This window comes from Saccopteryx leptura, chromosome 1 (genome assembly GCF_036850995.1).
Source record: "Saccopteryx leptura isolate mSacLep1 chromosome 1, mSacLep1_pri_phased_curated, whole genome shotgun sequence".
NCBI classification, from domain to species: Eukaryota; Metazoa; Chordata; class Mammalia; order Chiroptera; family Emballonuridae; genus Saccopteryx; species Saccopteryx leptura.
The window spans coordinates 66,353,278-66,497,456 of record NC_089503.1 but is presented as its reverse complement, the minus strand read 5'-3'; positions in this window follow the sequence as shown (position 1 = coordinate 66,497,456).

Below are 144,179 nucleotides of genomic sequence, written 5' to 3'. Positions count from 1 at the left end.
TTTTTTTTTTTTTTTGCAGAGACAGAAAGAGAGTCAGAGAGAGGGACAGATAGGGACAGACAGACAAGAAGGGACAGAAATGAGAAGAATCAATTTTTTATTACAGCACCTTAGTTGTTCATTGATTGCTTTCTTATATGGACCTTATGAGTGGGAGAGGGGCTAGAGCAGAGCGAGTTACCCCTTGCTCAAGCCATCGACCTTTTGGTTCAAGCCAGCAACCATAAGGTCATGTCTATGATCCCACTCTTAAGCCAGAGGCCCTGTGCTCAAGCTGGTGAACCCACACTCAAGCTGGATGAGCCTGAGCTCAAGCTGGCAACCTTGGGTTTCAAGCCTGTGTCCTCCATGTCCCAGTTTCATACTCTATCCACTGCACCACCACCGGGTCAGGCAAGAGATATGTTTGATATATGAAAAATAATATATTAAACTTTTTGTGAAGGGAATGTGTATTGGGAGGGATATTTCTCCTGGGGTTTGTGTAAAAATAATCAGCCAATTAATTGATTTTCTGACATAAATGGCCCCATAGAATCTGTGTGTTGTTGATCATGCATTAAAGCCCAGGCCAAAGTGCTCTATGGAGAGAGACTCTGAGATTGGCTCCTCGGGCGAATACTCAAGGCATTTATTCAACAGGAGTAAAGGAAGTAGTAGACTACCTTTATGCATGACCAGACTGAATAGAGCCATCAGTCAAGTTGGTCTTCAGATCAGTTAATTTTTTTTTCAAATCTACCAATTTTTAAACTAAGTGGACAATTCATTTTAGTCAAATTACTTATATATGTGGACATAGCCAAATAAAGTTTATGAGCTTTTCTTTATGTAAACATAAACTTCAGTTGGAATACTGGCTGTGTGTTTTTAAGCCTCTTGACACTTGAGGTTTCATTTTCTTTAACTGTCAAATGAATATGAAAATACCTATAGCATAATGTTTATAAAAATGAAAAGAAAAAAACAATATGTGGATTTAGAGTGCTATACTATTACTTGGAGTAGAGTTTGGGGGTAGTGTTGAGTTGCTATACATAATTATGGGACAAAAATGTGAAGCTAGGTAGAAGAGAGAGGCTCTTGAATTTGCAAATGGACAAAATACATACCTGGTAATGCTAAGAAAGGACTCAAGAAATAATGAATCTATTAAAGAGATTTGAAGATGTGTGTTTGATGAAGGGAAGTGAAGTGTTATACTGTTATACAGTTTTCATGACATACTGTATTAGTTTGTTAAGGCTTTCATAACAAAGTACCACAAACTGTGTGAACCACACAAGTTTATTGTCTCATAATTCTGGAGCCTATATGTCCTAGATCAAGGTGTGTGCAGGGCTATGCTTTCTCCAAAGGGCTAGGGGAGCATTTGTTCCAGGGTGCTCTCTGTGCTTCGATAGTTTCTGGGCTGTGAGCCACAACTCTAGTCTTGAAAATGGTGTTGTGTGAGTGTGTGTGTGTGTGTGTGTGTGTGTGTGTCTCAAAATACCCCATTTGTCTAAGGATACTATACATTTTATCTAGCTGGGGCCCATCCTACTTCAGAATGACTTCATCTTAACTAATTATATCTACATTGACTATTTTTAAATAACATGTAAATTTGTTGGACACAATTCGATCCATAATACTCACTAATGATTTATTGATAGTGATTGTTTTTCTAGAAGAAATAAAAAGTTGCTGTGTTCTTCATATAGAAAGAGAAAAATAGGGACTTTATTGATATGAGAGAAGAGAACTGGAGGGAGAGCTTGTATGTAGGCTATGAGATCACTTCAATGTGTTGAGTATAGCAGTAAACAGTCATTGAGGAGCTATCTTAATCCAGGCACTGACTGCCATAAGATAGTACCTGGTCCTTTGAGGATCTCAGGTTGTAGTGATGGAGATAACCAAAAAATGATCATAATGCACTATAAGCCATAAACCAAAATACAGTGGGATCCCAGCAGAGTCATTTATATATTTGTTTCCTTGGGTTCTTAATGCTCTGTAACATATCTTTATTCCTTAGAAGTTTATGAAAGAATAGTTTATCACCATAGGTACTTTATGTTTCTGATATCTTCCTAAAATAATCTTTTTATTAAAAATCTAGAAGTTGGTATAAATGCCCATGCCAGCATCACTCAGTAGTGCAAGTAAGTATGTTTTAGGTCTAATTCTTCTTCTATTCTACCTCATTATCAGGCCTCCCATCACTAAAGAATGTGAACAGTGTAATTTTGTAAAATGTGAGTAGAGTTCAGGTCAGTCTTCAAGATAACCTCTAATTCTGGTGTTAGAATACTTATTTGAATGTGATGCCTCATGGTGAATATTACCTATAATGATTTTGATATATTGTGAAAATAATTTATATATAGATTTAATTTTTAGAGTAGTTTTAGATTCACAGAAAAATTGGGATAAAGATCCAGATAGACCCCACATACTCATGTGTACATCCATATATACGTGCATAATCCACCATTATAAATATCGCCCACCAAAGTGGTGCATTTTGAATAAACTGACATTGAAGCATCATTACCACCCGAAGTTTATGGTTTCCATTAAGATTTACTCTTGATGATATTCATGCTATAAATTTGTACAAATGTGTAGTGTCATGTAGCCATCATTATAGTAATATACAGATATTTTCACTGCTTTAAAAATATTCTGCCAATTCAGCCCTCTTCCCCACCCCCAGCAACCGTTGGCAACCACTGCTCCTTTGAATCGTAATTTTACCTTTTCTCTGGAATGTCATATGTTTGGAATCATCAAGTAGGTAGCCCTTAGACATTGACTTTTTTCACTGAATAATATGTATTTAAGGTCCTTTTATGTTTTTTATGACTCAGTAGCTCTTTTTTTCTTTTTAGTGCTAAATAATATGTCATTGTCATGCTGTACCACAATTTATTTATTCATCTCCTGAAGGACATCTTGGTTGATTCCATAACTTGAAATTTATAAATAACACTGTTTAAATATTGTGTACAGGTTTACATAGACATAAGCTTTCACCTCCTTTGGGTAAATACCAAGAAGTGTGATTGCTGTATTATATAATAACAGTATGTTTAGTTTTATAAAAAAACTACCAAACTGTCTTCCAAAGCAGCTGTATAATTTTGCTTTTCCACTAGCAATCAATGAGAGCCCCTGTTTCTCCACATCCTCATTAGAATTTGGTGTCGTGAGTGTTATAAACTTTGGCCATTCTGATAGGTGTGTAAGGATATATCAGTTTTAATTTGCATGTACCAAATATTATATGATGTGAAGCATATTTTCATGTTTTTTGCCATTTGCTTCTTTGGTGATTTGTCTGTAAAGTCTTTGGCCCATTTAAAAATTAAATTGCTTTCTTACTGTTAAATTTTAAGGGTTCTTTGTATATATTTGATACCAGTGCTTTACCAATATTTTTTTTTGAAAATATTTTCTCACAGTCTGTGACTTGTCTACTTATTCTCTTGACATTGTCTTTTACAAGGGAGACTTTTTAAATTTTAATGAAGTTCAGCTCATCAGTTTTTTCTTTCCTGTATTATATCTTTGATGCTGTATCTGAAAAGGCATTGCCATACCCAAAGTCATTTAGGTTTTCTCCTCTTATCATCTATGAGTCTTATAGTTTTAATTTTAAAGTTAGGTCTATGATTCTTTTGAGTTAATTTTTGTCAAAGGTGTAAGTCTGTGCCCAATTTTTTTTTCTTTTTTTGCATGTGATTGTCCCTTTGTTCCAGCACCATTTGTTGAAAAATCTATCTGTGCTCCATTGTATTATTTTTGTTCTTTGTCAAAGATCAGTTGACTATATTTATGTGGGGCTATTTCTGGGTTTTCTATTCTGTTCCATCAATCTATTTGTCCACTCTTTCACTAATACCACACTATTCTGATTACTAAACTTTACAGTGAGTCTTTTTTTTTCTAATTTTTTATTAACATTTAAAATTTATTGTGTTAACATGGATTCAAGTATCCCACTCAATATAACTCCCTCACCACCCCCACAAGGTACCCCCCATTTTACCCCTTTTATTCCCCACCTCCTAACTCCCTCCCCCCTTCCTTTTGGGATTTGCTGTCTTGTTATCTGTATTTATGTGTTATGTATATATAATTTCACTAATCCCTTCACCTTCTCTGATTCTGCCCCTCATCTCCCTTCCCTCTGACAGCTTTCCCTCTGCTCCCTGTGATCCCACCTCTGTCTCTATTCTGTTCCTCAAGTCACCTTGTTTATTAGATTTCATGTATAAGTGAGTTCATATGATATACATCCTTCTCTACCTGGCTTATTTTACTTAGCATAATAATCTCCAGGTCCATCCATGCCATTGCAGAAGGTAAGATTTCCTTCTTTTTCATGACCCGTAATATTGATATTTTATTGTGTATATGTATCCCAATTTTTTTACCACTCCCTCACTAATGGACAGTTGGGCTGTTTCCAGACTTGGCTATTGTAAACAATGCTAAAATAAACATGGGAGTGCATATCTTCTTTTGAATAAATGATTTGGGATTCTTACAGTGAGTCTTAAATTTGAGTACCATTATTGGTCCAACATTATTCTTCTCTTTCAAAATAAAAATCGCATTAAAAATAGGGAAAGGTCATGACTAGACATTTTTTCAAAGAAGACATCGAAATAAGTAAAAGGTACCTAATATCATGTCAATTATACCTTAAAAACAGGGAAAATATAATTTGGAATGACCATATAAGGGTAAATTATTTTGAAAGAAATAGTCTCAAAAAAACTTTTAAAGAAGGTGATAATTTAACAAGTATATATTTGAATAAAATGAGAAATGTATCTATGAAAATATCTGTAAGAAGAATATTTCAGACAAAAGAAATTGGCAAAAATTGCTGTTAGGGTTGCCATGTTCAGGGCATAACAAGGAGAGCAATGTTGCTGAATTGGAGTAAATTGAGAGAGAGAAATAAAATATGAATTTGGAGAGTTAAGGCCCTGGCTAGTTGGCTCAGTGGATAGAGCATCAGCCTGGTGAATGAATGTCCTGGGTTCAATTCCTAATCAGGGCACAGAAGAAAACCAATCATCTGTTTCTCTCCCTCTTCCTTTCCCCCTTCTCCTTCTCTTTTCCTCCTGCAGCCAGTGACTTAATTGGTTTGAGTGTGGCTCTGGGCATTGAGGATAGATGGTTGGAGCACATCAGTCTCAGGCACTAAAAATAGCTGGTTGATTACAGCATTGACCCCAGACAGGGGTTGCTTGGTGAATCCCAATCAGGGTGCATGTGGGAGTCTATCTCACTATCTTTCCTCCTCAAAAAGAAAAGAGAGAGAGAGAGAGAAAGAAAGAGAGAGAGTGTTAAGGCAACAACATCATATAGGGTTCTGGTGGTGGCCACTGAAAGATTTCTGAACAAGATGGGGAATCAATGAAGAGTTTTGTGCAGATAAATAATATGATCTATCTTATGTTTTAGAAGAATCATCCTTCTGGCTGCTACATGAGAATGCATTGAAGATGTTTTGGAATTACAAGCAAGGGTCTAGTTAAGACGCTATTATGATAATTTAGGAAAACTTGGTGATGGTTTGGACTGAGTAATAGCATTAGATATGGTAGAAAAAAACTGGTTTATTTATGAATCTGTTTTAAAGATACAGTCAAGAGGATTTTCTATCATATTGGATGTTTGGTAAATATTGATTGTTATATTTAAGGATGGGAAATAATTAGTCTAAAGAGCTATAACTATATGACTATAGAGTTTTCAGAAGGGAATGACTTCTGTGACTTCCACAGTATAAGTACCAAAGAGGTAAAGTGAGAACAGAAATCATGTATAATGATTGTATTTTCCACAGTATCTGTATTATAGCTTTAACTTTTTATATCCCTAATAAATATATTAAAAATAACATTATATCACTTCACAGGTAGTATGAGTACCTTACAATAACAAAATAATTCTAATTTCTTTCTGCTGTCCTTTGTATTATTGCTGTCATTCATTTCACTTATGTGTAAACATATATATGTATATATACACAAAAAATTGAACACATTATTACTATTACTTTGAACAAAATGTTTTCTTTTAGACCAATTGATAATAAGAAAAAAATTTACTTTCACTTATTTCATCCTCAGTTCTCTTCTTCTTTTTATGTAGATCCAAGTTTCTGACCAATATTATTGTCCTTCCCTATAAAGACCTTCTTTTATTATTTCTTGCAAGACAAGTCTACTGGCAAGAAATGTTTGCATTTCTGAGGAAGTATTTATTTTCCCTTCATTTAGATAGATAAGTTTATAGAGTTCAGAGACCTAGTTTGGTTATTTTTTCTCTCTCAACATTTTAAATATTTTACTTAACTCTTCTTGCCTGTGTAGTTTTCTGATCAGTTGAATAAAATTCTTATTTTTTGCTATAGTTACTGTATTTTTTTCTCCAGAGTCTGTGGATTTTTTTATCTTTGATTTTCTATAGTTTGAAAATGACATGCCCATGTAGATTGTTGGCATTTATCCTGTTTGTTCTTTGTGCTTTATGGATCTGTGGTTTTGTGTTGGATATTAATTTGGGATAAATTCTCAGGCATTATTGTTTTAAATATTTTATCTGGTTTTTTCTCTTCTCCTTCTGCACTCTGCACAGTTACACCTTTTGTTGCTATTCTGAAGTCCTTGCATGTTTTTCTTATTGTGTTCTTTGCTATTCAGTTTTGAAGGTTTCTATTCATATAATTCTCAAATTTAGAGATTCTTTCTACATTATGTCTACTAATAAGCCTAGCAAATACATTCTTTATTTCTGTTAGTGTTTTGAGATATAGCATTTCATTTCAGTGATTTCTTAGAATTTCTAGCTCTCTGTGTACATTTTTCATTAATTTGTGCATACTGTCTACTTTATCCATTAGAACCATTAGTATATTAGTCATTATAGTTTGAAATTTCCAATTTAACAATTCCAACATCTGTGCCATGTCTGATGATGTTTGCTCTATCTCTTCAAATTAAGTTTTCCCTTTTAGTATGCCTTGTGATTTTTTCTTGATAGACAAGCATGATGTGTCAGGTAAGAGGAACAGCATGAATAGGCCTTTAGTAATGTGGCAGCAGGGGTGGAGAAGAAGTGTTCTGTAGCCCTATGATTAAGTTTTAGGCTTTTAGCTGAACTTCATAAGTGCTTTTCAAGTTTTTTTCTCTTGATTGGTTTTTTTCCCTCCCCACTTAGGTGGTAAAGGCAACAGCTGACTAGAGTAAGATACTTCCCTTCACTCAGGTCAATTAGATCTGAAACAGGTTAGGCTATGATTAACTAGTTTTTCCTAAGGTCAGGTCTTGTTAAGAGTGTGGTGCACTGGTATATTTCAAAACATTTAATTTCTCTTTCTCCTTGATGGCCATGTGAGAGAATTTCTTCTTGAAAGAGTATTTACTGGGAGAACTTGGTCAAATTCCTGAAGGTGAAACTCGCAAAAGTATGTGGCTTCCCTTGACCTTTTTAACTCTCAGCCTTGTCCACACTGAGCCTTCAGCAATTCTTAAATTGCAGATTAGGTTTTAATCCTCAAGCTCTGGTTCCCTAGGTAGCTTCTTTCCATACAAGAGACCCTTCCTGGTAAACTGTGATTTTCTGTATTCACCAGCCTGTCTCTCTGAACTGTGGGTTAGCAATTTCCTGACACCCCTCTCCTCTCTTACAGATCCCAGGAGAGTTGGGCTTTTTCTTTTCTTTTTTAGTCTAAACAGCTTTTTACATGTTATGGTAGAGTGGTGATTTCCAAGCTCCTTCTTTATATGCAGAACCAGAAACCAAAATGTGTGTGTGTGTGTGTGTGTGTGTGTGTGTATAATTTATATAATTTTTAAATTAGATTTTCTTTCTTAGGTGAACTAAGGGCAAAATGTTCCAGTAAAATTTCTATGGTGATTTAGATATAAATAAAAGCAACCTGGTGGAGAAAAAAGAAAAAAAAGAGGCTTTAAAGTTCTATGTTTATATGTGGTTTTGGATATCCTGCTTCTCTGTGTTCAAATCATCTGTCATTTATGTGAATTTTATTAATATTTTCTAAGCCTTATTTTCTTCCTTGGAATAATGAAGAAAATAATGCACACCTCACAGTTTTATTGTAAGGATTAACTGGGCCATTTAATTACACAATAAAAGAAAGTCAGTGAAGTATCTTTTAGTGCTTTATATCTAGCCACAGCCTTTATTAATAGTCCTCTGCCACTCTTCTCCCCCTTCTGAACTACAGCCCTTCCACACAAACACCCCATAGGGATACACCTACAACTTTCTTTGCCTAGTAGTTAAGAAGCTTTAGCTGTTAATCTGTGCTAAATTGAAACATTTTAGTTCACCATAAACATATTTTGGAAGCAAGCTATAACTACCCATGGCTTCCCTTTGGGCTAGTGAAGCTGAAAGTTTAACACTGAACCACCATATGGACTGTGCATGAAGGGGCCTGTTGGAACCAAGCGTTTAAATCCATTTTTTTTAGAACAATTAGATGAAACCATCCAGTTCTTTCAGAACCTTTGGAAATGATCACCTGTTGGACCCAGACTCCAAGTAAATTGCTTTCATTTAAATATGATTTGGAATTTGTTCAACTAATCACAGTATGTTAATTGCATTTTGGAAGAAGAAAGAAATTGAAGGGAGCCCTGGGTTCTTGATAGATTTGTGCCAGCCGTGGGGTTCAGTTTGTGGCTAAAGGATTCTACCTTGTTAATCTCAATAAAAGACGGACTTTGCAAACTGTGATAATTAAATCGCCCTTTACAAAACAAAGTAAATTTTGCCTAGGAACATGTAATATTACATTGTATAAGATTTTATTCATATAATATATTCTATATATATTAACTATATTTTTACCCCCAAATGGCAAATACTAACAATCTTATGTACCTTGATTATTCAGGGCAGTTATCCATGGTGATTTTTCATCTTGGCAAGAGGAAATTTTGAATATAATGATAACACCATGCTTTATAGTACTCTTAATAATTGTTTTCTCTAGTCTGAGGCAGTCAAAAGAGCAAAATCTTCTAGTTATGTTTAGCAGAGTTTGAATATCAGTTGCACCAACTTTCTAGTTGCATATACTTAGTAAAAATATTCCACTTATAAATGTGAGAATGTTTTAGCCAAATTTCTATGGTGCTTCAAACATAAAAGCAAGCTCTATCTAAAACAACTAGTTCTTAATGCCAGAATTTTCATGGGACAAAATGAGAAAGCTTCATATATCACATACAGCATAGAATATATGCCACAATGAGTGGTACTGGTGCAGAGATAGCACGTAAAGCAATAGCAGTAGTAAAGGAATAGTTATATCACAATATTATTTTGATGAATAAAATACCATCTGATGTCTGATTTTCTTCTTCTCTTCTACTGATCAGAATTGATCTATTATCAATCTCTTTTATTATTCTCTATTATTAATCTATTATCTATCTCTTTTGACCTTTTTCTAAACAGTGATTTTATTCAGTACCCATAATTTGTATAAAAAATGCAACTGAATGTTGACCTCAAGTAGATTATAATAAATTTAGGTTATGTGAATAATACACACAGGTATCATAAAATAGAATTATTTAATAGTTTATATTTTGTTATAAATAAGACTATATGTCTAGAAAACAGGACATCTTATAATATTGTAAGATAAAATATCTGAAGTTTTTAACAAATGCCCCAAAGCTAAGTGCTATAAAAAAGGGTCCAGGCCCTGGCCAGTTGGCTCAGTGGTAGAACGTCGGCCTGGCGTGCAGGAGTCCTGGGTTTGATTCCCAGCCAGGGCACACAGGAGAAGTGCCCATCTCTTCTCCACCCCTCCCCCTCTCCTTCCTCTCTGTCTCTCTCTTCCCCTCCTGCAGCCAAGGCTCCATTGGAGCAAATTTGGCCCGGGCGCTGAGGATGGCTCTGTGGCCTCTGCCTCAGGCGCTAGAATGGCTCTGGTTGCAACAGAGCTATGCCCCAGATGGGCAGAGCATCGCCCCCTGGTGGGCATGCCGGGTGGATCCCAGTCGGGCGCATGTGGGAGTCTGTCTGACTGCCTCCCTGTTTCCAGCTTCAGAAAAATACAAAAAAAAAAAAAAAGTGTCCACATAAGAGGGAAGCTGGGTTTTCACACAACTCAGGATAGTAGGTGATAAACACCCATGTATTCTGAGAAGATATATCACCTCTGAGCTTGTTGAGACATCACCAGAATCATTCCAGGATTTCTAACTAGTCCATCCATCATGTTCTCCACCCACCCTCCAACTACATACAAAATAGCTACAGTTTTACTATAATGAAAAGAAAAAATATTTATTGAAATGATTTCATAGGAACAGAAAACACTGTAAACGTTTTCCCAACTCTGGTTGCACACTAAAAATTTATAATTTCTTTTGCTATTAAAAATTAAGCTATGCATTATCATTTAAATACAAAACAATTACATAGCATCTCTGGATATTTCCTTTGCATACACTATTAGGTCCGAGGCTGTGACCATTTTTAAAGATCTGGATACAAACTGCCAGCCTGCTCTATCTAAAGTTTACAATAATTAGAGGTCTCATTAGGTAATACTACCAAAAGGTTCCAGCAGTAGTGTAAGAAAAAACCATTGCACCATGGAAAGATCTCTGAAATAAGTGAGGAAAACAACTCATTTCTTTTCTCATCATACAATAAGGTTGACTCTTTAATATAATTATATGACATTTGACTTTTCTAACAATTATGATTGGTTCTTTGCCTATTTTATTTTATTGGAATCTTAGTGAGTTTTAAAAATAAATCCTAAAAACATTTTTTATATGAAAAATTTATGAACCTTGTCAAATATATTTATAGCAAGAATTTTTTTCCTTTTTACCACTTGCTTTTAAGGTTTATTTATTATATATTACCCATAAATTTGCCTTTTTTAAAAACATGAATTCAATGTTACAATGGGCCAATGAATATGCTAATTTATAAGTTTATGAAGAACCATGTGTAGAATTTGAAAAGCTGAAATTAAAACTCTAGATAGTGTACAGTGATTTTTCCACAATACATTAAATTAGTAGTAAATAAGTATTAAAATGTCCTCTTTATTTTACGTGAACAAATTCATATAAATTTTAACAACTACTCTCAGAGACAAGAGGTATTATGATGCTCTTTTAACAAATCAACAAACTGCAGCTCTAAGAGCTTAGATTCTTTCCTAAAGTAAGTTAGAAGCAGGATTTGAAATCAGGTAGGCTGACTGAAGAGAATGCTTACTAACACCTGTACTTTATATAAACAAGCTAAAAACAGATAATGATGTTTCAAAAGTGAAAATAATTTTTTAAATCCAGAATAACCCAACTTTTACTAAATTTGTAAATTGTAGTCATTTGATCAAAATTATGTAACACATCATAATGTCTCTAACTGTTCAAAGCCATTGTTAAAAAGAAAAAAAATGTAACTTTAGATATGATTTATTTTCATCCAACTGTTTTATTTAGAGAAAAATTGTTTGAAAATAACAGTGTGAACGCCATTCTTATTTTACTATTTAAAAACAAAACAGGTAAATGATGAATAGTGTGTTTGATTTTTGAAATCAAAAACCTCAAAATTTTCAAACTTCAGATGAAACACAAATGGATAGTATATATCTTCTCAAAAACTTTTGGAAAAGATTTTGAATAGCCAAGGCAATTCTAAGAGGAAAAAAAAAAAAAGCTAGAGGTATCATACTTCTTGACTTCAAATTATACTACAAAGTGACAATAATCAAAAAAGCATGTTTTGGTATAAAAGTAGACACACAGACCAATGGAACCGAATAGAAAGTACAGAAATAAACTCACATATATATGGGCAAATAGTTTTTGACAAAGGAGCCAAAACCATACAATGGAGAAAAGGAAGCTTCTTCAAATAAATAGTACTGGGAGATAAAAATGTCTCATTCTAAAGAATGAAACTAGACTATTTTTTGTCACCATTTCCAAAAAAATAACTCAAAATAAATCAAAAGCCTACATATAAGAACTGACACAATAAAATATATAGAAAAAATCATGGGTAACATATAAGAACTGACACAATAAAATATATAGAAAAAATCATGGGTACTAACTAAACATATGGACTTTGGTCTGAGAGAGAATTTTATGAACTTGACCTCAAAGGCAAGGGAAATTGTCACAAAAAAAATGAATGGGGATTATTTAACTACAAAGCTTATGCCCAGCAGAAGAAACCATCATCAAAATAAAAAGGCAACCAAATAAATAGAGGAAGGTATTTGCAAATGAACCTCCAATAGAAATTAATATTCAAAATATATAAGAACTCATACAATCCCATAACATAAAATCAAACAGTCCAATAAAAAAAAAAAACAAGCAGAAGACCTGAACAGACACTTCTCCCACATGACATACATGCTTAACTTCACTAACTATTAAGGAAATGCAAGTTAAAACCACGAGATACCAACTCAAATCTGTTAGAATGGCTATTATTATCAGGATAAGTAAGAACAAGTGTTGAAGAGGATGTAGAGCAAAAGGAACCCTCATACACTGTTGGTGGAAGTGTAAATTGATACAATCTATACAGAAAACAGCATAGAGGATCCTGGGAAAAACAAAAAGAATAAAGCTACCATATGACCCAATAATCTTCCTTCTGATGTTATCCTCAAAATTTGAAAACATTTATTTATAAAGAAATATATATATATACAGCTATGACTATTGCAGCATTATTCACAGTGTCCAACACTTGGAAACAATTTAAGTGTTTTTTGATGGGTGATTGGGTAAAGAAGATATGGTACATATATACAATAGAATACTAATCAGCCACAAGGAAAAGTAAAATACTGCCACGTGCAACAACATGAATTGATCTTGAAAATATCATGCTAAGTGAAATAAGTTATACAAAAAAAAGTCAAGAACCATATGATTTTGTGCAAATGTGGTATAGAAAACTGAAAATGACAAACAAAAACTTATAGACCCAGACAACAGTATGGTGGTAACCAGAGATGGGGCCAGGCAGTAAAGGAATAGACAGTGATAGAAGGAGATCTGTATATACACAATGCTATATACAGACGATATATTATAGAATTATACCTATGTAATTTTATTAAGCAATATCAACCCAATAAATTTAATTTACAAAAAAAACTTCTTTGTAAACCATTCTTTTTAATATATTTATATTATTTAAATTTGATTAAATGTATTTATCATTAATTGGACAAAAGTCAAATATTAAAAATATTCCTAGCTAATACACATCCCTAAGAATGATGAGCTTTGTTCAAGGTATCATTATGGTCTTCCTGGCCTCTTTTACATTGTCTTACACATGGTAGATATATATTTGTCAATAAAAAGAATGAATGAAACTGTCCGTGATATTTATTCATTATGTTTTTACACAAATTGTTCTCAATTGCTCTTCTTTGTAAGAAGAGTCAGTGTTCTTTTTCAGAAGGTTAGTAACTTGTATATAAAATGTTACTCAGACAGTGTCCTCTGATAGACAGTGAGGCTAAGATAAGGCTTAAGCTCATTCTCTGTGGTATCCAAATTACTTTATACACTGTGTCACAAAATGCTGAAGCCCACCTTGTATTTGCTTGATGTGTTTAGGAAGATCTTGACATTCAGAGAATATAGAAATTGTGTAATTTATGATGTGATCTGAAGTTGCATCAGACAACATGGAGGTATGGCTCTGGCCAGTTGGCTCAGTGGTAGAGTGTAAATAAATAACCCCAGCCAATCTGAAGCTATATTGAGCCTAAAAAATAAAAAGTTGGACACTTAGTTAATTATGTATTTAATAGCATTATTTTTCTCATTTTTCTCTTATACTGTCTTTGTTCTATTTCTTCCTAAACTGTTAAAATTCTTTTGAAAATTTAAATATCTTTTTTCTCCTGCTTAACACCTGTCAATTACAAAAGCTTTAATTTTAATGTTTACTTCCTTTTCAAAATAAAATGGAGACTATCTCACTTGGTTGAATGTCTGTGTTTAAGAAGGAAAGCTTATATTTTTTAAAAGCTAAGTGACTTTATAAGATAAAATTTTTTCATTGTGGGTTATACCCAACAACCATAAGAAAAAAAATGGCAAAAAGAAAAAATTAAGAGGCTAAATTGTCTTGACTGCTCCGTTGAAGGATGCACCACAGTGCAGAGGAAGCCATGAGAAATAAAGGACTCTCCTAGATTGACTAGAAAGGTGAAAGTCAGTGGCTTGGAACATTATTCCAACTGTTTTTATCAGCCCCAAACATCTGTTTATTTTCCACTGCTCCTTTTTCCATAATCAAAGTAATGTTAATAATGACATAATGACTTTAAAGAAATGGGATGGCTTAGAATTTGGGGGATTGGGATTTTTCTTAATCCCTATCCTTTTTGTCATGATTGTGTAGTCCAGGACTCACAACTTTAGGAGACAAAAGACATCTTATTTCGGTGAATCAATATTATTCCGTTTATTTCATTCTGCTGACATTTCCAGTGGCCCTGGTAGAGCCAGTAAGGAGGCAGTGAACTTACCTTCATAGACAAAAGAGTTCAAAGAGAGAAAGGAAAGGGAAAATGTAGTTTTGGTTTTTTGACTTGACCATTTGCCTTACATACATATATCCATAGATACACATACATATATACATACATACATACATATATATATATATATATAATTTTTTTCTTTTTATTTTCTTTTTCTTTTTTTATTTAGACAATTAATTTTAACAGAATGACATTGATTAATTAGGGTACATAGATTCAAAGAAAACATCTCCAGGTCATTTTGACATTTGATTATGTTGTATACAACATACTATATATATATATATATATATATATATATATATATATATATATATAGATATAGATATAGATAGATATAGATAGATATAGATAGATATAGATAGATATATATAGATGATATAGATATATAGATAGTTTAATGCTCACTTCTGTTCTTTAAGAGATACTGTATATACATTCTCACAAATGGGGAAACTAAGCTTAGGAAGGTTAATTTGACAAACAATATTGAATAATCAAGAACTATGCATTTAATATTAATTATCTCATTAGCTTATCAGTTACATAAATATTTATTGAATGACCACTAGGTGCATGTACTCTGTTCTCAATCAGAGACTGGAAATTTTTTTTTTTTGTAAAGGATCAGATAGTAAATATTTTTGGTTCACAGGCTATCTTATCTCTGTCACATTGACTCTATTCTGCCAAAGCAGCCACAGATAATATGAACAGTCAATATGCTCTGATAAAACTTTATTTATACTCCAAGAGGTGGATTGTATTTGGTCAACTTGCATTTTAGACATTTTGGATGCAGTAGTAATCAAATAAAGTACCTCCTTTTATGAGCTTATATTCTACCATGAGGAGGCAGACAAGAAATCCATATATTAAGTGATAATGTATTCATTAAAGAAAAATACATCAGAATAAGGGGATATAGAGTGACTCTTCTTTCATATCATTTATAGTTTACTTATATTCAGCATTGATTAGAAACAGTCTTCTTTATTAATGTGCTTAAATCAAATTTTCTCTCAACTCAAATGTTCCTTCGCTATGCTGATATAACTCTAAAACTTCCATGCAAATACTTGGTAGAGCAGAACTTCTACTTGATATGTTCAGTAGACATATATTAACTCACTTAAATAGGTTCCACATTTTTTTAAGGAAGAGAGAGACAGACAGGGACAGAGATGAGAACCATCAACTCATATTTGCAGCACATTAGTTGTTCACTGAGTGCTTCTCATATGTGCCCTGAATTGGGGGCTCCAGCCAGGGCAGTGATCCCCTTGTTAAAGCCAACAACTTTGGGCTTAAGCCAGTGACCTGGGCTTCCAGCTAGTGACAGTGGGGTCATGTCTATGATCCTACACTCAAGCTGGAGAGCCTGTGCTCAAGCCAGATGCACTCAAACCAGCAAATTCGGGTTTTAGAACCTGGGTCCTCACCATCCCTGGCTGATGCTCTATCCACTGGACCACTGCCTGGTCAGGGCACTTTCTTTTATCTGAACCTTTTTCTTCTCTTATCTTCTAGTACATTTATGTCTTTGTTCTCTTTTTTAGTTGGCATTTTTCAAAATCTTATTTTGAGATTTTTCTTTTCCAGCTCATTCCATAAAGCTAATGATCAGCACTCTGTTCAGTCTATAGTTGCCCCTTCCAGGACCTCATCAACCAACAAGTCTTTCATTGCTGCATTTATAGCCTATTTCCCAAACCTTTATCTCTTATACAATTTCATCTCCTGAATTTTAAACATATTTTCAGTTACTTTGAAAAATCTTCTTTATCATCCTCCCCAGTTTTGCATGCCTCAAATTCAACAGTCCCAAAACAAATATGTATACCCTAACACTGTTTCTCTTCTTCTATTTTCTTTTTCAATGGATAGCTCACCAATCACCCAGTACTGAGAGTGAGCTGCAAATTCATAAACAGAGTTGGAAGTAAGTTAGGCATGATTATGCATGAGCAATAGTGGGAAAAAGCTAGATGCTCAACATTGTGTTATACAAAAGCACGGACTAAGCTGTTGGCAACAGCAAATTTCAATCCAAGTTCTACTAGGTACTGATTCAGTGACTTTCTACAATTATGAGTATATAATTTCTCTGAACATTTGTTCCCTTATATCTCTAACTAAGATAATCCTATTTTCTTCAAAATGACTATGTGAATGTGAAATGATACACATCTGTAATTTTGTTGGCATTGTGGAAGTTCTCAAAGAAAAATATTGCATTTTTTTATCCCCCCTTCTTTCTCATTTATAATTATTTTAACATGATCTATTTAAACTTGTAATAAGAACTGTATAAGCATATGGAGATAAATATAACTAGGTCCTTGGTTTAATAACTCAATATTAAATGTATGTATATGTATGTTTATAGAGGTCATTTAAATAGATAATTCAGTATAGTGTGACACAAAATTATGTGTCAGTTTAAGTTTCAACTCCTCTCCATTCAGGGTCTCCTGAGAATTGTAATTAAGTCTGAATAATAAAAAGCAGACATGCATGAAGTATTAACAACTCTGAGGTAGAAATTCAGATTTTTCTTTTGTAAACTATTATCAAAATCTGCCACATCAAGGGTAATTAAATGAGTGATTGACATCAGATGTGTTGTTTCAAACTAATTTATGAATATGGTCACTGAGTCTTTTGTGATCTTAGAAAAATTAACTAAATTCTCTAATCCTCCTGAAAATAATAGCACCTATCACAGAGAACTATTTAATAGAGTAAGATGATAACGGTTATTCCTTAGCACAGTGAATGACACACAGTAAGCACTTCTTGGAGTATAGCTATTACTGTTATCAATGTTATAATTTGAATAACAAGACTGATTTATGTTATTCTCAGCCTGAGATGGTATACTCTTGCAGTTTTTATTTATTTATTTCCATAGACAATTCATTCAGCCTTCCTTGGTTTCTTCCATAGGATGAAGCTAATGTACTCAACTCCCGCATTGAAGTAATTGCCTCCAAAGCTTTCTACAGGAGTAGTGAGGGGAACTTGAGATGAAACTAATCAAAAACGCTGAAAGGGGACTGTGTCTTGTGAAAATGGGAACACTTTAGTTGGGTGTTACTACCATGTTGTGACTTCATCTTCCTTTTACCCATTGTTATGTAGATAAAATAACAATAAAAAGGACATCCTGGGAGAGGAAAATGTTTAACTCTCTAGTTCTCCATACCTTGTCCTAGCCAGTCTAAATCTATTTGACTGAGAAGGACAATTATCCTTTCCTCCAATCGCTATAGCTTGTGTTGCTTATTTATTATTTTAATTGGCCGTGAATCCTGGGGCTGAAGCCGATCTTGGGCAATCAGGCATTATTTTTTTTTATACAACACTTGGAAGGATAGGACATAGTGCCAAATGGTGAGCTGGTTTCATTCAATAAAATAACAATGAAACCTACTCCTGCAACCCCTATATCCAAATATTTCCCTCAGATGTTTTGCAATTATTGTGTTAAGAGACCTCTACTAGAGCAGTGTGGACAAACAAGCTATGCATAAGGATGGTAGAGAAGTCCTTTAGGGAAGTCTTCATTTTCAGTTTTATCAACTAATGGGATCATCCATAGGAAAATGTAAACCTCTCCAGCTGTTGCTGTTGTGTTAGAATTCATCACTGTGTCCTGAATGGCAGGAACTACTAGAAGGCATGGACAAATCTGGAAGATTTTTTAAAAGAGAAATAAAAATGAACAGACCAGAGAAAAGAGATTAGTTAAAACAAAAACAAACTGTGAATCTATTTTCCTTGGTGTTGGTCAAATAAGTTTGTAAATATGATATATATATATATATATATATATATATATATATATATATACACATCATATATGTATGTTTGCTCACTAATAGTTTCATTGGGTGTGGGGGACAGGCTATAAGCAGGCAGGGTCATTATAGTCTAAGGCTTAGTTTTAAGACTAAGCTTTTCCCCACACCCTTGACTGTTGCATTATCTGGGGTGATGCACTCTCATAAGGAATCCCATTATGCCTCAGGTAAGTGACTTTGTATCATAGATTTCCTTGTTTGTACAATATATTGGATTAAAGGTTTTGATTTCTACACTATAAAATGGGGCAGAGGAGCCCATGCTGGAAGAGAGCAGAGAAAGGCCATGTGGAGGAGGACAAGAGAAGCAGCCAAGATGGCGGAGTGCTGAAGGAGAAGCCAGTTTGTGCAGAGTTTGTGCAGAGAGAAGGAAATGGGGAACAGAGGTGAATAAGGCTGGTGAGTTAGAGACCTTTGATTCTAGGAAACTCAGATAAGTCAGTGGCTTTGGGAGCCCTGAATGGAAAGGGAAGTGTTTTTCCACTGTGTGTATTTCTTGCCTGCTGGGTGCAAGCTAGGATTAAAGGTAATGACCCACATGTTCTTGGCTCTGTTGTTTCATTACCGTCTGTCAGAATCAAATTCGAAGCTGCACGGGCCAGGTGGCTGTGATGATAGCCGTGGCTACTGGCTTTGCACTTGGGTAAGGGGATTTGGTAAAATGCCTTTCTGCTTCATTCTTTGAAGCAAATGTTGAATAAATTAGTGTGTCCACCCATGAGGAGCAAGGGCCTGAGAGAATTTGTCTGCAATAAATGGGCCTTATCACCAAGGTTTGTGCTTCCTAAACAATAGCAGGCCTGCTCCTGGAGCAGAGGTAGAGCTAAACATATATGATGTGCAAAAAAAAAAAAATGTAAGGGGCAATATATCAATAGCTAAAACAATGAATAACATTTATTGAGCATACATTGGAACATTATACACAATTACTTAATCTAGTAATTTCCAAACTTTTCATTTTATGGCATACATACTAATTACTAAAATTCTGCAGCACACCACAAAATATATATTTTGCCAATCTGACAAAAAAAAAGTTATAATTTTGGTTCATTCACACCAGACAGCTATTGTGGTGCTGGCTGTTGTCTTTTCTTTCTTCTTCTTTTTTTTTTTTTTTGACAATCTAAGGGAAAAGAGGTCAGTGCCCTAACTAAATAGTCAGGTATTGCATGTTTTAAAAATTCTTGAGGCACACTGGTTGAAAAATCACTGACTTAATCTTTACATTAAACCAGTGGTTCTCAAGGTGTGTGCTAGGGTGCACTGGTGTGCCATAGAAGATTTCCAGGTGTGCCCATATTTCCAGAGAAATATGTGCCTGTTGGGGACCAAAAAACCAACAAGATTTTTGGAGTTTAGGTTTTTGGGGGACAGAGGTGGGAATTGGCTATAAGCTGACAGTCTGCCCAACCCCCCATCTCATTTGCCTGATCAAGTTGCCAAAGGATGTTAAGCTGTGACATTGAATTGTTTACACTACCCCCCATGTTCCTCGGAAAAACTGGAGGCAAGTTTCTTCTATCCTTTGTTTGGTGTAAAGTTAAGATGATATGTATGGTGGAGGTTTTCTGCACTCAATACAATTAAGAGTAAAAAGAGAGGAATTTTTCAATGTATTGACGAGCAAATGAGAGTTTGCCTTTCAAATATGTGCCCAAACATTGAAGAAATTGCTAGAACACATCAGGCTTGTGTTTCTCATAAATGCAAGAATGAAAAAACTTAACACATTTGTGCCAGGACATGCCAAATTTACTAAATCTTACTAAGAATGTGTATATATATATATATATATATATATATATATAGAGAGAGAGAGAGAGAGAGAGAGAACTTTTTTGTCATTTTTAAAATTTTTAATCCCTCCTTTTTACAAATTCTAAAAAGCATATCAAAAATGTAACATAAAAATGTTTTTTAATGTCAGAATAAATTTAATTTTGTTGTATTTATTTTGCTTAATTACCATAAAAGCATGCTTGGACTTTATATATATTTTTTTCTTTAATATTTGACTTAATTATTATAACATATTTCTCAGAAATTTGTATATAGTGTGCCTACAATTATTTTTCGGATTTTAAATGTGCCTGATTATAAAAAGTTTGAGAACCACTGCATTAAACCAATAAAGTGGGTATTTCTTTTTTTTCATACTTTTCTACTAAAGAAAAAAGTGAGGTTCAAAGTGGTTTAAATAACTTGTCCAAAGACACACAGTCAATAAATGAAAAATTGGAGTTCAAATCTGGGCTGCCAAAATACAAAACCTGAGTCCTTACTCCCTGTAATAATCACGTTTGTTTGTTTGTTGGTTGGTTTTTTGTATGTGTGGCTGCTGTTATTGCTTATTTTATAGAACATTAGGAAACCCTCTGCTTTCTAATTGGTTGCATTGCTCTCTACTTTCTGCCCCAGAATTATTTGTTCATATTTCTACTAGCAGAGAAATTTCTGGGAACTTTTGAGAAGCAGTAGGCTGAAGACCAGGTAAAGCACAAAGTTTAAGCCTATAAAAAATAAATGTATGAAGAACACAAACAATATGTCATATATTTGGGTTATTGATAGCATTTGACTAAGACGGAATAATATTGCCAGGCCAGACAGCCTCCCTAAAAAACATTTCTAAAAGGAAAAAGGCTTAAATTAAAGAGCAGCCTAATGGAAAACAGAGTCTCCTAATGATACCTTGCTAGGCCAGTTCCCAATGTCTCCATGTAAAACCCTAGTAAAGCTGGATGGGAACATGTGGGAACATGGTACCTAGGATCTAAAATCATACAGGGGCCTTTAATCTCATTCTAAAGAAAAGGTGAATGGGTCTTATTATCTTTGACCCAGGTGGTTTAGAAACCCAATTCAATGACTGCACCCTTAGGCCTGGAAAGAGAGGCCTTGGATCAGCTTATCAACTCAGGTGAATAATGAATGCAGGAAAGAGAGGAAAACTACAGACAGCCACAGACAGATGTATGACCTTTTAAGCCACATTGATCCTCTGACTCCTAGTCAGTGTGCTGGACTCTTATGTGTCAGGTTAGCAACTTCTCTTTTCTTGTCTTGGAAAGACTAGGGAGTGAAAGAACGGAGAGGCAGCATACAGTCTCTGTTTAACTCATGTGATTTTGTGTGTTAACCTAGCATAATTTAGCCGCCACTTCTATGATGGGTCATTCAGAGAGGGCATTATTTTCCTCAGATGTGGAGACTCCTGCAGTGTCAGGGAAACTCTGTCTCTATCTCCATATACCTGCGTGTTAGGTCCATAATTATTCTGCATCTCTTTGTTTAGTAAGATAGTTTAACCAAAAAAAAAAAAAAAGTCAAAAGTCCCTTAAATGAGTCAGGGCAATGATTACCTTGAAAATCACTCTATAAAATAAACTAAAACTTCATATCCCTGCAATCTAAATCTACTTCTTAAATTGTGTCTTGCAATGTTCTCTAGACTAGTTCACCTGAGTAGCCTAAATATTACAATTCTCTGTAATGACTATTCCCAGCCTCCTTTAATGAATTATCAAAAGAAAAAAATATATATATAGGTGTAAAAGTTACCTTACACACCACCACTGAGGGAATTAGAGCTTTTCATTTTCTCCTTAGTTTCTTTATCTCCTTTAGAAATATGTATTTCTGGCAAGCATGGGCCATATCTTTAGCAGCGGCATAATGGGTTATTTTTCCCTAGAATAGACCTACTTCTTCACACTCTCTAATGTTCAATAACTAAAACCCCAAATTTCTCTTGTGTTCATTTCCTGAAGTTCAGTAATTTAACAATCATGTAAGTGTAGGACAGCACCCATCTTGTACCTAAAAATTTACTATAATATGAAGCTATGACAGCAATAGACATTCCCAAGGAAAGGTGATATTTCTTTCTTATTTTTTTATCTAAATCTGTTGTTAGCTAATGAAATCAAAATAGAGGAAGCAGGAAGAAAAATATAGTTATTTTCAGTTTTACTTTACCAAGGTGTCGTGAACATGTACAAGCTATCTAAGGCCTCAGTGTTGTACAAACTTCAGAACACTCATTGCAACATCATGGGCTTCTCTCGGAAAGTTCAGAAGCTCCCCTAAACCCTCTGGTATTTTTCAATTCTCAAGTCTGTGCCTTCAGAATGAAGTCCAATAATAAATATGTTATTTGCTCTATGTTTCACCCAAACTCTTTTCGCTTATTACATAGTTTATGTTTCTCATTTAATTCCCCCAAGCAGTAATCAACCTTCATATTTCAATGGCAGCACAAAAATTCTATCATTTCTGTTAAACCTGGACCCTACTTTCTCAAGAGAGTCTTTTAGATCTAGTTGAGAAATAAGATAGAAGGTGGATGGGGTGAGAGAAATCCTGAAAGCAAAGCAAACAAAAATATTCACAAAAAGCAATCTATGGGACTTCCCTGTCCAGCATAAACAATCCATGACAATAATTCTCACAAATTAGTGCTTTACTGCGTTATGTAGCCTTAAGGCCTAGCCTGCATCAGTGGATTAGAAACAGAATAGAGAGTGGACTGATCAGCTAAGATTAAGAAAGTTTAAGAACCAATGTTTGGAAAGTCTATAAGCAACACCTCTGTAGGAGGTGTGCATTCTCTCCCTAGACATCTCATTTACCTCCACAAGAAGGACAGAGCCTTTAGTGCAAGTCTGTAAGGGAAGCTGCTCTTTTCTCTTTTATTCCTCTGACCACCAATTCTGTCCAGGTTTGCTAAATATAGCAACCTAGCTTCTCAGTGTCCTAGTTTGTTCTGAATGCCTCTGGAAGCTGTACCTATATTGTATGTATTGTATTTGCAAGCTCCTGTCTACTTTACCTTTTTCCACACATTAAAACCACAGTAATGTAAGGAAAGTCCTTTGCAAATTACCCCTGTCAGTGCTCCAAGTAATGAAAGTGGCGGATAGTCAGGAGAGGTCATTTTCCTATTACCTATTATGCTTAAAGCCAAACTAGCTTAGGATATAATTTCAAATCAGGCCAGTAGCTTAAAGTAAGGCCATTTAGTAGTAAAAAGAGAGAGAGAGGGAGAGAGAAAAGGAAAGAAAAGCTGGAAAAAAATGACAGCCCTGAGGGTCAGGTTCTCACTCACTGTACACATCCATCCATCGGCTCAGGGAGGAAGAGAGGACCAGAAAAGAGATATGATAATGTGTACTATGGTCAGGGTTTCCTGGGCTCTATTGACCCTAGGAAAATAGGAATAATAAGAAGAGAGGCTTTGAATTGGTGCTTGATCACACCCATTTGTGAAGATCACCCAGTTAATGCTCTGGACTCTGAACATCTAGTTTGGAATTTCGTTTTCCTTTAAGGAAGAAAGGAGTGTGGGCATAGAGGTAGCCAGAAGAGCTAAAAATTTTTGTTTTTTGTGGTTTGGCTTTCTTTTATTTTGTCTCAACAAATAAACCAGTGGGAGAGAAAAGGTATAAGACTTATAATAAGATTTATTGGATGAGATCTGGTGACTAATTCACAGAGAGAGAGAAAGCATCCCTTAGCAATGGAAAGAATGAACCAATGGTTATGGATCCCCTGTTACAATATCAAAGTTATTAAAGATGACCATTTGAGCTGAGCACCTTATCAGATAGCAAGAGTAACACATGTATCACACCCAACTAAAGAAGCCCATAGCTGATTTCAATAATAATAAATAATAATAAATTGATAATTTATTGACTTGATGCTTACCATGTGCCATACAATGTGAGATACCTTTTCATATATTATATAATTAACTATTTTGAGGGTCACATTATTTTCTGACAAATTCTTGTCATTATAGCTACATTTTTAAAAGTATATTTGACATTTAATATTGTATTAATTTTAGGTATACAGCATAATGTTAGACATACATTATTTCAATATTTTACAAAGAGATACATCAGAGAATAGAGACATCGAGTAACTTGCTTAAGGACATCAAGTTTTGAATGAAAATTTAAGAGTCCATACATACCCACAGCTGACCACAAAACTAGTCTGGGGGTCTGTGTCTCTTGGTTTTTTTACTTTTAAGATCAATTGAAAATTAATATTTTTAACTTCTTTATCTTTAAGTATTAGCTTTATTTCTTCCCAAGCACTGCATATACAAAACCAAACATTTTTTTTTTACAGAGACAGAGAGAGAGTCAGAGAGAGGGATTGATAGGGACAGGCAGACAGAAATGGAGAGAGATGAGAAGCATCAATAATCAGTTTTTCGTTGCGACATCTTAGTTGTTCATTGATTGCTTTCTCATATGTGCCTTGACCATGGGCCTTTAGCAGACCGAGTAACCCATTGCTCGAGCCAGCGACCTTGGGTCCAAGCTGGTGAGCTTTGCTCAAACCAAATGAGCCTGCACTCAAGCTGGCAACCTCGGGGTCTCGAACCTGGCTCCTCCGCATCCCAGTCCGACACTCTATTCACTGCACCACTGCCTGGTCAGGCAAACCAAACATTTTTGTGGGCAGCATTCAGCTCACAAGCTGGCTGTTTGCAACTTCAGCTGAGTCTAATAGTGTACAGTTTATACAAAGAGCATAAGCATGTAAGTTCAGCAAGCAGGTTAAGAATATAGAGCTAGAGCCTAGTTTTATGTTTTATGTAACCCCATATGTCATTCTCTTGTAGTTCATTATAAATATTCATTGTATGAATTTTATGTGACTTGTACTATGCTCGATCCTAAGAATACAATGATAAACAAAAGATAAGATCTCTTTCCTTATGAGAAAGAAAAAAAAAGGCAAATAAAACTTAGTACAATATAAATTTTAAAATAAAGAAAGGACAGAGTTTAAGAGAGAGCAAATGAGTAACCAGGTCTTAAAGTCATTCTTATTGGACTAATTGATATCTAATTTGAGATATTAAAAAATTTAATTAATATGGACTTGCCAAAACATAAGAGACCACTGTCTCTTCTGGAAACTGAAGTGTGTGAACAATTTGGTATAATAGAATAAAAGGTTAAAAGACAAAAACCATGATTGGAGAGGTAGCAAGTCACCAAGTCATGATGGACTTTGAAAACTGTCCTGGTGCCATATTGAGTATGAACTGTATCCTAAAGACAATGATAAATAAAGACATTTCTATAGTTAAATTTAACTATAGTTAAATTTTTAGATTAGAATTTAGCCACAATGTGGAGAAATGAATTGAAAAGGTCACGACTGAAGCCAGTGAGAAAGCTAATGTGCCTTCATTAATGGTGAACCTGAATGAACAGGGAAGAAATGTTTTTAGGACATTGAATCAACAGATGCCCTTGATGGAAGAAAATAAGGATAATTTCTACTTTAAGATGCCAAGTGATTGGTAAAAACTGGTGGAATGAAAGGAAACACTGAGGGAGGGTCAGATACCCTAAATATTGATAAGTTTTTAATTTTCTTCAAAAATAATTCTCAGTAGTCTAGAGACTGAGAAGCTGAACAAATGGGTTGTTTCAAAATTGTGGTTTCATTATACAGGTGACTAATTTAAAATGGCATTGCATGAAGTCTAGGAGAAGCTGCATAAGAAACAAATGTAGGGACCTCTAGAGACTGGACATCAGACTTTCACTTCCGGTTCTATAAATAAGGAGCTCGGAGCTTGGATGCTGCCTTCCTGTTAAGCACACATCAAGATAAAAAGCTGAACAAACTGAACTCAGCAACTCTTTGCAGGTCTATCAGATTAGTGAGGTCACAGGACAAATCTCTGTGCCCCACGCCTAGTCCCAAGGAGAGAGAGACAACTAGAGCGAATCACAATTTACCAGAGCAGAAACTCTCGGAAAAAAACCTCCACAGGAACCAGTACCAGGTAGTACTTTTTTTTTTGTATTTTTCTGAAGCTGGAAACAGGGAGAGACAGTCAGACAGACTCTCGCATGCGCCCCACCGGGATCCACCCGGCACGCCCTCTGGGGCATTGCTCTGCCGCAACCAGAGCCATTCTAGCGCCTGGGGCAGAGGCCAAGGAGCCATCCCCAGCGCCCGGGCCATCTTTGCTCCAATGGAGCTTTGTCTGCGGGAGGGGAAGAGAGAGACAGAGAGGAAGGAGGGGGGGGGGATGGAGAAGCAAATGGGCGCTTCTCCTATGTGCCCTGGCCGGGAATCGAACCCGGGTCCCCCGCACGCCAGGCCGACGCTCTACCGCTGAGCCAACCAGCCAGGGCCCAGAGTAGTCTATTCTTAACAAAGCTTGTGCTCAAGGGAAACTGTTTTATCAGAGCCTAAACCTCTAGGGGTTTTACTAGAGTCTAATGGTGCTGGGGAAGCAGAACACCCAGCTCCAGCTGTCTGGCTTTTCTGTCTCATGTAAGGGGAAAATACAAAACTAAGAATTACACTGACACCTAATATAAGACTGTAGAAACTATATGTCTAACTAACTAAGGTTGAGGGCCCAGAGATAGGAAAGAGCTTAGTGAGAAAGTTGAACTCTTTTAAGATAGTGCTTAAAAAGGATACTTGAATTTAAGATTTCAGAGCCAGCATCAACCGTGGATGATGCCATGTTTAGAGCATAGAATCTGTCTACAATTGTCTACACAATTGTCTAAAAGACAAAGAGAATTTAAAAAAGAAATGAAATAGTTGACCTGCAAAGAGTTCAAGGCAGTCACAATTGTTTGTTGAACAAATAAAATATGCAAGTATCTCAAGCTAACGAGGCAAAATAATGAAGCTCACCAAAGGTCTATTAGTCTGTTCGTGCTAGACATTCAGAAAATTTCTCACGTGATTATTGTATTCATGAAGGTCATGCTGTATATTCATACATCAGCATAGCAAAAATAAGAAGTAAAATGGTTTTATAGGAAGTCCAGGTTTATGAGAAATCTGCCAGGTTTTATTATCTCAGGGACCAGAATTAATCAGGTGATGCTGTTATTTTTGGTTTTTCTCAAGGGCAGTGTTGTTTTCTCTGTCTGTTGTTGCTACTTTTTATCCCAGAACTGTGGTATGTGAAATAGTTATGTTGGAAGCAGGACGAAGTTTCAAGTTTACTTTAATTCTACAAGTTTTACTTCTAATACAAAGCTGACCAAAAGTCATGACAATTTTAAATCCTTCCCTCATTCTAGCTGATCCTAATGAGCTCATAATTATCTGCACACTACTTTATGTCCCACAAAGAAACAGTGAGAAGTGATTACACATGTCAATGACTCTCTCCATATATATCATAAAGGTTTGAAACTAGGCGTTTCTATTTTGGTCTAGGAAATCACCTCCTCAAATAAATAAGTCCATTCTAATACTCTGAATATAACTTATGCTATTTTGTAGTAATACTGTGAAGTGTTTTTTAGGTTTTGTTGTAGAAAATAATAAGCAAAACCAGAATACCAAACAAACAAAAAATAAAAATGTCACAGATCTATATTTTTTTAGTATATTTTATATTCACTTAATTTGAAAGAAGACCATTATCTACTATAGAAGAATGTTCATAGGTTTTGTAACAGTCATGGGCTACTTCTAAACTGGCTTTTTCCTGTTGTCAAAATAATGGTTTATAATCAAGGTTGAGCTTAGAGATATATTACACCCATCTATATATAATTCATAGGACGTATAACTTAGGGAGAGCTTGAAACAAAATGTGTACTCAGCAAGTATCAGCTACTACAATGTCTGCAGGCTAGTATGATGACTACAAAACAGAGCATGCTTAGTATATACTTACTTCATGATGATGGATAAAACATCTTATGTAGTGTTACCTAAATTCAAATCAAGTTCATTATTTGATTAAATAAAATAGAATTAAAACCTAAATGGATTATAAATAAGAGCTAAAAATTAAATATGACACATTATGAGAGCTGGCAATAGAGAAAATATAATCACTGTTAGTATAGAGAAAAGAAAGAGAAATAAAAGTTAAGAATAAAAACATAAGAAGTGGCTGTTTTCCATATCTTCAGTTACAGATGGCAGTGACACAGAGGATCAAGATAGTAGAGACAGCTGGAGATAGAAGAACATGGAAGAGAAGGAAGGGTGCAGGTGGAGAGTTCTACTTGTGGCTCATTAATGTAGATGAAAGTGAAGGCAGAAACGAGATTTTCTAGGTAGGGCTGAGATAGAGAGAGAGGAGAGGAGAGAGAGAGAAAGTAAAGACAAGAAATTTAAAAAGATTTTCTGAAAAGACCCAATGAGGTAAGGAACAGTGAATACTCATTAATGAAAAGGTGAAGGATCAGTTGAAAGACTGAAAGATCAGATGTATAAATGAGTCAGAATTATTCAATGCTTGAAAGATGATAAATGGAATACTTACGTTAGTAAAGCAGCCCCCTTCTCTTGTGCTTTGTCCTGTCAGTAAATGTTTATTGTGAGTTTAACATGGTTATCTTTTCACCAATAAGAGCTTATGTAACTCTTTCTGCCTGGAAAGTGTTTTTTCTTTCCTACCAAGATTACCAAATAAACTCAATTTTCCCTCATGTTATATTCTGTAGAATTCCCCTCTCCATATTCTCACTGTGCTAGTTTTTTCTTTATTCAAAATACCATATACCTTCCATTATAAATGTTTCATTCATGTATAAATTAAGAATTATTTTGCACCCACTATGATCTGGCATTTTGTTGAGTTTTAGGGATACAGAATTGCCCTCAAAGATCTTATAATCCAATGGTAACATATTGTGATATTGGCAAAATATATATAATAAATAACTAAATGTGTCATGGCCATCCATTGAATAAAATAGAGAGAATGACAAATTCTACCTGGATAATGTCAAGAAAAGGCATTAGAAAGGTGATGTTTTCTCCGTGTTGTTGAGAAATAGAGTTTGAGTGAGTGGAGTACAAAACCACAGCAGAGAAACCATTTATAAGCGGAATTTAGTAGGTCTGCTGAGTGTAGTTGTGTCTGTCTTTTTTTTCTTTTTAACATTTGAAGATGATTTGAAGGCAAAATATAAAGAAAACACACAGAAAGAGCTCCTAGCAATTCTTTCAACTAACTCCCCTGCCTTAAGCTCAACTCTTACTTCAATAGGCACCTAATCACTCATTATTTGTTGAAAGAATACCCTAACAATAATGCAACCTTGCTAGCTGCATCATATTGTAAAAATAAGAAATGAACTTTCTTCTAAGTGAACAATAATTGCCAAGTTCTCTCCTATCTGTATGTTTGTTAAACTGTAATAATAACTAAGAACTCTTGTCAGCACCAGGATATCACATAAACTGGAGCTCAAAAACAATATTCTTGTATACCATATTGCTTTTGACTTCCATTTCAGGGTTCCCGAAGTCTGCTTATTTATATAGATCATTTTTATTTCTACATCTATTTTTTATAGTTTTCATAATGAAAGCTAGATTCTCACCATTGCTATATATGTACTCAGTTTTCATAAGCAAGACTGTGCAGATGAGTTGCTTCAAGTTCTGATGTAAATCGCTCAGTGAACCAAAAAGCCATTGCTTTTCCCCATGTACATGTTTTCTTTGCATTTTAAGACTCTAGTGAAACTCTATTAACCACCATGCTCCTATTTTAGTAATTTGTTCATCTTGGAGTTTAGGAGTGACAAAATAGAAACATTTATATTTTTAGTATTATTAATATTTATAATATTTATAAAATACATACCATTTAATAAACAATATTGTTGCAAGAGTAACCGAAAGAAAAAAAAAGTAGGGTAGGATGCAGAGAAAATCCAGAATCCCACTCCTCTATAAACCAACTGTTTTCATTTACAGTGGTTATTTTTATTTTTATTTATTTATTTATTTATTTTTATAGAGACAGAGAGTGAGTCAGAGAGAGGGATAGACTGGGACAGACAGACAGGAATGGAGAGAGATGAGAAGCATCAATCATTAGTTTTTCATTGCGCATTGCAACACCTTAGTTGTTCATTGATTGCTTTCTCATATGTGCCTTGACCGCAGGCCTTCAGCAGACTGAGTAACCCCTTGCTGGAGCCAGCGACCTTGGGCTCAAGCTGGTGGAATGTTTGCTCAAACCAGATAAGCCCGTGCTCAAGTTGGCGACCTCGGGGTCTCGAACCTGGGTCCTCTGCATCCCAGTCCGATGCTCTATCCACTGTGCCACCGCCCGGTCAGACAGTGGTTATTTTTAGACTTCAAGTGCATTCACTGGTAAAGAACAACTGTGGGATTAATTTTATAAGATCATAACAGTCAATTTTATATTTTCTATAATAAAACTATCTTCTTGGGAATGAAAAAATTGAGCTTTTTTATTTTATACTAATTCATTTACTCATTCAGTATGAATTTACAAAATCAGTTTCATAAAACAAACAGTGTACTGGATTCTGGGAATACAAACATAAGGTTAGGATTCCTAGCCTTTATAATATGGGGATGCTAACATAGACTTAAACCAATAACTACAATATGGTATGATGCCAGCTATGTATTATGTTTAGAAAAAGGGTCATGGACACACAGAGCAGACCTTTTAAATGTAATGATAGAGCAGAAAAAGAGTGAGTTTTGATGTCAGGTAGAATTTCCATTCAGTCATTTACAAAGCATGTGACTGGGTAGTTGGTTTAACTTCTCTGAGACTCCGTTTTGTCATTGGGAATATGGTGATGATAACACCTGCTTTGCAGTGTTGTTGTGACTAAATATTTAATCTACACACCTACTCTTAGACCAATACTTAGCAGAAGATCACTAAGTATTCTTCCTCTTCTTTTGCTGCCTCCTCAGAGAAAGGAGCATTTAATCTAGGTCTTAGAAGGAGGAGTAAGAGTGAGCTTGGTAGGTACAATAAAAAATGTTAGTGCTGAATGGGTATAGTGGATGTCAAATAATACATATGAAAGGATATATTTCACCCAAGATAGAGTTAACTTTTACTTGAGGGAAGTGTACATGGAAGGAGTATGTTAGAGGAGTTTATGAAGAGAATTTGCTCTCAGGCAAGACTTCTGCCTATAGGAGGTCTTATGTGCAGGCTTTGAAAGTTAATTAATATTATTCTTAAATGCGTGCTACTAATTAATCTTGCTATTAACACAGTGTCTGAGTTAGTAGCTGAAATGAGGAAGATTTTGGAAGTTGCATCATACTCTTTCAGAAGTATGAGGCGAAAATAGTTATAGAAATAATATAAACAAGGTAAAGAAAGATAAACATTAACGAGCTAATATCCTTCAGACGGATTCATTTTGTGGTATGAGCACAGGGTTAGCAAGTTCAGTAGTCTATTTCAGGAATTACCAGATGTTTATGGATATACTTTCACTGTAGCAAAAAATTGACAGATCTATGACTTTATTTACATTTAAAATAGCAATTTGGGATAGATAGGAAATTAAACAATATGCCTACAAGTAGAAGATTTGGTTTAGTGAATAAAATGCAAAGAGGGTCATATTAGCATATTCATTGAACTATTGCTTAACCTTTTACAAATTCACTTTTACATTTCAAAACAAAGCATTAAAAAATGAGAAAATTTCATTATTATAAAAGTTTCTCTTCTTATTTGAAGATTTTTTAAAAATGTTTCTGAAAATGAGTTTTGAGGAACAGTTGTTCCCTGTGTTGAAAATATTTCAAATAAAATAGCAAAAAGGGTTTCGTGATCAAAGAAAATCAGTGGTCACTAGATCTATTATATACAATCTTATATAAATTTAGTACAGTATTCTTTATTCTGAATCATCAAATAGATAGTATTTATCAAGTTTGTTTAACAACACGATTTACCTTCACCTCACCTATCGCCAGCATTGTCAGTCTGGTATGTAAATTACAGACTTTATTGAGGTTTTTTATTTTCTGTTATGTTTATAATAATAAAAAAAATTAATAGGTAAAGAAAAGTTTATAATAAAAAGCATTTTATTCCCAGCCCTAGACTTAGAGGCAACCTCTTTTAATTGTTTCTATTTTTAAATCTTCTGGTGACTTTTTCTGCAACACTATATAATATATCTTATTTACTTCATTTATCAACTTTAAATAGTATGTATTGACTCACCAATATAAAGATAACTATTTAACTCACATGACTGACTGCTGTTCTCTCCATCCACTAATAACAATGTATGATATTTATATTACTTTTTACCCTTTCTATCGATTATCATTTCAATCTAACATAATAATTTTATATCTTATTCTATCCCATCAATTTATGATATTATCTTTTAATACTGTTTTTCCTTCTGCTTTCTGAGACTCATCATCTGATAGCTCTAATTTTACAAAATCAAAATGCTTACAATTTGTCTCCTATAACCACACTTGAATTTTTGTGGCTTTGTGCATAGTTTGAATCTAAAATCTGAAAACCATCAAGAAGAATATTTATATTAGCCCTACTAAATAAATATTATTCAGTGTTGCACCAACAGTGGATTTCCTTTGCTCCAAATCCAATGTCAAGAAACCATGGGCCACTTAAAGGAGAGTGTTCTTAGTAGCATATTAAAATTAATTCTATTTTCTCACGCTCTATTATTTGCTTAAAATCCATCAATATTTTAAGTTGCTTTATAGTTGGTCCATTACATTCTTGCATAGAAATTTTGTGTGTTTTTTCAGAGTTTTCAGTTTTCTTTTTCTTGCATAATTTGATTTTTAAAAATCCTAATTTCCTCAGAGGTCTCAATTGCACTTTCTACTCTGTCCAATGATTCACCTTACACTTACCTTCATGCCTACCATTCTTTGGCCCTAGGTTCTCTCAGTTGGAATCTTTTATGCTCTTCTATCAGTCTATACTAATGCTTTTTACAATTATACTCAGCTTTAATCCCAGGACTTCTCCTTACAACTCTATTAGGCCAAATTCACTTTTTCACAGATTCCATGTTTTTACTTAGTCTCTCTTGTTTTGATAGATTATATACTAAAGTACCTTCAAAGTAACTTTTAGATTATATGGAATGTAATCTTTCTTAATACTCTTTTGTTTAAAAATACCTTGATTTCAGATCATACGTCCTTTATATTTTAGCCATGTTTTAAACACTAGGTGAATCATTTTCTCTGAAATTATTTAAAGTCATTGCCCCATTGTCTTCTAGTTTTTAATGCCACTAATTAGAAACTAATAAAACTAATACCATTTCATTTTTATTCTTTTATAAGTCGTTTTCCTTTTTCTGGAAGTATTTGGTATCTGTTTTTCAAATTCACAAGAATGCTATTAGATTTTTTCCCATTATATTTATTACCCATGTGAAAGATACTTGGTCATCTCGTTAATCTGATGATATGTTTTTCTTCAACCACAAAATAAACATGCTTCCATTGCTTTTGATTATTTTTTTCTCGTTTTCTCCATTACTTATTTTTAATACGTCATCTGGTAGCACATTGCATTTCTGGAATTTAACCTTACCTTTACTCTTGTTTCTATTTTTATTGTAATTATATATTCTAAGAGGTTTCTTTATCTTTATAGTTTGACCCTTTATTTTAAATGTCTATAATTAAATCTTTAATATCTAAAGGGATTTCTTATACTTTGCTTTTCCCCCATCACATCAGTCCTCACTTTATGGGTAAAATATCTTCTCAAATCCCTTCTCAATATTAATTAGAGAAGTCTTTAAGTTTGTTTGTTTTTTAATGTTTCCTGAATTATCTCTTTTTTCATCAGAGTAAATATTTCTGTTTCAGATTTTTCTGATCATTTCTCATGTACTAAATCTTCTCATAAACAGTGGTCTGTAGTACTCTGCTCCTATTTAATTGTGTGGCTTTCCATCGTTGTTAGATGATTACAGCTGTTTTTCAGCTACATTGATCCTCTAAGACTCAGTATCCTTATGATTTCCAAAGGTGCATTTTTTAAAAAAGAATGGTTAATTGTTAAGGAAATAGAGCAAGATTAGTCAACTAAAAATCTTGAAGGAAAAGTTCACAGAATTTGTCCTGGTTTGCTATTTTTAGCACTCAGTCTTTTGAAAAAGGACTGCCATGGCCAACATACTTGGAAGTGTTCTATAGTCTTGTAGCTTTGCCGACTGATCTAGAGAAGCTACAATAAATAGAAGATTAAAAAAATTAGTTCAAACATTGCAAAAAACAATGAAATTACTAATTTTATAAACCATATGTCACTATAGTGGTGCAGAAAGCAACCAGAGTCTACAGTATGGTATAAATTATCACATTGGAACAAGTTGGGATAACAGAGTGGCTCTATTTGTATCATACTATCTTGCAAATATTGCCATTTGCCCTTAGACTTCTGCATTATAAAGATTAATTATTTTTATCTCTTTTTCATGAATTATGATTATCCTGATTGACTACATCATATTCATTCTCAAATCTCTAGTGTTCGTCATGCTTCACATCACGTGGCAAAAACCCCGTGTTTGTTGACTGAATGAATGAATACTCTTGAGTTTCCCACTTAATTTCTTCTTGTCCTTAGTCAAAGCATTTCACTTGTCTGTTTCCTCCTCATAGTATATAGGTAACATGTTTCCACATTTATATCTTTTCAGAGGCTTCATAGAACTAAATAGTATTAAATATATTAATATACTGTAAAAATCTATTGTGCCATATATACATGACTATAATCATTATTGCCATCATCATCATCTTGTCATCACCACCATTGTCACCATTATTTTTGTCATTCTAATCCAAGCAAGAACCTATTTCTATTTATTCAAATCAATCTATTTGAAAATAATTTCTGAGTTTACCTGATTGCTGCAGGTGTTTTTATTTTCTAACATTTAATCACTTATTATGCAGAAACTGCTTGTTAGGATCTGAAGAATTATAAATTTACTGGAATAAAATAATAGTCTTATGTCTTCAGAGAAACTACATGGCTTTAATGCAAATGTTATTTTCAGAAATATTTTACAAATTCTAAGAATAAAAAAATGTAAAGATAATTAAGACAAAAAATATCTAGTTTCTATATACATTTTTAAGTACTTTTACAAAAATTTACACATTTAATCATCATGCTATAATGTAGTTAAGCTATATGCTATTATTTCAATGTAAGTAATGAGGAAGTTCAAAAACTGAAAGGTTAAGTAATTTTCCCAAGGTCAAATCAATCAATAACAAAAGTCATAATAGAACTCAAATCTAAAATCCCCTAATTTCATCTTGTTTTATAATATATTATCAACATATGCATCCAAATTCTAACTTGACTACCACTTTTGCTGTTATAATTTACAACGATAGAATTTTATTTATTTTTATTAATGGGAGAGGCAGAGTGTAGAGAGAATCAAATGCACTTGGCATCTTTCATCTTATCCACCAGCTGTTCTTAGTTCTAATTTATAAAAGAGTGTTAACTGGACCCCCAAATAATGAGGCTTTAATGACAGAACAGAATGGCTAATTCTTTTCCCTTAGCCAATTTTTCCTTGGCCAATGAACTAATTATTCAGGAGAACTTGGTTATATTTTTCCTAGCTCACTTTAGACAATAATCAAAGAAACAAGAAGAAACATGATAGTGTCTAAGGACAGTTACTGCAACTATTTTTCTTGGAGTTTGAAAGACATTGGAAAAAAGGCAAAGTGGTGGGAAATGGGTATTACTTTCCACATACAGAGCATTGCCTGACTCGTATGGCCAAAGAACAAAGTCATTTATAGGGAATCATTGTATGCAGCAAAATCATTAAAGAAAATAAATGTTTACAGACCAGATGGAAATGTTAGTTGGATGTAAATTAAGGAAACCATTGGCCACATGTAAATTCCAAACTACCATGCACAAGCCTGATCTGATTAACTGTTTTGAAAATTGCATTTGCAGTGAAATTTAGAGCACATGAGAATAAAAGATAGCTTTCATAGGGTACTGAGAGTTTGGCTCCAGAGGTGGAAACTAGAGAGTTGTATTAGAGCACCCAACTCAACCAGATCTTTCTTCATTTAAAGAATAATAATTACCTTTGTTGAAGAATTTTTATATTCTAAGACAGGGGTCCCCAAACTTTTTACACAGGGGGCCAGTTCACTGTCCCTCAGACCATTGGAGGGCTGGACTATAAAAAAAACTATGAAAAAATCCCTATGTACACTGCACATATCTTATTTTAAAGTAAAAAAAACAAACAAACAAAAAAAAAACCGGGAACAAATACAATATTTAAAATAAAGAACAAATAAATTTAAATCAACAAACTGACCAGTATTTAAATGGGAACTATGCTCCTCTCACTGACCACCAATGAAAGAGGTGCCCCTTCCAGAAGTGTGGCAGGGGCCGGATAAATGGCCTCAGGGGGCCGCATGTGGCCCGTGGGCCGTAGTTTGGGGACCCCTGTTCTAAGAAGTGCTGGATGCTTTGTGTATATTATATCAAATCCTGCCACCAATCTTAGAAGATGAAATGAAGAAGCTCTGAGTCCTAATAATAATAATAATAATAATAGTTATTTATTAAAAACTTATTTAGGAGTGACTATATTTATTAACCCACAAAAGAACCTTTTACTATAAGTGTTATTCTTTTTATCCTCACTTCAGATAAATGAACTGAATCCAAAGAAATTAACCCAAGGTGATATTTGCCAAGGATCCTGAATTTGAACCCAGGCAATCTAGTTCTGGAGCCTGTTTGGCTAATCATGATGCTAGACTGACAGGAACTAAGGGTGTGAACCATCTAACTCATCATATAATAAAAACTCAATAATGTGTGTTGGTAAATTATATTTAAAAAACTGAGGTTCACTAAGAAGAGATAGAGAGATACTTGCCACAGTTCTTTCCATCTCTCTGATTAAAAGCTAATGTTAGGTATTTTCCCAACAAATACATCACAAAGCCAAATTTAAGTCTGGCCTAATTGATTAACATGTGAAAATTCTGAATGATGCTACTAAGATGATTTGTATAGCATGGTGGGCATTAGGGGGCTATGAAAGAAAACATACTAAGTCCTTCTTTGGATGCTATGCTTACAGGTGTGGCAAGGTGAGCCCTGGAAGGCAAGTTATAACTGGAGAATGTACATGTATTCTCTTCTCTGCAATTTATTTTGTTATTCCAAATCCTTTGTAAATCAAATACTTTACATTTTATTTGGAAGGAAATTAAAACTTACAGAAAAATTTAAATAAGAATAATACAAACAACACCCCATGTTCTTTACCTAGAGCAGCGGTAGTCAACCTGGTCCCTACCACCCACTAGTGGGCGTTCCAGCTTTCATGGTGGGTGGTAGTGGAGCAACCAAAGTATAAATAAAAAGATAGATTTAACTATAGTAAGTTATTTTATAAAGATTTATTCTGCCAAACTTAGCAAAAATCCGACATAAATTACTTGGTAAGTAATTATTATTATATGCTTTAACTTGCTGTAACTCTGCTTTATAAATTTTATAAAGTTACTTCTCTACTTTATAAATCACCATTACTGTGGAACTGGTGGGCAGTTAGAAAATTTTACTACTAACAGAGATACAAAAATAAGTGGTAGGTATAAAAAGGTTGACTACCCGTGACCTAGAGTAACCTGTTATTACCATTTTACTACATTCACTTTATCATTTGTATGCTCTCTCTCTCACACACACACATGTACTCATTCCTATCTATCTATCATCTATCTATCTATCTATCTATCTATCTATCTATCTATCATCTATCTATCATCTATCATTTATCTATCTATCTATCTATCTATCTATCTATCTATCCTCTTTACCTATCCATCTATTTAATTCAATGGTTTTTGTTTAGTTTTGATTTCTGAACCACTTGAGAGTAAATTGCATATATCCTGAAACTTTACTTCAGAACACTTCATTATGCATTCCCAAAGAACTGGGATAATCTCTTGTGTAAGTCAATAATGTTACCCATTACATTAAATTGATACCACACTTTAATCAATCATTTGTATTTCAATGTTGTTAATTAACACAATGTCTTATAACATTTTTTTTTCCTCTAGCACAGGACCAAGTCAAGAATTAGTATTGTATTTAGGTAATATGACTCTTCAGTCTTCTTAAATCTGGAACATTGCTATTGTGGGTTTTGTTTCTGCTTTTGTCTTTGTCTTTTATTTCATTATTTTTCTTTTTTAAAAATAATAGCATCTCTTTCTTTTCAAAGTGAAGCATTCATCATGTTTTTTCTGGTGTTTCTTTGTGATTAGATTCAGGTATTACATTCACAGATGGTATCGTGAACCTCTCAGGGTATTACATCTGGAGATATATACATCTGCCAGATTGATTAATCTAATACATTCTTTGATCTCTCCATGGCATAATTTTTATTGTTTTCCCTTTGCCACCAATAAGCAATCTGTGAACAAAAAGGTTAAGATTATGGTGTAAATAGCCTGTTCCTAATCCAAATTCCCCTCTAAATTTGGTCCATTAGTTCCCATGGTTGCTATAAAGTAATGGTTTTCCCACTTCAGCCTGAAGCCTGAGGTCAAGTTTGTGCTACATACCATACACAATGCAGGGCCAGCTGTGTTACATCCTCTGAGAAGCAGATGTTACCACACGATTAAACATGCAAAGGTTGTATTAGGGGAAAGATTGGAGACATGAAGAAAGCTGGAAGAAGCAGGAAGTTTGAGATGCATGTCTGAGCCTGAGTGAAGGAGAAGCAGGGAAGCTGGGGTAAACATGGCTCAGACCATAGTGCAGGTTAACTAGGTTCAGCAAAGCCATTGGGAGTCTTTGAGCCAATGGTGGCCATCAGACAAGACTTGAATTTCCCAGAATAGATCTGCCACTGTACTCAGCCACTGACTAGGAACAATATGGGGGCTACCCCAATTGCACTCCCTGCTCCCTGTGGAAGGAAGCCTTCTGGGCACATTTACTGCCTTGCAGCACACAACTGTCTGAGCACCAAGCTCCCACTGGCAAACAAAGGTAGCCATGCCACCCTTCCTTCCTCATAGATCTGTTTGCAAAACACAGTCATGCAAAAGCACTTTGTAAAAGTCAAAACTCTACCTAAGTAACCGAATTCGTGTTCCTATTACTGTTAGAAGGGTTGCCAACACACAGTAGATGTGAAGAACTGAGAATAAAGCAGTCTCCAGAGTGTATTGTCTAAACTTGGCCATTATAGATGGTTAATAGGAAGATTTTTTTATTAACATTATCTCTGGCTCTTATTTTTTTCAAGGTGGTTTGTTCTAGAATATAACTATTGAGGAATAAAATACTCCTTCTCAGGGCAAGAATGGAAGGGTAGAAATAAATATGCTTAGACAGGGCCAGCAGACAAATAATAATATGTCTCCATAACTATTTTATGAAATAACAGTGATACCATGGTTTTAGTCGATAATCCGTCCAAAAACAATCAGCGAAATCAGAAACCGACGAAAACCAAAGCAATTATTTCCATATGAATCAATGTAAATCCAATTAGTTCCTTCTAGACACCCCAAAATACATACCAAAAACACATTACACTGAATACTGTATACACAGTAATCACTTACATGTAATTGTAGTATTAGCACTTGCAATCCATAAAAAAAAAAGCACAAAAACACTGGAAAGCAATGGAGTTGTTTGGCTGGGTGTACGGGGTGATGCTCACACAACAAGAAACAATGCCACACTGAGCAAGAGAACACGTGGGTCGCCCTTTGTTTTTGCTAAATTAGCAGTGAGATCACATGGGCACAACAAAAAATCTGAGGCAACTGACAAAAACCGAGACAAATTTTTCGCAAAAGAAATCAACGAAAACTGAAACTGATGAAAACCAAAGTCAACAAAAACCCAGGTATTACTGTATTTCAAAGCAATCTAGTTAAGAATCTTTATGCAGTTTTAGTAAAAGTAGTTGTATTTCTTTGTTTTACTTACAATTAAAACGTGCTAAAATACAATCTTGTAGGAGCTGTGGTAAAATGAGAGAAAACACAGACTTTGTTGTTGAGGACTTGCAGAGCCTGAATAAGTCATGGAATTGAGCTAAAATTTTCTTTTCTCATATCTAAAATGAAAGCAATTACATAGACACTCCATGATTGATGGCAGCAGTAGATATACAAAATATGTCTAACTCAGTCCAGGGCTAATAATAGATACAATAAATGGTACTCATTATTACTCAATCAAAAATGTCTTTTAAATACCTGCTATGTATTACTAACTATGCCAGATGCTGAGTCCTACAATAGTAAACAGAGGGAGAGTCCACCCTTGTTCTCCAGGACTTCCAATATAATGGAGAATATAGACAAATAAAGAAGCAATTCTGACATTGTGAAAAAACCATAGGGTAAAAACAAGATGGTTGGGAATATTAAAAAGGGTCATTAAATCTAGACTTGGTTAATCTTGTTGGGAATAAAAAGATATCCAAGAAGAATTCAATCAGCCAAAAGGGGAAAGTAAGAAAGAGGGAAATTCTCAGCGGAGAAATCAGCATGCGCAAAGGCCTGGAGGCAAGGACAAGCGTACCATGCTCAGGAAACTGGAAGGACATCATGGTGGGGGTTAGAGGTGGTAAAGGGGCAAGGAATCAAAGTGTGAGGGACAAGGGCCTTGAAATCAATGTTAAGGGATTTCTATTATGAGCTCATATCCACATCTCAAGAAGATACTGTGTGACTGTTGAATATTTTTAAAGTTAGAATTATGAGATTAGTATTTACTTCCAACAAACTCAATCGCTTTTGTCAATTAGAGAATTCCAGTGTCCTCATGGAGATTTTCATTTGTCTGTTAATGAAGAAAGTCTGTGAAAAGAGTCCAAGATAATGTTTAGCTGAACCAAGTGGAGCCTACACAATCAGAGATTAGAGCACACAGAAATACACACATGAATTGTTTCCAAAGCAATTGTTTGAAGTGGTCCAAAAAATCGATAAGCAGCAAATTTGGTCAAAGAAAAATGAGGGATAATCCCCAAATCAAACCAAATTGTCTGTTGGTATTTGTGGCAATTTGACTGAAAATTGTATACAGTACTGTCAAATTCTCATGGAGTATGTGTGAGGATTGAAAAGATATGAATATTTGTGGACAATTCCTGCTGGGGGTGAGGACGGCGAGACACAAAGACCCGACTCCGGGGACCAGGTTCACTTGAGGCAGATACACTTTATTCAGGAAGTAAGCTAGCTTATATACACAGGTTCAGCCTATAAGGTGTTACAGCGTGTCCTTCATAGCCAATGGCTGAAAAGATCAGGGAGTTGTGTGGTTGGCACTGAGTCACTTCATTATAGCGGGCGAGCTCCCTTCCTGGGTATGCCCAGGATGGTTCTAGGAGCTGGAGTATTCTCACAGCATTTCATCAGCCACAGCTGCTAGGAATGTGCTCTGCGCTCCACCCAAAACTCCCCTTTCTCTTTTAATTAAGGCCAATTGGACTTGATGAATGACAGCTTGCTGTTATTGTAGCTTCTGAATGCTACCCATTATGCAACCTAGTAGAACTAAAACAACTATAATACTTATTATACGATATGCTAATAGATTAGCAGGATTAAACAATGAGGCAAGCTTATGTAATGTTTGACTAGTTAGGAAATAGAATGGGGGTCTTAAACAGGGGATTCCTCCTAGGGATCAGAATGTCATTTCTCTCCCATTGTGTTACAGAGAACTTCTAGGTACCGTTAAACACAGTTCCATTTTGATTGTAAAAAATGTACGTAGGTCCATGCACACCCCCTTCCCACAAAGGTGCCAGTGTCCAAACACAGAACGGATGGTTTGCCATGGGCTGCGTACTACATATGGTTGCAAGGCACATTATACAAATTATAACAACATGACAAATCATACAATTTCAAGAATTACAAAGGTACATTTTACCAGTCTCTGAGCACTTTGCCAAAAGCACAAAATATCCTCAGCCTTCTTTCTAGCCATAGGAAATCTTCCCAGGGCAGGGGAAGGGCCTCCAGCAAGGCCACTCCCCACCCCCATCAGGGTATTTCACATTGTCCAAAATCCATAAGTCCATCCAACAAAGGAGCCAGTGCTCACTTGGGTCATAGTCCAGGAAATCAGTCCATGCACATGAGGCCTCAGCCATCCCCTTCATCCCTGCCATCTTGGCAGGTCTTACACTGTCCCAAAGGGAAGCACGTGGCAATGGCAGTCAGCATTTCCATCTCTTCTCTGGAGAGCATGATGGCATTCACCCCTATGTCCCAAAATGTCAGTGAACCCACCAGTGGCTTAGCAGGCACTCCCTGCCATTTCAGCGGCCACTCAGCAATGCAAGCCTGGCTTCCAGGAAGTCTGTTCAACCTCCCACCACAGCTGCTGCTGTTTACCTTCTGGAGTCTGTGAATTGCAACTCCGGCGCATTTCTCCTCATCCTCCAAAGATGAACTGAAAACACCAGCTTGCGCTGCCAGAATCAAGCCTCAGGTTGCCACCGCCTTCTGCTCCACAGAACTTGCAGCCCCAGCTTCAGCCTCAGCCCTGGCCTCCGCTGCTGCTGGCTCTCCACAACTTCCAGGGCAATCTGCAACTCATGAAACTGTGAATCCTCCTCCAGCAGCTGCTCCATTTCCAGGTGAATCTCACAAACCTGGTTGGCCTCCACCTCCAGCGCTTCCTCCAGCTCCAGGGTCGGAATCTCTTTCTCCCATGTTTGCTGCAGCTCCTTTCACTGCTTGGTTTGCAGATCCCGGGCAGCCTCCACCACAGAGCTCTTTGTTTCCTCGCACATGAATGTAAAAGTCAACCAGCCTATGGTCCCCAAAAGGATAGCCATGGGGAACCATAACAGCAGCCAGTTCTCTACTCCACCACTCAAAGGTGGATTCATACTCATCTGTATCGGATCCTGCCATCTGTATCAGATCCTGTAAAGCCAGTAGCCACAGCCACCATCACAGCCGCCTGGCCCATGCAGGTTCTCATTGGATTCGGACAGATGGTAATAAAACAACAGAGCCATGATCTGGTGGGCCATTATCTTTAATCTTAGCTTGCACCCGGCAGGCAAGTAAAAACACACACTGGGCTCCAAAGCCCACTCATTCAGTGCTCACAAAGCTACTGACTTATCTGAGTTTCCTACAATCAAAGGTTTCTAACTCACTAGCCTTATTCACCTCTATTCCCCATCTTGTTCTCTCTCAAATTCTGCACAAACTGGCTTCCCTCTCAGCACTCCACCATCTTGGCTGCCTCTCCTGGCCTCCTCCATGTGGCCTTTCTCTGCTATCTGCTCTCTGCTCTCTTCTCTAATGATAATCTCAGGAACCGAGAGAGCAAGCTCCTGGTCTGCCCCACTTTATAGTGCAGAAATCAAAACCTTTAATCCAATATACAAAATAGGGAAGTCTCTGATACAAAGTCCACCCCACATCAAAAAGGGTGGGAAACGCTTAGTCCTAAAACCAAGCCCCAGGCTACAAGGATCCTGCCTGCCCATAGCCCGCCCCCAACACACATTAATATAATTATGCCCATTTCAAGCATATGGGCAACTAATATCATCACCTGGGATACAGGATTCCATGTGGGCAGCACTATCTTTAACAAAGTGAGCATAATATATTTTATCTGCCCAATAATCCACCCCTATGCTCACTTTACTACCCACAGGGTGCCAGTTGTGGACAAGTCCTGTGGGGCATGAGGACGGTGGAGATGCAAAGACCCGACTCTGGGGACAAGGTTCACTGATGCAGATCCGATTTATTCAGGAAGTAAGCTAGCTTATAACACAGCCTAGTGTGTGTTTTTACTTGCCTGCCAGGTGCAAGCTAAGATTAAAGATAATGGCCCACCAGTGGATGTAATATCCTATAGGATATTACAGCATGTTTCTCATAGCTAATGTCTGAAAAAATCAGGGAGCTGCGTGGTTGGTGCTGAGTCACTTCCTTATAGTGGGTGAGCTCCCTTCCTGGGTATGCCCAGGAGGGTTCCGGGAGCTGGAGTATGCTCACAGCATTGTATCAGCCACAGCTGCTAGGAATGCACTCTGTGCTCCACCCACAAATAACTTAGGAATATAGGAGTTTGTAAAATCCAAAGATGTTTCTTGACAGGGATTATTTCATTTTCCCAGACCAGAGAGAGAAAAAAATGTTTTTTTTTTGTTTTTGAGTTTTTTTCTGTTGTCTTTTAAAATACTTGATCCACTCCAAAGAAGAGGGCTAGATAACCCTCACAGACTAGAATTAGTGATTCACAAGAAACACATAGATGTGGGGACAGCAGTGGAGTTTCCATTGATGCTATGTGAATGGTTAGTGTATCTAGCCATTGCTGTCCATTTTCAAAATATGCTAGTTTGTCTTTTGTATTAATTGACTCCCCATGTTCAATCTTTCCTGATCCATGTGTATTCCAATAAAGGGGCTCTATAAAGGACTAAGACTTGTGATGTATAATAAAAAACATCAAATGAGAGTTTGAAAGGTCAGACAATTGTTTACTGTTGAGCCATTCTTTTTAAGTATATGTTTGCACTAAGCTAAACAGAGACACGTCTGACCATGGGTTACAATGGCAGTGTCAGCTGCATCCGTAGAAGTATTGCACAACAGTGAAATAAAAGTTCCAAGCAGGAAAAGATGAGAGGATCATCAAATATTGGGGCCACTGAGCAGAATGAAAAAGGTTGCTGCTCATCAGAAACAAGCCCTGACTGGGTCTCATTCACAGGGTTGTGACTGGGAAGCAGCCAAACAGATTTGAGTTTGGACTTCAGTTTTGCCACATTCTAATTGTATAGTCTTGTCAAGCTGGTTATATCCTATTTCTAAGCTGAGGCAGCCTTACTTTTGAACTGGGGACAATGGTACCTAATATTAGAATTATTGGAGGATTTAATAAGATGACATATAAAACCCCTTCTTTGCAAGATCTTCATCACATAGTAATTATTATAATCTGTTATTCCTATTGTTTTTTTTAAATAATAACATTAGTAATAGCAAAATATCATCATCACTTGATATGTCTTTCTTGTACTAGATGATAGTTGATCTTACATAGGTCAGACATTTAAGTAATTTTGTCTAAAATTACTTAAATGTTTAATCCAAACCATGTGAACTGTTCCAGCTTATTTGGAGGAAATACATGTTCAAAGCAGTTATGATAAAGTAAGATGAATAAATAAATTATAGTACAATAAAATATAGATATGCAAACCACACTTAGGACATCATAGATAATGGCTTAAAAAGAGACCCAAACTATTATTATCACATTCATATTCAAGGTGTGCATCAGTTGCCTTTTAATTGTACATTAGATATAGTTGGAAAATAATCCTTTTTTTTTTCTGGAGTCATTTCAAACACAGTCACATGAAAAGACTTATAGTTTGAGTTATTAATTTAAATAAGGCCTTTCCCAGACTTGGATGAATGCTCAGTGGTTAGAGTATCATCCTGATACATAAAGGTTGACCCCCAATCAAGAACAGAGTGAGGTTTCTGTTTTTCTCTCTCCCTTCCTCTCTCTCTAAAATCAATTTTAATTATTAGTGCTTAAAAAGGATGAACTATAGAAGACTGATTATTTTTCTCAGTTGCTGGTACTACGTCTATATTTACCTATTAATTTACTTTATTTGTTATACCAAATACATGTAATAATTATCTAGAGGTTTTATAAAAGAGTATAATAATGTGGACAAAAGACTATCTAATATCTAACAGTAAGTGACATTGTATAGCAAACTAATCAAATTAAATTTTGGGGGAACTGAAAAATTGTAATGGCAGGGCTGCTATATTAAAAATGTATGATTTATTTCATATTGAATGAGGCATTTACCTAAATTATAGTGTTAATTTAACCCTGTAATATAGTTATTCCACTCTATAAATATATTTTTAGTTTGACTGATTTAGTTTATTTTTTTCTTAAATCTGCATGTTTAAGGTTGTATTTAAGTTTCGTGGTAAACTCTTCCCATAGACTAATTAGAATAATAAAGCAGAAATGCCCAAGGTACATGAGAGCTATTGGGAATTAATTTCCTGTAAGGACTTCCAATACAACTTAAACACTTGTGAAATTTTGGAAATGTCTACAATAAGAAGAGTAACTAAAATAAACTGAGTAAAGCTTCCTGTTCTCAATATTTTACCTAAATAATATTTGCAAGTATTTCTTAAATGCCTAAAGTATAATAATAAATTTTCTGCTAATTATGAAGAATATAAATGCACAAGGGAACATATATCTTTTTAAAAGTGTTTTAATATTAAATAAAAAGAAACATCTCTCTAGCCATTAGTAGAAAAAAGAGAATATGTAATCTGGTATTAGAAATTTAGAAATTTACATTAAAGGTGATAGTGATTTTTTATTTATTTATTTATTTTTAATAATTTTATTTTTAATGGGGTGACATCAATAAATCAGGATACATATATTCAAAGATAACAAGTCCAGGTTATCTTGTCGTTTACTTATGTTGCATACCCATCACCCAAAGTCAGATTGTCCTCTGTCACCTTCTATCTCGTTTTCTTTGTGCCCCTCCCCCTCCCCCTTTCCCTCTTTCTCTCCCCCCTCCCCCCATAACCACCACACTCTTATCAATGTCTCTTAGTTTCACTTTTATGTCCTACCTACGTATGGAATAATGCAGTTCCTGGTTTTTTCTGATTTACTTATTTCACTTTGTATAATGTTATCAAGATCCCACCATTTTGCTGTAAATGATCCGATGTCAATAGCCTTTCTATATATGCCAATAATGAAACATTTGAGAACGAACTCAAAAGAATAATCCCCTTCATGACTGCAACAAAAAAAACAAAATACTTAGGAATAAACATAACAAAGAATGTAAAGTGATAGTGATTTTGAAGTACTGGTAAAGTGCAGTAGGTGGGGCTGAGCTCAGAAAGTAGGACTTCAGAGATGATATAGGATGTAGATAGGCATGTATAACAAAGAAGAACCCTCCAAAAAGTGTCATAGTGTAAATGGAAGCAAGAGTCAAAAAATAACATGGCAGATACCAACATTATAAGAAGTCTTCATTTTATAGCACAAATTTTATTCTAGAGTATATTGAATGAGGCTTGATTCATTATTACTTTCTTTGAACTCCACCAATGACACTTTATCCAGAAGATGTTATTCACAGCACCAGTTGATCCATAAGATTTATAGCTCCTAGCAATTAGGGTCTATGAAGATATCTTTATTTCTGCTATCTCATAACTGCAACATACTATGACCCCATAATGGGAATTCAACAAAATTTAAATGACTATATTTGCTTACAAGTTGTCTATAAAGTTAAATGTGTAAACTGTTATTAAGCTAGGGGGTGAAGGGAGGTAGAAGAGGATAAAGGGGGGATAAATGGCGATAGAAGAATATTTGATTTGGGATAATAAATATACAATACAATATATAGATGATGAATTATAGAATTGTATACCTGAAACCTATACAATTTTATTAACCAATGTCACCCCAACAAATTCAATAAAAAAGTTCTTAGTTTCTCCTATAGTAACATTTCTGAGACGTAATCACTGTTAATTATGACTGTCTTCCTAGACATTTTTTTTGCCTATATAAATTTATATTTTCTTTTTTTTTCTTTTTTTTTTTTTTTTCTGAAGCTGGAAACGGGGAGAGACAGTCAGACAGACTCCCGCATGCGCCCGACCGGGATCCACCCAGCACACCCACCAGGGGGACGCTCTGCCCACCAGGGGGCGATGCGGGGCGTCGCTCTGCCCCCACCAGAGCCACTCTAGCGCCTGGGGCAGAGGCCAAGGAGCCATCCCCAGCGCCCGGGCCATCTTTGCTCCAACGGACAAGGCTCCGGGAGGGGAAGAGAGAGAGACAGAGAGGAAGGAGGGGGGGGGTGGAGAAGCAAATGGGCGCTTCTCCTATGTGCCCTGGCCAGGAATCAAACCCGGGTCCCCCGCACGCCAGGCCGACGCTCTACCGCTGAGCCAACTGGCCAGGGCCTAAATTTATATTTTCAATCTTTTTTAATCCATAGAATTTGGGGGGGGGGGTTGATTTATAAAATGTTGCATTTCATTTTCTTCAGCAACTTTGTTGTGGCATATTTTACATATCATGTAATTCACTCATTTCAGGAGTACAATTCAATAATTATTAGTACATTTTTTCTGTTTTTACTATTTTACATGTGCAATTATCACCATATATGAGTTTTAGAACATTTTCATCACTCAGCAAGATCTATCATGCGCATTTACTGTCAACCCCTGTTCACTGAGCCCTTACCCAGGACAAATACTGTCTACTTGCTATCATCAGAGCTTTGTCTTTTCTAGACATTTTATATAAATGAAATTATATACTATGTGGTCTCTCATGTCTGTTTTCTTTAGCATAATACATTTATTTTTTAGAAAGAGCAGAAAAATGTTTATGGATGCTTAATGTGTTTTATTTTAAACTCCTCACAAGTTTTTAAACCCCTCACAATACAAAGAAGTTTTAAATATTGCTAATGTTAGGGAAAAAAACTAACAGCATGTATTAACTACTAAGAACCTGAGGAAGAATGTCTAAATTTTTGACATTCCACATTTTCCCCTAGGGGCCAGGAGGAAAAAATGATGTATGTTCGTTAGTCGAAATGCATCCCAGGTTCTTCAAATGCTTTGAAATGAGAAGCATATCACATTTAGAAGTATGATATGAGAGATGTTTCCTTTTTGTTTACTGGAGGCCCTTTGTTATGCAAATTTCCTGAAGGGCATAATTCTGTCATTCTTCTGAAATTCTTCCCACCATCAAATCTACCAGCCTCTTTGTGCAAAGGAGTCTAGTATGGTGTTAAGAGCTCAAGACACGCGCCCAGCTGCCCAAGTTTAAATCTCAATTCTGCGAAATTCCTGAGTTCACATCTCGGTTCTGCCACTTGCTAGTTATGGGACCTAGGACAAGTTACCCACTCAGTGTCTGAGTTTCTTCTGTAAGGTGACAATGATATTAAAGCTTGTCTCATGGGGTTGTTGGGAGGACTGAATAAAATAAGGTTCATGGAGCACAGTCCTAGCACATAGTAGGAGTTGAATAATTCTTATGCATCCTCTATTCCACATTGTCTGTCTTCATTCCAATTAGAATAAATGCCCAAGCCATTCTTTCCCTGGGCTCTGCAGTCATCCCCACCCTTCTTCCTAAGGATTTTGCTTTGGTAATTTTGTCATCTTTCTCTCTTTGTAATTTCCTATTTTACTCTACTAGATCATCCCACTTACTTCCACCTCCAGTATTGCCTGTCTAGTTCAAGACCCCATTGTGCACTGGTCACAATGAAGACTATTGTTACGGTCTTCTGATCCATCACCCTGCTCAACCCTTACCACATACTGGCACTCAGCAACCCGAGTATTTAAAAATATTTGTGTTCTAAAAACACGAATCAGAATTTGTTTCTGCTGAAAAGCAGTGTTTTCTAGGAGTGGGAAATTCGAATGATGCGCGTGATGGATTAAGGTCTTCTAGACAAAAAGAGCTCTCCCATGGCCGACAGCTGAAGCCTGACAATGCCTGCTTTTCTGGGTCCAGCACAGAAATCATGACCTTCAGTTTTGGAGACAGTCCTGACCAAGACAGTCAATATATCTAGAACTCCTTTTTACCCACAGACAGTGTCTGGAATGGACTCTACTGTTTTTAGTCCTCTACTCCTGCTACCTTGACACTGCCTCAGTGAGCCCCGGGCCCTCGGTCCTCTCCTCTGAACTGCACCCTGCACAGCCTCCTGCTTTATTTTGCCTACAGTGTAATTTTTCTGTATCTGCTTCAGACATGGGGCTCTCTGCCAGAAGGGGAATCTTTCCTGAATGCTAACTTACTGGAATTGGATACTCATAACAGGCTTAGGTTTTGTCATTTTTCTTTCTAAGGGGTTAGACTGGGGCCTGCATTCCCCATAGCTAATTTGGAGTTCTGCAGGAGGCCACATGGACCACTTAACACTGCCATTCAACTCATTCTGAATAACACTTTCCTCAGGGGAGGCTCCTGCTCACATGCCCTGCCTGCCAGATCAGAGAGCTCCTTCGATATTGTGAGCAGTGGGGATTCTTGTGACCCCTCCGTGTTGATATGTGTGAACGGCCAAGGTCCACGTAGTAGATTTTGTTTATTTCACTACAAAAGCAGGGAATAGATTTATTCCCTCTCTTGGTCCTATCCAAAACCACTCCCACATGATAAACTGATCAGTAGAGCTTCCATCCGCCATCCCCTGCCCAGCAGCCCTGTAATATAGCATGAGAATTCAAATAGAGGCTTACATACCGTATGTCTATGTATGTAGAGATTATAAATCAAGTGGACAAATTGTTTAATAAAATATATCCTTCAACTTTGAGAAATATACCCTTGGAATAATAAAATTAAAATGTGTAAAGCTATGTTTTTTAATATTTGACTAAAAATTGACAAATTATTAAAGATAAATGAATTTAATTATTATTGCACATCTGATGGCCAGTTAATGAGTATAAATAAAGGGAATCATATTTTTTTAAAAAATTATTAAGCTAAAGAGTTTTTTTGTCTCAAAAGATCTGGGACAACGAGTCTTAGATAGTTTTGTACTGTTGGTGATTTATGTTTTATTGAAAGCATTTAACTATATTTCAGCAAAGTAAACATAAAAGAAGGTTAAAAGGAATAGTCTTCCAGATATTTAGGTAGCAAGTGTTTGACAGTATAAATTGAATCTGTTCCTTATCTTATAAAGGCAGAAGACACTGAGAATGAGTGAAGAAAATTGAACTTCTAAAATGATAAAATATTCAATAACTCTACAGGAAGAAAATCTCTTTTTTCATAACTCGATTTCTAACCAAATTTATATTATGTGAAAAAAGAACAAAAAACACTGTACTTGTTTGAAAACACTTAGGTCTCCTATATCCTTTTATTTTTTCATTTTTAAAAATTTTAACTTCATTTATTTTTTCTTATCTTAAAATTGTTTAGTGAATTTATTGGGGTGATATTGTTTAATAAAATTATACAGGTCAAGTGTACAATTCTCTAATAAATCATCTGAATACTGTATTGTGTGTTCCCCACCTGAAGTCTCCAGGCATCACCATTGACCCCCTTTGACCCTCTTCTACTTCCCCTCTCTTTTCCCTCCAGTAATCACCATACTGTTTCCTGTGTATTTGAGTTTTTTTGGGTTTTTTTGCTCAATTCTCTTATCTTTTTCAACCAGCATTTCAACCTCCCTGTCCTCTGACAACTGTCAATTTGTTCTCTGTATCTGTGAGTCTGTTTCTATTTTATTTGTTAGGTTATTTTGTTCATTAGACTCCACATATAAGAGAAATAATATGGTGCTTATCTTTCTCTGACCAGCTTATTTTACTTAACATAATGTTCTCCAGGTCTATTCATGCTGTCATAAGGGGTAAGATTTCCTTCATTTTTACGGCCACATAGTATTCCACTGTGTAAATGTACCAGAGTTTTTTTTATCCACTGATTAACTTGGCACTTGGGTTGTTTTCAAATCTTGGCTATTGTAAACAATGCTGCAATGAACATAGGGGTGTATATATTCTTCTGAGTTAGTATTGCAGGTTGTTTGGTTTTTTTTGGTCTGTTTGTTTTCTGAAGTGAGAAGTGAGGAGGCAGAGAGACAAGACTCCCACATGTGCCTGACTGGGATCTGCCCGGCATTTCTACTAGGGGATGATGCTCTGCTCATCTGAGGCATTGCTCCTTTGCAACAGGAGCCATCCTCAGTGCCCAGGCCAACTTTGCTCCAGTGGAGCCTTGGCTGCAGGAGGGGAAGAGAGAGACAGAGAGAAAGAAGAGGGCAAAGGCTGGAGAAGCAGATGGGCGCTTCTCCTGTGTACCCTGGCCGGGAATCGAACCCGGGACTTCTACACGCCAGGCTGACGCCCTACTGCTGAGCCAACTGGCCAGGGTTGTTTCAGTTTTCTTATGATATATTCCTCAAAGTGGAATCACTGGGTCATAAGCAGTTTCATTTTTAATTTTTTAAATAATTCCATGCTGCTTTCTACTGTAACTGCAACAATCTGTATTCTCAATAAGGGGCATGAGATTTCCCCTTTCTCCACATCCTCCTCCACACTGTTGTTTGTTGATTTATTAATGATAGCCTTTCTGACAGGTGTGAGGTAATATCTCATTGTGATTTTAATTTGCATTTCTCTGAATTAAAAAAATAAAAGAAGAAAAGGGAGGCCCGTATATTTTCAATTAGAACAGGGGTAGTCAACCTTTTTATATCTACCGCCCACTTTTGTATCTCTGTTAGTAGTAAAATTTTCTAACCACCCACCGGTTCTACAGTAGTGGTGATTTATATAGTAGGGAAGTAACTTTACTTTATAAAATTTATAAAACAGAGTTACAGCAATTTAAAGCATGTAATAATAATTCCTTACCAAGTACTTTATGTCTAATTTTTGCTAGGTTTGGCAGAATAAATCTTTATAAAACAACTTACTATAGTTAAATCTATATTTTTATTTATACTTTGCTTGCTCCACTACCATCCACCATGAAAGCTGGAATGCCCACTAGTGGGTGGTAGGGACCAGGTTGACTACTACTGATGTATATGCTTTAGCCTAAAATTGACTCATTAGATTCCCACTCTCAGCACATTGGTAAGAAATGTCACATGGCTCTAACAAATTACAAAGAGTGATAGGGATTGGCAGTGGGGAATAAAGACCTATGTATCCTGAAGAAGAGGAGAAAACCAGACGAAATTTGTACTATATGTTTGTACATAAAAGGTACAAACCATGTCACTTTCTTTACAGAGTATAACCAAAAGTACTTACATAACTATTAAAAATAATTATTACCACCTAAAATGATTTTAGCTATCACCAGAGGTGTGCAGGCTGCCCTTAGTAGAATTATGCTTGAGAAAATAAGTTCACCCAATAAGGCTAGCCTTTTCTTCTGATTACCTCAAACTAAACAGATAATGTTTTCACCAAAGGAGAAAAGAATAAATAAAATTTGGAATAAGAGGAAATACTGTGAAGAAGAAAATGATTCACTTGCCTTATCAATTTACAGAAAGTTTATTGGTTTTTAAGTACTCTAGGCACTGAGGATGTAATGGTGAATAGAAATGGGCCATACCTTCATGAAACTTAACTGCTTAGAAAGAAATACAAGCATTTAAATGAGAAATATCAGATGCAGTAATTTTGATCATGGAATTTGGCGAATATATTACCAGGTAGACCTAAAGTAATATGAGTTGACTTAAAGAAAGATTTTTTTTTTTTTGTATTTTTCTGAAGCTGGAAATGGGGAGGCAGTCAGACAGACTCCTGCATGCGCCCAACCGGGATCCACCCGGCATGCCCACCAGGGGGCAATGCTGTGTCTTTCTGGGTTGTCGATCTGTTGCAATCAGAGCCATTCTAGCACCTGAGGCAGATGCCACAGAGCCATCCTCAGTGCCTGGGCCATCTTTGCTCCAATGGAGCCTTGGCTGCAGGAGGGGAAGAGAGAGACAGAGAGGAAGGAGAGGGGGAGGGGTGGAGAAGCAGATGGGCGCTTCTCCTGTGTGCCCTGGCCGGGAATCGAACCTGGGTCTTCCGCATGCCAGGCCGACGCTCTACCACTGAGCAAACCGGCCAGGGCCAAGAAAGATTTTTTTTATATGGACATAAAATTAAAATAATAAAGGTATAGAAATCAGGAAGCTGGGGAGAAGATTATTTTAGACAGAGAAAACATTATTTCTGAGCATGGGAAAAAGCAAGGCAAATTCAAAAAATATTAAGCAGGTCTGATATTTCTGAGTATAGAGAACAAGAAAGTACAAATAATGAAATAGAGATAATACTGTGTGATATGTGTTCTCAGAGCAGTTATAAGAAATTAATCCTATTGAGTAAACTAAGGATTCTTTTTTAATATTTTTTTTAATTTTTCAATTATAGTTGATGTACAATATTATATTAGTGTCAGGTGAACAACCCAGTGATTAGAGATTTATATAACTTATGAAGTAATCACCTTGATAAATCTAATAATATACATCTGGCATTATACAGTTATTACAATATTATGGACTATATTCCCTATGCTGTATTTTTTAATTATTTTAGGGTTTTTCATTAAATTTATTGGAGTAACACTAGTTAAGAAAATTATATATATTTCAGGTGCACAATTTCACTACACATCATCTGTACACTGTATCCATGTCTCCATTTTGTAAGCGTCTGCATGGAGTCTGAGATAAAATATCAGAATCTGCATTTGAATCCACTTTGGTTGCCTTTATTGGCAATGCTTGGTCCAACCCAATTGTCAACTAAATTGAATATCATAGCAGAGTCTCTTTCCTTTTGAGAGAGAGTATAGAAAGGGAAACCCTAGGTTATATAAGTCAGTGATTATGAAAGGTTAGAAGGAAACACTTTCAAAAGATCTCACATCTCACACAATAGGTTTAAAGCAAAGTTTAAATTGAAAATACCAATCAATTATAAGAATTTAAAATTGTTCAACTCTGATCATTATGAAAAACATAAATTAAAACAATAAGATAGATTTTCCCTTTCAGTTGGCAGGTTTTGTTGGTGGTGGTGATGCTTGCTTTTTTTTTTTTTGACAACTTAAACACTGACATTTTAAATGCTGAGGAGAATGTAACTTGGCACAGTCTTTTAGGATTGTTTTATATATTGAGTCATAATGTTTATCTTACCCATTTGCTAAGTAATCTGCTTCTAGAAATTTAATCTGAAAATTAGAAATTTAATCTGAAAATTAGATATCTACACAAAAAATGTAGATTATATATGCATACAGATATAGATATATATCCTAGCATTGTTTAAAGTGACAAATTGGAGTAATCAAATATTTTTTGTTCAGAAATTTATAAAATTCCATACAGCCATTATAAAACATACCATAAAAATATCTAGTATAAAGAGAAAATAATAAAAAACATGTTAATTTACAATAATCACTTTTAAAATAATACATAGAGTATGAGGTCAAGTATATGAATGGGTTTGTGTGTAGATTTGAATTTGAAGGCCCTACACCAAAATGTTAAAATTGGTTGTTGCTGGGTGGGATAATTGTTTGCTTCTGATGTAGTTCTTTTTTTTTTTTTTTTTTCTGAAGCTGGAAACGGGGAGAGACAGTCAGACAGACTCCCGCATGCGCCCGACCAGGATCCACCCGGCACGCCCACCAGGGGCGACGCTCTGCCCACCAGGGGGCGATGCTCCGCCCCTCTGGGGCGTTGCTCTGCCGGGACCAGAGCCACCCCAGCGCCTGAGGCAGAGGCCAAGGAGCCATCCCCAGCACCCAGGCCATCTCCGCCCCAATGGAGCCTTGGCTGCGGGAGAGGAAGAGAGAGACAGAGAGGAAGGAGGGGGTGGGGGGTGGAGAAGCAAATGGGCGCTTCTCCCATGTGCCCTGGCCGGGAATCGAACCAGGGTCCCCCACAAACCAGGCCGACGCTCCACCGCTGAGCCAACCGGCCAGGGCCTGATGTAGTTCTTTAGAGTACCCCATCAGTTATTCTACAATTCACATTAATTATTTTTATTAAAAAGTACAAAATGAAAACTAAAATAGTCCTTGGTTAGAAACCATGCTTATTGCTGAGCAGCTTGGTAGCAAATAATAAAGCGATCAGATTGACTACAATCTAAAATGTATTTTAAAGACATATTCTGGAGTACATTCAGAGCACTATAATGGCTTTTAAAACAATTTTCATGTTATTTACATATAACTATGCATACATATGTTATGCACCATTCCTTTTCTGCATAATCTGTTCCTTTTTTACTGTACCCTCTCTAATAGTATCTGTTCTAGGCCCCATCTTGGACAGTCTGTTCTGTAGTCTTCTAGATTGCAATTCAATGACATCACCACCCAATACAAAACTGGGCTGGAGAAGGAACCTAATATGAGTTGAGACTGCCAGGTTTCTTTTCTGCCAATAGAGACTTCAATGTGTGTGTGATGCGCGGAACAGAGAAGCCAGGTGGAGACAGAGCTGTGGTGAAAGTGTATGTGCCAGAGTGGGGGAAGGGTGTTCAGAGATAAAGAGAATGGATAAAATGCTTAGAGAGAAGCAGAGGTGATGAACAGCAGTAGCATCTGGAGCCCCTGTCTTCTAGATCTTTATTCTAGACTTTATGAATCCTGCCCCGTGAAACATCTACATCATTCCAATCAATTCCCCTTTTGGATTGAACTATTTAGAGCAAGGTCTCCGTTAAGAGTACTCAAAAGATCCTAGTTTAATATAATATATAATAATCACTAAATAATCATGCTTGATTTGTATATGACTTAAATTTGGCTTTGAATTATCGAGAAAGTTGGAACTTGAGAGTTAAGAAAACATTTTAACCAATGTGTCATGTTTACTAGTAGCTGTAACTAACCTCATTTTTACAGGTATGAAACCTAAGGTTAGAAAGGTTAAATAATTAACCCAAAAGCAAGTAGATAGTAACAAAGTCAATATTTAAAATGGATTTATCCAGCAACCAAGCTATTGTGCTTTCCCTGACAATGCATTGCCTCTAGAAGGAATACAAATTAACAAGTTAAGAAAGGAATCATTTCATGTTGATTGAACCTAATTTACTATGAATTTTTTTTTGTGCCAGGTATAGAAGCAAAAAATTCAGACTTCTGTCTTACCAGTGACTTTTCAGTGGTTAGGTTTTAGATGAAAATCAGAGTAGAAATATACCCTTCAAACCATCTTTGTGCTCTCAGTATGCTAATGACTTTTTTTTTTTTTTGTATTTTTCTGAAGCTGGAAACGGGGAGAGACAGACAGACTCCCGCATGCGCCCGACCGAGATCCACCCAGCGCGCCCACCAGGGGCCATGCTCTGCCCACCAGGGGGCGATGCTCTGCCCCTCCAGGGTGTCGCTCTGCCGCGACCAGAGCCACTCTAGCGCCTGGGGCAGAGGCCAAGGAGCCATCCCCAGTGCCCGGGCCATCTCTGCTCCAATGGAGCCTTGGCTGCGGGAGGGGAAAAGAGGGACAGAGAGGAAGGAAGGGGGGTGGAGAAGCAAATGGGCGCTTCTCCTATGTGCCCTAGCCGGGAATCGAACCTGGGTCCCCCGCATGCCAGGCCGACGCTCTACCGCTGAACCAACCGGCCAGGGCCGATAATGACCTTCTTAAACCACTTTTGCCCTCTTAAACCGCTCACTCTATTTTGTTGTGCCCTGCTTTCTGCTAAGGGAAGCTGACCTGAAAGTCTGGCTTGTTGTTGGATTCAGTCTCTAGGAAGCCCTGGCAGAAGATAATGAAGGGACAGTGGAGGTGAAGGTGAATGTACTCTTTCCTTTTCATATTCTTTTAATCCTGGAAATTATAATAAGATTTCTTTCTTTTTAGCCCCAGGAAGAGGTGGTGAGGAATCAACACTATCCCTTCAGTTTTCCCCTATCCTATCCATACCTTTGTAAATAGTCTCTTTATTAAACTCTCTTTGAATTATGAAAATTCTATTTCATTCTAAGATTATATTATTTGTTTTATTTAGGAATTCTTCCTCATACACCTAATATCTACCAAAGTACATGGCACACCAAATGTGTTAAAAATGGACAAATAAATAAAAGAGTGCAGAGGTATACTTTCTTAATACTTACCGAAGACAAAGCCAACTAAGGGAACCATTGTAGATGTCTGATAATCCCCAAATAGTTTCCTGTTCAATGGAAGCAAGTACACTAAATAAAATGTGTAAATTTCTATTCAGTCTTTCCTCCTCTTTCATAAACAAAAGAGGCTTGAAACCCCATGAAAGCAGAGAAGATTTGATCATACAGCCAGTATTCTGCTGTCTGTGGTCTGGCGAAGAATGAAAGCCCAGAGTTAGGCTAAGAGCTTAGATTTACACTCCCAAACCAGTAATTTTTTGCTTGAATTGTATAGTGTTAGCCAGCTTTGGACAAGTGTCTTTTGAAAATGAATACAAATTTCTAAGGCGAAATAGTCAATATCTCAAATTTAAGTTAAAGGTTAGGATTCATCCTGGATAAAGTGATGCCTATTTTCTCTCAGGTAATGCTTTTAGTTAGTTGACTGAGGGCGTCTAAACTACCCAACATTCAGTTTAGCTGTCTCCCAAGAATGATTCAGTGGTTAGCGGTTAATTTTATTTTGCTGTAGACACAATATCTCCTGTTGAGGCAAGAAAGAGGTGAGAATTCTTCCTTTCAAGAATCCTCAACTGTCTATTTGAGAAGTTGTATTCACAAAAACAACTCTTGTGTTTTAAAGAAAGCATCAAGTTTTCATAAACCTTTTACTAAAGCCATGGTCACTTTAGATTATTCAAGGCTACTTACCATGTGCCAGCACTGTACCAGACACCTTGAACGTAAAAGGCATTTGACAAATTGCTGTTAGGTTGCAAATATTAAATCAATGTGTTATATGGGACAGGTTTCATGCCCCCTCTCTAGATCTTCCCTAGGGAATATGCTCACATTTTCTCTTATAAATGGAGAGACTGAAACCCAGAGAGTTGATATCACTTGCTTAAAGTTTCATATGCAGGAAGGAAGTCAAATGAGAACCCTGACCTTCTTACTTCTCTCAACACATGAATTTCACCAGACACAGGCGGCCTCTAATCCTCCCCATGCTCTAGCAGAGTTCACAGAAGCACACCTATAAATGACTACTAAGCACAGTGAACGGTTCCACTGGCTAAGGATTCACGACCAGGGGTAGAAAAGTATCTGGCTTTGTTGTGTTTTTTTTTTCTCTTTTTAAAGTCTCACTGCTTTATGCATACCATCGTATTAATGTATTGTAAAGAATATAGGATAAACTGTTTTTATAGGGTCTTGGTTTGAAATGATACTTGTCTATTTAACAAATGCAATCATGATGTCCTGGCCCTAACCCCAGATATTCTGAATTAATTTCAACAGTAATGGGATCCAGAGATAAGTATTTTGTGAAGCTTCCCAGGTAATTTTAATTTATAGCATAAGTTAAAAATTCTTGGCTTATGAGTCTGGAGAGAAGAAAGGGAGGGTAAGATAGAAATAAAGAAAAGAAGAGGAAAAAAAGAAGTGAGGAAAGGAGAGAAAGGAAGTAAAGGGTTCAAAGGAGAGAAGGGAAAATTCCTATGTGAGAAGCTGAGACAAACAGCATGAATAAATTATCACAAGTTTGCAGGGAATACGTACTTAAGAAGAAAGATGTACCATCTAAACAAAAATAAATTCTAACTATGAACATCCTAAATTAAATAAAACAACTCTCTTCACTGAACATATTTTTTATATAAACCTCTCTCCTCCCCACCATTGCTGAAAATGGGTTCCACTCCCTAAGCAAATATTTACATTTCCAGCACAGATACCTGGGCAGTTTAATATCATTAAAACATATTACACAAGCACAACTGTCATTGCCACAAATGAATTAAAATCAAAAGAACCACCTGGCTTTCAATACTGCCCAGTAGTCTTAGTCTCTTATTCTATTTTATTTTCTATTTTATTCCTTACAATGACTACTTCCCACTGTCTCTATGGCCCACAGATTTCTGAGTTTAACTCTACCCCCACCCAGCTAGCCAACTAATTTATTCTCTTAGATAATAATTATCTACTATCTATAATAGATAATGCTGACTCCTGCATTCTCCTTCTTCAAAATAAACAGAAGAGCCATCAAGTTTTTTCACCTTCATCTTCTCAATTTATGACCAGGATATGCCTCATTCTCCACGTTTTTGCCAATAACATCAGCTGTGCTCTGCCTCCAATAGCCCATCTGGCTTTCCATTGTGCTGTATCCTGCTCTTCCCTGCTGGCTCTTGAATCTCACAACACTGATTGCCAGTATTGACCACCCTGTCCTGTGTCTTAAATCTCTTTCTCTCTCCATTGTCTCCTTCGTACTAACACCTGACAATGTTCAAACCTTCCTATTCTTTAAACAAAACAACTCTTGTCTTCTATTCATTACCAACTACTGCCTTATGCAGCCCCTCCCTCCCAATCTTCATCTGTCTATCCCAGAGTGCTTCCTTCCCTTGAACAAGATTGGTCTCCAATGATCACCAGTGTTGCTAAAAATGCAGTAGGCAATTTTTTTTCTCATCTTGTTTTGCTGCCCATTAATTATCAGCCTGGTGCCTAATTCTTTAATTTCCTTCCCTTTTTCTTTTTTTAAGTGAGAGGAGGAGAGATAGAGAGATAGATTCCCACATGCACCCCATCAGGGATCCACCCAGCAAACCCTGTCTAGGACCGCTGCTCGAATCCACCGAGCTATCCTCAGCACCTGAGACTGACACTCGGAACAATTGAGATATCCTCAGCACCTGGCAATGCTTACATCAACTGAGCCACCAGCTGCGGGAGTAGAAGAAAAAGAAAAGGGGAGGTATAGAGGGGAAGAAAAATAGATGATTGCTTCTCATGTACCCTGACCAGGGATCGAATCTGGGATGTCTGCACTCCAGGCCAATGCTCTATTCACTGAACCAACTGGCCAGAGCCCCTTCCCTGAACTTTTGTGATAGTCCTTTTTCCTGGATTTCCTCTTCCTTTTTTGTTTTCCCCTGTGCTTCTTTGTTGGCCAGTCCTATAACCTCATGGTCAGGAGTTTAAGCTCTGGAGCCAGCCTGTTCAAGTTCAAATCCTGGCTGCAACTTATTCCACTCATAAATTAGCATAGATTACCTTTCTATAAAAAAAGCTGATAATAGTATTAATTTTATCACAATGTTATTTTAAAAGAAATAACTCACAAAATTGCTTAAGACAGTACCTAAGACATAGAAAGGGCTCAATAAATGTTCTTATTATTTTCTAATTTATATTCTTTAAAGTATGTCAATGTTCCCTTCATATGTTATATTTCCTGTCTCAAACTGGTACTATTATTCATGCCCAAGAACTTAGGTGCTCTTTCAATTCTTGAAATATGTAATTTTATATCTCTAATATAGACCTCTCTTCTGAGCTTGTCTTATTTGAACATTTCTGATTGAATATTCCAAAGAAACCATACTTCTCAGCAAATCCAAATGGAGCATATATTTTTCCCCCCTGGCAAAGTGGGTTATTTTCCTAGGTTTTTTTGAATGGTAACATTATTAGTACAATGGCAATTACAACATTCAATATCGGTATTGATTATCCTCTCCTGTGTCTCTTCCCTTCCATTCCCTTCCCTCCCTTCGCAACTGTCCTCTCCTCACCCCTCCCCTTATTTCTTTTTCTTCTTTCTCCCTCTCTTTCTTCTTTTCTTTCTCCTCCTCTTTTCTCATTTTTCTCCCCTAACCCCATCTCTCTCTCTTTTTCTCTCCCCCATGTCCTTCCCAATAGCATCAGAATATGCCCAATGCTCTCTATTTCTTCAGAAGGTCCAAAACCAAAACATCACTATTTTCTTTCTATGCCACATGTACTGCTGTACCATATACAGACAGTATAAATTTTAGTTTCTAACTATGTTAGGAATCTCTTTTCTCCATCCACACTACTGTCACCCCTGGCGAAGCTTTGTCACTACATTTCCTCCTCTAATTTTACACGCTCTTTAGCCATAGTGAAGTTTATTTGAAAAAATATAAATAATTAAAATAATAACACTCATTTCCTTCTCCCTCTTATTGCTTCCCATTATTTATATATAAAAAATAAAAATACAAAAGAATACAAAAATCCTTTTTATGGACTGCCCAGCTAGCCAATCTCAGTAACAACCGTTTTAATTCTTCATTCTGGCCTCTAGTACTGTGTCTTCATTCCTTTTATTTATGAGTACTTCCACCCCAGGGTCTTGTTCTTGCTTCTTTTTTGCCTGTTAACAACCATACTCTACCTGTTTTGTGAAGTTTACCTGTTCAGATTTTGAATCTCACAAGTATATTTGTCAATGAACCCTTATTAATCTCAGTACTACATCATATTTTAGCTATCTGGATAGTACATAGTACATATAGTACATAACTTCATAATTCTATATTTGAATATAGGATTACTATCTATATCACTCTGTAAGCTTGTCACTGATTTTCCATAGCAGCTAGAGTACCTGGAACATAAGATGTTAAAATAATGTTGTGAGATAAATAAATGATGCCTGCAAGAAAAGGCTGGAGCCTGAAAGGGACTGTAATCTCATGGAATAGGCTTAGGGGTGAACTGTCAGAATATTATTGGTTTTTGACTATGTCACTGGTTATGGTGAGAGTTCAGTGACCTCCAAAACCACCTACAGTGTTCTGCTCCCCGCAAGGGCAACTCTGTATTTCCTATCTATTCCCCACTCATTGACTCAGAAAGCCATTCACGAACTATTAATAGAATATTGCCTTCCCAGCAGTCTACAAAACACTACAAATATAGCAGTGAACAGAACAGAAATGACTCTACTTCTCTTAGAGTTTTAAAGAAGGCATAGTATTCCACTATCACACAGTGATTAGGAAAGAGTTTTAATAAAGGTTTTCATGGGACACTAATTTCATAACACGTTCCACAAAGCAAAGACCCTAAGGAAGTCTGGGCTATTCTGCATATTGCATTTTTTTTCATGGAAATTAATATAGAACATCAGCTCATTAAAGGATCTGAAAAGCATATGCAGCTAAGAAATGCTTTTCATTTGTGTAACACAGTACATATTAAATATGATTTTTTTTTTCTTTTTGGTCTGCTTTTGTTTTTGCAAAACACTTGTGCTGGGAAAGACTACTTTCTAAGGCAATCACTTCATATTTACATTGCATTTCCCCCCATTCTGTTGAATAAAATTGTTTATAGCCTATAATCACTGTATTCTGAAGTTTTAAATAATTAAGTAGATAATTTTAGCTAATAGTTTATAAATTTTTTGACCTGCAGAATACTTTGATTATTTATTTACTTATTTATTTTTTGTGACAGACAGAGAGAGGGACAAATAGGAAGGGAGAGAGATGAGAAGCATCATTTCTTTCGTTGCGGCTCCTTAGTTGTTCATTGATTGCTTTCTCATATGTGCCTCCACCGAGGGGTTACAGCCGAGTGAGTAACCCCTTGCTCTAGCTGGTGAGCCTTGCTCAAACCAGATGAGCCCATGCTCAAACCGGCAACCTCGGAGTTGGAATTCTTTGATTAAATAAAGTTATTTTGAAAATACAAATAGCAGGCACAGAGCTACTGTGGGTGAAGCTAGTGGGGAGATCTAAACCGCTTCTAAGCCCATGAAGCCTTCAGTGGGCTTCATGGAGCACAATTTGAATATCATTGATCTAATGGACCCCCTCACTTATCAGAAATATCAGAAGAAGACAATCAAGGTGGGCAAAGAAAAATCTTAGTGCGCAGACCTGTCAAGTGAAGTGCGCAGTGAAAACTCAGATCACAGAGTCCCTAACCAGGGCTCTGCTCTCCTCATTCTCATGCAGCCATGCTACCCAGGTCTGGGGCATCACAGAATTGTAACTTTCAGGTAGCCCACCCTTCCTTACGTGGCAGCAGCGCTGACCTCTGTCTGTCCCTCAAACACACCAAACTCATCCCTGCTCGCAAGCATGCGCACTTTGCCCACCTCCACCTGGAGCTCTGTGGCCCAGACCTCTGGCGGGTCCGCTCCTACCTGTCTTGCGGGTCTCAGCTCTCAGCTCATATGCTGCCTCCTTGGCGATGCCTTTCCTAAGCACAGAGTTTTGATGTCCAGTACCTTATAACCATGTTTTATCTTCTTCCTACTACATACTGTCAGTGTTTGATTATTATTTTGTTAGAGGATGTGATTCCTTGGATATTATATTTCTCCTACTAGAATAGAAGCTCAACGAATCTTTCTTATAGACTCCTGGATCTCTAGGAACAGAAAAACACCCAATACATAAAGAGCAGGCAATTGATACATATTTCTCGTACGCGTGCATAACAGGCAGAACTGCGTGTGTGGGCTGCCTGCTGCCCGCGGTGGCTGTGAGCTGCTTGCTGGATAGGTGAAGTCAGATGACTGCTCATCCAGAATGCTGGGAGAAGACCTGTAAAGGCTAAGTCAGACCCTCTGAGTTTCCTTCCATATGCCCCCCCCCCCAATAAGTAAATAAAGTAATTACTTCTGTATGCAGGAAATGTTACTGCTTTCCGATCTGGAAGAAAGTCTAATTTTGATGCAACCCAATACATGATATTATAGCAATTATTTTCCTATTTACAAGGATTAAAATAAATGTAATTTATATTTTTTTAAACCACCATAAGACTATACAACTATATATTTACATCCATTTAAATGTTGTTAAATTTCCTTTACCACACAAATCAGTGATTGCAGCTAGGGATACTTTATAAGTGATTTTCATTCACTGCTCACTATTCCTAATACTGCCAGTTATTCAGGCTCTATTGATGACTCACCTGTACTAACACCATTAACTCCCGTTGGCTTCGTGCCCTCCTCCTGCAGTTGCCTTGTGGTAACGTACCGAAGAATTGCAAAATTTAACTAGTATTTTAGAAGGAAGAGTCAGGCTTCTTGCCCCTGCCTTTCTGTGAAGAATGGAGGGAGAAGAATGTGGGAGCTTCCTGGATTACAAGGACATACTATGTACTGAGATAAGAAACCTCCTTTTACTAAGAGGCTTAAAAACATTTTATGATTTAGGCCAAGCATTCAGAGAGATTTTGTAAATATGATTTTTATACTTGTGTGTGATTTACACCAGCTCAAGACGGCTGATCGCATTCATGTTTAGAAAGGGCTATTGTATTGTAAATAAAGAGGTTTTTGTACTAGGTTTTGAATGGAAGGAGGAAGGAGACTTACTTAGATCCCCTCTATTCCCCAAACCTGTGAGGAAGAAGGTAAACAGCCAGCCAGGAATGATGGAGAGGAAAGAGTGATTTGAGTAGCTGTTTCCTCTCCCCTTTCTTTCTCCTTAATGGGCGATTTACAAACACTTATCCTCTGACATCATGTAAGCCCCTCCCATCCTGAAATCCTGTGATTGATGTATGTACCTCTAGACCAGGCATCCCCAAACTACGGCCCCCCGCAGGCCGCATGCGGCCCCCTGAGGCCATTTATCTGCTCCCCCCCCCCACCCGCCGCCACACTTCCAGAAGGAGCACCTCTTTCATTGGTGGTCAGTGAGAGGAGCACTGTATGTGGCGAACCTCCAACGGTCTGAGGGACAGTGAACTGGCCCCCCGTGTAAAAAGTTTGGGGACCCCTGCTCTAGACAAAGGAATAGGGGGTAGACACTAGAAAATTTGGGAATATCTTTTGATATGTAACAACATTTATCACTACTGTGTTACCTTGTAAGTTTTAATACGTAGGAAAGTTTTTTATAGATCCTATAGATGAATGTTGTAAGCTCGTTGATGATTATTGTGTCATGCTCCCCCTCCTTTTCCCCCAACCTATATGTGATCAAGTCTATATAACTAGCTTCGGGGGCTATTTTGGACACAGACAATTTGGATTAGCTATACCCCCTGTAAGTCATATGTAGCCAGCTTATTAATAAATCTCCTCCTAAAAATTCTTCTATATCCTGCCTTAGTGTCTCTACGTAACCTGCGGAATTAAGGTACGCTACTTTATAACAGCCTCCCCAGGCTTTCTTCCTTAATAATGCCAGAATTCTCCTGTTAAAACAATTTTCTAACTTTCCCTTTTAAATTGTATGAATTTCCTGTGGATGCTATAACAAATTACCACAAACTCTGTGACTGAAAACAGAAATTTATTCTCTCACAGTTCTGGGGGCCAGAAGTCTTAAATGGGCATCACTGGGATGGACTGAAGGTGTGAGCAGGTTTGTCCTTCTTGAGGTTCTGTTGATGAATCTGTTCTCTGCTTCTTCCAGCTTCGGCTGGCTGCTAGCATTCCTTGGCTTGTAGTCCCTCTAGTTTCCAAAGGTCTCTTACTTCAGATCTCTCTGCTCTGTCTGCACATAAGCCTCTCTTCTCTGTGTGTCAAAGCTCCCTCTGCTTCATTCTTATAAGGATACATGTGATTGAATATAAGACTCACCTGGTTAATTCAATATGATAACCTGGCTCACGATACTTAATTAAGTTTGCAACCCCCTGCCAATAAGGTAACATTTACAGGTTTATAGGACTGATATCTTCAGGGGCCATTAGCAGCCTGCTGCAGAGCTTACATTTGTTTGCCATTGTCTGTAAAATAGATTCCATAGTTATTACCAGAAAATATAGGCTCCTAAGATTCTGACCTCCATTTTTTTCTCTCTCAAGATTTTCCGTGACAATTTTCTATATCTCCAAGACTATATATGATATATTTTTTATTTTCGAGCATACCTATTTTTCATCTTTTAAGCCCAAAACTCATACTTTGTCCTCTTTTTGACTTTTAAGACTCATACTTTGTCCTCTTTTTGTAACATGCTGTCCTCCCCTGCAGTACCTTTTCTTCTTTAATCTTGGCAGATATCTTTATTTATTTATATGGACTGACTACAAAGTGTTAGCAGTTGTGCTGATAAATAAGGCTTTGTCCTAAGCCGGGGGACCTGAACATTTTGGGGTGTGGGCCATGGGACAGAGAGAACAGAGTGTGATAAATGCTATAGTGGAGAGAAGAATATGTAAGATACAGGAAGAAAGCCAGGGGAGACTTGAGGAGGGCAGGTGAACAGGTAGGGGAGGCGTGGGAAGAGAAGGCATCCTCTTAAAGGCAATGTGTGCTTCAAGTCTGAAGCAGTAAGTTAGCCAGGAGTTGGCAGGTGGTTAACAGTGGAGGTCGATGTGAAGGCCTTCAAGGTTCTGGGGTTCTGTCTTCTGTCCTGTTTTTGTTTGTTTTCCAGTTCCTTTGAGATACCATTGACATGTAACATTGTGTAAGTTTAAGATGTACAACATGATGATTTATACACATTCCTATACACAAACAACAAAATAACTAAAAGAAAACAATCTACTTTACAATAATTTCTGATACAACCTCATGAGTAACTCCAATATAAAAATAAAAAAAAAATTAAAGGGCGTTTTACTTAGTCATACTCATTTTTTCAAATCTTAATTTAAGCAGTTTTTTCTCAGGGTGACGTTTTATATATCTCATAGGCCTTATATTCTCTCATATAACCCTATGATATCTAGTACTTCTTCTGTTATAACTCTTAACCACTTTTGATTAAAAATAATTGTTTAATATGTCTTGCCTGGACTGACCTGTGGTGGTGCAGTGGATAAAGCATCGACCTGGAATGCTGAGGTTGCCGGTTCGAAACCCTGGGCTTGCCTGGTCAAGGCACATATGGGAGTTGATGTTTCCTGCTCCTCCCCCCTTCTCTCTCTCTCTCTCTCTCTCTCTCTGTCTTTCTCTCTCTCCTCTCTAAAATGAATAAATAAAAAAATTTTAAAAAACAAAAAAAAACACAAAATATGTCTTGCCTGAAGTTTCTAAAATTGAAGGAATCATGAAAACTTTGTTTATTGCTTTTTACCTAAATAAGACTCAGCCCAGAACCTGACACATAGTAGAATTTTAACAAATGCTTTTGAAATGAATTAATATAGGAGTCAGATAAGGAGGATATAAAACTCACATTAATTTCCACAAATACCAGGACTCTAAGATCTCACATTATAATGTATTTAGTGTTGACTGGCTCCTCCACACATCTTGCGGTCGCGGTGTATGAAGCACATCTGTGCACCAGTCAGATGTACCTGAGCTTTTCATAGTCATAATTAAGCATGGCACATCTGATGCACTCATTTATAAAGACTTTCTTGTTTTGTTTTTAGCTGATGTGTATAGGTCAGAATTTAAGAACCAAGCAGGGAAGGACTATAAGTATGTGATTCAATAACATATTTTCAAAGGTTCAATATATATCCAGATATGGAGGGAGAAACTATATTGTGATAGCTTTACCAAAATGGTTTTACTTAGCAGCAAATTTCAGTGTATTAATGATCTTCAATGTGTTAAAAATTTTATTTGACATAGTTAAGTCGATGTGTGGTTTTAATTATAGATTTTAATGGACAAATGTATTTTAGATTAGTCATTTTCAGTCTTTCTATATCACTTCTGTGGAGCCATAAGGTTCTGAAGAATGTTTGGAAACCACAGTTACAGATAATGCAGAGCAACTAGCAAGTTCTATCTGTAAAAACATGCAAGCACCAGAAGAAAAAGAAGACATAGCTGCATTCTTCCATAAACATAGGGACAGAAAGAATCCTTTAAAATATGAGTAAAAACTCATAAGCAATTTAAAAAATTGATACATTTGACCAAATAAAAATTAAAAAAACATTTTGAATAGAAAAAAATCAAAAGAAAAATGACCACTTGGGAGTGAAATTTATAATGTATATCAGAAAGAAAAGACTCATAACCCTAATTTCTAAAGAACAGTTAAAATTATAAAAGGAATAAATTTGTTGAATAGATAATTGCACAAATCCATTAACAAACTATACTGAAGGAAAAGGAAATAAAATTTAGTCCAAGGAGACATTTTCATAGAATTAGACTCTACAATCTCAGTCCCAGCCATGTGAGTAAGAGGAGGAAATAAATGCCAACAAACACGAAACTCATATTTAATAGGTTTGGTTTTTTGTTTTGCTTTTATTTATAATGGTATAGGCAAATAATTCAGAAACTGTATTAAATATATTACAGGATTGAAGCAATGAATAAATGTGTTGATATTAAAAGACAGGGTTGTCACTGTGATTGAAGTATACAAATATTGAATGATATAAGGCAAGAAACAATCAAAAGACTGCTTTGGGGTTGAGAATTTGAGACATTGGTGTGAATTCATGATTTTTAGTGTATATAAGCCTATATCTATGCAGTGCACATTTTGTATCTTTGTAGTTATATGTACATTTTACATATATGTGCATGTATATTTTATGTATACATTCACATTTTTATGCAAGTGTGCACACATAAATTTCCTTGCTTTATCTGTTGAACGGATTAAGAATCAAAGATACCCTGACAACAATAAGCTAACTGAAAGGCAGAATGCTGTGGGCCAAACTGAAAACACAAGGCTACTGTGTTCCAAGGTAAAGTTTATTTTAAATTTTTATTTATTTATTTATTATTTATTCATTTTAGAGAGGAGAGGGAGAGAGAGAGAGAGAGAGAGAAGAGACAGAGAGAAAGAAGGGGGGGAGGAGCTGGAAGCATCAACTCCCATATGTGCCTTGACCAGGCAAGCCCAGGGTTTCGAACCGGCAACCTCAGCATTTCCAGGTCGACGTTTTATCCACTGCACCACCACAGGTCAGGCGGTAAAGTTTATTTTAAAAATGCCTGGGTGGAGGCAGGCTGAGTCTAGCAAAGGGTGTCAGCCCCAAGTTGCAGGAGAGAGCATTAGTTGTAGCATTGGTTGCAAGTATTTGCTGGCATGGGGTTGGGTGTACCTGGACATACTCAGATTAGTATATCAGGGTTTGTGGCCTTGGTCAATGACTTGACTATGAGCAGGAGGAGGGATCTTCAGCTGCAGAAACACGAGTTCTTTCTGATGTAGTACAAGCCTATCTGGTGTCTTTGGTAAATTTTCAAAACAGCTGAGAGGTCAAGAATCTCCCAGGAACAGCCAGGTCCTGGAGCCTCTGGGCCTGTGGGTAGGCTTTTACAAACAACTATTGTGATTTAAACTCCCCTAATTGTCAGACCCCTCCCCTATGTAAACTTTTCCTGGCATTCCTGCAAAGGTAAACTTTTTGCTACATTTCAAAATAAAGGCTAAGAAGCCATTAAGAGAGAGAATAGCAAGCAAATTAACTACAACTTCACATTGGGGGATGAGAATGTTCTGTTTTGAGCCCTAGAAGGAAGTTGGGTGAGTTTCAAAGGGACTCTGGATTTAAAGAAGCCCTGAACCTAAACCTGACACAAACCTAGATCCCAGATCTTGGTATCTAATACTAACACCATTCCTCACTATCATGAATACCCTCAGAGAAGTGACTTATTTCAGGACTTGGCAGGATAGGTATAAGATGATCCTGAAACATCACATTATGCTAAAACATCAAGAAATGCTTCAAAAAAATAATGGATCATATCACAAGAGCACAGAAAATAACTTGACAGGGTTTACACTAGACAAATCTGAAACAATTTGAACACAAAAAATAATTGCATACAATAAGGAATTATAAATTAGAAAACGATTTGACCATATCCAATAATAAACAGATCAAATCAATTAATAACTGGGGGAGAAGAGAGGGTTCTTGTTCATGGCAAAATGCCAACGGCCCATTGTTTTATGTGGAGGAAGTATAGAAGTTAAAGAATTAGCGTTTTGCATCATCATAGCAAAGACTGGTTCAGAAAGTATTTGTCAGTGAATGCTAATCCAGGGAGAAATTTTGATGGGATACAGGACATCTGCACAGTATGTTTATCACATATATGCACACACATATATATGGGCTGTGTGTATACATGCATAAAATACACACACACATACATGTACCTAGAAAGGACTAGCACATATAGATGCTGTTTGAGTGGTTGCTATATTGCATAACTATTATTATAATTAATGTGTAATATTATGATGTCCTTTTGGGTATGTCATTCTAAACTGGGGTTTTTTTTAGCCTAGATCAGTCTCTAGAATCTTCTCTAATCTGTCTAGTGGCAGCGTATTCCCACTTTTCATCAGCAGCTCCCAACAAGCATCTGAGTGAGGGCCAGAGTGGTTACAACAGCTACTACTAAGGTTGTAATTGCTGGGATTTAAGAAAGCTGGATCTAGCCATGCTTTCTGTCAGTGAATCTCTCAGAGTAGCTGCGTCAATAAAGGGGGGGAAATGCTTGATTTGTGTACCAAGAGGTAGAACATAGCATGAGAGTGTCTTGGCCTTGTTTGTAATGATGCAGAAGCAGTCCTTCCCTTCACACTCCCTGCTAAATAAATCAATTCTTCAACTCTGACTTGCTCTTGACACTGCCTTTAATCTGTGAACTATGAAATGCAAAGAAATCTTGTGCGCAGTCCTCCCTCCCACCCCATCTGCGAGGGGCTGTCAGGCGAGCAGTCAGCAGCACTTGGTAACAGAAGTTAATTGGAAGGAACTGGATCTCTCCAGCTCCTTTGGTCATTATTGAAGTCACTCGCCTGGCATGGAAGACAGACTTGCCTCCACACTTTCTCCCTCTTTATTTAGTCACAGAAGCAAAACAAAGCAAACAAAACTAAGCACTTTCTGTTTTTTTTATAAAGCCCCGAATGACTTAAAGGTTGGCTACACTAAGCTTTAGGTTCAATTCAATTCGATTCAAATATAGTTTAAAACCTTTGAGGAAGGTGTGTCTACTTCACCTCTCTATCCTCAGTGTTCAGCTGTGTACCTGACACATAAGTTCTCAGCAAGTGTTAGGAATTTTTATTGTTAATACTGTTATTAACACCCATCTAGTTCCTATTATATATGATAATTCAAAATGGCCATTTGCAGAGGGAAATGTTTAACTCCCAAGTTGCAGAAATTTGGGTTGAAATCTTAGTTTTAACATTGAGAACTAGGCTGTCGCTGTTTTATTTCACTGAACATCAGTTTCCTTTCTAATACTATAGGAATTATATGTAACTCACAAGGTTGTAGAGATTAAATGAGTTAAAAGTATTAAAGGACCTAGGAAACTGACAGTCATATTCTAGTGCTTAAAAAATGATAGTTTTCTTCTCTTGCTTCTTATTGTGTCCAGAGATTATATAAACCACTTGTTCCACTCATGACTAGTACCTTGCTTCATATCATTGACCTTCCTTAAAATGATTAATTTAGGATACAATAAGGACTATTTTCTCTCTCTTTGCCCTCTACCATTCCCAACTCCAATATCTCCTCCATTTGTTTTATTTTAGTTAAAGGACATATTTTAAATAAGGGTTCAAGAATCAAATAAATTTTTATTGTATCCTACTCATGTGGCAAGCATTACGGCAAGCACTGGAGATATGGCATGGGACTTCTGTCAGGAAATTTGCAGGAAAACAAAGGAAAACATCCAACTCAAATATAATTTGAGACACTTTGGATGAGAGAAATTTCTAAACTCAAAGTACTATATGAGATCTGAGGATGGAGCAGCCACTGCCTCATGTTACAAAACAGGTGAGTTCGGTTAATGGAAGATTCACATAGGAGGTGTTCTATCAAGTGTGGTTCAAAAGATAATCGGATTTTCTAGGCAGGGGATAGTCGAAAGACCATATGCAAAGAGCACAGCATGTACAAAACCGCAGAGTGATTCATAGAATAGGAGATGGAAACACATAGTTGCTGTTACATGGTTACATGTTACCTCACCCAGTGAAAAAAAACATCATTAAGGAGCTGTACAACAGCATCACATGTTATCAGAAAGATATTTGGTAATGGTGTGGAAGATAGATTTTAGATATTCCATTCCACTTCTGAGTTGGAGGAGGGGTGAAAGTGCTTTAGTTGGGGGTGAAGCTTCAGAAGCTAGAGCTTCATCAAGTTCATTGATTACCTGAAGAGCTGCAAGACCTTAAGGCTCAGTGGAATCCTATACCCAGGGGTCGTGCAAGGGCCAACCTGAATAAGATCAACTAGTCAGGAGGCAAATACACAGGGTGGATATTTATGAACACTGATCATGTGATTCAGGAACGATCAGGAGAAAGAGAGTATGAAGGCAGACAGGAGACTAAGTGGAGCCTAGGATAACTTTTCAGATGATGAATTCCTTCACTATGGCTGTGGTGGTAGAGACAATGTAATGGAGTAGTATGAATATTTTAGCAGCATTTGAATGCGGCCTCAGGAAACTGGTGGACATTGAAAAGAGGAAGTGAGTGAAGCAGATAATTTGTATTTTTTAGTGACAGATGGCATGCTAATGTCAATTCAAAAGAAACTGTTATTTGAGTTTCTTAACTTATCCCCAACTTGTTCAATAAAAACAGGATTTTGTATTTAAACAAATGATTTGACTTGTCAGTAGAGATGTAAACAACAACATAATTTATAAAGCTATTTTTTTTACTCTGTATGGTTCAGTTCTACTTCTAAAAATGCACTTGGAACTTTAAGCAAATAATTTGATAAATTCAGAAAGGTAGCAATAGTCAATAATAATTTTTATATGTAACATTATAAGAGATGACAGCTGCCTTCTAAATTATATTTTCAGTGATGTGGAAAAACACTGAATAAGTCACAAAAATGTGATTTATAATGTTGATCAGACTCCTTTAATTTTCTACAAAATTCATTTGGTGTTACTTTCTTATAAATTTTAATAAACTCAAATTGCAGTACTTAATGAATCTTCGCTGTAAATTCAAGCTGTTGCCAAACGATACAAATTGACTATAAAGGCCATCCTCATAACCTTACAGAAGACATTTGGCTGAGTAGATTTAAATGAATAAGTATTAGACCTGGGGTTGCAGTGGGTGAAAGATAAACTCATTGCAAATTGGTCCACATACGTAATAGAATTTTAACTTTAAATATCCAAATTTATATATACAGTTTTTATTTTGTCAATTGTTTTCAAAATGCTTTAATAAATGAATCCACAAATATTCCTTTTGTACTTGCTGTTTACAGGGACTTTGGACAACCTGAGCCTACTTCTGTGGTTGTCGTTTCATCTAGCGTACAAAGCTATCTCTTCACAGCACTTAAGGCATTTATAATGTACCAAGATGATTTTTTTATCACAAAAATGTAACTGTAGCAAGAATCCCCATTTGACTTCTATTTCCATTTTACAGATGGGATAAAACATGAGCCTCTGAGAGATTTAGTGAATTAATTGACCGAGGTCACCAGGACTTGAACTTAGATTGATGGATACTAAGTTGCTTTCCCTTTCCATTATATTATTTTGTCTCATACACTTTGCTTTTCACTGTCTTAACAATATTTTTAAGAAAAGATGGTTGATGCAACTTGAAAAATTCTAATGCCCAATTCCTTTCTGTATAGATGGTTTTATCCCAAAATGTTGCTTTAAACAATAAAGAACATAGAGCTCATAATAGAGTAATAATGTTGAAAGTTTTTTGTTATGAGATTGCATAACAATTGAACAACATTGGGTATACCTTTTAAGGGAAAGAGGTTTTTGTTTTTATTGTGTCTGTGCTAGTACCTTTTCTTCTTTGTTCTTATGTGAACTCTACATCTCTTGTAGACAGCCTGCTATCAAAGCTTTTATAGCATCAGCGTAGAGGTCATTGTATATATGTTGTATTCTATCTTTATTGAAGGTATCTATAGTTATTTTATGATTATGATACTACAGACAGACAAAAATAGAAAAATATGTGCTTAATAAAGTTAAATTTTACTAAATGTGTCATATTTTGCAAATTACCTAACTATTGTGAGTTTATGTTGCTACTTTCATTAAATTGAGATAATTATCAAATGTCTTAGGGTTGTGGTAAGGATTGAATGAGCCAGTGATTGAGATAGATTGATGGTTGGATGGATACATAGATATAGATAGATAGATAGATAGATAGATAGATAGATAGATAGATAGAACTGAGAATAATACTTAGTAAGTGAAGTTTAATTCCAAGGAAAATAAAAGATGTATAGTTAATAAGTTAACATTTGTTAAGCATGCTAAGCATGTATTTTTATATACAAGGTCTATTCCAAGATTTTTATCTGTTAATTATATGTTAATATCCATAACCCCATGAGACATATTATAATCTCTATTTTTTTTGACGTTTCCACTTTAATTTTATTTAGACAATTAATTTTGACAGGGTGACATTGATCAACTAGAGTACATAGATTCAGAGAAAACATCTCAAGATCATTTTGAAATTTCATTATGTTGTATGCACATCACCCAAAGTCAAATTGTCCTCTGTCACCTTTTATTTGTTTTTTATGCCCCTCCTCTCCCCTCACCTCATACCCTCCCCCTGGTAACCACAGCACTCTTATTTATGTCCATGAATCTCAATTTTGTGTCCCACATATGTATGGAATCATACAGTTCTTAGTGTTTTCTGATTTTGGTATTTCACTCAGTATAATGTTATCAAGGTTCATCCATGTTGTCATAAATGATCGTATGTCATCATTTCTTATGACTGAATAGTATTCCATAGTATATATGTATCACATCTTATTTATGCAATCTTCTATTGAAGGGCTTTTTGGTTCTTTCCACGTCTTGGCCAATGTGAACTATGCTGTGATGAACATGGGGCTGCATGTGTCCTTATGTAGCAATGTTTTTGAGCTTTGGGGGTATATACCCAGCAGAGGGATTGCTGGGTCATATGGTAGTTCTATTTTTTTTTTTTTTTTTTTACAGAGACAGAGAGAGTCAGAGAGAGGGATAGATAGGGACAGACAGACAGGAACGGAGAGAGATGAGAAGCATCAGTCATTAGTTTTTTGTTGCGACACCTTAGTTGTTCATTAATTGCTTTGTCATGTGTGCCTTGATGATGGGGCTACAGCAGACCGAGTAACCCCTTGCTCGAGCCAGCAACTTTGGGTCCAAGCTGGTGAGTTTTGCTCAAACCAGATGAGCCCATGCTCAAGCTGGCGACCTCGGGGTCTCAAACCTGGGTCCTCCACATCCCAGTCCAATGCTCTATCCACTGCACCACCACCTGGTCAGGCTCTATGCTTAATTTTTTGAGAAACAACCATACTTTCTTCCATAATGGTCGTACTACTTTACATTCCCACCAACAGTAAATCAGGGTTCCTTTTTCTCCACAGCCTCTCCAATACTTGTTATTATCTGTCTTGTTGATACAAGCTAATCTAACAGGTATGGCATGGTATTTTATTGCAGTTTGATTGCATTTCTATAATAGCTACTAAAGATGAACATTTTTTCTTATATTTATTAGCCATTTGTATTTCTTCCTGGAAGAGTGTCTGTTCATGTTCTCTTCCCATTTTTTTTATTGGGTTGCTTGCTTATTAGTTGCTGAGTTTTGTGAGATCTTTGTATATTTTGGATATTAGCCCCTTATCTGAGCTGTTGTTTGAAAATATCTTCTCCCATTTAGTTGGTTGTTTCTTTTGTTGTCATTTTCTTTTGCTGTGAAGAAGCTTCTTAGTTTGATGTAGTCCCACTCATTTATTTTTGCCTTTACTTCCCTTGCCCTTGGGGTCAAATTCATAAAATGTCTTTACTGCCAAAGTCCATGAGTTTAGTACCTATGTTTTCTTCTATGTAATTTATTGTTTCCGATCTTATATTTAGGTCTTTGATCCATTTTGAATAAATTTTTGTGCAAGGAGACAAACTGTAGTTAAGTTTCATTCTTTACACGTGGCTCTGCAGTTTTATTTTCTCCATTTTGTGCCTTTGGCTCCTTTATCAAAGATGATTTGACCATATATATGTGGTTTTATTTCTGGGCGCTCTATTCTGTTCTATTGGTCTGAGTGTCTATTTTTCTGCCAGTACCATGTTCTTTTGATTATCTTGGCTCTATAATATAATTGGAAGTCAGGTATTATAATGTCTCCAGCTTCATTCTTTTTCCTTAGGATTACGTTGGCTATTCGGGATTTTTATAGTTTCATATAAACCTGATCATCTTTTGTTCCATTTCTTTAAAAAATGACATTAGAATTTTGATGGGAATTGCATTAAATTTGTATATTGTTTAGGATACTATGGTCATTTTAACTATATATTTATTCTTTCTATTCAAGAATAAGGAATCTTTTTCCATTTCATTGTGTCTTTTTCAATTTCCTTTAACAATATTTTGTAATTTTCATTATATAGGTTTTTTACATTCTTTGTTGTGTTTATTCCTAGATATTTTTGTTGTTATTGTTGTTGCAACTGTAAAAGGATTATTTCTCTGAGTTCATTTTCTGAAGTTTCATTGTTGGCATATTAAAAAGCAATAGACTTCTGTATATTAATTTTGTATCCTGTGACCTTACTGTATTGGTTTATTTTTTCTAATAGTATTTTTGTGAAGTCTTTGGATTTTCTATAAACAGGATCATATCATCTGCAAAAAGTGAAACCTTTACTTCTTTCCCAATATGAATGCTTTTATTTCTGTCTCTTGCCTGATTTCTCTGGCTAGAACTTCCAGCACTATGGTGATTAAGAGTGGAAAGATTATGCAGCCTTGTCTTGTTCCTGATTTTAGAGGAAACGTTTTCAGTTTTTAGCCATTTAATATGATGTTAGCTGATAATGTGTCATAAATGACCTTTGTATGTTGAGATATTTTTCTTCTATACCCATTTTGTTGAGTGTTATAAACATAAAATGAGGCTGTATTTGATTGAATTCCTTTTCTGCATTTATTGATAGGATCATATGGTTTTTGTTCTTTGTTTTGTTGATATGGTATATTATGTTAACTGTTTTACATATGTTGAACCATCCTTATGATTCTGGGATGAATCCCACTTGATCATGATGAATTATTATTTTTTATTATTATTTTTGTTTATTTATTCATTTTAGAGGGGAGAGAGAGAGAGAGAGAGAAGGGGGGAGAAGCAGGAAGCTTCAACTCCCATATGTGCCTTGACTAGTCAAGCCCAGGGTTTTGAACCGACATCCTCAGCATTTCCAGGTCGATGCTTTATCCACTGCGCCACCACAGGTCATGCAATGAATTATTTTTTTAATGTGTTGTTATATTAGATTTATTAGTATTTTGTTTAGGATTTTAGCCTCTGTATTCATTAGAGATATTGGTCTGTAGTTGCTTTTTGTGTGTGTGTTGTCCTTGCCAGGTTTTGGTATGAGAGTTATATTGGCCTCATAAAATGTGTTTGGAAGTATTGCTTCTTCTTCAATGTTTTGGAAGACTTTGAATAGAATAGGAACCAAATCTTTGAATATTAGATAGAATTCACTAATATAGCTATCAGGCCCTGGACTTTTATTTTTTGGGAGGTTTTTGATAGTTGTTTCTATTTCCTCCCTGCTTAAGTGTCTGTTTAGGCTTTCTACTTCTTCGTGACTCAGTATAGGAAGATTATATTGTTCTAGAAATTTATCCATTTTTTCTAAATTGTTAAATTTGGTGGCATATAGTTTTTCATAGTATTCTATGATAATTCTTTGTATATCTATGATATCTGTGGTAATTTCTCCTCTTTCATTTTGGATTTTGTTGACGAGTCCTTTCATTTTTTTTTTTTTTAGTGAGTCTTGTGAAGGGTTTGTCAATTTTGTTTATCGTTTCAAAGAACCAGCTCCTTGTTTTATTGACTTTTCCTATAGTTTTTCTGTTCCCTATTTCATTTATTTCTGCTCTGATTATTATTACTTCCTTTTTTCTGCTGATTCTGAGTTGCCTTTGTTCTTTTTCTAGTTACTTAAGATGTGATGTTCAGTTGTTTACTTGGTCTCTCTCTTGCTTGTTTATATAAGCCTGTAGTGAAATGAACTTTCCTCTTACTACTGCTTTTGCTGCATCCCAGAGATTCTGATATGTCGTGTTGTCATTTTCATTTGTCTGTATATATCTTTTGATCTCTGCTTTAATTTCTTCTGTAACCCACTCATTTTTTAGATGTATGTTGTTTAATTTCCACATTTCTATGTGTGTTTTTACTTCTTTTATGCAGTTGAATTCTAAATTCAAAGTTTTATGATCAGAGAATATGCTTGGTATAATTTCAATCTTTCTGAATTTATTTATGTTACTTTTGTGTCCCAACATATAGTCAGTTCTTGCAAATGTTCCATGTACACTGGAGAAAAATGTATACCCTGACATTTTGGGATGAAATGTCCTATACATGTCTATCATATCCAATTGTTCTAGTGTTTTATTTAAGGCCAATATTTCTTTTGTAGGTAGAGCACAGAGCACATTCCTAGCAGCTGTGGCTGATGCAATGCTGTGAGAACACTCCAGCAAGGTTAAACTCTCCTAGGCACACCCAAGAGGGATCTCGCCCACTGTAGCGAAGTAACTCAGTGCTAACCAGGCAACTCCCTGGTCTTTTTAGCCATTGGCTTTGAAGAACATGCTGTAGCACCCTGTAGGTTGAACCTGTATATATGAGCTAGCTTACTTCCTGAGTAAATAGGATCTGAATCACTGAACCTGGTCCCTGGAGTTGGGTCTCTGTGTCTGTTGTCCTCACCCCCGGTGTGCCTTGCCCACATTCTGGTGGCTCGAACAGGGACCCAGCTAGCACTCAAAGGAGAGTGAGTGACCCTCTGCAATGGGAATTCAGTGCTAAACAGGCAGCTCCCTGATCTTTTTAGCCATTGGCTTTGAAGAACACGCTGTAACACCCTATAGGCTGAACCTGTGTATATAAGCTAGCTTACTTCCTGAATAAAGTGGATCTGCGTCACTGAACCTGGTCCCCTGAGTCGGGTCTCTGTGTCTCTGTCATCCTCACCCCTGGTGGGCTTTGTCTACATTCTGGCACCCAAACAGGGACCCAGCTGGCACTCAAAGGATGGATGATGACCCTCTGCAGTGGGAAACCTTTTTCCTTACTCCCAAGCCCTACAAGCTCGAGCCCTCTATGTCCTATTGCAGAGTAGGCCAGTTAAAGTTAGTGAAAAGAATCTTTGTACCTACTGGGAAATCCTCTCAGGTTTCAACCCTTGGCTCCGAGATGCACCTCTTTGGGATCTTGATACATGGGCCTGAGCCTTCCAATGCACTATTTGGCCAAAGTACATGAAGGACAAACCTTCCCTCTCGGTCTCATTCCTGCCCTGCTAGCGATACATGCCTGCCTGACCGGTGCTTCAGCTAAGGACCCTATGCCTGTCCCTAAGGTCCTACAGGCTACTCCTCTTTCATAGGAACCCATACCTCCATATTTGCCTCTCCCTGTAGAGGAAGACAAGGGTTGGGCCACCAAGTTTGATGGACTTGCAGCTGAACGTGCAGAAACAAAACTAGATACATTACAAACCACGCCATCAGCTCTGCCACCTTAAGAAGCAGAAGTCACTACTTCTGCATTCCCTGCCAGGGCTCAATGCCCCACCCCAGCCTCTCAGATGCCATTTTCTACCCCAGCTTTAACTCCAACATGTGTTCCTGCTGTAGACCAGCCTATACACCCCCATGTGTCTTTTTTCTTTTCCTCCTTGTTTGTCTGTCTGTCTTGTCTATTTTTCTGTATCTCTTGCTCTCTCTCTCCCCCACCACTCTCTCTGAAATGATGCTGGAAGGACCCAGCCATGGCACAATGGTGGGGATCACACCTCTTCGAACATAAGGGAGAGGTTATGCTTGTGTTTTTCAGCCAATTTGGATCCCAGGAACCCCCCAACCTGCTTGTCAGGGTTTCTTGGGCACCAACTAAGTGGTTCAGTATTCACCTGTCCAAAGCCACCCTGGCCTCCTCCACACAGACTACACCTGAGGGGAGGAGGTTCTCAGCACTCCAGGAGAAGACCTCACAACCAATGTGCACACAACATCACCTGGGGAGGGTCACCTCTCTGTCCATTCCTGTAGGAAGAACACCTGAGGGCACTCCTGAGGGAGGGAATTCCCTGGAGAGACTGCCAGCTTACACCTGACCCAGATGCACAGACCCCTAACCTCAGGGTTTGGCATTGAAGGCTAAGAGATGGGATGCAACCTTATGCAGTACACAGCCCATGGCAAGCTATCCATTCTGTGTTCAGACACTGAGGTCTTTGTGGGAAGAGGGCATACATGGACCTACGTCCATTTTTCATGTTAAAAAATGGGACTGTGTTTAATGGTACTTGGAGGGTCTCTATGAGACAGTGGGAGGAAAATGTCTCTGTACACATCATTGTATCCCATCCCATGGGAAGACAAATATTGAAAAGCTTGCTTGCCTATTTAACCCAGCCAATCTGCTAGCATATGGTGTTATAGGTGGCATCGGTACAACAACAGCAAGCTATCATTCATCAAGTCCAACTGGCGCTAATTAAAAGAGAAGGGGGAATTGTAGGTAGAGCGCAAAGCACATTCCTAGCAGCTGTGGCTGATACAATGCTGTGAGAACACTCAGCAAGGTTAAACCCTCCCAGGCACACCCAGGAGGGAGCTCGCCCACTGTAGGGAAGTAACTCAGCACTAATCAGGCAGGTCCCTGATCTTTTTAGCCATTGGCTTTGAAGAACCTGTGTATATAAGCTAGCTCACTTCCTGAATAAAGTGAATCTGCGTCACTGAACCTGGTCCCTGGAGTCGGGTCTTTGTGTCTCCGTTGTCCTTATCTCTGGTGGGCCTTGTCCACATTTATTGATTTCTGTTTGGATAAATGATCTAGAGCCATCAGCAGTGTATTTGGGTCTCCAAGTATGATTGTATTTATGTTGGTTCTTATTTTTAGATCAGTTAGTAAATATCTTATATACTTTGGTGTTCCTTGGTTTGGTGCATATGTATTAAGAAGTGTTATGTCTTCTTGATTCAATGTCCCCTTTATCATTATGAAATGACCATTTTTGTCTCTGATTACCTTTGTTGTCCTGTAGTCAGCATTTTTAGATATGAGTATGGCTACACCTGCTTTTCTTTGGATATTATTTGCTTGAAAAATTGTTTTCCAACCTTACACTTTGAATTTGTTTTTATCCTTGTAGATTAGATGTGTGTCTTGAAGATAGCATACAGTTGGATTTTTTTTTTATCCACTCTGCTACTCTATGTCTTTTTATTGGTGAGTTCAATCCATTTATATTTAATTTAATTATTGACACTTGATATTGCCATTTTATATATTGCTTTCTGATAGTTCTGTTTCTTTTTTTAGTTCTTCTTTTTTGTTTTTCTGTCATTTGTTTTTTTGGGGTTTTTTTGTTTTATTCCATACTTCTATCTTCTGTTTCTTCTTCTTTTAATCCATGTGATTCTGTACTGTTTTTTTTTTTTTTCAGGGGTCGTTACCATTAGGTAATAAAAAGCATGTTTATCATATTCATTGAAGTACATTACCTCATGATTGCTTTTGCACTCCATCCTTCTTTGCAACTGTTAATATTTTTCCTCTCCCCTTTTTTGTTTTTGTTGTCACTGATTATTCTTGTTTTTATTGTTATATTGTTGGAGCTTTTACTTGTGATTTTGTTTTGTTTTGTTCTTTGTATCTGTTAGGATAACACCTTTTAGTATTTCCTGAATTGGGGGTTTTCTGGTGATAAATTTCCTCATTTTCTTTATACCTGTGAATAGTTTTATCCCCCCTTTGTATTTAAAGGATAGCTTTGATTTATATAGTATTCTTGGCTGGAAGTTTTTTAGTACTTTAGTACTAAAATATTAGGGTACATTCTTTTCTGACTTGAAATCTGATGATAGTCTAGTGGGCCTTCTTTTATCTGTTGTATTCTTCTTTTTTCTGGCTGCCTTGAGGATTTTTTTGGTTATTGGTTTGTGATAATTTCATTATGATGTGCCTTGCAGTAGGTCTGTTTGCGTTTAGGTCACTTGGTGTTCTGTTTGTTTCTTGGATTCGAGGCTCTAAATCTTTCCACAGGCTTGGGAAGTTCCCATCGAGTATTTGTTTGAATATGTTCTATATTTCTTTTTCTCTCTCTTCTCCTTCTGACATAACCATTATTCTTATGTTGCTCTTTCTGATGGAGTCAGACAACTCCCTCCTCTATCTGTCCTGTTCTATTAGCTAAGCTTGTTACTTTGTTTTTCAGTTCATGTATTAAGTTTTTCATCTCTGTTTGGTTCCTTTTATAGTTCAATTTCTTTGTTAAAGTATTCTTTTTGTTCATTAAATTGTTTTTTGAGCTCTCTAAATTGCCTTTCTGTACTTTCTTGCTTTTCCTTGAGTATTTTTAGAACTTCAATTTTAATTCTTTGTCATTTAACTCCAAGGTATTTAGTGATTGAAATTATTTCCTAGAGATTTTTTATTATCTATCAGAGCTACATCTCTGTCTTTTGAATTCATGATATTTTATTTCTTTTTTCTTAATGGCATTTGAGAGTAGTATTGTTGATAACACTAATAAGAGATAATTTTAAAAATAAAATAAAAATTGTAAAAATACAGTAAAAAATGAAAATTATATAATGATAAGTGGGAAAAAACTACAGAGAACAAGGAGCAGGAACTGAGGAAAAATGGCAATAGAAATAAAAAATGAAGTAAAAAATGCAAAATGCCACAAAGAAAAATATGAATCCAAAAGAGAATAATTTGATGATAAATGATGATCAAATGAGAGAAAAAGAAAAAAAAGTAAAGGTTTCTGAAATGAAACTCTCATAAAAAACAATAATAAAAAATGTAACAACTATGGATAAAAAGTTTAAAAGGAAAAGAAAAGAAGATAAAATGACCAAAATGAAAAGAAAATGTTATAAAAATGTAATTTTTTTCTAGTTTTGAGAAGTAGTTTCTTCCTTGTTTTCAGCTGGTGGCTCTGTCCTATAGGTTTTACTTCTGTAGGACTCTTGGGCAGAGGTTTGCTGGTGTGTCACTGTAGTAATGACATAGGCTGGGTCTCAGTCTTGTTGGTAAGCAGTGCTTGTTAGGGTTTGGAGGCTCTGACAATGGAAGTCTCAGTGTTCCAGGTACCTCTCCCCACATCTCTCCCACCTGAGCTAGCAGCCTGGGGACTTATTTGTGAGGTTCACCCCAGCCACTGCTTGCAGAGCAAGAAGCTCTAAGAGCAGCCAGGTCCTTCCTCCAGTACCATTCAAAGCACAGTTCTGGATAACGCTATGCCAACCAGAGCTGCCTGTGAGAGCAGGCAGGACTGGGAGCCGATTGTAGATAAAATGCCTTATAAGGGCCCCTGGGTATGACTAGCATACCTCAGTGCTCCATGGGTCTAATCTCCACAGGCTTCTCTCTCTTGCACTTTTTGGTAGCCTGCAGCAAGTCACGTGCACGCCCAGCCTCCATGACTCCATTAATGCACACAGAAGCCTGCATCTGCCCACTCAGGTACACAGCATCTGTGGTCTCAGTCAGAGCCGCGAATGCACTCAGAAGCCTGCATTGGCCCCATAGAGGTGCCCCGACAGGGCAGTACTAGGCCCAAGGATCCCAGCCCATGCACATGTCTGGTGCTGGTGATCATGGAGCCAGGAATGCACAAAGATGCTGGCAACAGCCCATGCAGAACCCTATTGCTGGTAATCTTGGGCTAAGCCTTCTATCCTGTGCGCATGCACACATGCCCACTCCAGTGATCCTAGTAGAGCCACTTGCACACCACCAGTGATCATGGAGCCGGAAATGCACAAAGCTGCTAGCACCAGGTCACGTGGGTACCCTGCACTGGTAACCTTAGGTGGACCCCACCGCCTGTGCATGCCCTGTGTCCATGATCTTAGTCAGAGCTCATGTGTTCTTTTTTCTGCTTGAGCATCCAACCTAACCCTGCTCCTTCCCTCTGCCTCAGAGCCTCCACCTTGCTAGGTTCCAAACAAAGGTGCCCCTTTCTTAGATCAGTGAGGAAACAAAATACTTCACTCTCTGTCTTCTTTCCTTCAGAGTGGATTATATATTCAGCCACCTTTTCACCCAATTTTACCTTTGTCTTGTGTGTGTATATCTCAGGTGCTCCTGAGATTTTTTTTCTCCGTGTTTAGTTGTCGAATTTGTTGAAATTTCAAGGGGAGAGATTGAGAGCACCCCTCACAGTGCCATTTCTCTGACATCACTCATAATCTCTATTTTACTGAGGATGAAACTGAGATTTAAATTAGATAGCTGTTTTGCTGAAGGTACCACATCTATCAAAATTCAAAGTTTACGTCCATATTTTTCTAAGTTTATTTTTTAATTTACTTATATTTGTTAAGTGGGACATATATAACCTAGTATTTGATATAGAGATACTGGTTTATGGGGGAAACACATATTGACTTAAAGTGGTAATAATTAGATATCAAAATGTCAGGAGCCTATAAGTAGCTTAAAATTGTATGATCTAATAGGTAGTGTTATAATTAATCAAATCTCATAAAATAAAATGCCAAGAGTGACATTTTGACTCTTTTGATAATTCTTCTAAATGGTTTTTATGGGATAAAGTTTCTGTAGCTTTAGAATAGGGCCAAGTTGAAATGCAAATGAAAAAGATGTGGGAAGTTCTCTACCCTAAATAAAATGTAGGTCAAGTTTAAACATCTTGTTCATCTTGGTCATCTTGTTCCCAAATGTTGGGAATATCATAAGATCAATGAAGCTCCCCACTTTTGTGAGCCATGGTAGTCTCTTTTTTTCTTTTGCTATTCTGTGATTTACAAAAATTACTTCCAGTTAGTGCCAGCAAATTATAAACCACGCTGGCTGCAAAGGGACATTTGTCAGTGTTATGGTGTTAAATGACAGAATGTAGAATTAAAATGATATAGTGGACAGAACAGTATGCTGAATCTCCCTGCTAACCACATAGTAACTGTGATTCCAGACAAGTTATTATCTCTCCCTGTGCCTTAGTTTCCATAACATTGAAGGTCAGAAAACCCCAAATTCAAACATTGGCTCTGTTCCTTAATAACTTTACTATTTCAGACAAAACCTTTGATTTGCTCTAAATCTCAGGTGCATCTCTGGTAAAAGAAAAATCATGTGAAAACTTGCTTTATAGGATTATGAGGATTTAGCTAGGCTAATATATATAAAGTGTTTGTATGTTTGCATTGAATATTACAAGTGTTTTAAAATGTTAGCATTACCAAATGCACATATTGCACTTTTTTCATCACTTATATTTTTCCCACTCTGTGTCAGGCATTCTACTAGAGACTGAATGTAAAATTGATATAATTGAAACTGGTGAAGATTAAATTAAATAAATTGTACAGACAGACAAAGATCTTGTATATAGTATTCAATAAATATGGAACGTGTGATACAATGATATGTTAGTAAGTCAAATACACATGGAGGTATAATTTGAGCTATCAGTCAAGAATACAGATGGAACATATTTTTTATTCTTTTATTCTTTTGTTGTTGTTCTGAAGTGAAAAATGGTAAGACAGAGAGACAGACTCCTGCATGTGCCTGAACGGAATCCATCCAGCATGCCCACCAAGGGGCAATGCTCTGCCCATCTGAGGCATTGCTCCTTTGCAACTGGAACCATTCTAGCACCTGAGGCAGAGGCCATAGTCATCCTCAGTGCCCAGGCCGCTTTGCTCAAATGGTGCCTTGGCTGTGAGAAAAGAAGAGAGAAGTAGAAAGGAAAGGGGGAAGGGGGAAGAAGCAGATGGGTGCCTCTCCAGTGTGCCCTGGCCAGAAATCAAACCTGGGACTTCTAAACACAGGGCTGATGCTCTACCAGTGAGCCAATTGTCCAGGGCATATTTTATTTTTTAATTTATTTATTGTATTCAACAATTTGTGTGTGCCTGACAGGGATACTATGCACCAAGGAGACAGTGCAGGTTCATAACACTAGGTTCCTCTCTATACCTTATAAATCTTCATTTTGAGATATAGGTGTACGTGGATGAGTTTTACAGAGTACATGAATTCTCTAAAAGAATATGCAAAGAGGCAGCAAGATGGTGGTGGAGTGGGCAGACGTACCAACTTCCAACTCCCAGAACCAAAGTGGATTACAACTTAGTTCTAAGAACCATCATCTGCAAAAACCAACTTCTGACTAAACTAAAAGGACTCTTTAACCAACACTGAAGAAGCCACACAGAGACTGGTAGGAAAAGTGGAAATGGGCATAGGGCTGCCCAGCTCCCAGGAGCAAACAGCAGTGCAGAGAGACTTGCGTGGCAGGAAATGAGTTTAGCAGAGAGGGGAGGGACCTGGGCCCCAGGAACAAAGACCCAGCCTGCAGCCCAGAGCCTAGAAAAGTCATATGGACAGTATTTATCTGTGAAACAAGTCAGGATAATGTTTGCAAGAAAGAGACAGATTTCTCAGATCCAGGATTCTTCTTAAAGAGAATGCGCAGAAAACTTCTTTCACAACCACTCACCTGAAGCTCCAGGTGATGGGGAGAGAGGAGAGGACTGGAGTAGCAGGAAAAGAGTGTAACCTAGGAGGCACAGGGAGAAACACTTTGAGGGACATCCACCGTAACCCCTGGGCTGAATCACTCCCCAAATCTGAAGTTAATATTTCCCCTGGAACCAGCAGTACCATCAAAGGGAAGCAGGACACTGGCCAAAGAAGCTCTTCCATGGCTCTCAGAGCAGAGTCACTTAGGAGGGAGCCTAATGAATACAGTATTGAGTGCTATGGTCTGAGGTGCAGTGCCCCCAACCACACTGCTGAGGGCTAGATGGAGGGCGGATGGTGGCGGGACGTGGAAGAGCAGTCCCGTCAGAGGGGGTGGAAGCTGGGCCAGCTACAACTGAGGCCAAGTGTGAGCTCAGTCTCACCTGGCAGGGGAAGAAGGGCACATGAAAGTGGTCCGGACAGCTGCCGGCCCACCTACAGTCCTGCCTGCAGGGGAAAAGCAAAAGCTCTGCAGAGACCAGCAGCTGAGTGTGGGCATGCAGCTCCACACAGCCTTCAGAGCTGGGACTTGTGGCCCCAAGAATGAGTGCAACAATGCCCATGGCGCCATGGTGAAAGCCCAGGAATAGGGGGAGTCACGCAGCTGAGCACAGACCGGCAGCCCCTCCTGGCCTGAAGAGCCAGGGCTTGTGGCCCTATGCGCAAGTGCAACTCCTCCCAAGGGGACAGGGCAAAAGCCCAGGAACAGATGGAGAACTGTGGCTGAATGCAGGTGCATAGCCCCACCCCCCCCGACAGAGCACAGGGATTGCAGCCCCACTCACAAGCACAGCTCTTCCCATGGGGAGCAGGGTGAAAGCCAGGGAATAGGTGGAGACCTGCAGCTGAGCAAAGTTGCTCACCCCTGCCTGTGGTGCTGAGGCTTGCAGCCCCTGGAGCAGCATACAGCCCAACCATGGTGGCAAGACGAAAGCCAGGGCTTGTAGACCTTAGCACATGAACACAGCCCCTCCCGTATAGGACAGGTGAAAACCGCAGTGACAGTCGCAGCTGGCTGGCACCGGCAACGCCCATACCCCAATGCCAGAGGCAGTGGCAGAGGGGGACATGGGCCTGCAGATGTACCAGACATAGGGAACACAGAACCACACCCATTGGACTACAGTGGCCACACCCTTCTTATATACAAACAAAATGGGAAGGCAGAGAAATGCAACCCAATTGAATCAAGAGAAAACCCCGAGAAAGGTCTTGAATGAGTCAGATATAACCAAATTACCAGATGCAGAGTTTAAAATAATAATTGTTAGGATGCTCAAAGATCTTAGAACAACAATAGATGATTATAACAAACACGTAAATAAAGAGATAGCAAGTATAAAAAAGGACATTGAAATAATAAAAAAGAATTAGTAAGAAATGAAAAATAAAATATCAGAAACGAAGACCACAATGGAAGGAACTAAAAGCAGGATGAATGAAGCTGAGGATCAAATCAGTGAGTTAGAGGACAAGATAAACAAAGGCATGGAAGTAGAGCAGCAAAAAGAAAAGAGACTCAAAAAGTCTAAGGAATCTCTAAGAAAGGTCTGTGACAACATGAAGAGAAATAACATCCACATCATAGGCATGAGAAGAGAAAGAGCAAGGTATAGAGACTTTGTTCAATCAAATCTTAGCAGAAAACTTCCCTAAATTGATGCAGGAAAAAGTCACACAAGTTCAAGAAGCACAGAGAACTCCATTACAGAGAAACTCAAAGATATCTACACCAAGACACATTATACTTAAAATACCAAAGCTAAGTGATAAAAAGAAAATATTAAAAGCTGCTAGTGAAAAAAAGGCTATCACCTACAAAGGAGCCCCCATAAGGATGACATCCAACTTCTCAACAGAAACACTTGAGGCCAGAAGAGAATGGCCAGAAATATTCAAAGTAATACAGAACAAGAGCCTATAAGCAAGACTACTTTATCCAGCAAGGCTATCATTTAAACCTGAAGGAGAAATAAAAAAAAAAAAAACTCAAGGAATTCATTACAACCAAACCAATGCTATAAGAAATGTTAAGGGGCCTGTTGTAAACAGATCAAAGGGGGAAAAGAATATAGCAAAAGAGGAATACAGCTTTAAAGAATAAAATGGCAATAAACAACTACATATCAATAATAACCTTAAATGTAAATGGATTAAATGATCCAATCAAAAGACATAGCTGCATGGATAAGAAAACAGTACCCATAAATATGCTGCCTACAAGAGACATGCCTTAAAACAAAAGTGCACATAGACTGAAAGTAAAAGGATGAAAAAATATTTCATGCAAATGAAAATGAAAAAAAAAAAAAAGCTGGAGTATCAATACTTTTTTCAGACAAAATGGATTTTAAAACAAAGGCTATAGTAAGAGATAAAGAAGTTCACTACATAGTCTATGGCCATACCACCCTGAACATGCCTGATCTCATCTGATCTCAGAAGAAGTTCACTACATAATGATAAAGGGAGCAATCCATCAGGAAGATATAACCATTATAAATATCTACTCACCTAACATAGGAGCACCTAAACACATAAAGCAGACTTTCATGGATATAAAGGGCAAGATCAACAGCAATACTATTATATAATAGTAGCGGATTTCAATACCCCACTAAAATCACTAGATAGATCCTCATGAAGATCACTAGATAGATCCTCAAGAAGAAAATAAAAAAAGAAACAACAGACTTAAAGGACATACTAGATCAACTCAATTTAGTAGATATCTTCAGAACCTTTCACCCTAAAGCAACAGAATATACATTCTTTTCAAGTGCTCATGATACATTCTCTAGGATAGACCACATGTTAGGGCACAAAAGAGGTCTCAAAAATTTAAGAAGACTGAAATCATATCAAGCATCTTCTCTGACCACAATGGCATGAAACTAGAAATCAACCACAACAGAAAAACTGAAAAATATTCAAACACTTGGAAACTAAATAGCATGCTATTAAATAACAAATGACTTAACAATGAGATCAAAGAAGAAATTTAAAAATTCTTAGAAACAAATGATAATGAGCATACAACAACTCAAAATTTATGAGACACAACAAAAGCAGTCCTGACAGGGTAGTTCATAACATTACAGGCATACCTTAAGAAGCTAGAAAAAGCCCAAATAAAAAACTTAACCCTGCATCTAAAAGAACTAGAAAAAGAACATCAAGTAAAGCCCAGAAGTAGTAAAAGGAAGGAAATAATAAAGATCAGAGCGGAAATAAATGACATAGAGGCTAAAGAAACAATACAGGGGATAAACGAAACAAGGAGCTGGTTCTTTGAAAAGGTAAACAAGATTGATGAACCTTTAGCTAGACTCACCAAGAAAAAAAGAGAGTGGACTCAAATAAATAAAATTATAAATGAGAGTGGAGAAATACCAACTGACACAACAGAAATACAAAGGATTGTAAGAAAATACTATGAAGAACTGTATTCCAAAAAATTAGACAACCTAGATGAAATGGATAAATTCCTTGAAACATATAATATTCTAAAAATCAATCTGGAAGAATCAGAAAACCAAAACAGACTGATTACAACAAATGTGATCAAAACAGTTATCAAAAATCTCCCAACAAACAAAAGCTCGAAGGGGCCCGATGGCTTCACAAGTGAATTCTACCAAATATTCAAAGAAGAACTAACTCCTATCTTTCTCAAGCTATTTCAAAAAATTCAAGAGGAAGGAAGACTTCCAAGCATCTTTTATGAGGTGAGCATAATTCTGATTTCAAAACCAGGCAAAGACAACACAAAAAAAGAAAATTATAGACCAATATCCCTGATGAATCTAGATGCTAAAATCCTCAACAAAATATTAGCAAACCGATTCCAGCAACATATGAAAAAAATCATACAACATGATCAAGTGGGATTTATTCTGGGAAGACCAGGCTGGTACAATATTTGCAAGTCAATCAATGTGATTCATTACATAAACAAAAGAAAGGAGAAAAATCACATGATAATTTCAATAGATGCAGAAAAAGCTTTTCATAAAATCCAGCACCCATTCATGATCAAAACTCTCAGCAAAGTGGGAATACAGGGAACATACCTCAACATGATAAAGGCCATCTATGACAAACCCACAGCCAACATCATACTCAATGGGCAAAAATTAAAAGCAATCCCCTTAAGATCAGGAACAAGGCAGGAGTGCCCCCTTTCTCCACTCTTATTGAACATAGTTCTAGAAGTCCTAGCCACAGCAGTCAGACAAGAAGTAATAAAAGGCATACAAATTGGAAAAGAAGTAAAACTATCATTATTTGCAGATGGTAAGATATTGTATATAGAAAACCCTAAAATCTCAGTCTAAAAACTACTGGACCTGGTAAATAAATTTAGCAAGGTGGCAGGATATAAAATTAATATTCAGAAATCAGAGGCATTTTTATACACCAACAATAAACTGTCAGAAAGAGAAATTAAGGAAACAATCCCCTTCACTATTGCAACCAAAAAAATAAAGTACCTAGGAGTAATTTTAACCAAGGAGATTAAAGACCTGTACTTGGAAAATAATAATACATTGATAAAAGAAATCAAGGAAGATACAAACAAGTGGAAGCATATACCATGCTCATGGTTAGGAAGAATAAACATCATTATAATGTCTATATTATTCAAAGCAATTTATAAATTTAATGCAATCCAATTAAAATACCAATGAAATACTTTAAAGATATAGAACACATATTCCAAAAGTTTATGTGGAGCCCAAAAAGAACACAAATAGCCTCAGCAATCTTGAAAATGAAGAATAAAATGGGAGGCATCACACTTCCTGATATCAAGTTATACTACAAGGCTATTGTACTCAAAACAGCTTGGTACTGGCATAAGAACAGGCAAACCGATCAATGGAAAAAAACAGAGAACCCAGAAATAAATCCACACCTTTATGGTCAACTGATATTTGACAAAGGAGGTAAGAGCATATAATGGAGTAAAGACAGCCTCTTTAACAAATGGTGTTGGGAAAATTGGACATCTACCTGCAAAAAAAATGAAACTAGGCCACCAACTTACACCATTCACAAAAATAAACTCAAAATGGATAAAAGACTTAAATGTAAGCCATGAAACCAAAAGCATCTGAAAAGAAAACATAGGCAGTAAGCTTTCTGACATCTTTCGCAGCAATGTATTTGCTGATTTATGTCCGTGGGCAAGTAAAATAAAAGACAGGATAAACAAATGGGACTATATCAAACTAAAAAGCTTTTGCACAGCTAAAGACAATAAGAACAGAATAAAAAGACAAACTACACAATGGGTGAACATATTTGACAATATGTCTGATAAGGGGTTAATTACCAAAATTTATAAAGAACTTGTAAAAACACCAGGAAGATAAACAATCCAATAAAAAAAATGGGCAAATAAAATGAATAGATGTTTCTCCAAAGAGGACATACAGATGGCCAACAGGCAGATAAAAAAATGTTCAATATCATTAATCTTTAGAGAAATGCAAATTGAAACCACAATGAGATATCACCTCACACCAGTCAGAATGGCATTCATCAACAAAACAACACAGAATAAGTGCGGGCGAGATTGTGAAGGGGAACCCTCCTGCACTGCTGGTGGGAATGCAGACTGGTGCAGCCACTGTGGAAAACAGTATGGAGCTTCCTCAAAATATTAAAAATCAAACTGCCTTTTTTTTAATTTATTTATTAAATTTAATGCAGTGACATTGATAAATCAGAGTACATATATTGAAAGAAAACATCTCTAGATTATTTTGACATTTGATTGTGCTGTGTACCCCTCCCCCAAAGTTAAATTGTCTTCTGTCACCTTCTATCTGGTTTTCTTGTGCCCCTCCCCTCCCCCAACCCCTCTCTCCTTCTTCGCCCCCTCCCCCCTCCCCCCACCCCCCATCCCTGTTGCCATCACATTCTTGTTCATGTCTCTGAGTCTCATTTTTATGTCCCTTCTATGTATGGATTCATATAGTTCTTAGTTTTTTTCTGATTTACTTATTTCACTCCGTATAATGTTATCAAGGTCCATTCATGTTATTGTAAATGATCCGATGTCATCATTTCTTATGGCTGAGTAGTATTTGACCCAGCTATCCCACTTTTAGGAATATACCCCAAGAACACCACAGCACTGTTTCAAAAGGAGAAATGTACCCCCATGTTTATGGCAGCATTGTTCACAATAATGAAGATCTGGAAACAGCCCAAGTGTCCATTAGTGGACGAGTGGATTAAAAAGCCATGGTATATATATACAATGGAATACTATGGGGCCATGAAAAGGAAGGAAATCTTACCTTTTGCGACAACATGGATGAACCTAGAAACTATTATGTTGAGTGAAATAAGCCAGGCAGAACAAGAAAAATACCATATGACTTCACGCATTTGAGTAAGCCAATGAACAATGAGAACTGAAGAATGGAATTGAGACAGAGAAGGGATCAAAGGGAACAGAGGAATAGAGAACAGAGGGAAAGGGGATGACAGGATGGGATAAAGCTGAAGGAAAGGGGGGAGGGTCATATGGCGAGGGGGGCAAAGTAGATGTTGAGGGGAATACAGGGAAGGGGGTGCATTCAGGGCACACTAGAATCTATGTAAACACAATAAATTAAAATTAATTAAAAAAGAATATGCAAAAAAATGATTATCCTTATTTTCCGAAAAAAAGCATTTGTAACATTCATTAGCCCCTTTGTGCGTGCCCCCAGGAGTTGACCATACAGAGAAAATGGTGAACCCTGATCCTTAATTATACTTTTGACAGCATTGTTGATAGTCAGCTGCTTGGACATAACTGGGTTCAAATTTGAGTTGCCCTCCCTGGTTGCCCGGTGGCTTGAGACAGTGATACTTACCTCTCAGGCTTGTTTCAATAATGCACATCAAAAAGCATCTCATACTATATGCCACTTTTTAGCTATTCAGTGTGGTTCCCCCACATTGGTGCCTGCCCCAGAGACCAGCAAGACAGCGTTCTCATCAGAGAAGTTCAATCACAGCTGATTGATTGATTGTCACTGATTGATGAAAATCTGTGCTTTCAGAGACAAGTGACATATAAAAATGATATGAAGGGTCAACATAGAAACACAATTAGTGAACATCAAATCCAAAAATGCTCCTGGCTTCCACACTATATTTCATATATATCCATTCACAATTCTAATATTATTTCTGTCACTTCAGAAGTAATCTCTGCAACAAATTAATTGCATGACATTGTGATTCCGATCTCCCAAGGCATTAAAAAGACTAGCTTTCTGTGTACTTGAGGTATGGTTTGTGACACAAGTGCAAATTTATTTCTCAGATGCTTTTCACAACAAATTACCATTGAGCTTAGAGTTACAGGGGCTGCTGAGAGCCACAGAAAGGTACACAACTCTCGAGACAAATTAAATAACAAAGAATAAGTCAATCAAAATAACCTTCACAATTATTTGCTTATTAAAGAGATCTTCATTTTTCTCAATCTATAATTGTTCTGTTTTAAATGTTATTAAAATATAATAAGGTAATCCATCTCACAGGTTTCAGAATAATTTACCTTCTTTAGTATTGTTTCAAGGTTTAGAAACATGCATTTTTATCCAAGTTGTGCTTGCACATTAAAATTTAATGATGAAATTATTGCTTATGATTCTTTATGTTTCACTTTAGCTACTATAGTATAAAATGTGTGCATATACATAGAAAGTTTTGCAATGTAATTCAATTGTAGCGACTAAACACAGGTTATATTGTTATCGTTATGCCATTTATTTTTCTTCAAGCCTTGGACACAAACTTTTTTTTTTTTTGTATTTTTCTGAAGTTGGAAACGGGGAGGCAGTCAGACAGACTCCCGCATGCGCCCGACCGGGATCTACCCGGCATGCCCACCAGGGGGTGATGCTCTGCCCATCTGGGGCGTTGCTCTATTGCAACCAGAGCCATTCTAGCACCTGAGGCAGAGGCCACAGAGCCATCCTCAGCGCTCGGGCCAACTTTGCTCCAATGGAGCCTTGGCTGCAGGAGGGGAAGAGAGAGACAGAGAGGAAGGAGAGGGGGAGGGGTGGAGAAGCAGATGGGCGCTTCTCATGTGTGCCCTGGCCAGGAATCGAACCCAGGACTCCTGCACACCAGGCCGACGCTCTACCACTGAGCCAACCGGCCAGGGCTGACTTTTTAATTTTATATTTGTTCTTTAACAGTGTGTATAAAAATTGCACTAAAAGCTACCTCTGTCTCAACAACATCATGGTCATAGTTAGTTAAATATTTCATGCCATGAAACACAAGGCAGGGTATGCAATGAGCATTAACTTAACTATTAAACCACTATAATGGGTTAGATCCCTTGAGTCCCCAGTCTGCTCTGTACTGATGCCGTTAATGAGGGAAAAGTCTCATTGAGATACAAGTTTAAGTAGGAATCTGTCCTGTTGCATCCGCTGACAAGATTAATTCTAAATTTCTGAACTGCATGTGTCTTAGTATTTTGCATAACTTGACTACTTTGCAGTCAAGCAGAAATATTAGATGGGGCTTTGTATAAATCTGGATAATTCTATTTTTTAGAGCAGCAATTTTTAATCATTGTGCTGCAAGAATTTTAAAACAAAAATACCTGATTATTTTGTTATGGGTACTGACATGTTTTTCCTTAAGTTGTCAAATAAAAATATGATAGCAAATAAAAATATATAGTCATAAATAGAGTAGCAGCTTTTTGGTTATGTTGCATAAAAAAGTTGCATCTTATTGGTCATTCCTGGCAGGAGAAATCCTTATAAAAAGTACAGGCACCTGCCAGCCAGGGCACACAGGAGAAACACCCATCTGCTTCTCTACTCAACACCCCCTCCCTGCTTCTCTCTCTCTCTCTTTCCTTCTCTCCCTTTCTATTTCTCTTTCTTTCTCTTCTCCCCCCTTCTTGCAGCCAAGGCTCAATTCAGAGAATTAGCCCGAGGCTCTGAGGCTGGCTCTATGGTTTCTGCCTCAGGCACTAAAAATTATGGCTCTGGTTGCAACAGAGCAAGGGCCCCAGATGGGCAGAGCATCGCCTCATAATGGACTTGCCTGATGAGTCCCAGTTGGGGTGCATGCAGAAGTCTGTCTTGGGACCCCCTCCACTCACTAAAATAAAAAAAAATGTTTAAGAAAATTACAGGCACCTGAAGTTTTAAAGTCACTTTGGAGCAAAAAGGGTAGATAACTACTATTATTATATTTTTGTAAAGCAATCTAAATTACACCTCTTTTATCAGATCAGCAAAAAATAATATATTTTTGTTGTGCCACAGAATTTTAGTAATTAATTTGTATGTCATGAGATGAAAAAGGTTGAAAATTGCTGTTCTAGAGTGACACTGTGTAATATATTTCAAGTCTTGATAAGTTACTGTCTGATAAAAGTTTCCATTAATGATTTTCCATTAGCCCTCACATTTGTCCTTTAAAACTAGGACAATCTTTTGGCAATAGTAGCAAAATTCTGAAAGAAAGAAGCCTTTATATGAGAAATCCAGCCATTTTCTCTAGGGTATATGTCTACAAAAGTGACGGCAATGAATACAGCAGAAATAATTGCAAGGTATTTTGCCTTGTGTATCACACAATTTGCCTTAAAAAAGGGAAAAGAAGAAGAAGGTGAAGAAGCATAAGAAAGAGAAGAAAAAGGAGAAGGAGAAAAAGAGGCCTAAATGATTTTTAAAGCTGAAATTATGGCTTTATTAGATCCAATAACTATTTGTATTTAGAAGAAGAGTTTATGTCTCAAAGGAGTTTATAGCACAAGTTTTTTTTTTAATTTTAATTGAAATTATTAAGGTATCATTGGTTAACATAAATATACAGGTTTCAGATGCCCAATTCTACAACACGTCTCTGTATACTATATTGTGTTTTCAAACATAAAACTGATTTGAGATATCTATTTTTACCAATTGGGTAAAGTTATTTGATGTTATGGTCATTAGTTTTGTCATGTATAAAATAGAGATGGTAATACCAAGTTTTTGAATGTGTTATGATTGTACAATGCGATATACAGAAGATGATTATCACAATGCTTGGCCCATTGCAATTATTAACTAACAGATACAGATAATACTTTATACAATTTAAAATATCTGCCTAGGCTTTCTATTACCCCTTATTCTTAAATGTGAATCTAAAAAGCCAGCTTGATAAAATCTTTACATTTCATCTTAATGAACACAAATGTTCCTGTTTCATCATGATATGTCCTCATAATAGATGCTTAAAGTACTGTTCGTTGATATACTGCATTCAGGATTGTTAAACAAGAAACTGCTAAGCTCAACAAGGTTTTATTTTTTATCCCATCTTCTCTAATATCTAGGACAACGCTCATAGCTGCAGAGCATATTTGGGTCCCACTGGATTTTCTAGAACATCCTCATTAGCTCTCTGTCCCAACATCTGAGCTCCCACCTCCTCATCATAGGGATCTAGCACCTCAGTTTCTTCAAGCCTGCTTTGCAAAAAGGCTTCCCATTCTGCCACTGACTTGACCTACTTCCTTCTTTTCTGATTTTATGTTTCTTCCTAGTCATGCCCAAAATGCTAGGGATGATAATGCAGAGGGAGACGCTGTGAAAGTCCTGTTCTGAATTTGGGGTGGATTGGCAGCCATCTCTCAGTGTAGAGAAAGACAAAGTCCAGGCGCTGGATCCCTCCTGGAAGGCATATCACGTAGTCACTCTGGAGAAGAAGGGAAAGCAGTATTGGAGGTGGTTGATGAAAAACATCTGGCACTGAGATGAAATTGGGCAGAAATCAGTAAGTAAGGGGAGGCTTAAGAAAGTGTGAGATAATGCTAAGGAGGCAAAGCTGGTGGATTAGAATCAAGTCAATGAATGATGGATATTGTATTTTTCAAATTTATTATGTTCTTTAGGGTGAGACCAGGCCCTTAAAGGAATGGAATCAGGCTGGACAATAGCAGCCTGGCCATTGTCTACATCAAAACCATTATTGTCATCTTATATCACCGTCACCATAATTATGTTTTCAAAAATATAGGAAAGGATGTTAGTGTTACATTGAAATATCAAATAATATGTTAAAGCAGAACTTATTATCATATCATCTTTAATCAGCAGGTTATTAATTGATTAGTTTTCATTGAGATATATAACTCACATAATATAAAATTTCACAAAACATAAACCAACCATTTTAAAGTGTGCAGTTCGGTGATTTTCATCCTTCCTTCCCTACCCCATGCCTTAGCAGTCTAATTCATTGTTTTCTTATGTGGCCATGTCTTGAAAACTTGTGGACCTGACCTTTAGTTAATGAAGATTTACTAATCTGAAAAAAAAAGAGTTTGTTTCTTAATGTTGCTGTAGCAAATTATACCAAATTTAGTGCCTTAAAACAACACAAATTTATATCGTACAGTTTTGGAGGTCTTAATAAGCAAAAGTCAAAAGTCTGCATTTCTTTTGGTGACTTCAGGGGGAATTAATTTTGTTGTCTTTTTAAATTTCTAGGGGACACCTTCATCTTTTGCTCATGGCCCCTTAATCTTCAAAGTCAGCAGCATAACATCTTTAAATTATTTTTGGACTATGTTTCTCTTACCTCTCTTTCACTTATAATGACCCTTATGGTTACATTGGGGCCCACCCAGGTAATCCTGGATTCTATCTCTACCTCAAGATTCTTAATAACACCTACAAAGTCCTTTTTGCCATAAAAGAACATTCACAGGTTCTGGGGATTAGAACATGGACATCTTTAGGAGAGGGTATTGTCATTCAGCCTACAATACTGAGATTTATAATATGTTATACTACTTGAATAATAATATTATTTTAGTGTAACTTTTTTACATTCAATGGGGTTCTTCACCTATATGAAGTTTTCTTGAACACTTTCCGGATTTCAAGACTATGAAATTTTAGAGGTCTTCCTTAAACTGTAGACTAGTTTCTAGGGGACTCACATTCACCCACACTGTGTCAATGCCTTCTGAAATGCATTCCTTTTACTGATTTCCACAAAGTAGATCTATCATATTAGCTGTCAGTTCTGCCTATGTTATTGAAAATTTAGGAGCCTCCTGTGGGATGGCCATCTATCTCACTGATCCCTTCTATCCTTTTCTCACTCTTATGTTCCACACCCTTTTCTTGTTCCCTACCTCTCCATATCCTGCAATCTACAAGTTCTTCTCTTTTTATTATGCAGAGTACTTCATTTTTGAACAAATTCAATTTCCAACCTTGAAAAAATACACCAAAGCACACCAGAGCAAGGGGCCTTCATTGAAGCAGTTTCTGAGTCTGTTGAAAATGGCTGTGACTATAGCTGGTAAAATGATGTTTCTTCTGATTATAAACCTAATACTATAACCTATAGAAAGATTGTAACCATAAATAATTTAAAGATGCTGGTAAGTGTCTCTAGTTATTTGGAACATGTTTGATGTGAATATCTGAATAACATTTTACTTGTTGGCATTCATCACTTATTAATTTGGTTTGCTTAAGTATTCACTATTTACCTGGCATTTTGTTAATTGAAAATCCAATAAAGAAAAATTAAACATAGGGTCTTGATTTCACTGGCTCACACTTTTGCTGATCTAATTTAGCCATTTTCGTTTATATCTTTGGTTTGGTGAGTTGCCTTGTACTTGCCTATAGATAACAGTCAAGAGAGAGTTATAGTAGCAGAAGACCTAGGGTTGGCAGTGCAATAAATGGTGTCCATTAACGTGATGCCAGTTGCCTTGGAACTAGCAGTATTAAAATAAGTTTCTGAGAGGTAAAAATGATTTTCTGAATAAGCTTTAAGGCATACATCTAGCAAAATGAAATCTCAGAAATTCTGTTTTCTCTATGCATGCATAGTGTATATATGCCTCAAAAAGTTTTAAAATGTCAAGAGCTATGTCTTTCATTTATCCTCTCCTCCTGGCATGTAGTAAGTGACAAAAATTAAAATATTTGTTGAGTGGTTAAATTTTAAAGCATTTAAAAATTGTACAGCTATCTGTAAGTTTGTTCTTAATTACTAGCCTGTATTACTCTCTACGTATACTGACTTGTGAGTATTTTATGGACCCTCTGGCTCCCTTACCGGTCTGTGAGTTCCAAAATAGAGTGATTTTTGACTTGCATATCTCTATAGAACCAGTGCAAAACTCAGAGCTTAGCAGAAAGGATTTGTTTAGTGAGTTCTTCTGGGCTGAAATGACTGATCTTTGGAGAGTCATCTCAAGATAAGAAGTCAGTGGAGAGGACTTGGAGGTTGAGACAGCTATGTTCAGAGTGTTGATGCAAACTGAGCTATGCCAATTTGGTCATACCCAACTCCCAGGTCCTTTTTCTGGTGGATAATGCTAGCTACCAAAAGAGGTTTTAGGAGAAAATCAGCTAAAACTACAATTTTGATATCAAGTTATAATAAAAACAAGTCAAACCAAATTCTTCCATACACATGGACTTTTATTAAATACAGACATTCACTAGCAATAGAACACAAAACAGTTGATGCAAACTATATTTTAATCTCAATAAAACCATAGGGTGTTCTTAGTTCTGACCACCACCTTTCATGAAAACTTGGATGTGAACAAAGCTTGTAGTGCTCACTGGGGAATTACTAATTGTCCTACACTCTAGGTCAAGCATAGATAGTTTTAGGATTGGGCTGTGGCCACTATGCTTATCATTTAACACTCAGTTCTTACATTGTGATCATGAAAGGAAAGGGGAACCATACTAAATACCTCTAGTTTCATCAGTGAGAACTGACTTCTAATAGACACCATGCTAATCAACAAGCCCCTGATTTCATAGCAATGCAAATTCATTTTTGACATTCAATTAATCAAGTCATTTACCAAAGTCTCAGTGATAATGGGGAGATGCATAGAAGAGGCCTTTGTACTTGACTCTGGAAGACGGTCTTTCTGATAAAATGCCAAGTGAACACCATGGAATATGCTTTTTGATTAAATAACTGAGCTTTAGATCTTTAACAAACACCCTCCTGATATCACACCATTAATGTTAAATTATATATGTGTGTGTATGTGTGTGTGTAAAATCAACTTTACTGTACTCTCTTCTCTTCCAGGAGCCACTAGGGTTTATGACTTAGGTGGTTTTAGTAGGTTCTCCAGAGACAATCTGTCTTCTGGAAAGTTTGCTCTCTAATCCATTTAAAATGCGCCTTTTATTATTCTTTAATTCAAAAATTATTTGTAGGAATTTTGCATAAAATAACTCAGGTTATGTACTCATTATACTATAATAGTAGATCTTTTCAGGTAATATTTTTCCTTTACAAGTGATTTTTAAACTAATCCAGAGAAAGGATAATATTTCTTTTTCCATTTTCATTTGTTCATTCATCTCACAAATATGTAACAACATTAAGCTGGGTTCTTTTCACTCTTTTGTGTTTTAATGCTTACCTATAACTGAGCTCAGGACACAGAGCATACAGGGTAAATATTGATTGATTGAAAAAACATGCCATTATGAGGCCACCATTATTGAAGTTCGCAAGTTTCTTTTCCTAATTTCAAAATGCCTTTTTCATTTCAGATCACCTCAGGTAGCTGTCTCACAGCATCCGTCTCATCGATTCTCACTGCATGGAGAAGAACACGCCTCCAGCTCTGGTATGTCTTCCAGTGCCCAAACGTACCACTCAAAATTAAATACATGTAATGTACTTCAGAGTGTAACTTTAAAAATATTCTTATGATAGAACTTTAGGCAACTGATTTTAGAAATTACTAGAAGTAAGGGACCATTTCTTTTCCTACTACAAGATCCCTTTTGTGGAAAAGAAACTATTTATACAAGTACTTGTTAAAGCTTCTACATTGCAATTTACTCCACCTAATAATTACGCCATCAACACACATTCTGTCTAAATGTCTTCAGTCACAGTCCTGCTAATGTAATCTGGGTGTTCATTGTTCTTCTGTTTGATATGCACTAGAAGCTCACAGAATCTTACTTTAATCAGTATTTGAATGCATTGTCTGTCGAAATGAAAGTAACAATGATTAGTAGGGCAGATGTTTCCCTTGAATGTGAAAATGGAGGGGTTAAAACCACACATTAAATTGAATACCAGTCTCTGCAGGCATTTCTCAAGATGATGAGATACAAATTCTTGTGAAGTGGATATTAGATAGTAGTCTACTTACAAAGGCCTGCAAAATAGATGATATTTGGAAATTGCTGCACTGTCCACTTTGGAAACTAGATATGAAACTGTAATATGTTGGTAAAATAAAATACCATTTGCCTTTATGGGTGGTGATTTTGACAGAGACTGAGAGAAACATGGCAAGGGAAAACCAAACACAATTTCATGTCAAGTGCGTTGGAGCATCAGTATACCGACAGATTAAAAGAATCTATGACTGAGCCCTGGCTGGCTAGCTCAGCAGTAGAGCATCGGCCCAGTGTGTAGAAGTCCCAGGTTCGATTCCCAGCCAGGGCACACAGGAGAAGCGCCCATTTGCTTTTCTACCCTTCCCTCTCTACTTTCTCTCTATCTCTCTCTTCCCCTCCTATAGCCAAAGCTCTTCATTGGAGCAAAGTTGGCCTGGGTGCTGAGGATGGCTCCATGGCCTCTGCCTCAGGTGCTAGAATGGCTCCAGTTGCAGTGGAGCAACGCCCGGATGGGCAGAGCATCGTCCTCTGATGGGCATGCTCGGTGGATCCCAGTCAGGTGCATGCGGAGTCAGTCTCTCTGCCTCCTTGCTCCTCACTTTGGAAAAATGCAAAAAAGAAAAAAAAAGTTTATAACTGGGTTATCATTATCATTAATTATTCTTATTAACATTAGAAATTTCACTGCTTGTTGGCTGAAAATGCTAGAAAATCAGTTGTTCATGATAGTTGTCAAAATATAAAGGTTTTATAGGCATTAACTGATTTCTTCCTTTTTGGTCATATTTGTCTTTTGGTTCTTCACATGTTTCTTAGTATTTTTCATTGGGATTTCTAATTTATGAGATCATGAAAAAAAATTGAAAATATAATGTATCAGTCAGTGAACAGACATTTATTTCACAGTTGAGGAAAGAAAGAATTAAGGCCAATATGACTTCCATATTTTATTTGTTTAATTGTAAAAAACAGTATTATAATTTATATATTTTTATATAAATTTTGTAGTAATCTCCTCTCTTTGACCTTCACAAACACTTGCTGAGACTAGGTAATGAATAAAGCTGCAGAATACGATTATACCAGCCGAACTGGGGGTGGGTGTCTAGATAGCTAATGTCTCAAGGAAGAATAGGGTCAAGCTTAAAACCTCAACATTTACAATGCAAGTTATCATCATTTCAAGAGTAATATTATATGATTTTTCTGACTACAATAGTCTTAATCATCAGGCTGACTTAGAGTAGCCCTCCTTTTTAAAAGTTTTATTTATTTATTTTTGTCTGAATTGCTTAAGCAGTTATCAAGAAGATCCAGAGTGCCTCTGGGTTGTAATGATTCCTCTGACTGCAGAGCTGCTCAGATTTTTTTACAAAATCACTATATAGGTCTATATAGATTATGAGTCTCAGGTCTAATGTGCTCCTTAAAGCTTTAATACCACAGAATAAGGAGGTTCAAAGTGAGCATCTTTAGAATTAAAACTCATGTAGTTATCAGTCTGTTGGTGGAGAAGCTTGCTCTACAGTGAGATTCCGTTTCATGATGCCTTTCTTACTTCATGTTTAAACCCTGGCACCCCTCATTTATCACTATTTTTGACCAAAGCATTTATTCAACATATGCTTTTATTTGTTTCAATTTCATTAACTTAGGCTAAAACTTTTCGGCCAAGCTCACATTTGAAAAATCAAACAAATAATAAAAATAAAGTGTTTCATAATCATAAGACTGCCTCCACGACTCTAAGTAGACCAAGCAGCCACTTCTCCTTCTACTCCTTGGCTGAACGGCCTCTGTAGGAAGAAGGCTTGCTCTTCTCATAAGGATATAGTATCTTTGTTTTTTTTTCTTTTTTCTTTTTTTTTTGGGTATCAAAGTGATACCAGGTATAGATATATCTATCTATATATTTTTGATTGTCCTGTCTGATAACCATTTGGACATTTGATCTTTTTAATTGTATAAATAGAGCATAAACTTTAAAGACAAGTAAACTGAGAATCATACCCCCCCTTATCTTTCACTAGCTATGATTCATGAGAAAGTAAATTAATTCCTCTTTGTAATAGTAGCTACATTTGCAGTTGGGAAACAATGTTATTTTCTAAAAAGTGTTTTTTCCCCCACAAGGATTTAACTAGTTTATACATTTTAAACACTTAGTACATAGGTAGCACAGAACAAGCATTCAAAAATGTTGACTGGCCTGACCAGGCAGTGGCGCAGTGGATAGAGCATCAGACTGGGATGTGGAGGACCCAGGTTAGAGACCCCGAGGACACCAGTTTGAGTGTGGCTCATCTGGTCTGAGCAAAGCTCACCAGCTTGGACCCAAGGTCGCTGGCTTGAGCAAGGGATTATTTGGTCTGCTGTAACCCCATGGTCAAGGCACATATGAGAAAGCAATTCATGAACAACTAAGGTGTCACAACAAAAAACTAATGATTGATGCTTCTCATCTCTCTCCATTCCTGTCTGTCTGTCCCTATCTGTCCTTCTCTCTGTCTCTATAAAAAAAAAGTTCACTGTATCATAAAATTGCTTTGATTATTAATCAGTGATATATGTCATGTATGTAGAGATAGTCATCATGTGGAGTAAGAATGGCTTATATGTTTACAAATAATTGGGGTACAAAAAAATCTTGACACTAAAATACACTGAAGACAGCTTGAAGTTTGAAGATATAGTGTGTCTTAGTTTCATTATTATAAACACAGAAATCTAGATGAACAGAATGTTATATACATGGAGTTCAATATCTGAGATAGCCAATGTAAAAGTGGCATGGATATCACCTAGCCCAGAAAGTTTGTTTGGAAATTTTTTATTGGATTTGGTTTGGTTTGGTATCTTATGTAGAACTACATTATATATAGAAGTTACATAAGGAGAGCTGATTTATTTGGGAATGGGAGAAGCTCAGATTCTTGTCTGTTCAACTCATCCATAAATAATGTCCCTGGATTTACTCTGAACCCACCACTTCCAATGCTTAGAGAACACAATTTAAAAACCACTGACCCACTCTAGTTCTTTGAATTTTAGGATGGAGAAATTGCAGCAAAGGTTAGTGAAGTAACACATATAAGGTCACACAATGAGAGAAGCACAAGTTTAGGCATGCTGACTTCCATCTATCGGATCATGTTGACTCTCTGCAGAATACATTTAAAGTTTAGCCCAGCAACATGGTTGTGGCATGTGTTCTTCATTCTCTTTTAGCCAATCAACATTTTGGTGGTTGCACATCTTTAGAGCAGCAGTTCCCAAAGTATGGTTTCCATTCACCAGCATCAGCATAACTTTTTAGGATTCGAAATTTCTGCACTTACCCAGACCTTTGAATCAAAGTCTCTGGTGGTGAGGCCAGCAAATTATGGATTAAACGCTCACCAGGGGATTCTAACATTTGTTAAAATTTGAAAACCAGCCCTGGCTGGTTGGCTCAGTGGTAGAGCGTCCGCCTGGCGTGCAGAAGTCCCGGGTTCGATTTCCGGCCAGGGCACACATGAGAAGCGCTCATCTGCTTCTCCACCCCTCCCCCTTTCCTTCCTCTCTGTCTCTCTCTTCCCCTCCCGCAGCGAGGCTCCATTGGAGCAAAAGATGGCCCGGGCGCTGGGGATGGCTCCTTGGCCTCTGCCCCAGGTGCTAGAGTGGCTCTGGTGGCAACAGAGCGAAGCCCGGGAGGGGCAGAGCATCGCCCCATGGTGGGCGTGCCGGGTGGATCCCGGTAGGGCGCATGCGGGAGTCTGTCTGACTATCTCTCCCCGTTTCCAGCTTCAGAAAAATACAAAAAAAAAAAAAAAAAAAAAAAAAATGAACACCTCCGTAGTAAGGAAATTCTTTGGCAATTATCTCCATTTTTAAAATAATTTTAATTACATGGCTTACCTACCAATGGGTAAAAACCATTATGAAAATACATAAAATTTCATAAGGATGAAATGAGAAAGGAAAGAATAAAACTCAGATTTGCTGATTACCTGCCATATAGCAAACAGTCTTTGATTTCTATTATTTTTCTTATTTAATCCTTATAGCAACATTTTACATTGTACATTATTATCTGAACTCATATGGGAAAATCAGACTCAGTATATAACTTATCTCAAATCTTTCAGCAGGAAGTTGATGAGCCAGGATTTGAACCCAGGTGTGGTTGATTCCAAAGCATTAAATCTTCTGATTATAAATTGAAACCTACTAGGCTTCACACATACTTTGGATGGAATATCTACAACTCCAGGGGGAAATCTATTCATTTGATGTTTATTATCTTTATGAAATGCTTTAATGTTGGTTATAATTGGGAAGTAATATACCTTTCCCCTGATGTTACATGGAAACAGTGATTTGTCACTCTGACATGACTACGCCTTTTCATTCCACTTAATTTGACTATTAATCCCCAAATTTTTATAATCTTGTTTTACTATGACAAGCTAATCTTTATATGTATATACAGAGGTTTCAACCTTTTTACACTTGGGGACAGATGAAAATAAGAGAATTATTTTGGGGACTGCTAACACAGAAATCACTCTGAGCACAGGCAAATTGAACTAAGGTCATTGAGTCTATAGTCTTCATAAAACATCAGGGTGGTTAACTCTTTCACAACTTGTATAAAATTTTTGGCAGACCTGTCGGCAAACCACTGATTGAAAACCACTGTATATATGTGTGTGTATGTTCTTTTTTGTTTTCTCTATCATTGTATGTAAGATTTAAATGTAGCTCCAGTGTGTCCTATGTTGGGACATCTAAAAAGTTTCTGAAAATGAATCATCACCTTATATATTATGCAAATAAAATCATGTATTATGTAAATGTAATTACATATACAAATAATTACAGGCATATGCACTGCAAACTTTGGAACTATATAATACAGGAAATTATAAGAGAGGATAATTATATACCATGTTTCCTAAAGATTCAACATCTATAAGAAATTCATAAATTTTTATGACTGAAAGAGACATTAAATATATTATTGTGTTCTGCAGAAGGTGTGGTAAATATGGTCTGATTAGGGGAATGGAGAATGAGGAGGCCTTCTGAACTTGAGGGATGTTTCTGTTTGGAAGCATCTCAGTTCTAGAGCTGATAAGATTATGTGTCAATTACAAGCTTTCCTGATCTCTACTTGAGTCTAGTTTTCAATGGCCAGGGAAGAAAGTTCCTTTTGCCCAGTCCACAGTCTGGGTACTGAGTGTAAGAATATCAACCATATAGTCTAGTATGTGAGAAAGTTCTGGAAGACTGAACCTGACTGTACATGTTATACCAAAGACTGACAAAACAAATACAATCTATGGAAATAAATATACATAGTTTAACAAGGAAGTGGGTGGGTACAATCTTAGCATTTGAGGATGTGTATCAAATATTGTATCTGAAGGATAATATGGAGTGTGTATATAGAAGAAAAGACCAGAAGTTAGAAGTTAATAATATCAGATTCGGAAGCAAACAAAGCAGGAAGTTCACATACTCAATTTTATTAGCTATGACTAAATGTTTGAGAACTAGATCAGCTAACTTTGAAATTCAGGGCTCTGAGAACACTTTTTTTTCACCCCTAGAACCAAGGTAGCAGTAAATCACTTGTCACTTACATATTCTATCAAGGGCCAAGGTCTATTCATTTTTCTAAGTAAATGTCTCTCCGATTTCTTTTCTTCTCTGTAGCTTCACTGCTATTACCATACTCCATGCCACCATTATCTCTTGCCTGAATGACTGCAATTACCTCCCAAATGGTCGCCTCACTGCCACTTTTTCTCTCCACAACCTGTTTTCCATATTGCAGCCAGAGTGATTAATCCTCCAATCACTCCCCATTGCTTTTTATATTAAGTTCTTAACATGATCTACAAGACTCTGTAAGCTATTGTCCCCGCTTGCGTCTGCAGCCTTATCTGACAATTCTCTCAGGCCTGCTCTCTCCACAGCCCAGCACTGCTGTTTTCAGTTCCTCTGGGTGCCATGCCTTTTAAGGTTTATTCCGCATAGAAAACTATCTCCAGTGTCCTTTTATCTTTTCTGTAAGTCTCAATTCAAATATTGTTTCACCAGGGAACTCTTGTTTAGCAACTTCTCCCTGAAAGACACACACACACACACACACACACACACACCACAAGCACACACTCTTGGGTTTGGTTCTCACAGTTCTCAGGTTTGTCCTTCATAGCACTAGATGTTTGCAATTATATATTTGTGTGTGAATTTGAATAAATGGCTGGTTCTTCCACAAAACTAAACTAAATCTATATAAAAGCAGAAACCACATTTCCTTTTTTTAAAAAAAATATTTATTGAATTTAGAGAGAGAGGAAGGGAGAGAGAGCAGAGAAAGCAAGAAAGAGAGACATTGATCTGTTCTTGTATGTGCCCTGACAGCGATCAAACCCACAACCTTTGTGTATAGGGACCGCGCTCTAGCCTACTGAGCTGAGCTGTCCGACCAGGGCACATCTCCTTTGATTATTGCTCTACTCCAGGGCTTAGACTAGTGGTTGGTACAAATTGTTGGCTATGCAACTCTTCTTAGATATAAAACCAAAAGTATAAGTAATAAAAACACCCAGATAAATTGAACATCACAAAAATAAAAACTTTTGTACTATAAATAATATTTGTCAATAAAGTGAAAAGAAAACTCACTGAATTAGACAGAATATTTGTAGATTATATAGCTGATATGAGACTTGCATACAGGGTATATAAATAACCATTACAGTTCAATAATGAAAATATAAATAAACTTTACAAATGGGTAAAGAATACAGATATTCCTCCAAAGATGATATATAAATGATCAATAAACACATAATAAAATACACAATATTACCTGATAAGGAAATGCAAATCAAAACCACAATATGCCTGGCCTGTGGTGGTATAGTAAATAGAGCACCGACCTGGAATACTGAGATAACCAGTTCAAAACCCTGAGCTTGCCTGATCAAGGCACATACTATAAACAACCAATGAACAGCTAGAATGAAGCAACTACTTCTCATCCACCCCCTTTAAATCAATAAATAAAATCTTAAAAAAAACAACACTGTGAGATATTATACATTGAAATGAACTTAAAATGACAGGTTTTTTAAAAAAAGAAATACAATGTAATGTTACTTCATGCCCCCTAGGCTGACTATAATAAAATTTAAGGATAATAACAAGTGTTGACAAGAATAGGTACAAACTAGAATCCTCATACATTGCTGATAGAAATGTAGAATGATACTGCAGTTTTGGCAGCTCTTCATAACGTTAAACATACAATGACTATAGACTCTAAGAAATTTTACTCCTACTTATATAACTAAGATGATTCAAAACATGCCTTAACACTGAACTGTACACAAGTATTTATTATAACAGTGCTCATAATGACCAGAAGTAGAAACAACCCAAATTCCCATCAACTGGTTAATGGATAAACAAAATATGGTATATTTATACAGTGGAATATTATTCAGCGATAAAAAGGAATGAATCACTGATACATGCTACCACATGGAGGAAACTTGCAAACATTATGCTAAGTGAAATAAGACAAGCACAAAATACCATAAAAGACCAATAATCATCATAATTGTATTTATATGAAATTGCTAGAATAGATCAATATACAGACAGGATATAGATTAGTGTTTGCCTAGGAGTAAGTAGAGAAAACATTGAGAGTAAATAGGGGGTGACTGAGCCTGACCAGGTGGTGGTACAGTGGATAGAGTGTCAGACTGGGATGCAAAGGACCCAGGTTCTAAACCCCTAGGTAGCTGACTTGAGCGCAGGCTCATCTGGTTTAAACAAGGCTTACCAGCTTGAGTCCAAGGTCACTGGATTGAGCAAAGGCTCACTCAGTCTGCTGTAGCCCTTCAGTCAAGGCATATATGAAAAAAGCAATCAATAAACAAATAAGGTGCTGCAACGGATAATTAATGTTTCTCATCTCTCTCCTTTCCTTATCTGTCCCTCTCTCTGTCTCTCTCTGTCTCTGTTACACAAACAAAATAGGGGGTGACTGATAATGCATACAGGGCTTCTTTTTATTTTTTTTCAGCTCTAAAAAGTTATAACATTAGATTGTGGTGATGATAGCACAACTTTGTTAATAAACTAAACATCATTGGTTACATACTTTAAAAAGATGAATTGTATCATATGATAAGAATTATACTTCATTAGATCCATTAAATTTTTTAAATTATAACATGAAAAGTTTTTATTTACATTTAATGAAGGGTACAGTGTTTTCTCGAAAAGATCAATAACTATTACACACACACACACACACACACACACACACACACAACTAAGGCAAAGCACCGGAAATGGTAACTACATTGGTAAATATAAAAAGTCTTATATTTAAAAGATAATTGTTTAAAGCAAAAATATTAATACTATATTGTGAATTTTATAACATACGTAGACATAGAATGTATCAAAATAATAGTGAAAGGCCAAGGGGAAGAAATGGAAATATACTATTGTAAGATTTTTTTTACTATACATGAAGTGTTATCATAACCTTTGAAGGTAGACTACCATAAGTCAAAGATGAATATTATAAAGTCTAAAATAACAACTAAAATAGAAAAAAAAAAGTATAAAAAGAAAGGAAAAAGCTACAAGCAATATACAAAAAATAGTTTTTTATAAAGGTATTGTTGTCAAATAAGTTTTTAAATATGATATATATGTTTGCTCACTTATAGTTTGTATTGGGTGTGGGGGACAGGCTGTAAGCAGGCTGGGTCATTATAGCCTAAGGCTTAGTTTTAAGACTAAGCTTTTCCCCACATCCTTGACTAATTGTATGATGTGGGATGATACACTCTCATGAGGAATCCCATTATGCCTCAGATAAGTGACTTTGTATCAGAGACTTCCTTATTTGTATATTGGATTAAAGGCTTTGATTTCTACACTATAAAATGGGGGCAGACCAGGAGCTTGCTTTCTCTCAGTTCCTGAGATTAGCATTAGAGAGGAGAGCAGAGAAAGGACACATGGAGGCCAGGAGAGGCAGCCAAGATGGAGGAATGCTGAAGAAGCCAGTTTGTGCAGAGTTTGTGCAGAGAGCAGATGGGGAACATAGGTGAATAAGGCTAGTGAGCTAGAAATCTTTGATTTTAGGAAACTTGGATATGGGCCAGGCTGCTGTTATGGTGGCCGCAGCTACTAGCTTTATGACAATAAATTTTACAACTTAGATGAAATTAACAAATCTCTTAAAAGACACAAAGTACCAAGGCTCAATGTACTGAGTTAAATAGTGACTCCCAAATTAGTTCTTACAGATGTAATTGTTTAAGGATCTTGAGATACAATCTTCCTTGGTTTAGGGTAGACCCTGATAACAATAGTTTGATTTTTATAAGAGAAAGGAGAGAGAAATTTACACACAGAAAGATACAGTGAAGAAGGCCATGTTAAGACTAAGGTAGAGATTGGAGTTATGCTGCCAAAAAAACAAGAATGCCAGGCACCACTAAAAGTTGTAAGACAAAGGAAAACTTCTCTCTTGAGCTTTTAGACAACCTTTGGTCCTGCTCAGACCTTGATTTCAGACTTCTGATCACCACAAGAAGTGTGAGAAAATAAATGTCTGTTGTTTTAAGTCAGCTATTTTATGGTAATGTTATGGTGGAGTGAGACTCAGTTCTTGAGTTTGGCTAAGAAAGAATTCAGACTGAAGAACTCTAACACAAGAGATTTATTTAAAAAGTAACTCAGGTAGAAGAAGTGAGCCAATTGGGCTATGTAAACTCAAGAAACAAGTTACAGAGACAGAAGAAGGGCCCTTGGAGATTAGAAGAAAGAAAGTAAAGGTACAAGCCTGAGGAAAGAAGTCTTGGGTAGGTGATAGAGAGCCTGCTCACTGGGTTTCTTGCCTTAGGGTTTTATCTGTTTTGTAAAGGTGGGGATTTTAAAGAGGTCTCAGGGAAGGATCTCAGTACACTGACTATTCATCAGCTTTCCAGGTGTGTCTTTTTAGGCTCACAGTCTCTGTTGACTGGTTGATGCTAGGAGAAGGGTTATCAGTCATTGCATCAGGCCCTGAGGTCAGCCATGGCATCACTTCCTATGGTTTTGCTTCTTTTTGGGGCCTGTAGCTAAAACACATCTGATGCTTAGATGTTATCTCTAGTTTTTCCAAAACTCTATCTCTGTGGTCAACAGACAAGTGGATTTGTTTTCAAGACTATTTGTCTCAAGACAAAGCAGTCAGAACTTCATTGGCCTGAGGGCTTAATGCTGAAGAAAGTGGTTGTGAGAGTGCTTGCATGGGAGTCATATGAGGCTATTCTCTCTTCCCCTTGTTTCTCCTTTAACGGGATTTAAACTGAATGACTAGCAACATGCCAGGGAAGGAAAGGTCAATCTAAGAACAAGGTATTAGCCCATAATAGCTGTTTTCTCTAGTTTTGCCCAGTGCTAGGCATATGAGCCTTTCCACCCTGGTGACTCTCTGTACATATCTTATTGTTTTTAGTCAGCTCAGCCCATCTATCTGCCTAGTCTATCTGCAATTTGTTGGAGCAGCCTTAGAAAACTATCATTGTTACCCAATAAAAATAAATAAATTAATTAAGTGATGCTACAACTGTTAAGTAAATTGAATTTTTAGTTATAACCTTCCCACAAAGAAATTTTGAGACCCTGGGGGCTTGACTTATAAATTCCACCAAACATTTAAAGGAGAAATAATATCAGTTCTGTATAAATTCTTACAGGATACTGAAGAGCTATGTTTGTCAACTAATTTTTTGAAGCACACATTACCTGAACACCTAAACTGGAGAAAAATATTACTATAAAACTAATCGCCCTCATGAAAACAAATGCAAACATTCTTAAAAATGTGGCAAGTATATTTTAACAATATATAAAAAGGCTTAGTGCATGATATACAGGTGGAGTTTATTATAGAAATGCAAGGTTGATTTATCAGAAAACCACATGATAATCTCAGTAGAGAAAGAAAAATTATTTGAGAAACTTCAACATACTCTCTGATAAAAGCTCTTATTAAACTTGGATAACCTGACCAGGCGGTGGCACAGAGGATAGAGCATCGGACTGGGATGGAGAGGATCCAGGTTGAAAACCGCTAGGTCGCCGGCTATAGCATGGGCTCATCTGGTTTGAGCAAGGCTCACCAGCTTGAGCCCAAGGTTGCTGGCTTGAGCAAGGAGTTACTCTGCTGTAGCCCCCCAGTCCAGGCACATATAAGAAAGCAATCAATGGACAACTAAGGTGCCACAACAAAGAACTGATTGATGCTTCTCATCTCTCTCCCTTCCTGACTGTCCCTCTCTCTGTCTCTTTCTGTTCCTGTCATAAAAAATAAAAAATAAAAGAAAAGAACTTGACAAGAAGATAACTTACTTATTCTGTAAAGAGTCAGAGAGTGATGAAAGACTGAATATTCTCCCCTTTAATTGGGATCTGCCCTCACGATGTGTATTTAATATATTGCTGAAAGCTCTAGTACTATATAGGCAGTTAAAAAAGCTAAATTGGAAGAAAAATTAAAACTGTCTTTATTTGCAGATGACATAATTGTGCATCTAGATGATCCTATGGAAGTTATAAAATGTTTAGAGCTGAATAAATTTAGTAAGGTTGAAGGATACAATTGAAAATTGAAATTTATAAAATAGTATCAATAATGTTAAATGCTTAGGAATAAATTTGACAGATGACATGCAAGACTTATACTCTGAAAACAAATGAGAAAAAAAAACATTACTGACAGTTCTTAAATACCAAATAAATGTAGATGATGTGTTCCTTAATTACAAGATTCAAGATTTTAATTTTCCCAAAATTTTTCAATAGATTTGATGTAATTCCAATAAAAAAATCCCATCAGATTTTCAGGTGAAAATTGAAAAGCTAATTCTAAAATTTATATGACAATACAAAGTACCTATAATAGTCCCCCCAAAAAAATTGAAAAAGAAGAGTAAAGTTGGAGGAATTATATTACCTAACTTTAAGATTTATTAAAATGCTACAGAAACAAGACAGTGTGGTATGGCATAATAGTCATATGGATCAATGGGAGAGAATAGATATTCGCAGAAAGAGATCCATACATTTATGAACAATTGATTTTTGACAATAGCAATTCAGGGAATAAAACACAGTCTTTTCAAAAAATGGTTTTGGAACAATTGGATATTCATATGCAAAATTGTGAACTTGGATTCATACCTCTCTCTGTATACAAAACTAACAAATAGATTCTAGATCTAAATTAAAAAGGTGAAATTACAAAACTTCTATAAGAAAACAGAGAAAATTACCGTGGCCTTGGGTTAGGCAAAGTTTTCTTGCATATGACACTGAAAACAAGATATATAAAAGAAAATATTCATTAATTGAATTTTGTCACAATTAAATATTTTTGCTCTTTGAAAGGCACTGCTACAAGAATATTTAAAAAGCCATGGGCTTGGAAAAAAATGTTTATAAATCAAATATGTAATGACAAGTTTTATATCAGAATATATAAAGAACTCTCTAAATGTTGTGTAAGAGGCCAAACAAACCAATAATAAACAACAAAAGATTTTTACAGACACTTTATCAAAAAGGCTATATACAAATGGTCAATAAGTATTTGCCATTCACTATTAGGGAAAGATAAATTAAAACCACAAAAGATTCCAGAGTACATCTATTAGAATGTCTAATTAAATTAAAAAGAATAACAACACCATTTGTTAGAAAGGATGTGTAGTAACATAATCTCATTTACTACTGGTAGGCATGTAAAATAGTACAAAATCTTGGGAAAACATTTTGGTGATTTCTTAAGAAATTAAACATATCTTCCATTAACAGAGGCATTATATACAGTGGTACCTTGGATATTAATTTAATTCATTCTGTAACTGAGATCATAAGTCAGTCAACTCGTATATCAAACTGACAATACTGGACCCATGCGCCAACGTGCCAACTAGCAGCAGCTTCCCGAATTACGACTAGTATCTCGGAATTTTGCTCGGGTCTTGAACAAAAATACAGACCGAGTCACAGCTCATATCTTAGAAAAAATTTGTATGTTAGTCTGTTCATATCTCAAGGTACCACTGTAGTTAGGTATTTACCAAAGAAAAATGAAAGTATACATGTATACAAAGAATAGAGGTAAATTTTCATAACAACATTATTTTTAATGCCACAAAATACTAAACTACCCAAACATTTATCTTCAGGTGAATATATATCAACTGTGGCATAGCCATACAACAGAATGATAAAATAAAAGGCAATAGAAAGGAATGAACTGTTGACACATGCAGCCATATAGAATAATCTCAAATACTTATTCTGAGATAAGCCAAATTAAAAAAAAAAAAAAAAGAAGAGCACGTGCCGTCTGTTTTTTATTTATATAAAATTCTAGAAAGTGCAAACTAATCAATAGCAACAGAAAACAAACCAGTCATCACTGGGAGATGGGAAGTGGGCAGGAGAGTGGAATTAAAATGGGGAAGAGGAACCTTTGAGGTAATGAATATATTCATTGTCTTAATACTGGTGATGGTTTCATGAGTATATATATACATCTGTTAAGGATTATCAAGTTACACTCAAAGCACAGAGGTTTGAAAGAGAAATAGAGGCTGAGACAGGCAATGGTAGGAGCCAAAGCCAGGATGGGACACAAACTTTCCCCAACATGCTCTGGGCTTTCAACTGTTCTTCAGGCAGCCTAAAGCCCTCGAAGGATGTTTGTGAGGCAGTGACACGATTTACGTTTCAATGACATGACTGGCAGCAGTAAAGGGAGAGGACTGGCAACACACATGTGTTTTTTTCGAACATGACAATGGGATTATAACAAATGTTCCAAATAATCTCTGCAGGATTTCCAGTGAAACCAATTAGTACCCATTTGCAGAAGGCCTGGTGGGGTTAGGGACTTATTCTGTAGCCATTAAAACAAATTGGCCCCCATTGACTTACAAGCTAGTAAGTGGCAGAGCAGTAATTTAAAACCTAGCCTGTCTGATTTCAAAGCCCATGTTTCTTTCCTGTATACAAGCCTCCCCCACCTGGACGCACATCTCACTTCAAAGCCAAGAGGTGATGAAGACTCATGTAATCAAATGAGAATTTTTCGGGATTTTCTCCAAATCCAAATGTGGACAAGATGGTATAATGCCAGGGCCTGCTGTGATAGTTCTCAATGGGAGCTGAGCAGGCTGTTCTTCGTGCCGCTGAGGTGTGCTGGCCCATTTATGGATTACACTTACACCTCTTTATTTGAAAATACAAGTTGGATTCCAAGATCATCCCCAAAGCCGCACAGTTTAAAGGTGATTCTAATGGCCATTTACGGTCTTGCTTACAGATAGTGAATTCAGGAGGCCAGGTTGTTGCATGTGGACACAGTGCTCCGTGTCTACTCAGGAACAGCATCTCTAATCCAACCCAGGTTAGACTGTTTCTCAGGGAAGCTGCAAGTGTAAGGAGAGTAGAAAGCAAGAGTACCAAACTTAATTTAGCAGAGGAGAGGTTAAAACTTAAAATTAGCAGTCTCTTGGGAAACCTGAAAAACAGTTACTCCTATTTCATCGTGTTTGGAAGTCTTTGAAAGCATTTCGACATTTTGACAACCTGAAGTAACAGTCAGTTATTCTGTGGCATATGTAGAAACCTATATGAAATTTGCCTATTTGTTTTTTCAAAACTGTTGAACAAAAACCCTCTTTGGACTTTGGCTAATAGTACTAATCAAAACCTTAATAATAGACTTGTCATTTACCCTTTATATTATAAATTGGGTAGGTCTGAAGACTACTTATGCAGTTTTCACACAAAAGAATGAGCAGTGAGTGTTTTAGACTTGTTACAACATCATCTTTTTTGCAGACAAGGAAGAAAGGGGAATGAAACTCTGCCTAAAGATTAAGGAATTGGTCTCTAATTTGGCTAAATTTTCTTTAGGCTTAGAGAGTGAAAAGCAAGCTTAGTTCTCTCATTCACTCATTAGTTCCCATTCCTTTATTTATTGACCCTAATGTGCAGGAAACAGAACAGCAAGGGCACCGTGTGAACAGCTTGGACTCTGTCTTGTTGTTTGTGGTGCTCAGAGTGGAGATTAATAGAGTAGAGGGATTAAAACACATGACTTGGCTTTGACAACACTAAATTCAATTTCTGGCTTTCCTCACACTGCTGGTGATAAACTTCTTTACATTTCTAAGTATTTTTTTTTCTCATTTGGAATTAACTATACAGTAATACATTCTTCAAGAATTTCAAGGGTGAATAACTAAGGAGCTGCAACAAAGAATTGATGCTTCTCATCTCTCTCTTCCTGTCTGTTTGTCCCTGTCTCTCCATCTCTCTGACTCTCTCTTTCTGCCTCTGTCAAAAAAAAAAAAAAAAAAAAAGAAAAGAATTTTAGGGAGAATCACATGAAATCGTGTACCCAACCCACTTTTAACGTAGAAATCTGCACCGTGTCTTATCATCATACTTTGCAGGTTATGGGGAATAGTTGCACATACCATGTTTATGGTGATTGCACTTACTAAGCCATATTTCAGAGACTTCTAAAAATAAATAATCCTTCCTAAAATTACACATAAAGCCTTACACATTAAGCATAAATAGTTAGAATCCCTTTTCAAAGTAAATGAAGCAGCATGGTTGTGAGACAACTGACTTTATTGCAGCCATGTCAGACAGTGGTTAAGTAAGGTTATATAAATGAGGTTAATTAAGGTCAGAGAGATTAACACTCAGAGCTCCAGCTCAGTCTCTAGCTGTGTGACCATGAGCAAATTGGTCTTGCAGGTTCAGCTTCCTGGGTGTAAAGAAGAAATTATGGGGATAGCAAATTGCACTTATACAAGAGGCTGTTTGAAGGACTGAATGAGATCAAGATCATGGTACAGGTTAATTAGCCCAGCTCCTGACAAGTAGCCACATCCTGTGGATGTGGTAGTTGGTGCTGTGTGGTTGTGAGGTCTCCATAGCCAGTTCTTTTCAAGTTCAAGCGAAATATTCTAACAAACAGGCAATTTACAAGAATCAATACATCTATGAAATGATGTTTTGATGAAAATATCCTCTAAAGATCTCTCCATTTTCAATTCTCTTTCGTTCTTATTGCTCCAGAGAGGTCTACAGTTAGGTATGAATGCACATATGAAAACACCTGGTAATCTTTATTTGAATAGAGAGGGGTTCAGTGTGAAAGGTTAACATACAGCTAGTCTGTCTCAGCCCACAACTACTGTAGGAGTGAGAGATGGGGCTTGAAAGGTATAGGCCTTAAGGGTATGAAGTGAGAATGCTCAACCTGAAATGTTGAATTCATCACATTGTACAGTAGTCTATACATTCATAGATAAGATCTCTTTCATGAAAAGAGAGTGTAGCCCGATGCTCAGATCTCAGTTTCTAATATCATTCTTTAATAGAAGATAGCAAAACTTCTTGGATAGGTGGCTGGTTTTACAGCCAGGGCATAGAATGTCTAAGATAAGCCCGTAGCATCATGCACTGCAAGCAGTCAGGGACTGCTCAAAACACAGAACGAGGAGGGGATGCCGAAAGGATGCAGACACCAGCTGAGAGAGTATTCAACGGCCAAAGCAGGAACAATTTGAGAAACAAAATAAATAATATATTCTTGACCTATACCCTGAGTATAAAATAAAGTTTATACTGATATAAATAAATGGTAGAATAAAAAATAAACAGGAAAGAAGAGATGAATCTTCCAAACAAGGGAATTTCAAATACTGAATGCAAATGTTTGTCCCTCTACTCCTTAAATACGGACTACTTAGTGACTGGCTTACAAAGAATACAGTGTGGAAACGGGGAAAATAACTCTATAGCGGAGAATCCTGACGAATACTGTCTTTAATAACTTTGCAACATGTTCTTGTCAGGGTTGTAGAGGTATGTCTCACACAATTTTGAGATCCAAGGCAGAAGAGACCATGTCTTCCCTGTGGTAAAAAGCTGGGGTAAAGCTTTTCAAGACTGAACCAAGTGCCAATTCTTCCTTTGGACAAACACAAATCCAATAAAGAGTCAAATAAGAAAAACTACCACAATGGTATAAAACAATCAGTAGTGAATGAATGAATGACCACAAGAATGTGATCCCTTACTTATGTATAGGTCAAGTTCCTGAATGTGCTACTTAACTCCAATTATGTTTACACAAGCCTTGTTTGCAACCTTCTACCACTTCCAAAACATGTTATTTTCTACAATATGACTTGTTATTTACCCTTCTCTCTTCCTAAATTGCTGAACAATGCTATTTTGGCCTTCTAATGCTGATGATTCTAGTATAAATGTCAATGCCTAGAAGTAACTTTTGAAAAAAAAGGAAGATAAGAAAAGACCGATTTGCTTGGGCCTCCAGGATATCAAAGGAGAGCACAGGCCTGGGTAGAAGCATTGAAGTTCCTCTGGTTAACTATACTATTTGAATTTCACTGGACTGCTATCATCGGGGCGGACAGGAAATGCAGTTGCTTTTCATAGAGCTAACAGCACCCATAAAATGCATTTTTAAAATTTGATAAAAATCACAATATATTTACATTAAGAACCTTTAGTTACCAGGAGAATAAGAAGTAAACTCAGAGAGTAGGGAAAAAATATAATTAGTTCCTATAGCTGACAAAGAACTTATATCCAGAATATATACAGAACTTCAGAAGCCAATAAGAAAATGTGTTCAATTCAATAGGAAAATGAGTGAAGGACTTAGTACTTTACAAAAGAGGATATCCGAATGACTACTGAAATGCATGGAAAAATGTTCAACTTCATTAGTTATTAGGGCATGTAAGTTAAAAACATAATGCTATATATCTACATACCCACCAGAATAGCTAAGATAGACAACATGGAAAATATCAAGTGTTGGAAAAGATGTGGAATAACCAGAACACTACTATACTGCTGCCAAGAGTGTAATTTGGTACATGTACTTAAAAACTAGTTAACAATATCTGCTAAAATTTCACATACATATAATCTCAGCAATGTATTCCCGGTTATGTATTCAAGAGAATGCATACATGTGCTGACCAAAATCCATATGCTAGAACGTTTATAGCAACTTTGTTCATAACATCCCCTAATTAGATATTATATAAATGTAAATCAGCTACAAATGTAAATCAGCAATAAAATAAATAATTAGTTGTTGCTATTTTCACAAAATAAGATACTGTGAAGCAATGAGAATTGGATGATCTACAACTGTATTCATAAATATTAGTAAATTTTACGAACTTAATATTGAGGGAAACTCATAGGAAATCAAGTACATGTTGTAAGGATCCATTTATAATAAAAGCATGAAGATCTAATAAGACATGTTGTTGGGATTCAGTATCAATGTTATTTCTGGGTAAGTGGCAGGATAATGACTTGATGAGAACACAAGGGATAATGCTCTGTGTCCTGATGTGGGTGTTAGTTACATGTGAGTGTTCAGCTGTGAAATGTTCCAACCTGTACACTTGTGATATATAAGCAAATACTTGCAATAGAAACATTTACAAATATAATGCTGCAGTACAGATTGGTGTCCATTTCAGGTGTGGGAAAGGTGCAATATTGCACAACCCAGGGAGCACCTAGATGAGGTGGCATCGTAATGGAGAATTACATAGGTGTGCCCAGATGTTAATAATAATGGAGAGCTGTTCCAGACACAGTCCTGAGAACTTGACATGCTTTATGTCACTTAACCTGCACAATAATCTCAAGAGGTGGAAATTGTTATCTTCATTTTACAGAAAACAAATGAACTTGATGTGCCCAAGGTAGTGGTAGACTCAGATTCATACCCTTTTTGGTCTGACTTCAGAACTTGACCTCTTAGCTACCATGCCATCATCTTTATTTATTTATTTTTATTCTTTTTTATTAAATTGAATTCCTTTTCTTACAGGGGAATATTTTAAGGACAGTTATTGGCTGTCAATGACCTACTGACCTCTCTGCATAACCTAGCATCCCCTCAATCTTGACTTCCATCATGGGATTTGTGCACCATTCTGTGCCTGGAATACAGATTTGCTTGTAACACTGACATATCCTCTACAGGCAGCTAGCAATTAATGTCTTATGAGATATGCATTCGGTGGGGAGCTACTGATGGGCTCGGCCATAAAAAGAGCCTAGATGTGATGTGAGGGGACTTAAATGTAGTTTCATTAAGTCAGCATCAAGTTGTGTGATGAGACACATGGCATCTATTTATTCTGAACCTTAGGTCTTACAGTTGCAAAATGGAAAAAAAAATAAGTACTTCTCTTCTTTCCAAAGTGTAGTTTTCTCCTCTTTCTCTCCCTTATCTTTTTGTTTTTGTTTCATTTTCTTGTTTGTTTTTTTTTAGTCTGTGCTATGAACTGCCAACCACTCTTGCATATGCTATTTCAGTTTATTGTAACAGTAATCTAAGCATTATCTTTTGCTATCCCCACTTTTCTGATAGGGAAATTGAGACTCAGAGATATTGAATAGTTTAAATTCACACATCTGTGACATTTCTCCTCCATTACTTGATTTCTCTGAGTCTCAAGTATAATAAATAATAATTGCGACTATATCATCCAGAACCTATGAAAGATTTTATTTGTCTATTTGTTGTTGTCATGGTTGTGCTTTTAATATTATCATTTCCTGGTCACCTACTATAAGCCAGGCAGCCTACTAGACACTTGAAAATATATCATGTCACTAAGTCCTTATAACACCCCTGAGTTTGAAATTAAGTTCATTTCATAGATGAGTAAGACAAAGTCTCAAAGAGACCCAGTCATTTTCCCAAGCCCATCCAGACAGAATCCAAGCTGAGGTTTCTCTTACTCCAACATGCAGGATCTACTCACTGTGCTCAGGACCCTCGCATTTTATGGTTCCAAGAATTAGAATGTTAATGTGAAAAGTAATCAGTTAAATGGTAGTATAAAAGAGAAACTTAATTTTGAACAAGATCAAATGATTTTTGTGACCGAAAACAATACCACTGACTTCGCCTTCTTTCTTTTTATTATAATTTGAAATTGAACCATTCACTTCAATTGTTTATTTTTATTTATTATAAAAATATTGATTACATGCCCAGGGGGACTAATCGCTGAGGAACTAGGAAGGGAAAGCTGCTTGTCCCTCTTTCAGGACAGCCTGGGGTTCGGTGGAGAGGGAAGGCTGAGCTGTTGGAGGTGGGGAGAAAGGAGGGAAAAGGATACATACAGTTTAAAGTCCATAGGGTATGGCAGAGATAAGCACTAACGTGGACCCCCAAAGTAGGTGAGAGGTGAGGCCCCATTTGTTGATTCTTCAAGATAATAAGGAGACAGACAAGCAGAGAAGGGGAATTCAAACTTCCAAGGGATGGAAATAACTTATGTAAAAACTGTAACCCTGACACACATCCTGGCGAATAATAAGAGAGTTTCAAGTATTTGTATTGAACTTACAATGAGTGACAAGAGGGAGTTGCAAGATCATGTACTTTGAAACCTGAAGCTTACAAAGGTTGAGGGGCCCTCTTTTAGGGAAATGTACATAATTTGGTAAGATAGTGTATGTTTACTTAGAATGAGAAAAGAAATTATAATAAATAACTGGACCTTGGAGATTTAGGTCTCTTTCTTCCTGACTCAGAAATGTTTATATAGAAATACTTAAATAGAAATTCTTCCTTATCAAAACTTAACTCTGTCTGCCTATAATATTCTAATCTATTTTTAGTGCTCAGTGGCCCATGCAAATGAAATGACCTGAAAATTTAAGTCACATCAACTTTATCATAAATCTGTCTCTGGAAGAAGTTGAAGCTCTTTTGGCATTTAGACAGAATCTAAGATGGTCCCAAGATTCCCACCTGCTTAGTGAGCATGCTCCGTGTAATTCCCCCTGGATGCAGTGGGACCTATGAACGTAATGGTTGTCAAAAGTGATTAGGTTACATTCTGTGGCAAAGGTGGAAGAAATTTGCAGATATAGTAAGGTATCAAATAGATTGACTTTGAGTGAATAGAAAGATTATCCTGGGTGGGACTGACCTAATCAGGTGAACATATAAAAGAGACTTAAAAAAGGTTTTCCTGCTGGCCTTGAAGAAGTAAACCTCCATATTGTGAGAGAACTATACAACAAGAAACCATGAATAGATTCCAGGCCGGCAAGAAAATAGGGACCTCAGCAAGACAGTGGCAAGAAATTAAATACTATGGATAATCATGTGAGTTTAAAATAGAACGCCAAGCACCAGAAGAAACAGTGCGGCTAACAACTTGGTTGCAGTTTTTTACGACTCTGTGCAGAAGACTCAGAAAGGTGCATCTGTATTTCTGACCCACAGAAACTGTGAAATAATAAGTGTGTTGTTTTAATCTACTAGGTTTGCAGCAATAGGAAACTAAACACACCAGTGAAACTGAAGCAAGAAGAGTTGGGTATCCCACACTTTGAAATTCATAGTGCAGAAGTGCTTGTTGCCTCCCTAAGACCATTTCAACACAAAATTATTTGACCTACAAGTTTATGACACTTGTAAATGTTTCTATGGGATATGACATAAGGGTAACTTGTAAATGTTTCTATGGGATATGACATAAGGGTAACTGTTCTAACTTCAACCCCTGGTGCCAATTTCCTGGGTGACCCTGGGCTCATCACTCTCTTCTAAGGGTATCAGTGCTCCTGTCATCACAGTGAGGTTGTGAGATGACTTGATCTTCAAGACTATTTCTTTATTTCTGACAAGATATCCTATTAGATGATAAGCTCCATGAAAGCCAGTGGCCCCTCTATTCTTTTGGCCATGTCCCATAAGTTTAGATACCCATTTTTTTTCATTTCAAAGTGGACTGAGTTTTGTATTAAAATTTCCTTTCCACATAATATAATAAAAAAGAGATGATTTATTCTCAGAAATGGTTTATTCACTTAGATAAACCACACCTAAAACACCTCTTTTGACCTGAGAGTTTTCATTTAGAACTTGCTGATGCAATAGAAAGACAGCAAATTATATCCACTGCTAATTTTAAATTAGCTCCTAGTATTTAATTAACACCTCTTCAAACAGAAAAGAAGGAAAACTAAAGATACTTTCCACTAAAAGCAGTGCAGACTACTTAAGAGAATTTTATAAATCAAATATAAACCCTGTATCCATTCAAACTCTTCCACAATTAAGAATATTCAGGGTGGAGATGTACATAAAGCAATTAGCATCTCTGGGGAATGGATGGGGGAGGGATACTAAGCAAGATTTGATTAAATGTTGAAGTGAAGCTGAGGCTTTGCATAATTGTGGAAGAGTAAGATGGTCCCTCAGGTATACATTAATACAAGAAGGAAAAATGTAAAACCTGTGGGCTCACTAAAGACCATTAAATCTGCTGGCACACTTAAGAAGCCTGGTCAAATATTAAGTTCTGAGGTCTCTGTAATAAAGTGGAGATTGGTAGTGGACCCACTGGCTCTGTTGTTAGTCAAATGATAGCCTAGGCTAGGTCACTTGACTTCTTTGGGCTTCTTTTCTCTTTTTGAACCAAAAATGATGTGTTATTTATATTAAATCAGAATTTCTCAAAATGTATTACTAGAACGACCCATTTCTTGGGGTATTGATACGTGTTAAAATACACAGAGACCATTTTTAAATGCCCAAATCAGTTTTAGAAAAGACCGGGAACTAAATGGAGTTTTTTATTTTTTGCTTTGCAATTGTAGGATTTTTCAAACTCTTTTCTAGACTGATGGAATATGTGAATCTCCCAGGTGATTTTCCTGTCAGCTCATTTGATAAAAGGATTCCCTGTTCCTAGATGATATCTAGGAATTGTGTTGAGCAGAACACATGTTGTAAAGCACCAGAGAAGGTGATCTCTGAAGACCTTGACAGCTCAGCATCCTTTGAATCTTGATTATCTTGTCTGCACTTTAGTGCCAGGTATATTCGTGAGTTGGAAAGAATGTTAATAGGCAAAGCACTTTGACAGTAATTTACTAAGTCTCCTTGATGAAGTCAAACATTTAATTAAATATTCATTAGTTTCAAACTTGAGCCTTGTTAGCCATGGATTTATTTCAAGCGTGTGTGGAAGAAACTCCCCTTTTTCACATTCCCTTTATAGTTTCAGATGTACACATTCATACTCGAAAAGTTTAAATTACTGAATCAAAAAAAAAAAAAAGAAAAGAAAAGAAAAGCCTTTCAGGACATTTGGATCTGTTGGTCCTTTCCTGGTCCTTACCTATTCCAGGTAGCCCAAAAGTAAAGGTTGCCAAATTGAGAGGATTAAACTCCACATGGCAATAGCACAACATGTAGAAAGGAAAGAGAGTTTGGTACATTGGAAAGATAAAGGGCTTTGGAAGGTAATGACCTGGGGGATCAACTCTTAGCTTCATATCTCCTATTCTTGTTGGTGTAATCAGGCTGTGTATTTACTGAGCATGATTAAAATTCATGAGTTAAGCATTGCTTCTTCTCGTCCTATAACAAGTCTAATGTTTCTTATGCAAACCTTCTTAAGCTGTTGGGTAGTATGACAGCTTAACCTTGTTAATTAAACATAACTGAGTCTCTTCAGGTTTAAACAGACTCCTTTTATTGAGAAGTCACTTTTGCTGTTTTGTAAAAGTTTAATCTTTTACAGTTATATCTTCCTTTTCTTCTTCTCAAAAATGGCGTTGGAGTCTTTGAAAGAATAGTATAATGATATCTTTCTGCACTCCTCAATGTTTGACCCAATTAAGGAATAAAGCAAAGGAATAAATAAAATGACCGAAATACCACAGTTCTTTGAATCCAAGGTAATTCACTATTATTTTAAGACACACTACTATTTTATACATTTTGTAAGATAAAACACTGTGAATTAATGTTTGGCATTAAGCTTTGTTATAATCTATAATTTACTTTTCACACTTATTGGAAGAAATTTGCACTTAATTGGTCAGATATTTTTATCCTCCATTAGCCTTATGCAAACATAAGAACAATATGAACCCACTAAACTGGTGATTTTTCTAAAGCTTCTTTGTATTGGGAGATTGATGTTTTTCACTTAGATGAGTCAATTTCAGAGCTTTCTTGGTATTATATTGGCTTTGCTCTATCAAAGTGCTACTACATTCTTAAAATAGTTCACTTAAAAAAAATCTGAAAGACATTGGTGCTGGACTTTTTTTCAATGATATAGAAATAGCCTAGTTTTTACACCTGCTTCAAGCATGTTTATAAACATATCTGATCTAACTCATCACTATGTATACTGCTCACAAAAATTAGGGGATATTTAGCCTGACCAGGCAGTGGTGCAGTGGATAGAGTGTCGGACTAGGATGCAGAGGACCCAGGTTTGAGACCCCGAGGTCGCCAGCTTGAGTGTGGGCTCATCTGGTTTGAGCAAAAGCTCACCAGCTTGGACCCAAGGTCACTGGCTCAAGCAAGAGATTACTTGGTCTGCTGAAGGCCCACGGTCAAGGCACATATGAGAAAGTAATCAATGAACAACTAAGGTGTCGCAATGCGCAATGAAAAACTAATGATTGATGCTTCTTATCTCTCTCCATTCCTGTCTATCTGTCCCTATCTATCTCTCTCTGACTCACTCTCTGTCTCTGTAAACAAGAACAAGAACAACAACAACAACAACAAAAAAACCAACAAAAATTAGGGGATATTTCAAAATGAATATGAAGTGATAAAATATCCCCTAATTTTTGTGATCATTATAGTGCCCAAGGCTTAAAAATCAATCTTTAGGATTTTTTCCAGTGTTTCTGATATTCATTCAGGAAGTTTTGACATTTGAGTTTTGCAGGTGCATAGGCAATGACTGCCACCAGGACGACAGTGATTCAGATGCTAGCAATTGTCAGATGCACCTGAATTCCAGAAATGTTAAAATGCAGAAAGGATGTGGGTCTTAGAATTACTGAAATAGCCCTGACCAGATAGCTCGGTCAGTTAGAGCATCATCCTGAAGCATAAAGGTTGCTGGTTCACTCCATGGTCAGGGCACACATAGGAACAGATTGATGTTCCTCTCTCTCTCTCTCCATCTGTCTCTATGTTCCTTCCTCTCTCTCTAAAATCAATAAAATAAATGTTTAAAAAATAATCATGAAAATATAATATCTTTATTACTGATGAAGTAGATTTTTAGATACACAATTAGTATCTATGAGCAAGTAAACTTTCTAATAGTAAAGAGAGAGATGGACTGACCTATTCCCATGGAGGCTCTGGTCTGGCCACGCATGTGCCCAATAAGTAGCTCACTGCCAATACAAAGAAGAAAAGACTGATACACAAACCAATTTCCCCTTTTAAATTAATAAATCAGCTAAGCCACATAAGTGAAGATGTGGACAGAGTCCATGAATATTATAACAACTTTATCCAACATAGAAAAATAGCCAACCAAAAGGAACGGTAAAGAATTATTGCACACAACAATGGTGTGTGTAATGAGTGCAACATACTTAATATTGCTTTTGGCTGAGCAGGTTAAAGAGATCTCTGACTCTAGTCTGGATTCTCAGAATCCTTCTTGGTCTTTACTGTGGAGTGGCTTATCTGGTCTGCTATGTTGGAGACTGCAAGCTGACAGATTCCTTGCAATTTAGGTTTTTGGAGGACAGAGGTATGGGGGACTGTCAGTAAGCTGAAAGGGTCCTTGCTGCCCATCCCCCACCTCACTTGCCTGATTAAGTTGTTAAAGGCTAAGCTCTTCCCCACAACTTCTGACTGATTGTTGAAGTTGGTAAAGGCAATTTACATGCCCTTCCCCACACCTCCATGTTATCTGTGATGCTGGATTGTTTCTGCCGTCCTATCACCCATATCCCTCGAAGAGACTGGAAGCAGTTTTCTTTTTACCCTTTGTTTTGTGAAGTTAAGATGTTATGCATGGTGGGGGTTTCTGCACTGGGGAGAATTCTTGGGTTGCCTTGGAAATGTGACTTTGTATCAGAGATCTCTTTGGTTTGCTAATGACTTTGCTTTATTCTATTAAAAATAAAGCTTTGGGGAGTATAGGGGCTTTTTGGTAGGCCATCAGCCACCATAAGACCTCCTGATCCCATCCCTCTTCTTTCTGTGTTTATTTTATAATCCTCCACCGTTCCCACCCAACTTGCAAAATTATGAGTTGCATTGGTTCATGACACTGCTCCCTCAATGTGAGGGTATACAGTGCTGGAGTGAGAGCCTATCAAGTCCCCCTGCTCCCACAGAAGATCTTTATAGGTATAGTAGCTAGCATTCTGTTGTCCTTATACCAGGACATGAAAGGATTCACATTTTTTTCTGCATACCTCCCTCTACATTGTGGGATCCAGTGGAGCTGCCACAGTCCATCTATCTAGACACATAGCATGCTATTTGCGTCATACCACTCACAGCACTTCTGAAGACTTGAAGCCCAGGAATTTGATGCTACAAGCTACCTAGAAAAGTAGGTCTCTGTACCTCTGATATTCTCAGGTGTACCCAGACCCCATACCTCTCTGGATGCTTCCACTATTCTTTGCTCCCCTCAGTTCCACACTAAGAGGGAAAAAGTAAAAATGCACTTTTCTTTGACCTTTCACACTCTTTTTCTATTACCTGTTGTCCCCCATGGTTAAAAGGTATTAGATTTCAACCTTTTATTCTTTTAGTGATGGACTATCCTTCCTCTTTTGTATCCCCTCTTTTCTCTAGTTATATAATGGTCAAGAGAAATAATCTAAGGGCAGTGTAATAATACAGTTTTTTGTTCAAATTAGGATAACTGTGGGTGATAATGGGGGCATTATTCATAATTACATTGAGAAAACAGGCATAAGCCAGGACCAACTAGGTATGGGAGATATTGTAACCCCACCCATAAACCCCTTCAGAAAGATAGAATCATCTGAGGAAGGTCACTTATTCAATGGCACTTCCCTTTTGCAGAGCAACCACTATCCCAATGAGCAGTCCCATCTGTGTATATACATGCATGCACATATGTGTGTATGCAAGTATATGCAAAGAGAAGTATAACTGCTTGGCCCCTTCAGCTCTACTCAGGGCTATTCTGTAGGGTCAACTCAGCTTAGAACTCCATGCAGGATCGTTGGGATCTATATACTCAAATTGTATCTCAGCTCTCCCTTTCTTTCCACAAGTATAAATCTCCAAGGTACTCTCTAATCAACATCTTTATTTCTTTATTTTTTTATCACACTCATTTACTATTGTAGCATTATGGTTTACTTTCTTCTTTTACTTTCTTATAATTTAATTTCAAAACTTAACGACATCTTGTAACCCATCTTGTAACACATTTAAGATAAAATATTTATTTTTTCTATTTTGCCATGTCTTGGAGGAAAAAGTATCTGAATTTTACTTTTTATTGATGTTTCCTTCTTTCTTCATTTTCCAAAGATGTATAAACACCAGGGGTGCACATGACCACAGTGATACTTGAGGTCACTCTGGGGTAGGGACTACAGGCTGAATCATTCCACTAACCCTATTTTCAGCCTGCAAAAATAGTTCTGCTGGCCCCTGAGGTACATAAAGCAGACGTAGGTGGGGGAAAGAAGGGATTTCTAAGAGACAAGATATCTCCATGCAGAGTTCCTACAAAGAGGAGTACATGAGTCAGGTGCCCAAAGCAGGCTTCTGTTTTAAACCAGAAAGTAGAATTTTCTGAAAACTGTGACTGTGTAAAACAGCTTCCCACCTTTCAAGTACATTAGCTAAGAGGAATAAGTAAGCCTAAGGTTCTGTAGTTAAATGGGGAGGGGGTATAAAATAAGTTTAAAGAGGAAGCTATTTTGGGAGGCAATGCAAATAATTCATTTGGTCTTTCCTGGAGATGTGAAAGGTGCTTGTAAGGTATTTTTCCCCACTGAGAAGGAAAGAAGGGCATAGCCATGAAGTGTGGAATAGCAAAAGCTTTATTTAGTAGAGTGCTTCCCGGACAATGTTCTCTGGTCCACGAGACGGGGGCCAGAGAAGTTGCACAAATTCTTCCGTGTGGGGGTAATTTATAGGGTTATTAGGGTGGTCGAGTTGATATGACATGGCAAAATTTCATTGGCTGACAGTCGTTCCTTTTCAAAGGGTTTCTGGGAACTTTCTTTTGGGCTGCATGGGTGTGGGTGGTTCCAGCCAAAGTTCCCAGGCCTGGTTCCTCACATGACCTTCCCCCATTGCCAACCAACCTCACATTCCAACCTTTTATGTTAGATAGGGGCGCTGCTGTTCATCTAGCTACTTCCTGCTGGTTAGGGGCATCGTGGGGAGGGGAGGTTGGGAGGTGGTGGCTTTGAGGGGAGTCACGTCTATGGGTGTAGGAGCATCTGGTTGATCATGACTTAAGAAACCTCGCGGATGCAGTCCTGTAAGAATTTAAAAAAGAGGAGCAAATATGAGTAATATGTTGATAATTAGAAGAGAACCTAGGATAGGGGCAACCCAGGTGAGGATGGGTAGCTGCCATTAGGAGTTAAATGGGTTGTAGGAGGAGAGGTCAATGAGCACTTTCTCTTGCAGATAGTGGAGGACCCTGATGCTTCCTTCCATTGGGCCAGTCTCATTGAACAGCATTGGTCCTTGCTTTAGCTCACTCTGGCGGCAGGTTCCCGGTGGGAGGGACAGGAGCAACAGGAGGGTCAGCAGAGCCCAACCTTTTGGTGAGCTAGAGATGGGTAGGGCCCACTTGTTTTGACTGCCAGCAGTCCGTATGGGGTCCTGTCCATCTGGGCTGTAGGGAGCCAGGCTGGAGCTCCCTCAGAAGAACCCTATCTTCCTGGCTGGAGGGGGGGACATAGAGTGTGCTTCATCTGTACCCCCTATGGGAGGAAGGGTCCGGTCCGCATGTTCCCTGAGAAGATGGTGGAGTAAAGACAGAAATGGGATATATGTGGCAAGAGGAGGGGTGTTGACAGGTTGTTGTGGACTGTAAATGGCAAAGAGCCATTGTAGATTTGAGGCTTAGTAAAAGGCTAAGTTCTCCCCCCACTAGCTCCATACTGGCTATGATGCTGAGTATATGCACCCATTTTGCTTGCTTCCTTAGATTGCTGGAAGCAATTTACATGCCCTTCCTCTTACTCTTTGTTTATTCAGATGTTGGTTGATTTCACTTATGCATGGTGGGGGGATTCCTGTTTATGCCTTGGGAGAGTTCCTGTTTTAGCCTCAGATGTATAACTTTGTATCAAGGACTTTCTTGATTTGCATATGGCTATATAATAAAGCAAACTGGGGCTATGGGGCACTCAGATATTGCCATCAGCATTTGAAGAGTTCTCCTGATCCCATTTTTTCTTGATGAGCATGTTTCCTTAATTCCGCACCGTTATTAGGAGCTGCGCTGGTTCATGGTAACAGGTAAGTTGTGATTGATTAGGAATGGTCTACTGTAAACCAGCTCAAAGGGGCTGAGTCCAGTGGGGTTTTGCGAGGTTGCTCTGATTCTAATGAGTGCCAGGGGGAGGAGGTTTGGCCAGGAGAGTCTGGTCTCTATGGAAAGTTTGGTTAGCTGACCCTTCAGGATGCCATGGGCCCTTTCCACCTTACCTGACGATTTAGGGTGATAGGGTATGTGGAGTCTCCAGGTAATGCTGAGAGAGATGGCAACCTGCTAAACTATTTGGGCAGTGAAGGCCAGGCCGTTGTCTGACTGGATGGTAGTCAGCAGTCCAAATTGCAGGATGATACATTCAACGAGAATGGAGGCAACAGGGTCTGCCCTCTCTCGAGAGGTGGGAAAGGCTTCTATCTACCCTGAAAAGGTATCAACAAAAATTAAGAGATAACTGAGTTTTTTTGTGAGGGGACATATGAGTGAAGTCAATTTGCCAATCCTGCCCTGGCACGTGTCTCCTCAGTTGATGAGTAGGGAAGCAGGAGTGGAGTCCTCCTTGTGTAGAGGTTTTGGAACAAACAGCACATGCTGTGTGTACCTTTGTAATAGTCTGCTGGAGGCCTGGGAAGAAAAAGAGTGTTGCAAGAACCAATAGAGAGCTTTTGGCCCTATTTATAAGGAACAGTGGATATCAGAAAGGAGAGTTTCAGCCGGTCCTTTTGGTAGGGCAATTCTATCTCTGAGAAATATCCATCCCTGGTTGCATATGTCCCCACCCTTTCTGAGGAGGGTCTGTTCTTCCTCAGGAGTGTAGGAAGGTTTCAAGGAGGTGGAGAGAAACATGAGAGGAGAGGGGGAGGCTCCCAGGGTGAGGTTTCGAGCTGTCGTGTTGGCCTGAGCATTTCCCAAGGCCACCAGGTCTTGAGAGGTTTGATGGCCCTTACAATGTACCACAGCCACCTCAGTGGGAAGCAGTAATGCCTGCAAAAGTTTAGAAATGAGGGTAGCATTGATTATGGGGAGCCCTTGGTAGTGAGGAAGATGTTGTCAGCTGGATAGTGGCTCTGAGACTTTGTAGATTGTCTTGACCCAGAAGGGGTACAGGGCATGATGGCATAACTAAGAAGGAGTGTGAAAAGGGGGTTCTGCCCAAACTGCATGTCAGGGTGTGTGTGTGAAGGGGAAACAAAGGGGTACCATCCACTCCCATAACCGAGACCTGTGAGGGAACTAGAAGTCCAGAGTGTGATGGCAAAACAGAGAAGGTAGCCTCCGTGTCCACAAGAAATGAGAAGGACTTACCCACTACCTGCAGTATTACCCTGGGCTTGGCGAGGGTGATGGGGGTCTCCAAATCCGGGTCGTGTCAGTCGTCCATGAGGCCTAGGAGTTCAAGCCACGGGCCCGCCTGGCTGGCTTGGCCTCCCATTTGGATGGTTTGTCCTCCATGTAGAGACGCTGAGGAAAAGCCTGTTGCCCAAAAGGGGCAATTGCTCCGCCAATGACCAAGCTACTTGTAGTTAGGGCAGGGCTTAGTGGGTGGCCTTGGGCAGGGGCACTGCCAGGACCAGTGACCCTCCTTGCCACATTTAAAGCAAGCTCCTGGTGGGGTTCCTCTTTGTGGTCTGGACTTGGGTTGGACGCCTCCTGTGCCTTGCCCCTGTTCCTCTGCCAGCCTCAGGGCTGCCACAAAAGCCTGGGTTTGGAGCATTACCTTTTGCTACATGCGGGCCTGGTGAATAGCTTTGGCCTTTTCCTACTAGCCGCAACCATGAAGAACTTTAAATGCCATGTTCACAGATTTTGGACAGGAGTTTGGGAGTTGAGAATAAGAGGAGGAGGGCTCCTGGGGAGCCAGGCACCCAGATCCAGCCAGAAATGCCAGAGCCAGAAGCAGGACAAGGCCAGGCTTTCCTGCAAGAAGATCGGGGTTGGGTCGTGGGGTCAGGAGCCCTGCAAACCACTCTGAGGGCCAATGGCCAGCATAGAAGGCCTGATGGAGGAGGGGCTTAAGAACACAATGGGGAAGGGAGGGACTCCTGACTGGCAGAGAGGGAGAAAGAGGGACTAGTATTTGCAGGTGAATGAGAAACAGGATCCTGTGAAGGGAGGGAAGGAGCCGTGCAGGAGGGGAAGAGAGTTGGGGGTTGGCAAAGGAGAAAAGATCAGGAGTGGAGGGTTTAGCTGAGGTTTCTCTGGCCAAAAAGGGCCTGCACCGTAGAACAGGTGACACAGAGATTAGGACAGGAGTACAAATACTAGAAGCCCTGAATGTAAGGGATCTCCAACCAGTTCTCAGTTCTGTGGCAACAGTTAAATTGGTAAGAGTGTTAAAATCGAGAGTCCCTTCAGGAGGCCACTTGGTCCGATTATCCAGTGGGTTCTGTGGCCTGGCCACAGTGGAGAAGAAGAACAGTTTCTTCTTCTATAGGGAGGGAGAGATTTTGGATAAGGCACTCCAGGAGTGTTTTTGGATCAAGTGTTTTGGATCCTGTGCCTGTAAGGCCACCCTCAGCCCTTGGAGTAATCGGAGATGAGAATTGGCATCCTGCAACTCAAGCTCTGGCCACTGGACAGTTAGGTAGAGTGGATGTGTCTGGGACATCTCCATGGGCACACACACACTTGGAACGGATAAGAGGTCCCTGACGTAGTTGTGATTAGGGACAGGGAATTTCAGAGGAAAAAACTGAGGGGAGGCTGGAGGCAGGGGACTTATCACACTGTATGCCGAAGTGGGTGGAAGGTCCTGGTTCTTTCTTGGAGGGGAAAGGGAGAGGAGAAGCCCCAGCGGGCTTCAAACTCTTCCCAGGTTTTGGCACCAAATGTAAGGTATTTTTCCTCCCTGAGAAAGAGGGAAGGGCATAGCAACAAAGTGTGGAATAGCAAAAGCTTTATTTAGTAGAGCACTTCCCGGATGATGTTCTCTGGTCTGCGATACAGGGGCCAGAGAAGTCACATGGATTCTTCCACATGGGGGTAATTTATAGGGTCGTTAGGGTGGTTCAGTTGATATGACATGGTGAAATTTCATTGGCTGACAGACGCTTGTTCTTTTTCAAAGTACTTCTGGGAAGTTTCTTTTGGTGCACATGGGTGTGGGCAGTTCCAGCCAAAGTTCCCAGGCCTGGTTCCTCATGTGACCTTCCTCCATTGCCAACCGACCTCACAGTGCTGACTCCCTCTGATGCCATATTGTAAATAATGCAAAGTTAACCCAAACACTTTCAAAAAGGCTTCCACATTATAAGTGTACCCTAATCTTATGTATATGTAACTGGATTACATAGATTCTTATCTTTAACATCTTCCTTTCTAACTTCCATTGTCTATCTCCAAGTCTATTGCTCAGAGAAACCTACCTAAACACTAGACACACTGTGATGAATGGCCATCCTATTTATGGGAGATATTTTAAAGCACATATATTATACTTCAAAAAGCCTGACTACACACACACACACATACACACACACACACACAGAGGCATAACCTTTGCAAAATAATGGAGAAGTAAAATTTGAAAGTTATCCCTATTACTCTGTGATATTGGATACACCTAAAAATTAAATGAGAATTGATAGTCAATGTGAAGGTCTGAAAGCAAGTCTGACATTTAATAATATAAGAAGCAGCCAATCTAGGCTTTTTTACTTTCCCTGTTCCTATTCTTCCCCCAAAATGAGAATTTTACTCTTCACAAAATATGTGGTTTAATCTTTGCAACCATTTCAGGTATCCTGAAACCTCATAATAGTCTGCTTCATTATAGAATAGGATCCAGACCATAGCTGAAGTGTTAATTTCCAAAATATTAAAAGGACCTCCTTAGTCATGTTATATCACATAGAAGGCTGACTCATTGCAAGAACCCCAACAAAGCATTATATGAAGATCCTACCTAGCAGGAAACAGCACTCACATTGCTTTTAAGGAAATTGCCATTCCCATTCATTCAGTTATTTAACACCCATTTATTCATTAGATGTCTACCATGAGGACACTACTTGCCAAAAATATAAAAATCAATACTATAATTTTATTCTTTTCCTCTAACAGCACATTAATTGGGAGTGAAAATAGATATATAATTGAGCATTTTTAATAATGTCCAATATTATGATAGAAGAGTACCTGGATACTGTGGGAGTTGAAACAATTAAACATGCCAAAAAACAATCATGAAAAAATTCTGAGATGAGATAAGGACAAGTCTTGATTTTCATAGAATAGTAGTAGTCTTCTAAGACCTCCAAAATGTAGTGAGAATGTTAAGAGAGAGGCTACAACTCATGGAAAGACACTGAGGTATTATAGACCTCAGGGTCTTCAGTAATCCACAAGTAATTTTGTAAGTCAGTAGTGAAGTGTACTGTTTGTGCACGAGGGAGATAATGGAAAGGGCTGGAAGAGATAATAAGAATAATTAACCTTTACTTAACTTCTTCTATAAACAGACCAATGTTCCAAGAGTATTGCTTATAGTGTTATTAGTTTCTTACTACAGCTCTCTGAGTTAGTAACCATGATTATCTCCTATTTTATAAGTGTTGAAATGGAGGCATCAAATGATTTGTCTCATGTCATATTCAAAGCATGTGACTAACCCGGAATTTTAGGCTGGGCAGCCTGGCTCCACCTGCCATGTTTTAATCTCATTATCTATTCTCTCATTATTTTGAAGATGATGTAATACCACTGGAAATCATAAGTCATATTCGATGCAAATCGATAGTAAAATATAAATTATTTAGTCACATAAGGTCTGTGGATGGAGAAGTTATGTGAGGTGTGTTTGGGAACAGAAATGTCATAAGAAAGAATGCTAAAACCAATGGATTTTAAGTTTAGGCATATGTAATGTCCATCAGCAAGATTTTAAAATTCTACTCTGTAAAGGTTAGAGATGATCAGTTTTATAAATATAGGCTTTAAAGAAAATGAATATTGAAGACTGATTTATCTATGTTTAACTATTAATATATTAGATAGACTTAATTTCAAATCATGATCTGGCCTCTCCAAAAAACATTAAGATTTAAGGCAGATCACCTAACTTCTCAGCCACAAATTCCTGTACTTTAAAATGGTGGGGAAAATGTGTGTGTGTGTATGTGTGTGTGTGTGTGTGTGTGTATTTATAGAGCTTTTGAGATGATTAAAGTTGAAAAAGCTAGTAGGTTTCCTGAAATATTGTAGGTTCTTGATAAATGCTAGTGGCCTTTTCTTATAATCCTACAGAATACTTTTTGATAATAAGTAGTTTTAGGTGATTTAGTATTAAAATGCTAATAACTGGCAAGCTCCAACCATTTTTTCTGGGGGATATATATATATATATATATATATATATATATATATATAAAATTTATAATATATATGCATATATAAGCATATATATATATGTTTTTCGATGCATATTAAAAATATTTGTTCCACAACAGTCATTTTGTTTAAAACAGTAATTTTGACCTTACAAAGTCAATATTGTTGTTTGCATTCCTTGAGTTTGGCAGAAAACAAGGTCCCAAGCATTGAAGCAAATCATTTTCTGTCTCCCTTGATCTATTTTTCCTGCCTTGAAGAAATGTTTCATGTATTTGACTCCTCTATTTATATCTCAATTCACAGTTGTTACAGATTTGCATGTTCACATTCACATTTTCATTCATATGATTTATATAGAACATGTCCTTTGCATAAATGTACAACATAAAATACAGACTTACATAAAGAATAAAATGCATATTTACTCCAAGAATATATGAGCCCTGAACATAAAATCAATAATGATACTCCACTGTGGAAAACATATCCAAGTGTTGAGAAATTGTGTGGAGAACTAGAAAACTTAAATTTTCCCAGTAAGAAGTGCTGTGGGTCAAGTTTTTCAGAGTGGGACAGAGTGAAGGAAGCCCGAGATTAGCTACATTTAAAAAGAGAGCAAGAAAATGACAGTACTGAACAAGACACGAGAAGGAATGAATGTCAAATTCTGAAGAATGGTAAGCAGGGGGCAGCTTGACGGTCATTATTAGCTTTACTATTTAGACAGTTACAGGTGCAAATACAGAGAGTAAAGTCATCAGGTTGCTGCTGCTGAAAGCCTGAAGTTCTGCAATAAGGAGGATAATTAGGCAGATGTGTCCTTGTCCCAGCCATCTCTGCCATGTGACCATAGTCAGCTTGTGTACTATTTCTGAGTCTGTTTCTCTAACTATAATGTCTAAGATGATGCTTATTTTATAGTGCTACTTTGAGTGTTTCTGTGACAATAATATTTAAAGTATGTAGCAATATTTTTATAACATAAAAGATTCTCAGTAGATGGAAGGTATTATTCTTATCAAAGTCAACACTATTCATCTATTGAAATGGTGAGAGAGAGAAAGACAGAAGAGAAACAGAAATTCAACTATATAGTTGAACTTGATGTCATAAATCTTACTCAAAATATACCAGTTCTTTTTTTTCTGTTAAAGATGCCATAGTATTGTTGGACATATTATCATTTCATTTTGAAATTTTACTTTGTCTCCAGCCCCTAAAACAGACTGTAGTGATTTCTGTCATCAAGGACTGTGAAAACTAGTGATATTCTTTCTAATGATTCTGTGAGGCACTAGCCAAAAGCACAGTAATTCAGCATCTCAAAAACTTATTTCGGTCAGAGTAATGGCGGGGTAGGAAGCGATACCGATAAATCTCCCCCAAAACTCAACAAGATCTTCAACCAGAAATAGAAAAACCTATACTTGAAGCTTCCAGATGCTTCGCAATACACCCAAAGGTATGATTGAGTGAAAAATTGGCTAAATATATAACCAAACCCCGAAGGAAATAGGGAGTAAGAAATGCTCCGCCTTCCTCACTAACCTAAACAGGGCGGCTTTCTCTGGTAACTGTGAATATAGAAACTGAGGCGGGCAAAGGGGGTGAATACATCCAGGCCGCGACACAAACGGCTGAACCAGGCTGTGGCACGGAGATCCAAGCCAAGGAAAATCTGATCCTGTGGCAACCCGGGCAATACAAGCTAACACTCGCGCCAAACCCAAACAAAGAAAGACAAGCGGCGCGGACATTTTACCCGGTCTCCTGGTTGGTGCGCAGTTCGTGGGCGAGAGATTTCTTCCTAAGCCCCGGAAGTGGGTGCCCGTGTTGCCCCACAGAGAGGCAGGGTCAGAGGCCTTTCTGTGGGCCGAGGGCAGAGTCTCTGGGCAGCCCCAGCGCCCTGGGAAAGCCACGCACGGGAGGGAGTGAGAACTAATTCCAATGGTGGAGATTTTCCGTACTGGAGGGGGTTTCACTCAGAGGGAAAGCGGCCGGCCTCATATCCTGGTTTGCGCGCGCAGATAAGGAGTGAGCAATTCCTCCGAGTGCCTCGGCAGTGCGCGCCCGTGTTATCGCACAGAGGGGCAGAGTCAGGGGCCTTTGTGTGGGCCAAAGCGGAATCTCGGGCCGCCCCAGCGCCTTGCAAAAGCCGCGCACGGGGACGGAGCGAGACTCAATTCCAACGCTGCAACTTTTCCCTGCGGTTGGGGGTTTCACTCAGAGCGTGAGACTGCTGGCCGGATATCCTGGTCTGCGCGCGCAGCCAGTGAGTGAGAGTTTCCTCCAAGCGCCCCAGAAGTGGGCGCCTGCTTGTGTTACCGGACAGAGTGGCAGAGCCAGAGGTCTTTGAATGGCCGGAAAGCCCGCCTGATTATGCTAGCAGCTCTGACTGACTGAGCCTTACCCAGAGCCCTGTGCTGAGTGGAAATAGAGTGGGGAGTTGCCAGCTCTTTGAGCCTCTTACTATCCAGGCAGAGGCAGCAGCAACCCCATAGCTGGATTATCAGGCTACTAATTGAGGAAGGAAAGACTAGGAGAAAGGCTCCAGGAACACGGCCTCTCTCACTGTCGGAGCCTATAAATGCTAATAGCCTCGACTGCCAACGAGACTAAAGCACAATACATGACATTGCCATAGAGACTTATCAACTGCAAACCTCCACCTGAGCGTGGCAAAGGGGCAAAACCCGGGGTACAGAGTCACCGACCAGGAAGAGGCAGAGAAAAGAAAAAGCAAGAAGATAACCTCACAAAATCAAGAATAATCTGCAGACTTTATAACCTATCCCATTTTATTATATTTGTTCGTTTGTTTCTCTTATCTTCATTCTTGATACTTTTTTTTTTCCTCCTCCAATTTGGCCGATTAACTCTCTACCGGTCTTACTCTCTCCTCTCCTTGAACTACACTACCCATAAGTGTTACATCTCCCATTATCTTTTCTCTTCTCTTCCTTTCTCTCTATGAGGGTTGCACTCCAAAACCCTTAACTCTCTCTCTCTCTCTCTCCTTTCTTTTTTCTTTTTTTAGTGGTTCCCTCTTTTTTTTTTCTCTCTCTCTCTCTTTCTTTTCTCCCTCTATATTAGTTTCTTCCTTTTTCCTTTACATCTCCTCTCATTCAAACCTCAATAACAAACAAATTATCTTATCTGGGACTCAAACTTATGTTTGTGGCATTTTGGGGGGTTTTTACTTCACCTTTTTAACTCACTAGCAGTGCTCCCATCCCTGGCTCTCCATATTATCTAGTTCTTGTTCCACTAAATACAATAGTAATTTTTTAATTTGTCCCCCCATTTTTCTGTTTTCCTCTTAATCCTCTCATCATAACTCTTAGACAACCAACACCTAAAAGCAAATCATTTTATTCTTGACCCAAATTTTTTCCTTATTTGCTTTTTGTGGGTCCATACGCTCTTTTTTTTCTTTTTTCTTTCTTTTTTTTTTTTTTTTTGCCCCTTTATTACTTTTCCCCAATTCAGGCCCTCCATCACAGGCATTGTTTGTTATAATTCACAGTCCACCACAAGATTTTATCAAGAAAGAGGGGAGAGGAGAGGAGAGGAGAGGAAAAAAGGAGGGGGGGAATAATTTCCTTTTTTTTTTTTTTTTAATTTTTATTTTATTTTATTTTTCTTTATTTCATTATTAATTTTTTTTTAAAAAAACAACTCTTTTCGATTTTTTTTTATTATTTTTTTAAACTTTTTATTCTTTATTAAATCTCATTAATACTATCAACAAAACCACCCTCAGATGCCATTAAGGAAGAGAAAATCAAATATCATGGATACAAAAGAAAGAGAGGTAACACAGCTAGATGAGGAAAAATCCATGGAGAAAAAATTTAATATATTGGAAACCTTGGAGCTAAATGACAGAGAATTCAAGATAGAAATCCTAAAAATCCTCTGAGATATACAAGAAAACACAGAAAGGCAATTTAGGGAGCTCAGAAAACAACTCAATGAACACAAAGAATATATGTCCAAGGAAATTGAAACTATAAAAACAAATCAAACAGAGATGAAAAACTCAATTCACAAGCTGAAAAACGAAGTAACAAGCTTAGCTAATAGAACAGGTCAGATAGAAGAGAGGATTAGTGAAATAGAAGACAAGCAACTTGAGGCACAACAGAGAGAAGAAGAAAGAGACTCAAAAATTAAAAAAAATGAGATAGCCCTACAAGAATTATCTGACTCCATCAAAAAGAATAACATAAGAATAATAGGTATATCAGAGGGAGAAGAGAGAGAAAATGGAATGGAGAACATACTCAAACAAATAATAGATGAGAACTTCCCAAGCCTGTGGAAAGAACTAAAGCCTCAAGTTCAAGAAGCAAACAGAACTCCAAGTTTTCTTAACCCCAACAAACCTACTCCAAGGCATATCATAATGAAATTGACACAAACCAACAGCAAAGAAAAAATTCTCAAGGCAGCCAGGGAAAAGAAGAATACAACATATAAAGGAAGGCCCATTAGATTATCATCAGATTTCTCAGCAGAAACTCTACAAGCTAGAAGAGAGTGGACCCCAATATTTAAAGTCCTGAAAGAGAGGAACTTTCAGCCACGAATACTATACCCATCAAAGCTATCCTTCAAATATGAAGGAGAAATAAAAACATTCACAGATACAGAAAAGATGAGGGAATTTATCATCAGAAAACCCCCACTCCAGGAATTACTAAAGGGGGTTCTCCAATCAGAAACAAAGAACAAAAAAAAAACAGAGCCACAAGTAAAAGCTCCAAGACGAACACAATAAAACCAAATTTAAACTGTGACAACAACAAAAAGAAAGAGGGGGAGAAGATGGAGATTAACAGTAGCAAAGGACGATGGAGTGCAAAAGTACTCACAAAATAGTTCGCTACAATGAACAGGGTAGGGACCCTTTTCATTATTCAAAGGTAACCACCATTGAAAAAACCACCACAGAAGCACATGAGATAAAAAAGATAGCAACAGTGGAAAGATGTATGGAATACAACCAAATAAAAACAAAAGATAGAAAAACAAAAGAGAAGGATCAAACAAGACACAAAACTAACAGAAAGCAAGATATAAAATGGCAATAAGGAACTCACAAGTATCAATAATTACACTAAATGTAAACGGATTAAACTCACCAATAAAAAGGCACAGAGTAGCAGAATGGATTAAAAAAGAAAATCCAACTGTATGCTGCCTACAGGAAACTCATCTAAGTAACAAGGATAAAAACAAATTCAAAGTGAAAGGCTGGAAAACAATACTCCAAGCAAATAACATCCAAAAAAAAGCAGGTGTAGCAATACTCATATCGGATAATGCTGACTACAAGACAGGAAAAGTACTCAGAGACAAAAATGGCCATTTCATAATGGCTAAGGGGACACTGAATCAAGAAGACATAACAATTCTTAATATATATGCACCAAACCAAGGAGCACCAAAATATATAAGACAGCTACTTATTGATCTTAAAACAAAAACTGACAAAAATACAATCATACTTGGAGACCTCAATACACCGCTGACGGCTCTAGATCGGTCATCCAAACAGAGAATCAATAAAGATATAGTGGCCTTAAACAAAACACTAGAGCACCTGGATATGATAGACATCTACAGGACATTTCATCCCAAAGTGACTGAGTATACATTTTTCTCCAGTGTACATGGATCATTCTCAAGAATTGACCATATGTTGGGCCACAAAAACAACATCAGCAAATTCAGAAAAATTGAAGTTGTACCAAGCATATTTTCTGATCATAAAGCCTTGAAACTAGAATTCAACTGCAAAAAAGAGGAAAAAAATCCCACAAAAATGTGGAAACTAAACAACATACTTTTAAAAAATGAATGGGTCAAAGAAGAAATAAGTGCAGAGATCAAAAGATATATACAGACTAATGAAAATGACAATACGACATATCAGAATCTATGGGATGCAGCAAAAGCAGTGATAAGAGGGAAGTTCATATCACTTCAGGCATATATGAACAAACAAGAGAGAGCCCAAGTGAACCACTTAACTTCCCACCTTAAGGAACTAGAAAAAGAAGAACAAAGACAACCCAAAACCAGCCGAAGAAAGGAGATAATAAAAATCAGAGCAGAAATAAATGAACTAGAGAACAGAAAAACTATAGAAAAAATTAATAGAACAAGGAGCTGGTTCTTTGAAAAGATCAACAAAATTGACAAACCCTTGGCAAGACTTACCAAGGAAAAAAGAGAAAGAACTCATATAAACAAAATCCAAAATGAAAGAGGAGAAATCACCACGGACACCGTAGATATACAAAGAATTATTGTAGAATACTATGAAAAACTTTATGCCACTAAATTCAACAACCTAGAAGAAATGGATAAATTCCTAGAAAAATACAACCTTCCTAGACTGAGTCAAGAAGAAGCAGAAAGCCTAAACAGACCTATTAGTAGAGAAGAAATAGAAAAAACCATTAAAAACCTCCCCAAAAATAAAAGTCCAGGCCCTGATGGCTATACCAGCGAATTTTATCAAACATTCAAAGAAGACTTGGTTCCTATTCTACTCAAAGTCTTCCAAAAATTTGAAGAAGAAGCAATACTTCCAAACACATTTTATGAGGCCAACATAACCCTCATACCAAAACCAGGCAAGGATGGCACAAAAAAAGAAAACTACAGACCAATATCTCTAATGAATACAGATGCTAAAATACTAAACAAAATACTAGCAAATCGAATACAACAACATATTAAAAAAATAATACATCATGATCAAGTGGGATTCATCCCAGAATCTCAAGGATGGTTCAACATACGTAAAACGGTTAATGTAATACACCATATTAACAAAACAAAGAACAAAAACCACATGATCGTATCAATAGACGCAGAAAAGGCTTT